This window comes from Sparus aurata, chromosome 8 (assembly GCF_900880675.1).
Source record: "Sparus aurata chromosome 8, fSpaAur1.1, whole genome shotgun sequence".
NCBI lineage: Eukaryota > Metazoa > Chordata > Actinopteri > Spariformes > Sparidae > Sparus > Sparus aurata.
Window position 1 is genome coordinate 21282747 of NC_044194.1, and position 120924 is coordinate 21403670.

Below are 120924 nucleotides of genomic sequence, written 5' to 3' on the forward strand. Positions count from 1 at the left end.
CACAGAGGAACAAAACCTGTGAACATTTTCACAGCAACTTCACATAAAGTAAAGTAAAAAGAAAAGAAAAAACTATGATGCAGAGTGCCGCTGGCGGTGCGTAGGTTTTAATGCTTAAGGGCATATTGTCTGTGCATAACCAGCTGGGTTCTGCTGGCTTTCAGGGAACACATTTGAATAATGTTTTACTGCGAACATTATCTAACTCATCAACACCTGTTGTGGCTTTACAGTTAGCCTGGTTCTCGGCAAGGGAGAGTTCCATGGAAGGCAGCTCAACATCATGAGCAACTCGTGCTGATGTAGTTTACCAAAGGGAATCAAGTGACAGAAACTCAAGATAAACTCGAGCTGTGAAAGGACGGTCACCTCTCTGATGAAGAAGGCTGTTTAAAAGTTGGTACCAATTTTGTTGTTGTTCATACTATACCAGAAACTAACTGCAGTCTATTTCTCTAAATGTAAAAAAGAGAAGTAGGCAACCAAAGGGAGCACTGAAGCGAAGCATCATCCTACATTTTCTATAAATTTTTTTTTTAAGTATAATTATCTAAAAGCTCATGAACTCCTCTTACAAATCCCTACAAATCAAGTTCAAAGACCTGCCACATGCACAGATCTGTATGGTCCTTTTCATGGATCACATTTTGGCACTTTCTGACATTTTGGGGCAGTGTTCCTCATCTGCAGATGCAGACCGCTGCACTTGAAGGGGATGTCTTTGATCTGTCAGCATCAAACTTGGCAATGAATCTTCAAATACAGTTTGTTAAGCACAAACCTTTCAAGGGCTGGAACACAACGTAACGCAATACGGCTCTTCACACCTTCTGTCTCTGAATGAGGCCTGTGGAGCTTCTCTTTCAGCCGGTTAACGGCTTAAATGTGGGGTGATGCTGAATAAATGCTGCAGCTTTCACCAAAATGTTAATACTGAACTGACATTTATTTTTAGAAACCAGAATGGTTGATAATTGTATTTCTGGTATAAGGTCTGGCACATTGCCAAGTTAAAACCCTAGTTAAAAGTATAAATTGATTTGTCACATGACTAATGTTTATAGTATAGAAACCAAAGGAAACTATTAACTATTCACCCATTTAAAGGTACGTAGAGGCCAACTTATTTGTCTAGCATTTATTGGACATTCTCACATTTTCCTGCATTTATCATGTTTTATGCACCATTTGGTGAATCATTTCCTGTTTTATTTTGTAGAATATATCCCTATTTGATGTGTTTTACATTCCACTTCCTTTGTCACTTTCCCGCCCTTTTCCGTGCTCACCTGCGCTCCATCACGTAATCATTTCCTGTGTATTTAAGCCTGGGTTTCTCCTCCCTCTTGGTTGGTTTGTCTGTGTTGTCTGTTCACCACTCCAACATTTCTCCCTTCTGTTTTTGTATTTTTCTCTCTCTCTCTCTCTCTCTCTCTCTCTCTCTCTCTATATATATATATATTTATATTTATATATATATATATTTATATATATATTTATATATATATATATATATATATATATATATATATATATATATTTATATTTATATATATATATTTATATTTATATATATATATTTATATATATATATATATATATATATATATATATATATTCTATGGTTCTCCTTTGCCTGCCTGTTGTTTTTGGCTTTGTCCCCTTGCCTTTTAATGACTGCATTTTGGACTTGTGATTTTTGCAACTTCCCTCAGTGTCTGGTGTTTGGCTTTTTTTCCCCCAAACACGAGGGCACTGTTGGCTCCTCTTGGGGCCCACAATTACTAAATGAACAAAGATAACAGATCATTTTACAAGACGTATTTGGTGTCACTCGCCTCCCACTGTCATTGAGGCTGTGGTCTCAACAGACAATTGGCTGACATGGGAGGCGCATCAGCTGATCTAGTTCACCTGGGCCTTCCAGGCTTTAAAAGTTCCTCTGTGCTCACTCTGTCTATCCTCCTAAAGCTGTCATTCACCTCACATACTCTTCTTTTGGTTTGCTATATCTCCACAACACACATGCCACTCATCCATGTATTGCTGAAATTGCTTATTTCATACTCAGTTCCAAGTCTCACTTAACCTTCTGTGAATACCAAAAGCAATGCATTATGGCTGCAGTTTGTTTGGTTTTAGCTACAAAGGCTACTTCATTAGGTTTTGGAAAAGATAACATTACATGGTGGGTGTGAATTAAACGCAACATCCATTAAAGGTGTTGAATTTTGCTCTCACATGAGACACAAACGCCTGTCATCCGAAATCTTTTTTACACAGAACTTACAATAGAAGGAAATTTTAAGTTTGCTGTGTGTTTGCAAGCAATTTGAAAGCATAACTTCTTGTTACTTGTGCACAGATTGGCCTGACATTTGAGGTATACATTTAAATTTTTCTTTTTCACAATTGTGTGAAGTCATACAGATGCTCTGATTTACCAACGGACAACAGAAGCCTTCAGAGCCTCTCAGGTTCTCGATCACACTGGCTGTATTTGAGGAGTTTTGACAGAGTAACTGCAAGAAGATACGACCATCTTACAAAACAGAATTCAGTGCACAGACAGCAGGACGTCACAGTAAATGTAACGGGAGACAGCAAGACACTGAATAGACCACGAACAAGTCATATAACATATGAAAAGGATTACTTATGAATCCTTTGCTTAACATTCATTCGATGTGTAACGAAACCAGATGATCCAGATGTAACTCATCAAAAACGTATGCACACACGACACTCAGCAAAACTAAAGTTTACATTTTGCCTCTTTTCACAGAGGATGCATCACAGTTTTCTCATTTCAACTCTTCATATATATATATATATATATATATATATATATATATATATATATATATATATAAACGTCTCGCAAGCAATCACTGTGTGCACTCATGCAGAATGACACACAGTACACGGTAAAAAATGTCCCCTCAGGCAACTCATACAGACTGGTGTCCAGAAAAATTACGCGTGATTACAGGAGAAAAACACGTGAATTAAGATAATTCCACCTATGTCCTTTTTTTAAGTTGATTTCAATCTGAAACCAACTATAATTTTGCCACACTGACATATTGTTTTCACATTTTTAAGAAAAACAAGATTTTCTGGCAGCACTAGACTAAACAACTACTGTTTATTTTGCAGCCCACAGAAAAGAGCACTGAGAACAGAGTGGAGTATCATCTGATGTTGTAGACAAACTTTTCTGCTCCAACGTGGATCCATTATAGTGGAGGTTCAAGTCTTTGGAAGCCGTCCAGTCCCCCGTCAGTCTGACTAAGCTGCAGAGTTTTAGATTGGAGTTGGGATGTGCTCACCAGCTGTGAGATTAAGGGGAACTGATCGATGGCCTTTCTGATTGGCTCTTGCGGTGTCCCAGCAGCATCCAATCCCCTTGGTTTGGATGATTGTCCTCAGTCGAGCCAAAACCAATTCTTCCTCCACACAGGGGCCAAATAAGATCACTGACCTGAAGCTACAAGGCCACGCTTGGAGGTTCTGTCTCCATCCGTCTGCACTCCTCATCGCTCAGGAAAAAAATGAGACGGACAGAGAAGAAGATGAAGGAGACAGAATCAAATTAGAGTTTAAATGAGGAGCATTTTTGCCCCATCACGGATTTACACCTTCATTTAACGTGTATTTTTCCAGACATCTTTACTATTAAGTGCTAAAGTCAGCGGTGTGTCTGCGCCGCTCTCTCCAGAAATTACCTGTCAGTCAACCTCAGCGGGTGGCACTGTGATGTCTCTTTCCTTAGATTTCTGGTTCCCCTCTCCGTAGGTGGAGCTCTTTTCTTTTTCTGTTCAGCCTCGGTGGTTTATGGCTCCTGCTCCCGCCGACTACACAGTTCCTCTATCTATTCAAAGAAAACTGCTGTTGTTGCTGCTGGAAATGGGAAATGCATGACTTCCAGTGCGGCAAAGGATTTTTATTTTCTTACTTTCTTAGGAGAGAAAAAGTGAAGTCTTTCATGAACTTTTTTAAAGAGTAGAGGCGCATCTCTCTGAAAATGTCACAGATCATTTCGTTAAAAACTAAAAACATTAAAAGCAAGTAACATGAATGCAGGTAATATAGAATTTAAGACACAGAAGCAGGCCTCCATGTGCTCAAATGTGCAAATGTGTGACTGATGGGGCTGAATAAAGTGTTTGTTTCACTCGCTGATTCCAAGCAACTGCCAAAAAGACTCCCGCACAGATTCAGCCTTCATTTGCCACCTGTGCTGCGATGATGACGAACATGAGGAGGCTGCAGTGTTTCCTGTTTGCTCTTCACCGATTAATCCCTACTTGGATGTGTGAAAGAGGAGCTCAGCAATCAGACGAGACCATTTTATCAAAACCACAAATTCATTTAACTTGCATGAGCTGCCAGATTTCATGCTGTCTGCAGTCTGCATGGGGAAACCTGTGCTTTGCTGTGTTTTTTCTGAACTGAACTGGGATTGACACAAGCAGTCCATCTGAAATATGTTCAAGTGGAGCTTTAAGGTTCATCCTTGACCACAGAAGTAGTTGTTTACATTCATTATTGCCTATACGATTACATCTAATTTCACAAATATATAAGAGAAAACAGAACTCCAAAAACATCTTGACTGTCCGTGACAAACCTGGAGACACCTGAGGATGGGGGTGGGGGTGGGATGCTCAATGATGATGTCCTGAAATCATTTTAGTGTCATAGAGGATACAATAAACCGGAATACAATGACATTTAAGAAGCTGGAAAAAAAAATGTTCTTGTTTTTCTTAGAAAATAAAAAAAACACTGAAGCCAATTAATGGATGATCAAAATAGGTACCAATTCATTAAATAGTTGATGACTAAATGGTTTAATCATTTCAGCTCCAAGCTGCAGGCGACAAAGGAAGACGGGAATGCAATTGCCATTATAATATAATCTATCAAATGTAACGCAAAATCTAGTAAGCAGGCCTTGAGTGAGATATTTTGTCAAAAAATGTGTGTTTAATTTCATCCAGACTTGCCATGTTCAGTATTGAAAGTGTCAGCATTTATTTATTTATATATATTAAATAATTTAACACATATGAATATATATTCAATTAATCATATTTTTCAGTATCTGCCATCGTTGAAGCGGTCATATTGTGCTGATTTTCAGGTTCATACTTTTAGTTGGGGGTCCTAGTAGAAGAGGATTACATACTTTAATTTTCAAGAAAACACATTAGTTTTCTCATTCAGTGGATTGCTGCAGCTGCTGCAGTGTATATATTTCATGATAAATAAATATATATTTATAAAATGCCTGTTACATAGTGATGCAGATAAATCATAGAAGGAAAGGCCCAACTCTAAACCAGGCATTTCAGGCAGTGCACAATGTTTTCTGTGGGAGAGAGTAACTCCCTTTGGCGTGGACTTTGGGTTTTTTCACTTTGCAGACCTTTAACATGCACAAACATGCTGCATAATACAACTAAGTAAAGGCAAAATCCCAAAAAGCATAATTTTAAGTAAGCTTTAAGGCTTCAAAAGATGACATTTTAAGTTGATTTATTTTCCATTTCATTGTTTACTTTCATTTTTATATTGATTGAGTGTGTAATAGGTCTCATGAACAGGAAAATCAATGAACATAAAGGGAGAGCACACACATCTTTAGGGTGTTTTGATACCTGTGCTGCCATCTAGTGGAGACTGCAGGAACGTTTCTCCTGTTAAAGGATAAAATCTAGTTCAATACTGCTGCATTTCTCACCTCTCCTGCCCCAAAACCAGCTATTTTTAGCAGTTACACACAGGAAATTCCTCCTTTCTGAAGGCTTTAGAGAAATGCCCCCTCTCAAGATCATCTAATTAAAGTTAAGCTGCTCTGAAAAACTTAAACAGGAATCTTGTTAAGCACTGTTCAACTTTAATTTCCTCAGGAACATCCAATGTTTTTACAGTATTTACAACAGGAACTTTCATCTACAAAACACTTCATATGTCAACTAATTTTTCACAATGTGTGGTACATTCTTTCTTTACAGCATCACAGTTACATAACTGGGTTTAAGAAGAACAACAGCAAAGAATAAAATGAGCTCAAGTTATTAATTGGTGTGTGATTGTAGGGTTTTAAGGCAACGCGCTGTGATAAGTTACACAAAAATGCGAGTAGTTACTGAGGATTGAGTAAGGAATGAATCACTTGATAGAACAACTTGCTAGTCATGAGTGATTCCTTATTATATATAATTCCAGAACTATATAAGAGATAATGATGAACTACTGGAGAACAGACTGTAAAATACAACACTAGTGAATGATTAGGTAATTGATTAACTCATAAATATCTGTGTATCAACATAGTGACCACTATCTTCATGAATTGTCCCTGATTAACTATGAACCAGCTGCTGAGTGGCACACACTAGCGAGGACTCATTAATTACTAATTACTTAATCATTAGATTCTCTCTTTAAGTACCTTCAAGTGAAGTGAAACATAATACAGAGTAGTTACCCAATAGACTCATTAAATACTAATTACCTAATCATTAATTAATGCTGTATATAATTATGTTTCACTTTGCTAAAGGGTACACAGAAAGAGTAAATAATGATTAAGTAATTAGTATTCAATGAGTCGTGCCACTGAGCGGCTGGTTGATAGTTAATCAGGAACATCTCATTAAGAAAGTGGTATGTTGATTCATAGGTACCTATGAACTTATCATTATGTAATGAATTATTAATATTGTACCTAACAGTCTATTCACCAGTATTTCTTCATTATCTACTATGTTGTAATATTAGCTGTTCATCAACTATCAAGTCGTTACTGATTCATTCCTTACTTGCTCCTCAGTAACTACTCACTTTTGTGTACCTAAACTTAAAATTTTACCACTATTACATAGTTCACAAGTCACATTCAAGACAATTTTCAATTTTTTAGAATCTGTGAAAAGACCAAATAAATATAACAATAATTAAATCGACCAGTTGAAATGGTTACATACATTGTTGTACTTGTGAATGAATATTAATGATGCCTTTAATAAGGGCTACCATAGAGAGTATAAGATATGACAATCATCAGTATAGTAATCCACTATAAACAAACAAAATGGCTTTCAAAGAGTAGCATTACTATGAAAAACAATAAAATATATATGCATAAAGTTCATTAAAGTGTCAGTAAAAACTGACTCTTTTCCCTCAAAAAACATTATAACCCTGCACAACACTGATCTGAAGACACATTTCCTCACATTATAAAAGCAGATTCTAGCAAAACTGCAACAAGATACTTTAAGTAACAGCAGGGAGAGTTTGTAACCCAGAGCTCACAATGTTAGCATAGTGGGAATTTTAAGGGAAATTGGTGATGAAAAATTGGCCCGAGTTGAACATTTCACTGCCACAAGCTAATCAACAATGTATCCATCTCGCACTCCTCCATGTTGTGATTTCTGTTAATGATAAACAGTTGTGTCTGATAGATGAAAGATGGAGGAGAAGCAGAATACAGCCAATCAAAGCTTCCCGGTCCTCTCCAGGTTTCATATGAAAAACTGCAGCTATAAACCAGACAGGAAATAGGCTCGGAAAGTAGCTGTTGACACCAATAGTACGGTTTCCATTTTTGGAGTATCTACTACATCAAAACTTGCCGAGCAATACAAGTTGCCGCTGAATGATTGGTCTTAGTCTTGATTATATGGTGTTTGATGAGGAGATATTTACTGATTGTAGCTACAGTTTTGATAGTTTTAGGTCATATTTATTCAAAGTTGTGCAACATTTGAGAAATCTGGCTTTTGTTATGAAAGGCCCTATGCATCCATGGTTCACCTGGTTGTGAACAGTGTGAAAAAGTGCAGCTAACTGACATTTGCCTCACAATTGACCATTTCATCATTCTTATTAGCCCAAGTAGTTTGATAACCTCACGTAATTACATAATAAGAATAAGTGAAACATTGTTTCTGGGCCTTTAAATGAAAGATATATCATAGAATAATTTGATTATACTCAGAAATGTCAGGCATTTATTATGAAAGATATGTGGTAAATGGACCACTTTTACACTCTACTGACCACTCGAAGCACTTGACAACACTTGTCACATTAAACCACAGCTGATGGCTGCCATGCAAGGTGCCAACCTGCTTACCAGGAGCAATTTGGGGTTCAGCCCAGGGGTACTTAGACATGCAACCGGGGGATCTGGGGATCTAACCACCGATCATCCCATTAGTGGATGACCCGCTTCACCACCTGAGCCACAGCTGCCCCATACTGGGAAAAGGGAATTGTGTTCCTGATACTGAATATTTCTGAGCAATCGGTTTACAACCTTTTTAACTTGTGGCCCCTTAAAACTAAACAACTTGGAATCCCCCTTAATGGTAAATTTACAAGTTTAGATATGTCTTTCTTGTCACTGCACAAATCTAAAAATACCATGAAAAAGAACTATTTTTGCTATTTTTAAAGAACAACATGTTATATAAATCAGGCTTTGAGGGACATTTGGAAAAATCCCTTAGCATAAACTTTTATAAACAAGACAAATAGACATAAAACTGTTAAGTTTGGTGTATGTAAGTGCTACCAGGATGAGTTTTCTGGCTCAGAGTGTGAACAAAAAGAGCAGAGAATTATATTATGGCCAAAATCTAAGCAACCGAAAGTACAAAACATGCCAACGACTGATGTTTGTCTGTAGTTGCAGACACCATTCAAACTTTCCCACCCGTTGTCTATGTTGCTCACAGTGTGAAGGATTAATGTGCGCATACTAATCAGTTTCGGACCCTGCATGTAACCTGTTGGCCAGTTCCCTTTAACATGGGTCCACACACACCAGGCCAGTACCTCCAGCTGTTTACTTCACTGGGACCATCACACTGACTTCCTCCTCTTGCCAAACACATTGTTGATGAGCTTGGCCATGGACTTTGAGCCGCTGTAGCGTCGTCGGTCGGCTCTGTACTTGAGGTGCTCCATCACCTGCCGGATGAGCTGGGTGAAGAGGTTGGCGATGTCCTGGTAGCTCTCAGCCGCTGAGACCTCCTGGAAGTGACAGCGGTTCTCCTGAGCCAGGCAGCGGCCCTCGTCCTCACGCACCTGCCGGACGTGACACAGATCCTGCTTGTTTCCCACCAGACACACAGGAACCTCATTGTCCCTGAAACACAGACGAGTAAGCAGTGTGGTGAGATGAGGAGGATGAGGAGCCAATAAATCAGCTTTTGATTCACTCGAACATAAACACAAGCGTGTTCTCTGTCCTTATCTCCAAGAATTACTGATGGCTGATCTACATTTGTTCTCACATTCTTGTCACCGACTAAATAAATCTTTTCCCTCCACGTTATCAGGCAGCCTCACTGCCTGACAGGCAGCCTGATGGATTTTTCCAGCAGACAAGATGTTTGCAGGTTTGCAGTGAATCCCTCACATGTCATCATGAATCATTTATCAGTTTGTGTTTGTCAGGCTCAGTCAGGACTCCCAGCATTCCTCGGATTCAAGACCGCATGAGGAGCCCTGCTCAGTTTAAAAAAAAATAGAGCAACCATACTCTGTTTTGTTCTGTTTTTCCAGTTACAGCACACTCAGGTTATATACTATCAGCGTTGTATATAATTCTTTGCAGTTCATTGTATTGACAGTTTTGAGGGAACATTTTAAACAGATTCTTGACATTGTTTATACTTTTTATCCTCCATCTTAATGTAGTTAACCCCTACGTGAGTCACAAGTCTGAGAAAATATTTGCAAAAACTGCTTCGCCTCTGAAGGAGACGGTTCATGTGACCTCATCCAGCTCAAAGTTTCTGGAATAAGTTTGAAGCAACAGCTGCACTGATCCTACATCGGCTCCTGTCCACTGTCAGACTCACTTCAGAATAAAACAACCTCATTGTGCTTCTGACCCTTTGCAGTTGTCCATGCGCGCCTCCCGGATCTGCCGCAGGATGTTCTTGGCATTGATGAAAGAAGTGCGGTCACTGATGTTGTACACCACCACAAAGCCGTCTGCCCAGTCCACCGGCTCCTCCAGTATACACCTGGCCTCTGAGCTCTGCCAAGGACAACACATGCTTTTATTTTGATTTCACTGAGCAGATCAAATTCAGGTTCCACAGTATATGGTTTATTTCCACTGGGACAGATTTAATCGAATATTCTTTCCATTGTGTTTTTTAGTACCATAAAAATTTGCTTTAGGCAGAACTGCCTCAACGGCAGACTGGTAGTTCTGGCCACCGTCTGACACTACAGATGACTAGGTTAGAAATATTCAATAGATATCGCCATGAAACTTCCCCAGCTGATTACCTACATTACAAAATATTTAGTATATGAAGTTTTCTGATATTTTTGTGCTTGAATATGCAAATTAGTAGTTCTAATTGAATGCATGGTGGTTTGAGTTAAAGACCAGAACAGAGACCTGAGCCAAAAATGAACACCTAAATATGTATTTAAGAATTTAGAAATAAGAGATGTAAAATATAACCCCACAGATTTGTTAAATGATGGTATTTAGTGGCTTTATATTACAGTGACTACTAAAAAAACATAATTCACGTCCCCTGAAAGTGTTCATATTCTATTGCTTTACAATATTGAATCAGATGGAATTTATTGAGATTTCGTTTTTAACAGATCGACAACAAAAAAGACCCCTTAATATAGTAGTACAGTTTTATATTTGTTGTAGATTCAGATCAGTTAGAAGACATCTGAGACATGCTGGCATTAAACTGTCTTTTAGCGCTGTTGTTCAAATCATTGGCCCCTTCAAGTGGTTGCCAATGACGCTCGCAAGTTATCTAACGTTAACGTCACTAATGCTAGTTAGCTAATGTTATTTGTTATCTGTGTTTTGTCCACACACTGCCTACAAGACTCTTAAGCCTGATTAAACAAAGATACGTGAAACCAGCTGTGTTATATTATTGCCTCAAAAACCAAGAATTCCAGAGATACACAAAATAATCATTTTGGACCTGACAAGCTAAATCAAAATCATAGTAATGTTTTAAAGGAAAAGACATACTTTTATTTTGTGTCTTTCTACAAGCTCTGGAGATGTATAATTTATGAAAATGGTAAAGAACATTATCAATATGACCTTTAATTCCTCATTAATCTCTTAGTATACACCAAACGTATGCTAAAAATGTCTTGAACTCAGCAGGGAATACATTAATTTATTCAATCAAATGGGATTTTGGCCAGTTGGTCAGTTATCAGAGCAGAATCATTGGGCATTGGTCATAAAATATTCCTTCTTCCTCATAATTCTTCTCATGTAACAAGGCCAACAGTCCACAACAGCACCCTTTCTCTCTTGTCAAAGCGATCTAATTAAATCTAAAGGACTCTGCCCACATATTCTGTACAACTTTCATTCATAAATGTGTCAGAGTGACTTTACATTTTGCAAACAAATACTTCTAATAGTTCTACTTCTAAACAGGAGAACATAAATCAAACAGACTCAAACAATCCTTAGAAAATGTCATTTTAACACAACATCATGATAACTACATGGGAAGGTGGCCGGATTTAAAAAACAACAGACTTAGACTCAGTTATTTTTGTTCTGAGAGGTGATTTTAGCTTTTGAGCTCCAAGTAATTGTTATGCCTGCTGTTGTCCGACTTCTTCAAGAGCTATTTTTACTGCTGTTCTTGTTACCCTGAACAACACCAGCGTGCAGGCACGTGCAGAGTGAAAACAAAACTGTGTGCAGGTGACCTTGAGGAGAAACAAACACTGCAGAAAGGACAAGAGGCCTGAGGACATGTCTGAGCCCTTAAACAACGATGCCTCCGCACTGTAAAAACTCACTTATCCCTTTCTCTTTATTGACTTATAGTTTCTTTATGCAGCCCAGGTCAGAAAGGCAGGACATGATTCTTATGAGGGGCTGATGTTACATTGAGTCTAACCGACAAAGACAATGATCGGCTCTTGTTCTGCTGAGCCAAGGGGTACTCCAATAAATACTGACTCTGTAGTAAAAAAGGCCTCTCAGGACTTTGGTCTCGTTGAAAGAGAGGTAAGCAGGTTATATGGCTTTTTTCAGCCGCTGGCACACATTGCCTCGGGATACACTCATAAACTTTTTAGATTTCCAACTTTGAGTGCTGGACAGATCGTACACGTGCCGGCCAAAAGGTAAATATCTGACCACAGTTCATTCAAGGTCGTGACATGTGCTGCAGGCTGCACAGCAGACTGAAACCAGACAGTTTTATTGTTGTTTTGTGAAACTCCTGGAGCTCCAAAACAAGAAATTATCGTGTTTACGCCTCAGCTGAAGGAAGCTTCTCTTGGCCATTAGAGACAGCAGGTTGTCTCCCAGCACCGATGATATTGCTGTAGCTAAAATGACTATTGACTGAGGTCTGAAATTTTGGTGTATCTCCCTGAAAAGACATAATTCTCATCTCAGATTCTCATTTGTGTCTTCCGAGCATTATGTCCGAAGGGAAAGACGCGATGAGTAGATTTCCAGCCCACCCGATGGAATGTCAGAGGAAACCAATGTAGAAAACAGAGAGAGTCCGACTGCGGCTCTGCTTTTCTAATAAAATGCTCTGGAAATATTACAATACAATATTAGGTGTGTTAGTGATATGTCGCACCTGAGAGCACGGGTCAAAAACCTCCAGATTCAGCTGCCTGCCGTCAATTGACAGTCGTTTATGGTACAGGGAATCTGTTACAGGATCAGAAACACACAAGAGTAAATAACACCATATTATTACCAACAATTGAATTATTTAATGACAGTTGAAAATTCTTTCTTTGTTTTTTTTTCAATACAAAAAAGCTAAACCAAGAAAAATCATTCACCAGTCATGTTTTGTTTGCTTGTTACCTATTTCACTGCAGGATTGGTTTAATCTTGTTTTTTGTTACACTAATCAATACTTTTGTGTTAGCAATCAATTAAAGTACATGTAATGTGAAGGGTTGCGCTTGAAGGGAAAACCAATATAGATAATATGGGATATAGGCCAGCCTGGAAGTTAGCATCGCCCTGGTTCCCCTGACAAAAAACCAAAAGGATTTTTTAATTGGATTTTAGATTACAAACTCTGCCACTGACAAAAGTTTATGACACTTGATAATTGATACTGATTGTCAGACCTTAAATGAAATCACCAGAAGTAAAAAAGAAAACTAATATTAAGCTAATATATAGCTAATTGAACATTTCAAATAAAGGTGACTGTTTTCTAACAGCTTTGCAACAACTTTATAGTAACATAATATGTTAATGTTGTATTGACTACTTGTTCCACTCTTCTAAAGTGGACAAAAAAGTCTATCAGTATGACTTTAATTAAATAAAATGAGAGAAACCATGAAATAGTGGTAGACGGGGACTAGAATATGGAATTTATTGTTTTGATCTTCTTAATCTAACTGACTGAATAGCAACAACCATGATGTCTGAAGATTAATTTCATCTCCAGGACCAAAACCAAAACACAATCATCATCAAATCTGGGAACACTTACTGGCATTTGAGGCATATTCACCGATGAAGCGCCTGGTCAGGAACCGCACAAGAACAGCTGGAGAAACAGATGAAATGAAAAACAATGAAATGAATCATGGCACCATTACACTCTCATCCCTCACAGGTGGCAGCAGTGTGTGTGTGTGTGTGTGTGTGTGTGTGTGTGACCCTCATTCACTCCAGCAGGCGCAACACGTTGCCAAAAGTCTCTGGGATTGGAGTAGTGAAACCAAAGCCTCACATTAGAGAGGCTGCATGGCTTTGCTGGAAGGTCTGTGTGCATATTTGGCAAACTGAATGGTTATATTTCCTCCTCTGCTTTGCCTCCAGACTGCGATCTACAAATAAAAATGACCACCGACAATCACATTCAATTAAGGGCAGAAGTTTCAATTGCTGGCAGCCAAGTTGCTGATGGTGCTACAGGGACACGCAAATATAGATCCGGCCAAACAAGTTAGTCCTGCAGTCGTTCAGGAAAATTACATTCAACTTTGAGGACTTTTAGGAAACAATTACAACTAATATTGATATATCTAGAGAACAAAACAAAACAATGAGTAGTGTGCATTTAAAAGTGACAAGCAGAGCAGCAAAGGGCAGAAAAATAACCTAATACATGTATACACGTGCACATACAGCCTCCAGAGGCTCTGGTATCTCCACAGTAACAACTCTGGGTTTACTACCAGGCAGCGAGAATGGAGACGTCCCATTGTATTATAGAGCTTGAACATAGCACAGAGCCAGTCAGTCTTAACCAGTGCCGCAGAGCCTGAATACTGATAAATCTAAGACCCAAAGCAGCAAAAAGGGTTGGATATCTCCTCTTCCTCTTCCTCTTCCTCAACAGCATTTTTCACCGAATAAAATCAGGAATGTGTTTGAGCTCGCAGCTTTAAGGTATGGTCACGTAAACTGTTTTCTTCTTTGGAAGTCTTTGAGCCCAAAATACAGGTCGTTTTCACATAATACTTACATAAACAAAGAGTAAGTGGCACAACTGTCAGCACAGTGCAGCAACATGGAGTGAAGAGCTTGATCTAGATAATTACAACACAAACAAAATCAGTAGTTGGGAATTTCGGCTCACCTTTGAGATTGATCAAACCTGGATAGGCTATAGTCGACGTTGTGTTTTCTTTTTTAACAACCTTGAAATCACCTCCGTTAAAGATGAGATGTAATTTAAGAAAGGTCATTCTAAAGGCACGGACTCTCTGGAGGCTACATCTGTTCAATCTCAAAGGATGGAACCGATTGACTGGTTATGTAACATGAAACCAAAGCCCAGTGAAAAAGTGTTGCAGTGTAACAATATCATATTTTTACACAATTACGGTGGCCAAAAAAATGTGTATTAACAATAATATCAAGTTGTCTATCTACACTGTGTCTAACTTTTGTCTGTAGTATCATTTGACAGGATTTTGTGCAGCAGGAGGCTACAACACCCAGAGAGTCATGCTGCGTTCCATTGTGCATGGAACTCTGAACAAAACAAACCACCAATGCAGCAAAGTGCAATGGAACGGCCAATCACGCCTGGCAAGATCTGCACAGCCCGAGTTTGCCGATACAGACACGAATGACATCATGGCGGTATGGCTGCACACATAGTGAACAATTACTTTTTACCTCTTCATCACTTTTTCTTCAGACAGTGTTGTGTTTGTGAAACGTGCAGTGAATACAACTTTGTTTTCTTTTTTAAGTGCCCTCAACTGTTAAATACGCTGCTGTGGTTGCTTGTGAAGTTCACAGACTTTCCATCAAACATCTTCTTCCATTTTTTTTCTATTTTATGGTGGGTGGCAACCAGCTTTAATGGGCATTATTGCCATCTATTCAATTCAATTTCAATTTCATTTGTAAGGGGACAATGTGCAATTAAAATATAAATGTGACCATTCAGTGAATTGCACCAGAGTTAGCCTTGGGCTAGTTTACACCTTCAGTCCCACTGATGTAAATGGAAAAGAACGGAAAGAAATAGAAATTATATAGGAGAAGCTGGATTATTTACACAATATTGTCATATGTGTGTGTGGCCTTTAATTACCATGATATCAATATCAAAATTTTAAATATAATATGTTGGTACAGTATATCGTCACACCCTACATGAAAACATGCAGCTTTACCAGTTAAAGTTAGCCTCGCTAAACATCCAACTCGCTAAATTAGCCTACATAGCTTATCTTGGTAAGATATAAGTCATTATCTTAGAGAGACCACCAGACCTTGTTTTTCACTTGAGGACAGTTTTGTTCATATTACTGTTTTGAAGTTCAAGATACAACTTTTATGCTGAGCAGACAATTTCTAAAACTCTATTTAAGATGATTAATTCAAAGGTTAAAGAAACAGAAATGTATGCTTTACTGTGGGACATTGCTAACGGAGCTGCAGATCGTGGTGTGTTCCTGTTAGCCGACTGTTGGAGCTTTATCAACATCTCATTTGAGCATTGTCTCAGCTAGTCCAGATCATCATTGGTCTTCAATACAGTGTCCTCAATGCTGTTCAGAGTAGATCCAGCCTGCATCTAGAAGGTTTTCTCTGAAGCATTCATACCAAGTGAAACACTGAGCTGTTTTATCTTCTAGCCTCTTCACATGTTCATTAGCATACAGTAGGCTGCACACAGTCACTACTTATTGAGGAAGCCTCTGATAAGACTTAATCCTCTCGAAATTAGAATTTAGAAAGCACAGACCTAAGCAATGTGTGAGTAATCATTTAATATATTTTTAACCCACCTCAGCAAAGAGAACTTCTTACAGCCAACATCAAAACAAAGACTGAGTTTATTCAATTTAAACCAAGCGCCTGGAGGGGAAAACTAGGGCAAGTTAACTTAGCATGAGTTCAAAGGTTTAGTCAGTTAATCGGTTAGATGATGCATAAAAAGTAAATTTGGCACATTTTTTAAAAACAGATATCTGTTTAAGTCCTTTTTTTCAAATAAGTAATTTTCTTTCTTTGCTTTTTGGACTGTAGGATGCCAAAATAATATTACTGGATAATTTTCTCTATTTTGTGATGTTATGCCTAAGTGATTAATGAAGAAAATAGATTAATTGCTATTGAAAAAAGCTATTGGTTAAAGCCTTAAACTCAGATGTGACACTACACTTGTGTTCTTTTTAAGTAAGGACAAACTTAGAGAAGTCTGAAACAGCACTTCCAATTATGCACGAAAAAACAGCATCAATTCAGAAACACTGACTTTTGCAAGTATCAACACAAAGGAATAGCATCAAATAAACATTTAAAACGGCATCATACATATTACACAGGTGTTGACAAAAGAAACACATGTATTTAATCTGAAGCTCGTTGAAATACAAATCACCTCACCTGATTTCCCAGCCCCCTGGCTTCCCAGCAGGGCCAGCTTGATGTCGTTCATGCCTGTGCTCTGTCAGGTCCTCAGCTGGCTCTCTGGCTGACGCTGTGTGTGTGTCTGGTATCTGGGTTAGCGTCGGCACACTAAATGCTCTTTACAGTCCGAGCTGGATGGGAGTACAGGAGTACAGAACTGCCCCCCTCTCTTCCTCTTCAAAGGGCTGTTTCACTTTATAAAGCCGATGGGAGAGGAGATGGGGGAAAACAAGCGCCCCCCTCTTCTCTCTCTCTCTGTCTGTCCGTGTGCCAAGTGCTCCTTTACTCTGTCACACCTCTCTTTTCTCTGTTTTCTCTCTTTCTTTCTCTGCTCTCTCTTTATTCTCTCAATCAATCTGTTTTCCTTCTTTCTTTCTGCTCTTGTGCCTATATATCTCTCTTTTCTGTCTCTTCCCGCTCCTTCAGTGAGGTTACTCGAAGGTCATGGCTGACTAAACCCATTGTGCTGTTCCAACTCTGGCACTGTAACTGTAGTTTGGCTGCCATCTATGGACATTTTTGTTATCATAGTGTAATGTTATGGAAGCCCATTCCCACCAGGAAAAGAAAAAGATGAATTGATGAAATGTCAGGAATGACAAATATGAAAAAATGACTCATACTAATGCAACTTTGTCAAGAAAATATGTTTGTATAAAACTAATTTGCCACAGCAAACAGATTCTGAGAGAAAATGCCCCCTGAGAAAAGTGTTGTGGCAGCACTATGAGGAAATGTTTATATCATACGTATCTGGCAAATTGCAGAATAACGAATGCATCTAGGAAGGATTCACTGACGCATTTCAGTTGACTGTTTTATGATTTCCCTGCTTCAAATAAAATATCCAGGCCTATAGCAACTCAAACATGATTAAAGTTTCTTATGCTAACAATGCTATCAAAGTCAGTCCATGCTGTGCAGTAAAACTAAGTAGGCAAAGAGTAAAAATAGCCAGGCAAAGTTATGCAGCCTTATACAAAGGCAGAAATTTGAACCAGTATTCAAAATCATGAGATGTACTTTGTCTGATTTATACATGTTAACTTGTTTAAGAGCATTTTCAGTAAAAATTACTTTTTATGTAATGATGATGAAATGGTTTGACTTGTGTTACAATACACTACATTACAATACACTACAATATAGTATGCTATGATATCATACACTATGATTCAATAAAATCAATTCATTATGATAAGATCTGATATGATAAAATATGATACACTACGATACGATACACAACAAAACGATACACTACAATACCGTACCATACCATACCAAACATTACAATATTAGGCAGTTCTGTTCAAGAAGTTTGCACACAGGTTAACCATACAGTTACACAAATAACACATATTCATAAAGGCTTACCAGTTACTCATGACCATAAAACAAATTTCATCTTTTCTTCAGATTCAGGCCTTAGTTAGTTGCACACTGATTTTGAGTGACTCTACTAACACTTCTATAATTGCAAACATTTTTTACTTACTACCTGTAATTGGGACATAATTTTAATATTTAAATGTGTCAGGCAAGTTGTCAAATGTTCATACTCAACATTCCAGCAGAACTCTCAGTGATAACAGATTTCCTTTGTTTGTCTAAGGTATCATGCAATACGGTATCCAGCCGTCATAACTTGGTATGCACGATAAATGTTTTTGTTATGGTTATGTTGCGGCGCACAAAGCACCTTTCAAGATTACAGAGAGATTGTTGTCTTAGTTAAATATAAAAAGGGTCAACAGAGTCTTGAAGTACAAGAGACGTTGTGTTTAATTCAACTTTCAACCGCACCCAGTTGTCTAAATCACATGCACGACACCTTGTGTCAGAGGCGGACACTTTGCACTGATTTAGTAAGTGAAATGATAACTTGTGACTTAATATGAATGTTCATATTTGATAATTCACAGCTTTTATCTTTTTTGTTTCTTTTTCTGGCAGTATTGGTCTTCTGTATAAAGTGTCCTCATGTTTGAATCAGGAAACCATAATTTTTATTTCCTCAGGTGGTGGAGTTGTTTTTGACTGCTCTGCGATAAGATCTGGCAACTTCCCGCTGAGTCCGGTGTTAATAATCTTCAGGCTTCAAGGAAAGTCATTTTATTGAAACTTGTCGATGTATTTTAGTGAGGGGAAGGCAGTGATATGATGGGGAAAAAATGTTGATGACTTTGGTCATGTACATGAGTCACAGCTCACCAGACTGAAGCAATATAGTAAAGTTGAGTGGCTTTGAGTGCAGCGCGGAGGCAAAAAACCATGAGAAGGCCGGCAATAAAAAAAACACTGATTAGAGCATCAGTCATTCTCCTGACATCAAACTGAATCGATTCAAACGAGCAATCCATTTTCTTCAGCTTTAGCCACCACACAAAATGTGGCACATACAGCCAATAAATCATCCTCCAGTAGCTTCGATTTCACACACTAACGTCAGCCAATGAAATGAATATTCTTCAGACTGAAACCACATTTTTGTCCCCCCTGACCCTCTTTGCACGCTCGGTCTGGGCATTTTGGGCCCATTTCCAAACTGGCTTCATTTGATCTGGTGTCTGTTCGCATGCAAAGTCGGTAACCCTCTTCCAAAAGAAAGCCTTAAATTTTACCCTCAACTTTTAAGAGGGCTGTCATAACTTGGCTTCACTTCAGAATTTGACAAACACACTGTTTTCAGCCTTCATTTTGGGTTGTTTTAGTCTATTCACATGGTTACTTGATGATCATATTTGCTGGAATGAATCGCCCAAAACTTAAGATCATCATACAGATCCTTTCAAGCATTGCATAACTAAACAAGGCTTTTACAGTCTGTTCTAAATACTGTGCATTACTCCAGATGTTATTATTTGTATCAAGAAAGCTGTCAATCAATGTGAGAGTGAAGTCATGCTCCCTTATTGGAGTTTGTGCCAATCTCTTCGCATTGACTTTAGGATCACGGAGTTGGACCATTTAAATACTGTACAACAAAAGCTGTAATGATGAAAAGAAAACAGCCTGACCACATTATGCGCGTCCAAATCCTTCGAAACACACGGCATGCCGACTGGATGGGCTTTTCAAATGTTTGCAGAGTTTTGCTCTTTCAACCCAGTGATGTTTAGATATCATATATCCTGTAGATCAGCTTGTGTGAGGCAAAATAATCGGTACCATATAAGTTTTAGGGGGTTCAGATGAGGACTCGTGGAGAGACAAATATTGCATATTAGGGAAATATGTTCACCACAATCATGCCTAATCTTAAACCAGTGTGAAGTAAGAGTTTTAATCAGCCTCGACCGCTGAAACACTTGAGCTCGACGACCTCAATCATCAGAGCATGCGCCTCAGGAAAACAAAATCCTCCAAGAGTACGAACATTTTATGAAATCACTTTTCTTTTGATCCTTCTCATCATCACAACTTCTCAGTGGACATCCCCGTTGTAATCAGGAAAACACAAATTCCTGTGTTTTTACTTCCAAGGCGAGCACACAGTGGAAAGCCCAGCCATCCATGACAGCTTTTAATCAGGCAGAGAGTGAAAGACCATTTCTTCCTGAGCTGATCAACACGTGGCTGCAAAGAGGCTTTCACATGGGACGACGTCATGTGCCCACTAAACTAAACACACCGAGAGACACATTATTCTCACCAGCTGCATACACACACACAAAACCTCAACAAGTCAACATCAAAGGCAACCACAGCACATCGGCAGCATCATTACATAACGTCTGTGAACCAGGAATCTGTCTGTTTATTCTGTGAAATAAGATTATCTTCCATATGTGACATGGGAAAAGTTATGTTAGGCTGGAGGTTTCCTCGTGGCTGTTAGCCAAACAAGAGATGCCAGTTAGAAACTAAATGGCTGCTGTTATTAAATGTCAGATTATGTGGGTAGACTGGTATTCTTTTCCACAGATCCTGGGAAAAACAATTATATATTTATATATACATGTAGATTCAGATTTGACATCAGATTAGTTTAGCCTGATTTAGTTGAGGCCAGTTATTTTTGTTTTTGCAGCCTAGCTTAGTTTCGCTTTAACTTAGCCTGCAGGTAGTGTGTTTTAACTTAGCTTAGTAATGTTATGTTGTGAAAACAAAAAAAAAAAAGGTTAACTGTATTAGGTTAGCATTAGGTTAGAGTTTGGTTAAGTTGTTAGCCTAGTTCTCTCATTTATATCTTAGCCTTAGCTTAACTCACAGTTACTTATTTAAGTTTAATTTAACTTATTTTAGTAACCTGGAAGAGTGCTCAAAATAAACATTTTTTTTTTTGAAGTTTGTTGAGTTCAGTGTCACTTAGATTAGCATCTGAGTTTGGTTGTTAGCTCTGTCTTTCTCTCATTTGTATGTTAGCTTCGCTTAACATAACTTAGTTTAGTTTAACTGAACTTATATTGGTGACCTATTCAATTGTTAGGAATATCTTTGTAAACCAAAATTCGTAGTGTGGAGCATATTTTGTTGTTTAGTTCATGATAGCTTAGTTTGGGTGTTTAGTTTAGCTTAGCCTTGCACCGAATTTGGTATAATTTGACGTATGCTAGTGATTTAGTTGGTCTATGTCCCCTATTGAAAACAAAACAGTCAAATAAACACAGAAAGACTGACAAACCGAACACATCAACACGTACAATACACAACACGGTATAAAATGTTTGTACAAGATACAGGCAATGTGACTTAACTTGAGTCTTTTAATCATAAAGAATAAATACAACAAAGGCTGACTTTAAGACAAGTTTTAATGAAAGTGTGCATGCATGAATTGCTTTATTCCACAAAACCAGAAGAGGGTGCTGTTCTTTTTGTGCAAATCATCCATCCAGCAGCTGCAAGTGATGGAAGGAGTGAATGCATGGAAAAATCCCAATTAGGTGTATTTGTCTTTTTCCAGAAAGCCAAACAGTAAGGACTGTTGATGTTGTTGCAGGAGATTACGATATATGTGACTTGAGCTGGCAGCCATCAGTCATTTCGACAGAGGTCCCACTTGGTAATTGTTTCAAGGAATATGAGTTAATGTGACTTTGATGTTCAAAATTGCACCTTTAAATACAAAACCCATGTTCATCCTTTACTGTCCCGGCCTGTTGGTTCAGTTGAAGTCATTCCTTCCCCTCATAGTTCACGTAAACATCTTGAACATGTTACTGTATGAACCCTAATCCTGACAGGAACAGGCTGGACTGATGAGGGGCAGAGGCAGCAGCGGTCTGACCCAAAGACATCCTACGACACCCATCATTCTCGTCCTTGTGATTGGCCCCCGCAGCCCCTTTTTCTTCTTATTCTTTCTCTCGAGTTTGATTCCCAAATTTGGGCATCAGTCGAGATGTTTCTGAGATGTTGAAATTATGAAGCGAAATGAGTGATGACTGATGGTGTGCTGGTGGTCTTTGAGCTTAAGTCTATTTTGAGTTTTATGGCCTCAAAAGCATCCAAATCCCCGTCTTTGGCCGGAGAGCATTCTCAAGCTAAAGACGAAAAATTATGTGAAACATTATCTTCTTTTTGTGTTAAATCCCAGAGCTTTTACACTTCAGATACAGTCAGAAATAAGGTAAAATATGTCTTTGCTCAGCCAACTTCCAAAACTAAGAGGTGGTGTGTATATAACAGCTCTGCTCTTACCACTGCCCAAAGACAACATCATCCACTTATCCCACTCCCAGACAAGATAATTCATGAAAATAGTGCTTTAATGCAATAACTTATCAAGACTGGAAGAGAGGAAATGTGCACGAATGACCCTGAAGAGTACCAACCGATATTGGCGGACGGCTTTTTGGAGGAATCTTAAGCAACAAAGTGATGAATGAAATATATCAGGTGTCTAATCGTGGCCAATGCATGCTCTCGTGTTTGGTGTAAACATTAGATGTAGGTGTTATCTCCTAAAGGAGACCAATGCAGCCGGAGGAGCGTCCTCCTTTTTGTGTGATTCACGGAACTTCAGACAATCTTTCTGATGTTTTTAAATGAAACATCTGTACATTACAAGACAAGAAAAGAGGAGGAAAGAGGGAAAAGAAAAAGGGGGCAGACATGTGACTGAGGTTTACTGGACTAAATGAAGTGGGTTTAAAAGACACAAGAGGCGAATAAACTTCCCTTTGAGAACATCTCATGGTCAATTTCCCTCGTTTTATCTTAACATAAGCCACAGGGCTGCTGGCCCCTGAAAACTCCCTCTCATGTTTCTCTGTATATCTTCATTCAATGGCTGACAATTTATACATCCTAGTGGATGTAAACACAGATCAAAGACACTGTACAGGCCGGAGTCGAGTGGGTTTTGCAACAGATTTCTATCCATTTGAACCTCTTTTTATTAGGTTCACGTAGTAAAAGCAGTCCTTTCTTGATAGATTATATTTCATAGGAGAGCATTTTGGCAAAGAGTATGAGCTGTCTGGTTCAAATGGCAGCCACTTCATGCTTTTTCCTGTTTGACAAATTACGCTGAGCTGAATCTTGGAAGAACGAAATGTCCTGAAACACTTTTTTATAAAAGAATATTATGTTGAAGAGCTGAAAATTGAAAACCACAATCAGACACTGAAAGCAGCAACCCACAGTGAGCGGACCGCTGAGGAGTGCAGCAGAGTCCAGGAGAAACACAAGCTGTCACGTCTGCTATGAATCCACATCGGGGCCGATCAGGGGAGATTCATGTCCCGCTAATTCCAAAGAAAACGTGACAAGAAAAGATACATGTACTCTTTTAAATCGTGAATCTGACACTCGGGTTTAAATAATCTTACAGTTAAAGTTTCTACAGCTGTGAGCATGACAAAGAGGCTGTTTGTGAAAAGACTTGATTTATTGAGAATCTATGTATTATGACAAGATATCAGTTCTCATAAGCCGTGAGCAAAAGTTCACCTGTAAACTCACCTGTGTTTATAAATATTAATAAATCATAAATAAAGAATAGCAATCCATTATTTCTGCAGTTTTAAGAGTGCAATATGTAAGAATATAAGTAAGTAAATGATGGCCTCTATTTGTTTGGATTATGAATTGTCCAGGCAGCCAATTCTTATATGTTGCGTCTTTAAATGTTTATAAGTTGCTCAACTTAAATAAACTACAGATAAATACATTTTGGTCGAGATGTCCTGCAGCCCTTTTCCAGAAAATGAGTAGTCAGTACATTGGAGGGGTTTTCATGATGAATTAATGAGAGAGCAAAAAAGATTTGACAAGGGACAGCCCCTTGTTGTGAAAAAAATTTCTTATTAATTAATATCAATATTAACATAATTAATAATGATTAAAAACCCTCAATCTTGGTCACATTTTGGAATGTGAAAGGTGAATAGAGTTTATATATTTTTTATTAATTTATATAATAATATATCATAATATATATATTAATACTAGAAATAAGGGTGTATTTTTTTACTATTCAATTGTGTATTAGTATTTTGTCTGTCTGTTTTTCCATCTATAAATCAATCCCTGCTGTAACAAGTACATTGCAACAGTGATAGATTATTGAAGTCTTATCTTGACAAAGGGTGACATCAGAAAGTGCTGGCTTACCATTTTTTCTTGTTATAACATGTCTTTTATTATGTTGTATTATGAAACATTCAGTTATGACACAAAGAACATAACAACTACGTGTTATTTTAATTTAAATGCTTAACATTTTTACTCGTGTGGATGTGCGGGTGAAAAATGATGCGTGTGTTTTTGAGCGCTCATTTCCTAGAAGCGATTTTCATTTTTATCTTACTATGGTTGTCGGGTAATTGACTTCAAGCAGAGAGTTAATTACAGAGAGATTCGTCAGCTTTAACCACAGCCTGTGTCCCTGATTGACTTGTGTGTTAGATACAAGCACGCCCCCTGGTGGAGGAGAAGAGCACTGATAAACAACAACAAGCAAGAGAATCGACCTCAAACCTGTTGAAAACATCAGAAACGCGATGAAGTTTGAATTGAAACCACAAAAAATTCTTGAGAATCAGTATTTCTCCCCTGCTGCCCACTCAGCATAATTCTTATATTCAATCAATTATTTCGTCATCACTTTGGTGGATTTATTCAGAAATGTCTGTGTTGTTCCCTTTTAGTAAGATATTTATTTACTCTTGTTTTGTTTTGAGGTAAGTCATAGACATTGTGTTTTTTAATTTATTTAAGAAAAACCTTTGTAACTGAATGACCATCAGCCCCACATACAAGAATTAAGACTCTTTACAGATCACATACTACAAGATGCAGTAAGAGATTTACATATGTGCTTTATTTTCAGTCTGCTTTACTCCCTATCCCAGATCCCAATCGTCTGTAACTGCTTTATCCTTTTTATGGGGTCATGGGGATTTTTGCTGGAGCCAATCCCAGCTGTCTCTGGGCGAGGGCAGGGTACTGCCTGGACAAGTCGCCAGCTCATCACAGGGCCCTCACTGATGGCCGAGGCCGCCATGCAAGGTGCCAACCGCACATCAGGAGCAATTTGGGGTTCAGTATCTCGTTCAAGGACACTTCGACATGCAGCTCAGCCCGGAGCAGGGATTTGAACCAGCGACCTTCCGATCACTAGCTGATCTGCTCTACCCACTGAGCTACAAAAGTAAAAGTACAAAATGGTTGAACGGCTTTCAGTATGATTTTACGTGCTCCCTGCTAATAAATAGGCATTCACATCCTACAACTGTGCGCATATTGTTTAATCTAGTTATAGGTAATATTTTTTCCCACTGAATGCGAATCTCTTCTTCCTGTGGTTTTCCTTCCTCTTCTTGCCAAGCCACCGGAGCCGAGCTCTATTCGTTGCGTCCTGGTTGGCCGATGGGAATGTCCGCTCAGGAAAAATCTCCCTCAGTTTGCTGAAGAAAAAAACCTCCAGGTTTCGACCGGCCTGAGCCACCTCTGAGTCCGGCTGCACAGCAAAGAGAGATAAATGTATTTTCAAAAACAACACAAAGATCAGAAGCTGTTGTACTTCTGAAGTTATGTGCAGACATTCATGGTCTCCAGAGGAAGAATCCTACTGACTTGTGATGACCTTGTGACTTTTTACCTCGAAGTACAAAAGTTTCACCAGATAAATGTCCGTATGGATCGTGGAAGCGTGGTGCAACGATGACGTATTTTTGTAGGCTTACCCAGAAGTTAGCATCGCCCTGGTTCCCTCAACAAAAAGCCTATGGGGTGGGATTTGACAAAACGCATAGACTTTGAGACGAGGGAACTGTATGTTAAATGACTTCTGGGTTTCAGGACTACAGACTGGACCACTCTCTTACAAGCCACATGTATTTCCTTGATTTCTAATAATCGATCGGCCCTGAAAAAGCCATACCGGTCGACCCCTTGCTTTGGAAGTCACTGGCAATCCATCTATTGAGTCTTTTAGGTATGTAGACATATCCCAGCATCTAAGACTGCAGACTAAATGTCAGAATCAATATCAAGCCTGAGATTTAATCTTTACTGGCAGATGGACACGGCCTGATTGACAGTCTCTACATAAAGAAATCAAAGTAAGTGGAAAAGTGACCCAGTTTTCTGCTCCATGTGGAACTTATTCCCACAGGCTGTAGTGCAGAAATAATTCAATTACACAAGAAATTAGATTAAAGCTGTAAATCCACTCAGATTCCAACGACCTCATGACAAACTTACGTAATTGAAAGTAGCACAGTTCTTGAACATCAGCAGGACGTCATCGACGAACTGCTCGGCGATGAAGTAGTGGAGCGTGTTGCTCTTGTCCAGTTTCCTGCGGATCACTGACAGGTTGATGGGCCTCTTAATGATCTGGTAGTAGTTTCGAGCCTGGAGCACATTCACAGAGATGAGATCATCATAGCAGAGACTGATTTAATTTCAACATCACGGTTTGTTATGAATGTTAAGTGGAACATTTCATATGTACAATACAGTAAGCCAGTGTTTTCTCAGGTAACTTGTTATAAGTATTACATTCTGACATCACTTTGTGCTGTTTTAAATGAGGCCAGCAGTTCAGGTCTGCACTGTAACATTACTAAGTTGTTTTTTATAGGTCCCTTTGTTCCATTCGATCAACAGTACTTAAAATATAAAGCCTGGTAGAAAAGAGGCCATGTGTCAGGATGACGATTAGGTGAATTTGATGTTCGCCACGGAGGCATTTTTTCACTTTAGGTTCATGTTCAAAAGGAAAAATATTATCTCTTGTATAATATTTGGAACTTTGTAGACAGACATGTAATGTTGATGTGGTACTCAAAACTTCCTGTTTTGAAAAAGGATTATATTAATATTTATCATACCATTTCATTTGAACATGTTTGACCTACTTTATTATAATTGCTGTTTTGTTTTATTGTATTTTTTATTTCATATTATTGTTGGGTATCAAACTGTCAATATTGTATTATAAAATGTCTGATTTTTCTTTACTTCGTTGTGTTCCTGTAATGTTTTAATCCTGGCTAAAAACATATGAAGCACTTTTTAGCCTTGCTTTGAAAAGTGAAGTATAAATAAAGTTTATACTTTGTAAAGAATAAACGTGTTACAGTATTAAAGAGTAAAGGTTTCAGTGTAAATCTGTTGGACTGACCAGGGGACTGACAGGTTCGTGGAACGGAGCGCTGAGCGTGTGACTGTACAGCAGCAGAGTCAGCTTCTCACACCTCTGAATGACAGAAAACACAAAAGCACACACATCACTAATAAACTGCCTGTTCATCTGCTCCTGAGCTGATATAATTTCAGAAAGAACTGTTGAATGAGAGTTTGCTGCTGTGGAAGCGACAAAAAAACAACTTTGCGATTTATTTTCCCACTTTGACTCAATTATAAAAGAACTGTTTGCATCATGTTTGCTGATCTTGTAGCCAGACCTTAGTGGAGTAAAGACATGAATACTTCTTATAGATAGTACTCTTATATCTGATGAGTGCCAATCAAACTGATTCCTCTCTGAAGCTCACCCTCTGGTCCTGATTGGACAGTGCGTATGGTGCTTTGACTCCCCCACAGGAGTTCATGTTTTCACAGTCGTACGTCTCCACGGGCTCCTGGTCAGATCTGCACAGCGTACACACCCAGTCACCTCTGTAGGATACAGTTATCATTCATCAGCTGTGTATAAAAAAGCCTGATTTTATCTTATAACCCAAAACTCCACGGTCAGTAGTTGACCAGTTGGGAAACCCAAAGAGTATGCAGGCATGCATGTAAATGGGCATATAAGTAGAATATTACCTTTTCATTAGCCAACACGTTCTCTTTTTCAGAACAATGGTTGAAATCTGAATATTTTGTGCATGTAAACAAAGTCAGTGATTGTCATCATAAACATGTGTTTTCAGCTGATAAAGGTGTACGAGGCCTGCTGGGGTCCCTGCAGCACTTACAGTGGGAAGCTGGTGAGAGGAGGTATGTGACAGGCCAGGTGGTAAACTTTGGGGCAGCGGTCACAGCAGAGCAGATCTCCACCGTTCAGACACACAGCACAGAAATCTTCACTCTCCATCTCCTCAATACCTCGTCCAGGTTCAGGCTGCTGACTGGAGGAGTCCTCTACCTTCTGTGAGCAGCAGGGACCAGGTTTCTGATCCTCAATGTCGTCCACTCGAACTAAATCAGTTTCACATTTAGTTTCCACTTGATCTAAATCAACTTCACATTTAGTTTCCACTTGAACTAAATCGACTTCACATTTAGTTTCCACTTGAACTACATCAACTTCACATTTAGTTTCCACTTGAACTAAATCAGCTTCACATTTAGTTTCCACTTGAACTAAATCAGCTTCACATTTAGTTTCCATTTGAACTATATCCACCTCTAATCTAGTTTCAGCTTCATCCTCCAGCTCCAGACATGGAACTTGATCTGCCTCTGTCTCTGGATCCAGCTCGATCACCATGGTCTGCTCTGGATCTGGATCCAAATAAAAGGTTTCTGAATCGGTCCTCGCATCCGGGTCCCATTCATCAGATCCAGAATCAAACAGGATGTATGGCTGATCTGGATTAGATTCACAGTCAAAGCCTGAGTCCTGCTCTGGTTCTCCAGAGGAGGGGGTGTCGGGACAGTATGGTTCGGTCCAGGAGTTCAGTGTTGAATCTGTTTGGCTGAAATCAGATGACTCTGCTGGTTTGGACTCAGCTTCTATTATCTCCAAAATGTTTTCCTCATTACGACTGACACCATTCTGCAGACAGAGACAAAAAGAAAAAAAAAAGTGAGCTCATGCTCATCACTGACTCACATTAACGTGTGTAGACATTTATCTTCACCTGCTGATCCAAACAGAAGGCGTCACTGTGGAGCTTGGCTTGTGTGTGGCATGGCAGTCTTACCAGAGACACCACAGGCTGCAGAGACGATAAATACACAGACTGGAAGTTCAGACGCTCCAATCTCACTACGGGTATGCAGGAATTACCCAGAATCCTTTGAGCCTCTGGGTGAATCCTGTGGAAATACATGAAGGCTTGGGTGACTTAGGCTGGGTCATTGTCTCTCATGTTACTGCAAGACTGGTCAGCAGAAGCATATTTTTCATTGGAGATGATGGATTTTTACCCGAATGTCATTAATGGTTTTCTATCAGAGAGCTAATCAATGCCACTTGTATTTATCTATCATTTGCTTTATTTAATGTTCTGATTCTCTTTCTTTATGGAGCTAGAGCTTGGCAGATTAGCCTAGCTTAGCATTAAAACTAGAAACGAAAAGAAAACAGCCAACATGGCTCCCTCCAAAGTTTAATGTAAATGTATTAATGTAAAAACAACTTTTGTGTAATAAGGGTTGACTTGTGTGCTGCAGTTAGAATATTTCACCTTATTCTTTTCAATAAAGCTGATACATCTTCTTCAGGTTGTCTTTGTCGTTTTTCAGATGGAGACGCCGCCCTGCTTTTTCCATTACAAGACTGGTAAGACTCCTTTAAAAAAAAAAGAAAACAATAGAGGTTTGATGTCGCTCTCATCACACCAAATGTTTAATGGAATATCAATAACCATCCGACAATCTTCTCATGCAGCTGTTGTGTTGACCATATTAATCATTAACGCCTCTTCTAACAGTCTATGTCTGTATTACATGTCCTGCTGGGGGGCTTGGCTCTTCTGCTGCAGTTGCTGGATGTGAACCAGTCTCAGCTGGGATGCCCTCCAGTGCCAGCTGTACTCTAAGCCTGGCTACCAGTGGCAACAGGGTGGCCCTCCTTTGGGGGAAGTAGCCATGGCGCCTGTGAGGCAGGTGTGCCATCTCCAGGAGATCGGGGGCCTCTTGGGCTGAAAAATAGATGAGAAAAACATAGAAGAAGCTGCTGATTTGAAATCTCCTGTGTGCTCAGTGTTTGACGGCGAAATACAAGAATCAAAACAAACACACAAAAAACAACAATAAACGGTAGCACACGCAGTAGAGTTACCATTTGACTGTTCATTTGTACAAGAAAACTATATCTCTTTGGAAGTCAATTTAAGTCAAATGAATGATGATAACACATACAACAAAAATACACAATACAGTATCAGCATAAAGGAACCAGGTTCAAGTTGCATTATAATCCTGTCTTACCTGAAAGTGAATGTAAGCAATTAGAAAACAAGATGTCTGCTTTAGAAAGCCAGGTGAATGTGTCTCCAGGTGGATGTGAGCAGAGGAAGAGACGGATGGCACCGTTACATGTGTTTAGTATCAAAGGGGACACGGACGATCCAATTGGTGGAGAGCTGATCCGACACGGTTGTCCCTGGATATTTCAACACTGTGAGTCACTGCAAGCAAGTGTATCATATGAAGCAGGTTTCAGAGCTCGTCATGTGAGGCTATTATTTGTCTACACTATCGCCAGGGGATTCCAGGAATAAAGCGACATAGCAATAAACAAAAAATGATACACATACAGGTACTCACAGGTTTGATGATCCAGTCACGAGTCAATTGTAAAAGTCTTTCCTTCAGTTGGACGTACAAACAGAGTTCACTCCCAGTTATTCTGACCAATGACAAGCTACAGGCTGTAAAGTTGACTCAAGCTTTGAATAACAGACAGTAACTGTATGTAAATCAACTTTCACTCTGTCTGATGCGGTACCACCTGATAACCTGCCGGTGCAAAAAGCATCACAGTCAACCCATTCATGTGTTTTGTATTTTTATAACTCTCCAGTGAGTATATAACTTAGTCCTATGTTTACTATACTCCATGAAACAGACCCCAAACATGTCATCATATGGCCTCCTGTGTGAACATTTGTTGGCGTGCTCACCTTTAGACAACATCCCTGCCAGCCTGGACCCTCACCAGTATGTATTCAGAACCAACAGATGCACAGAAGATGCTATATCCACTGCCCTCGTCTCAGTCTCCACACACCCGGAGAATAAAATAGGCTTCATCAGAATGCTGTTTGTTGATTTCAGCTCAGCATGCAATATAATCTCACCCATGCAGCTGATTTGGAAAACTTCACACCCTGGGCTTGAAATGGATATTTCTGCCCAGTCAACTGAAAGAGGGCATAAACTGCAAAATATCTGTACTGCATACCGACAATTGTGTCAGTTTTCTCGAAAAGTTAAGGAGCAGTTTGCAATAGATTGTCCCCACATAGTATTCTGTTATAGACATATGTATATGTGTGTGCTTAAAATGTGGCTATATTTTGTTGTTCGAGATCCCCTCTTTCATTCTTTTGAAGAGAATTTATGTTTAAAACAATCAGATCTCTGGTCTATGAAGCATAAACAAATGAATTCATTGTATGAGTGTGAACAATGAACATGTCTGATGATGCAGGAAATGCAGCACGTCCAACTCGTTTCTGTCGCAGCTGAACTGGTTTATATAAATTACACTGATACACAGGCGTAACCCAGATGAGGTTTCGCTGTGCAAATATATATTTCATTATGTGCTACTACCCGTGAATAGAAGTCCTAGTGGTGGGAAGAAACTAGCACAAACATGAATAAGCTGTGGATGTTGATAAGGATGAATGTATCTGGAACAAACACCATGTGTGCTCAGTCGTCTCTCATCACTGCATGGAAAAACACTAACAAAATAAGACTGCCTAAATTATGTATATAGAATATATAAAAGAGATATCATATAGGCATGAAAAGATCAACCAGGAAATCAAGTCTGGTATTACAGCTAAAAGGAAAGTCTAACAAGGTACTTCAGGATTATTAATTATTAAGCAAATACTAGTTTATTTTAGCAAGATTCTTGAAATGAATTCAACATAAAAATAATTCTTAGTCAAGTAGGTGTTGGGTGGCTGTAACGTTACTTCTGTCAGCCATCACTGGGCGTCGCTGTGGATTTCCGTGCACTCAGTTGCCAGGAGCCAAATCTCGCACAAAACCGCGTGGTTTCCAAATCCCGTTCCTCTTTCAACTAGCCTCCAAGATGGTAGGTGTTGTCATGTATCCCTGTGCTTTCAAATTGGATGAAATCTATTCCCATCCATGTTAATTCGTAGACCAAACTATCATCATATGGCGGTTTACAGTATATCCATATCGTACGGTCACTTACCGGACGCTATTGTCATCATTTATTTCTATTATGGACCTTTGCGAGCGATTCCATGTATGAGAGGTCGGCTCTCCTGGGCCCATGGCTGAAGCATTAACCCAGTATGGTCCTGTTAGCAGTTTCTCATATGTTTTAACCGCATATATTATACGTGTGTAGTCTCGGTAAATGCGACAAAGGTAGTGGACGTTTAAAAATGCAAACGCATTGTGCCACTCTTTAATGCTGTTAGACGAGTAAGTGCCGGTAAATGCAGTGGAATTAGCATTAGCTTCCTGGGATGCTAGGTAGCATGAAACCAGTCAGTTAACGTTACGAAGCATTGTGGCTAAACCATTGTTACTTTGTTATAGGGAAGAAACGACCTGCGAATATGTCTTATATTTTTGCCAATGCCGTTAATGTACCCCAGTTAGATTATTTGGCTAATGTAGCTAGCTCCACGGGCTATGATAGGACCACGACTGGTGAAGCCTACTAATTATTCTAACTTCTATCAAACCTGTCTTGACAGCCTACCAAGAAAACCAAGACCAGGAAGCTCCGAGGACATGTCAGCCACGGACATGGTCGCATTGGTGAGTTTTGGTGGTCTTTGTAGAGGTGTAGTTTTGTCGCTGCATTTGTGATACGTGGTTAATCTGAACTTTCCTACCCTACAGGCAAGCACAGAAAGCATCCTGGAGGTCGTGGTAATGCTGGTGGTATGCATCACCACAGAATCAACTTTGACAAATAGTAAGTGCTACATGATGAAATTCTGGACATGTGTTGTTTTGGAGCAAAGTTAATGGAGTTCTGATAGCTTGCCAATGGGCGGACATGAACCTGTGCAATACCTGTGGGTTTGACTTGTCAATGGCTGGTTATGGTGGTCAGCTTTTATATCTGATTGAAAGCAGATCACTAAATTGAAGTGCAGTATGCTCTAACATTGTACAGATGGGCGTTTATCTGTAGGCTTTCCGACTGATGCATCGCATTGCTGTTAGTGCTGCCCATTTTGCAGTTGGTCAGTAATTTAAAAAAACCAGTAGTGTCAATACCATAGACAAAATGACATTAAGAGCGGGACATATTACAAAAAGATTTCTTACAACACACAAGTCTTGGCATTAGTTTTTTTTATGTGAAGCACAACAAGTGAATTTACTTCTGAAGGAGATGTTGTGAAACACAGTTGGTACTGGTGTTTCAATACTGCAAGCCATAGTCAAATTCTCTGCATTTAACCACATTTGACCAATAAAGCGTATTCTGATTGTAGAGACTCAGAGTCTCATCTTGACACTAATCATTGTCTTGGTGTGCTAGAGTTCTCTTAAAGTGAAGACTGGTCCTATTCACTGACTGGCTCTTTGTAGGCCAGTCAGCCACATGGGCAGTTACACACTATCATGCCTTTTATCTCAGTCTGCTTTAATCACACTGATGCTGCAGCCACTGTAAACCAAATTTGGGGGACTACAAAGCACTCATCATGCTTTGAAAAATGCCTTGTTTGTTTCAAAGCTAATTTTGTCTTTGGCTAGATTAGTGTGCAGTTAGATGCCTTTGTAAATTATGTCAACTCTAGAGGGATTGCAAGTCAAGTCACACCTAAAAATCTAAGTGTTATCCTAAATGGAGCTGCAGAATACAGCCAGCAGGTTTCCAGTTGGTGTCCCCTAATCACTGTTAATTTTGCCAACCTGAAAAGACAGCGGTTGACCTTTTTGTCTGTCCTTCCTGTGTCTCCTCAGCCATCCTGGGTACTTCGGTAAGGTGGGTATGAGACATTACCACCTGAAGAGGAACACAACTCACTGCCCCACCATCAACCTGGACAAGCTGTGGACGCTGGTTAGCGAGCAGACCAGGGTCAACTATGGCAAGAAGCCCGAGGGACCCGCACCCATCATCGATGCTGTGCGCGCGGTAAGTGTTGGCTGATATTTCCATTACTGAATGAATGTTTGTCTCCAGCCGTCACCAATAATAAAACAATGGCAGAGGGTGATTGGTTCAGTTATATTTTGGAATGTCGACTCTCCATGTCTTGATTTTGCTCGCTGTGGTAACGCTGAACAAAGCCCCGTCAAAGTTGGGGTGTGTCTGTGTTCTATGGTTCCCTGGTCATAGTCTTTGACCTAAGTTAGGCTTAAAGTCCCTATGAAACGGTTATTGGAGTGCCATTTGCTTACGTCAGCAAACACTTTGCTCTGGCAGTGTCATTAGAATAAAAGTGCAAATGGCACATGTCCCCAGTTGCTGGATAAGTTGACTTAAACATTTTTTTTCCAAATTACTAACTCCAATGCGTAAACTCCAATATGGATTAAGATGTATATTAAAACAGTATAAAACATGAAGTGCAATATTCTGACATTGTACTGATAAGTATTTATCTGTAGTCTTTCCAGCTGATGCATCTTCTTACTGTTGGTGCTGCCCATTTTGCAGTTGGTCAGTAATTATAGAAAAACAGTGGTGTCAATACCATAGATAAAATGATAACATTTAGGGCACAGCACTAATAACAAGGCTTGTATATTGTATGTTATGCACAACAGACTGTAAGTGAATCTACTTCTGAAGGTGTTGTGAAGACACACAACTGGTACTGGTGTTTCAATACTGCAAAACATACTCAGTCAAATTCTTTGCATTTATAATCACATTTAACTAATAAAGCTGATTCTGATTGTAGAGACTCAGAGTCTCATCTTGACACTAATCATTGTCTTGGTGTGCTAGAGTTCTCTTAGAGTGACGACTGGTCCTATTCACCGACTGGCTCTTTGTAGGCCAGTCAGCCACATGGGCAGTTACAGTTACTTTAAAACATCAATTAGGACTTCATGGGAACTTGAAGTACATCAAGTATAGCTCTCTGTACAGGATGCACTGTTATTGTCTCTGACAAGTGTATTTCCCAAGCTGGCTTTGTTCAGTGAGCGTTTTTGGTACAGAGAAAACTTAAATCTCAAATCTAATTCTTCTATTCTGTTTCTATATTTCTGTCCCTAGTAACATGTGGCAAGTTATATTCACGCTTGGCGCACAATTGCAAGCAAATGTCTGAAAAGGAATGGTTGATTCAAGATTTGGGGAATGGTCTTGCATACACCACTGTAAATGTTTGTGTCCAGTTCCAGTCGTTTTTCTCAGATGGTTTTATTTAAGAAAATGCTGTGATGCAAATCTTTCTTGAGCATGGCAGAATATTGCAACTTAACCTACTGTATGCAGTGTTAAAATGGTCTTCATGCAGATGTGGTTGGTGGTTATCTGGTTGCACTAATATTGCGTTTCTAATTTCACAGGGTTACTACAAAGTTCTGGGCAAAGGCAAGCTGCCCAAACAGCCTGTGATCGTGAAGGCCAAGTTCTTCAGCCGACGGGCCGAGGAGAAGATCAAGGCAGTGGGAGGAGCCTGTGTGCTGATGGCATAATGCTCTTGTCGGTGTTTTTCAAAAATAAAATGTATAAATGGGAACTACATGTTGGTTGATTTTGTTATTTTATCTATGCCTCTAATGCATTTGTATATACGGTGTGATATATGCTACAGTTGTAGCTTTTGCGCTGCTGTATTTGTTGCAAACATAAGCTCCACTGGGATATTGAGTCTTTTTAAAGTACTCTTATTCTCAAATCAAATGTCATAAACCTGCACAGTAAAGTCATTGGTGAGTTAAATTAAATTTCAAGCCAATAACTATTTGTTACAGCCACTTATCACTGCACTTATCCATCCATGTAACCACATGGATGACAGCGTCCAGCATGAGATGGAAAAAATACTGTCATGGACAAATATACCGGGGCAGTGGGTTACCTGAGGATTGCTGCAGACCTCAGGAGTTTGGATTGACAATGGGACCAATAAAAAGGCTCTTTCAGCTACCTCATCCCAGGGTTTGCATCTATGAGCAGTCCAGGTACTGGCTTCCTATTAATTCGTTCGGAAGTCATTCCTGGTATTTGACTCTTGGGGTGGAAGAAAACAATATTTTGAAAATGTCGTATAATGTAAACTATCCCAGGATTCTAGATCAAGCAAAGAGAAACAGATCTGTTTGTGTAGTGTGTGTGTGTATATATATATGTTTTTCTTGATGGTTCTAGTCTCCAAAATGGGGACAGGTAAAGCCAACCATAGTTTCTTTAATGTAGAAGTCGTTTTATGAAATACGCTGCAAATAGGATTCTTTTTAAATTATTTTTAGGAAATGACATGATTGAATTTTCTTTCAACATTAATCAGAGGAATTTAACAAGATGTAAAAGGAACATGCCCACGTGACTTTGGATGTCTGGGTTGGGGCGGGGTTTAACATGCAGGACTTCCTGTCCTGTCACTTGAAAACATCACGGCGGCGGTGTGGAAGCTGAAGTTTTCAAACGAAATGCGGAAAATACGTCAACTACGTGCACACTGACTGAAGAAGCGCCGTTTTCTCTGAGAGCTGGTATTTATGGGTGTCTTTCCGTTCTGAGCCGCCCAGCCCTCCGTGAGTTCATCAGGTAAACGGTGAATAATCTCTGCTCGAGGTCTGCTATCGGCGCGTAGAACGCTAAAGTTCGTGACGACACGTTGATAGAACGTGACGTGTGCCAATGGAACGTTTGAAAGTTCTGTGTTCTAGCTGATCGGTGAAAGTGACCACTGATCGTTAAAAATGAAAGTGAGCAAAAAATCTTCTTTCAACTGTAGTACAACCGGGGGTTAATCTTCACGCATGCGCTGTGTCCCAGCATTGACCTGTACTAAACATGGATAGTTGTTGTGTCTGATCAGGTGTTTTTGAATGAAACCGTCAAACTTTGATGAATATGCATTGATATTTCACAGATAATATAATCCGTTTGAAATGTCATTCATTTAACTAATTCATTTAAAAATTTATTAATTTAGCATAACACTTTGTTTTGAATTAATTTTTTTTTTCAATTAAACGTTTATGGCCATTTATTTTTTTTCAAAAGTGATGTTCTGTCAAAATGTTCATTTTTAAAAATAAATATATCATGAGACAAAATAAAAACAGCAAATATTCACGATTAAGAGGCAGGAACAACTCTAACATTCACATGTTTGCTTAAAAATAGTGGATTATCAAAACTATTGCTGATTAGGGCTGAACATTATGCAATATGCGTCATTTTCACAGATACTGCCAGTAATAGCAGTGTCTGTGAAAATAACGATTTTTATTTTTTCATATTCTGCAATTGCAGATTCACAATTGTCACCTGATTCATGACTTTTAGTGGAAATGTTAATTTTTGCATTTCATTTTCACTAAAAGCACTATATACATTGATGATGATGTTGTGGGGAATCATTTTTAATATGTTGGGACACATTTTTCTTTTACCCAAAAATTGGGTTATAATCTTAATCTTTTATCCAGATCCACAGCAAAAGTCTAATCTTGTTTAATCTATCTTGTCTATTGGACTTTACTGTGAGGTAAAGGAAAAGGAAACTGACTGATTACCCTCTGCTTGTTCCTCCTCTCAGCTGAAGGGCACCTGAGGTTCACTTGACTTGTTCATGGCGAACCAAGCCTGGCTGGAGTCTTCTCTGCGGCGCTCTGCCAGTCTGGGCCTGGAAGTGCTGGAGCGGGCCTCCAGGCGGAGTGTAGACTGGACAAGCACAGCAACATCCCAGACCCCCACCACTACAGATGAGGAGTCAGAAATTCCTGTTAAGGTGGCAGCTTTTCTTGTGTATTCTAACCCCCGTCAACAATTAGGAAGAATTAGGATCCTTCGCTGTATTTCATTTTTGCTCATCTTTTTAAAACTCTCATGCTCTGGTCATTTATTAGAGAACACACTCAGAGCTTGATGATGTCTTTGCAACTATAGCAGATTACATGGCACAGACGACCCATCAGTGCAAGGTCAGTGATTATTTGCCTGCTTCCCCATGCTTTCAGCTACAGACATGTAATATAATGAACTAAATTGTAAATATTCTCTGTGCTGCAGAGGTTTTATGAGTCTGGTTGCTGCGCTACACCCACCGACACTGAGAGGAACCACGTGTCCAGGTTCCATACACGAGCAGCAGCTGGAATGACGACACCTGCACTGTCGGCCAGAAAACATGCAAGGGCTCCATCCAACAAAGTAACAACAATCTACTGTCCTGTAACGCTTTCATCTTATTGGAATCATGTTTCTCACCAAATTATGAAATTGTAATTTCAATATTCACTGGCATCTTAGAATTATTTTGGACCGCCAAGTCCGAGAAAATAATCTGGTTCTTAAATTTTCTCGGTATTCTATGTTCTTCACCAGCCACGTGTTCATTTCATGTTTGCCATTTAATGCACCACGGGGTTGAAAGTGACTGTGTAGGGTATGTAAGAGCTGTTTGAACTTAATAATGCAGTAAAACAAACCAAAACAATGAGCTGAAACCTGCAACAAGCTAATAAGTGTTGATTCACAGTGGGAATGCCTGTGCTAGCAGCAGTTTCACATAAGAAAGTCTTTCAGTATCAAAAATATTGTTTATTGCCACTTTAACAATATCATTTGTATAAGATTAGACTGACATCGGGTCTTCAAGAAAAAATTAAGACTGAAAATACTACAATTGACTGTGAAGGCTCCATCTATCAATAATGTATCCAAGACTTCTTGAAGCAAAGTTATGTTATAGTGGATCTCAAAACCACCCAGGCACATTTACAGATGAGAAATAACATATTCATATATACATATACATTATTCAGTTTGTATTTTGAGACACATATTGGTAGTTCTCTATCAGATCCTATGATACTGCAGATTTCTTGGAGGTCTTGTCTGTGAAATCCTCTTCCTTTACTCATTTACCCACTGCTCAGCTGTGTTGCAACAAAAAGTATAAATTAAACCTTTCTAAGTTCACCTCTCGTTCCTCACAGGACTGTGCGTCGGCAGCAGATGAAGATTTCTTCATCGAGGTTTCCCCGGGGACGTACGCCATCACTGCCGGCCTGCCTGAGTCACAGCAGCAGACTCAGCTGGTCAGCGTCAAAGCTGGAGAGAGCGTCAACCTCACCTTCAATCTGTGACAGCTCACCTGACTCATAACTAAACTGACCAATGCTATTTCTGCTGTTTGTGTGTTTATTGAGTATTTATGCTGATTTTCTGCTTAAAGAGTTTACATTTTTATATTGCAAAGTGTTTTAATTGCTGCATATTGACAAGCCATATCTTTATTGCACTTATGAGTATTGTATTATATAGATTGTGTGTCCAAATTCTGTCCTAGAGAATCATGTATTTCAGTATTTTTACCTGCACTAATACCATATCAGTGTATTTGAATAAAGTATTTTTTTATCATCTTTTGTATGTTTTTACCAGCCTTACATAGGTATCTGGTGAGGTTTTGTCTTACACTGACATATTATGTGCAAACAGCATTAGTACTGATGCCAGAGAAAGGCCACAGTCCAGCTGGTGGTCGAGGTTTGAAGTTGGTCGTTCCGAGAACATCTCTGATGTTTGCTCTTCTTCCTTTAGCAGCCGGAAGTGACTGAAACATAGAGCTGTGATTGGGCGAGGCACTGATCTGCGGGACAGGGAAGCTGAACCTTACAGGTTGTGATGTCCTCTTGGGCACTGCACTCCCTGCAGATAAATACAGAAACGTAGCATGATGAGATCTCATGGGGCTGTTGATCTGACACAGAGTATCCAACTAGCTTAGCTGTGGTATAGAATGGCTTCAGATAAACCACAACAAGCAGGGATTTAAAACGGCCCAACTGGATTTGACTGCTCCGTCTGAAGGAGCACAGATCTGAGCAGCATCATCATATAAGTAGAATTCAATTATTTCAGTCACTTCTGTATAAATCAAGAGCCAGACCACTTTAAAACCAGCATGCATTAGTTTGTCAGTGTCTGTGTTTCCCACCTGGTTGCCTGTGTTGTGGCTCTGAACCAGTTCTTCTCCAGTACCTCCAAGGAGGACGCTGCTCTTTACTCCTCAGCTTCACTGCAGGAGGAGACGTCACTCTGGTCTCATCCTCAGAGAGACACGAAGAGGAGGAGGATGGCACCTCAGGGTCACTCTTCCTCACATCTGTATCGTTGCCTGCCCTCTCAAATCCATCCAGTCTTCCACAGCTGGACCTACAGCTACACGGCCGGTGGTTTGTGACTGAGCAGCAGTGTGGTGAGGACTGAAACCAGTCTCTGCAGAGCAGCTGAGGAGTGCAGGAAGAGCTGCGAGCACAAAGCCAGCTGCAACAACGACCAGAGGCTAGTGTTGTGATCTGGAGCTCCCTGACTATTCTGTCATGGTGAGAGGCTGAAATGGGTAAAACCAGAGTGCGAGGAACCAGAGACACATAGCTGTTCCACATCAGCACCTGGAGGCTCCTAACACCATCAACTACAATGAGCAACACAGATCGATTTTACTCATAGGGGTTGACATTCATTCATTGTTAACTAGTGATTTTTGTGTGAATAATAATGTTATAATAAAAAAATAATAATAATAAAACAGTCTCCTCTATATAAAACTAACAAAGTTAAGTGTGAGTAAAGTAAGCTCAGTAAAGCTTGAGATAACTTGTCGCTCTAAGTTGAATATTACTGAACACAAACTCTACTGACCTTCTCTGCGCTCTGTGGCGGCCATCACTCTCCCCGGCCCGTATCTCCTCAGATCTGGTTCCCATGGCGACAGCACAGCATCACCAGGTACCAGACAGCGTGTGTGAGTGCCGGTATGGTTCACCATGTCAAGGGAACAAACCATCTGCCTCTGTGAGGAGACGACCCCCAAACTGGTGCTCCCTTGGTAGTCGAACTCAACAACCCAAACTCCAGCGCGGCCCTGAGTTTAAACACGTAGTGCGCGGATATCAACGTGCATTTTAAATTGAATGACTTGAAAAGACTTTGAGATTAAGTTAATGACTTTCAGTTTAAATTCTAGGAGTAGGTAAGTCAAGAATATGTATGTATAAAAAATTATTAGCCAGATATGGATCTTTTAAGCTTGAAATCCATCTGAAAGGAAAAGTTTGCCCAAAAATGAAAATTCCGTCAGCATCTACTCACCCTCAGGCCGATGGGAAAATGTTGTTTTCCAAAAACATTTTTAGGGCTGCACAGCAAAACAGGGTTGCAACGTTTCTCCTAAACATCTGAAGTAGATGGGGACTTGTTTTGAAACATTGAAAAAATATTTAAATGGCTCCATGTAGCTCATCTGGCGTAATCCAAGTCTTAAGAGGCCCTGAAACCCCAAAGTGATTTGAAAAGATATCATTTAAACCTGAAATAACAGCTTTTCAAATGAAATGGGTATCTTGGTGCTTAGTGAGACTTATATTATGCCAGCCGAGGATGAGACATTACAATTATTATTTACAGTTATCTTTTAATGTTTTATAACAAGTCTCCATCTATTTCAGGTGTTTCGGAGAATGGTGCAACACTGTTTTGCCACGAATCTCCAGAAATGGTTTGTGGACCTGAAATATGGGCAATGACTGAATTATCATTTTTGGGTGAACGTATCCTTTAAAACAAACTTCATGGTCATTGTTTCATTTAAATCCATTGTGCTCGAATGGACATAAAACCAGTAATGTGCAGTAATGTGTATTTATTACAGCAGTCTGTCATCATACAGTATCCGTTCACCTGTACTTGCTGTATGACAGTGCCCGTGTAGTAGAAGCCATCCACCTCCCTCCTGGCCAGCACTCGGCATCCTGGGAAGAACTCTGGATGCAGGGTTTGACCGGACAGCATGCAGGAGGTAACAGGACGGAGAGGACTAAACAGACTGCACCTGGAAAGCCAAGCAATGGCTCACAAGTCATTGAACTAGTGATTTTTACTGACAGCAACATCATACATACAAATAGTATCTTAAATGTATTTCTGTTAGAAAGGTCATCAAATACGTGTCAATGTTGGTGACAAACCTGAGCAGAGGGGCTGAAGTGTTTTGTAGGATTGAGACTGAAGAGGAAGGACAGCGACACTTGACTGAAGAGAGTGTTGGCACTGATGATTGGCTTGACTCAATATACAGTGGAATCACCTGACAGTGTGCATGGAATTATTTCAACAAAGCATGCAAAATAAAGGATTCAACTTGTAAATAATCCACCATTTTTTTTTATTTTTTATACCAGTTCCAGTTGGTTCAGCCATACCTTCTCCAGACTTCCATTCAAACCAACTGGAATCACACAACAGCTCCCTCCTGTGGCCTGCGACAGACACTGCAGGTAGTGTTGAGTGTTTCTGTCCAGCTGACCACCAGAGTCTAGCAGGTAGAAGATGTTGACCGGCCTCCCAGCTGCCAGGGCGGGCAGGGCTGTCAGCAGGGCGTCCAGGCGGTCAGGGAGGTTGGTGCAGATCAGGTGGATGGCGTGACAAGCGGCGTCAGTGAGAGCCACACTCAGGGCGGACAGGAGATCTCTGCCAGTGCTGCAGCTGATGGAGTGAATCCAGGACAGAGCCATGTAGACTGTGTCAGGAGCACAGGGAAGCATGTGTGGGGACCAGCAGGACAACTGTAGAGAGAAAAGATCAGTCACTTCCAAAGACTATTAAGAAAACAATATTATCTACAGCAGAGGCCACCAACCTTTTTGAAACTGAGAGCTACTTCATGGGTACTGAGTCATATGAAGGGCTACCAGTTTGATACACTCTTCTGAAATAACAAATTTGCTCAGTTTGCCTTTAGTTATATATGATTATTAATGATTAATGATACTCATCTATGTGAAGACACTGATCACGTTAATGATTTCTCACAATAATTATCAACAATGACTTAACAAGGTGGGAAACAGATAATATCAATATTCAATTTTCATTTTTAGAACAGGCCTGAGGGCTACTCATGTGGTCCTTGGGGGCTACCTGGTGCCTGCGGGCACCGTGTTGGTGACCCCTGATCTACAGTAACTTTCTGTTAAAATAAATGTCAAAACATATTTCTGTTTATATTTTTAATACATTTTGAATTTTTTAAACCTAAATGAATACATTGAATTGCACCTTTAAGATGTTGGTGATGTAATGAGCAGTCAGTCCCACCTCACCTTGCATGAGAATGTCATGATGTTGAAGAGCGAGTCCCTGAGTGAAGCCTTTGTCAGCAGCGTCTGGATCAGCAGCCGTTTCACTGACCCCAGAACAGCCCTCATGTTCTCTGAGCTGCCCACGACAAAAGTGATGTTGCATCTCTGTTTTCCCAGAAATAATGGAATCAGTGCCACCTCTGAGGCTGACATCTGCCTGGATGCCATCCCTATACGACAATAATGTAAAAAAAAAAATCATTTCATTCCTTTTCCAAAGAGATAGTTGGGAGTAACAGGCAAAATGACATGGAACCAGGGTGTAGGATTTAGTGGCAGTTTAGTTTGCATTAACATGAAAGACCAGGATAACTTATCTAATAGTTATTAACAACAATTTCCAGCAATTTGAAATTGTTTTAAACTACAGCAGACACCAATCTTGGACACTGACACATTATAGGTTAAAGCAGCCAAAAACTCCAACTACAGTCAGCAACTGCAAAGAGACGCCGAAATTGCTCAATGTTATGAGTTGATGAAGTACAGAGAAACTTTCTAAGAATCATGAAGCGTTGTCTATGACCAATTCTTCATTATTTGGGCCTTCTCGTAAATTGTGCATATGTTACACCTTTAGTTATTTATGTCTTGTGTAAAAAAAACATTGGGTTTTTTTGTCCCACCGATGTATGTGTTTATATACATATAGAAGGGGAAAGTGAGATGAAACAGTGAACAGTGAAAGTAACAAAACTAGTTTTTATAATTTCTAAATCGTGTGCATGACAAATGTAACTCATTATGATTGTTTTAATGAATGAGGTTTAGCTATAAATTTTACTCATAAATAAAAAGGGATACAATGTCGTTTTGGGGAAGAAATCAAACTCAGAATTTGAATATTTATAGTAGGTAATAATGCAAACTCAGAAATATTTATTTTTCCATAACTGGACATAACAAGCTGTTCTCGAAGGAAAATAAGGTCCCCAGAAAAGTTTGAAGCTAAAAAGGTGGCAGGGTCTGCCAAATAAAAACAAAGTAGGACATTATGAAGTTGTGTTGTCCTTTAAGGTCAGTTTATTTATTCAGTCATGAAAACAAAGAGTTTGTTTAGTTTGTTAGGCATTAACAAAATCAGTCAATGAAGATCTTTCCCTTCTGATTACACTTAATGCAGCCCAAAACTACATGAGGCACCTTTAAGTTTTGCATGTTTTTCATGTCATTTAATCATTTACTTATGTTATATAACAGCTGCTGTTTGATTCCTTAATGTGCCAAACAACTTCAATATCATTTTTTTCAATTGAGCCTCTATGAGGGTCTAAAACATTCTGCTATCAACGGAAAACACATTTTTTATACTAATGCTCTGAACAGAGAGCAGTTAAACACATGACTCTTCATGTTCTTTTTCTTTCATTTGTCAGTTAATACACAGAGTGGCTACATTACCTGCTGTTTTTATGTTGTCGGCTGCAGACGACAGCCTCTCCTCACTGTTGATGTCTGTTTCCATGGAGAACACTTCAAGACTGAGTCAGTCTTCCTCATGGCCACTGGAGGGGCTGTTCACCTGCCCAACAGCTGACCGGAGAGTGTCACCAAACACTGCTGTCATGGTACGGTTGCTGCAGTGAAGTCATAGGTCAGCTGAGCAATTAAAGCTGATCGCCATCCCTTGAACAGGCAGGGGGCAGAAATCTCTGCTGTGTATGTGTCATGATTCCTCCTCTAATTAACAGCTTTAATTGGCCCAGCTTCATAAACTGCTCTCAGAAAGAAATTGGACAAAGTGCAGACTTTTCTAAATAAAGATAAACCAAAAACAAATTTTTTTTTCACATAGTTTGGGATTTTATTTGATATTCAGTGCTTCACTTTGCTACAGTCACGTGATAAAACATACCACAAGTGTCTCTGTTATTCTGTAAACATTAAAAGGCAGTGACCTCAATGTAAAGACACAATTTGGACTAGAAAATACACTTAGAAGATTATAAAATACAGTAGATAAACAGTTGTTTTGTGCTAAGCTTGGTAGCAACCCTCCTTTAACGATCTTTGTTCCCCAACGTTAACTTCCACCTAGAGATGTAGGATACTATGTCTGGAAGAACAATACAAGAGCTATAAATCACAATTCTATTAGAATTTTAAAGTCTAAAGCACTACATGTTCTGTTAATAATAATTTGTTTACTAGCTAAACAATACGTACTACTGTCATGACAGCTAAAACATGATCACACTTGAGGCTACAAGAATGCTACTCATCGGCGATGCTACATGAGGAACTGTCAATGGCAGCAGCTTCTGTGCAAACTGCTGCCGTCACGTAAAAAAACAGGTGAAGTCAGCGCGACGATCTTACTCAAACAAAGAGAATTTATGAGGTGAGAAATTTTTGCAGTTCCCTTAAGAGGTGTCTAGTTGTAAGACTAAATACCGCTATTGCTTTTGGTCACTGTGTGTGTTGTATGTGAGGAGAAGTCAGCGTCACAGGTTGCTGAAGTCGTAGGAACTGTTGAGCAAGAAGAAGAGAAGAAGAAGAAAAAGAAGGAGAGGAAGAAGGAGAAAAGGAAGAAGAAGAGGAAGGACAACAACACTGGAGTAAGTCTATCACTTTAAAGGAGACCTCTTATGCTTTCTTGTTATTGTGCTTCTCGTGCCACTCTGTAAACACTCTGTTACAGGTAATCAGATCTTACCTTTCATTGAATGGCTTCTTGACAAATTGAACTTGCTCCCTCACGTTTGTGCCAAACACCAACATCTGCTTTTCAGTGTCAATTACACACTGTGGAAGAAATAATATACCAACATATCACACATTAACACGATGGTAACTTCTCCTTTGACAGCAACCACAGACCAAATGTTCACTTATTTTGTTCCTCCCAGGAAGTAGATGATTTACCTTAAGTTTCTTTAATGTCTTGTTTCCCACGGACATCAGTGATCTGTTAGTTTCTGCAAATAAATAGTATTGGCAGACAATAATATTATAATATCATACTTAAAAGTGTCTTAAAATCACCAGCTACAGTGGCAAAAATCAGCTCATCTTTCATCTTGTTCTTCCTCCTTACCTATTATAGCAAAGGAGCACATTATTCGGAGTTGCCCGACGGTGAGGCTGAGCTCTCTGATGTTTCCGTCGATACAAAGCTTCCGCTGAAACGGAAATCCCTCTGTCTCCATTTTGTTCTCGTCAACCAGATCTTTCAAACTATGCCAGAAAAAGAACGTCACTCATTGAATACCGAAGGTGACCTGATGTAAATCAGATGGAAAGATCACGAACATCTCACCCGAGTCTCTCCACAGTTACTGAGGACATCAGGTTCAGTTTGCAGCCGGTGTCGATCAGCAAGTTCACCTCATGTCCTAAACACTGTGAGAAGGAGGAGGTGAAACCGATGATGAGGAAACATGTGTTTTACCAGAAATAAAGCACTGTACACTGTACTTGATGATACAGACTCACCTTACAGGGCACATAGATGAAATCTTCCTCCTCCTCTTCCTCGTCCTCATTTGAATTTAAATGAGTGCAGCTGAGAAGGATCTGTCCGTTGTTTGGGGTCACGCTGCACATGTTCATCCTCCCCCGGGACATCTTGGTCTCCAGCAGGCGCTTCTGGATGATATGGTGTGGCTGCTGCAATAAAAACAATAACAATACCGTCAGAAAATGCAGCCAGGTCTTCTCATCGCTGTGGAGCTGGATCTTAACAAAACAATTAATAATCTATAATAAATGAAATTTCATTTTTCACAATAGGCCTACAACATTAGTGTTATCAAACCATATTATACTTTAATGCACATTTTTCTACAGTTTCTTACTGTCTTGTTTATCTATATCTGATAACAATATCAGGGTTTTTGTTGTTGGTTTTTTTTGCACATTGCACATTAATCTGAGGAAATCATACATTGATCCCAGGAAATTTTGCACATTGTTCATCTATGTTCATCTACCCTAAAATGTAATTTTATGGCAATAAATGTACTTCGGTATCAAAAGTAGGCTACAAGTAAAAGTAAAATTACACATACATACACTGTATACTATGGGTCAACCTGCTATCTGCCTGGAAAATTATTGGATATTCGTTTTGCTTTGTTTTTTGAAATGATTGCCGATTAAATAATTTAATTCAAAAATGTACTAATTTGGCTCTGGTGCAGTATGTAATTTGCACAGTAACTGTAACAATAATAATAAACTTTACTTATTTAGGACCTTCACAAACATAGATTACAAAGTGCTTTGTCAGACAAGTGAAAGCAGGAAACTCAGGAAGAGAGCATTAAAGAATAAACACTCAACAGTCCAGCCAAACACATGGAAGTCCGTCTGAGGCGAGTTAAAACAAGAAAGCAGAACAGAAAATGTAAAAACAAAAAAAGGCAATATGAGTCATTAAAAGCAAAAGGAATAAAAGACATAAAACAGCCAAAATCAGAGAAAAAGTAAGAGAGAAGAAGAGTAATGCAAAAGAGAGGTAAATTAAATGGCAAGGTGACATCACATCAGAGGAATTAAGAACAGATTAAAGGATTAAGAGCAGTCAAGAGAATAAAGGATAATAAATAGATTAAAGATAAACAGATGAAAGCAGAAAAAGACACTACATGAGAGGAATTAATGGGTGAGATAAATTATCAAGTAAATGTAGTGGAGTAAAGAGCATAATATTTACTCTACCTCTAAAATGTAGTATGAGTTGTTCATAAATGACAGTATACAGAATTACTTAAATAAAATAAATGCATGCCTACTTAAAATGTGTACTCAAGTCCTTACTAACATGCCACCACTGCTAATTGCTATATTATGAATGTAAGGCCTACATCTCCCTTTATTAGATGGTTTACAATTAAAAATATGAAATCAATATAAGATGGGACGGTGGTAGATAAAGAAGGACACAGTGTCTCCTCCATCATTAGTTCAGACTCCTGTGATAAATCCTGTATTTTGGTTGAGGCACGAGCCTAGAAACGTGCAGCAGCAGCCTATAAGAGGCCTGTAATAAGAGGCACACCCCCTGTTTAGATGTCCCGAGCTTCTTCAGTCCATCCAAAGGCAGCAGGTCAGCTGAGTCTTTATGGAGGAACTGGATCGCCTGCTTCAGCCTCCTCTGCTGCCTCAGAGCCGCAGCATCCAGGACCACCGAGTCCCCGCCGGTCTCCGTCCGCATCCCTGTGAGCATGTCTGCGGTTGTGAGAGGCAGAGCGGGCCGGTGTGTGTCTGTGTCTGTCCGGTGTGTGTGTCATATGAGGGATTCCTGATGATGAGCTCAGGTTAGTGGAGGAGAGGAGACCCCCCGCCCCCCCCCATCATAGTCAGCATTGTGGAGGTTAACAACGACACTTCCGGCCAAAACCTTCAAAATAAAACTCGAATTAAAAGAACAATCTTCACAGACTACAAACTACAATCTCAAGTTTATAAAGTCATTCGCCACCAGTGATGTATAAAGTACCTTAAAATCATAAATGAATAAAAGTTTAAAAATATTGTGTTAAAACGTTACTTCTGTAAAAGTGAAAGTTACCTGTAGATGTGTGTATATCTGGACCTCCAGTCTGTCAATAAAGATAATAATAATATTGGCCTTCTCAGGTAAAAGTTTTGATCCAATATTACATTTACTTAAGTAGGCTATCAAAAGTTTTATTGTTAAAAAAAGTAGGCCTATTCAAATATAACAGTACATGTTTAAGTAAAATTATGAATGTATTAAAGTGTAATAATAAATTACATTTACATGGCAGCCTGACCTAACATCCAATATTCAACATTTTTCTGATCATCGGCATCAGTGTTTTTTTTTGTTTTTTTCGCTGATTGCTGATTAAATTAACCAGATTAAATGGGGCACTTTGGCCCTGGTGTACCATAAAGTATAATACCTCAAAATTGTACAGCACTTAAGTAATTTACTAAATTACGTTCAATCACTGTCCACCAGTGATCTACTCAAACATCTTTGTTCCATTGTTTTAGGAGCTGTGCAGCCAAAAAGACCAAAAGCAACATTTTGCCTGAATGAAAACTGGATTTCTCTTTTTCTGACAAATTAAATCTTCACAGAATATAATTGAAAAGGTTAAAGGGGATGTATTTATCACAAAAGACAACAGCTGACCTTTGGTGGCATGAAAGGTTTATATATTTTCATCTTTTGTTTAATGCAATTAAAGTGCTTATACATTGGAATAAAAATACAAGGTACAGTCCAAAGAACATGAACATAAAAAATTTAATAACAAAATAGGCTATAAATTGTTCCATACTTTTGATGCACATGTAGACCTACCAGTGCTTGTAATATTGTGCATTCCTTTAACTATATAATTCAAATTGTAGCCCTTAGGAAGTAGCCTATTGAATAAGAGCTTTTACTTTGGCGGTTCCAGTCTGTTTTTGTGTCTGTTGGCAACTTCAACCAGCCTGAAAATACTGGAACCAATACGTCAGTTTATGGAATCGTGACTCCTTAGTAAAAAAAAAAAATCGATGATTTGATGGTGAAACACCAGGATTTTACTGCCAATGAATTTTGATTCCTTTGAGAATCATTAATTAGATTTTCACAAATATGTTAAATATAGAAATGCTGACAGAACAAACGATAAGTTGAAAGCATATTAGAAATTAAGTTTTATTAGGGAAATTCTGAAGACAAGTCAAATATTATGCTTGCAAAATGCACATTTGTTACTGTATTAATGTTATTATGCTCAAATGTTCAATGTGGCTTCTATGGGACTCTTTAAATGAAGCTGCTCACTCTGCAGATCTATGGTCACAGAGTCTCTTGAGGAAACAGGTTTTATCTTTGCTTTTATCTTTTAATACACTTGGCTCCAAATTAATTAAACCTTCGAAGGAAGATGTTACTTCAACATCCTTAAATATGAAAGTATTCCCGTTGTAGTGTTTCATACTTAACTTGTACGATTTTATCGATAATCTAATGTTTCTAACTAATGTTAAACTGTATGGTTTAGTGTATGTTTGCACTTCCAGATTCACAACTAGTGTGAGAAGTGACATTATATCTCAGTGATTATCTCTGTAGTATTAAAATACCTCTTATTTCTCTGGTATAACACATCTGTACATATTTATCAGAAGTCTCTGCACTGGCTTTAAGTTAGACACATCAATCCAATAATAGGGAGAAAGTCCTTGAATACACTTAGTCAGTTACAAAACTCTTCTATTTATCCCAGACTATGTTAATAGACTCCAAGCTGTATAAGTCTGAACACACATTCTTACTCTAATTTGATCATGTACAGTCCAACTATGATTATTATACTCTGTGTAGTAATTGATAATATTTTGTTGCTGTCATTTTGCTTTATTCTGGATGTTTTTTAAATTTGAACTGTTTTGCTTTGCTTTTTCATCTTTTGTTTAGAAGCGAAACAGGCTGCATTTCTATTTTTTTGTTTAAGTAAAAGGTGCTATAAAGAAAGATTAGTATTATTATTCCATTATAACTTGTACATTACCAGCACATACAGATATATTAAGCCTGTAGGTTTTATCATTGTATAGCCTAGTTCTTCTGAAAAAGTATCTATACAATTTTTATTATGATTCTTACTTCCTCTTTGTTTGGTCTCTCTTATGTTTAGTGATTGATGTGACACAACTTCAAATGTATATCTATCTATGAGTATAATCTTGTTTTTGACAACTCGATTATTTGTTTCTTCCAGCTCTGTAGTCTGTACTGACAGATGTCAGCTGGGTGCTTCAGCCCTCCGAGCCTCTCTTCACTGCATTGCCCAGATTCCCCCTTTTTTTCCCACACGACCTTGTTTTCAACATGGATGCCGAAAAATCTCCCCACACATCGCTGTTTTTGTTGCTGAAGAACACATGTAACAACATCCTGTGGCACGACGCTGCCCCGATTCCACAGCCTCGGTTAATTGTCGTCTAGTGCTTAAGTTTAAATATTTATTTTCTACGACGACGCAGCGCATTTTCAGTCAAAAGCCAGAGACAATACGAAAATCGACGCGGAATGGCGTCTGCTAGGGGCCCGGGAAGCTGAATAACAACAACATGTGCTCGAACAGGACGCTGTAGGCCAATAGGAGCGGGAGCTGTGATCGTTCCAGCCAATCACCCTGCCAGAATTGCGCATGGGCGGTGCATCGCTTGGACGGTTGTGCTGCCATACATGTTCCCGGTGTGTTAACATCACGGAGCGTTTCCTGCACTGGTGCATGGTGGTCGAACAGGAGGAATTGTTGGAAATTTTTGGAGGTTAGTATATAAATTGGTTTTTACCCAGTATGCATTATTCCCACAGCCATCTCTGCGAGAGGGAGTGACAGGATGCGGCATGGAGTCAAAAGACGAACGGGGAATACTGTTGTGCTTTAAAATAAAATTGACATCCACCGAGTCAGAATGCTTATGTTATCATTAATTAGCTCATGGATTCCCAGTTCTTGTTTCCTAACTGCGTCGCTAGTTAGACGAACGCGGTCAGAAGCTTCATGGAGACAGCTAGCTAGCCCTTCTGCTGTCACACAGTCGGCTTAGATTTCAGATAGGCTTTTCAAAAAGCTGTTTTCTCGTTCAAGACAGTCTTCAAGAGGCAGTTTGCTTATAAGCGCTAAAAAAAAAGTCGTGACAGCGCTGGTCCGCTTAGTTAGCGATGCTGTTAGCATAGCGGCTAACCACCCCACTTCGTTGTGACTATAGGTCTCGGCTGCAGTAACTGTGAGCTACTTGACAACCCAAGCATCATGTCAGTATGTTAACTGGCCAGCATTAGTAGTGCAACAGAGCCACTTCACTAAATGTATTAAACATTGTTTCATTACAGAGTGACAAATGTGGCAAGTCATAGTTGTGCTACACACTAGCTAGCTAGCCCCAAATGCTATATTCAAATTAACAAGCGCCAAAACAGAGCATCGTTCACAGTGGATAAAGTAAGAGCCCGTTCAGGCAGTGAGAACTAATTTGCTTAGAAATACAATTAAATAAAATACATTCTCAAATGCTTTAGTTCATTGTGGGAACATAAGCAGGTAGCATCTCTTTCAATAATATATGCAGCCAGGTAACTCCCTAAGTCAAATAAGATAAACAAAGCCACCATGTGGGACAAGCCCAGGAGCTTCAGGACACTTGAGTTGAGGGTGTGTGGTTTTCATTATTTAATAAAACTTTTGTCCGGTAATACGAACCATGAAAGCAGTCATTAACATGATAAAGGCCTTGAGGTGGTAAATGCTTTATTACATGAACTTGAGGCCCTGACTTGAAGTGAAGAGTAGCTGTAAAACTTCATCATTGTATGTTGCAAATTCTTAAATTTGTGTTGGGTCAAGTTATTGCAACGCATTTCTCCGCACGTGTCTTTCAGCATAGTAAAATTGTAAACATTGAACTTGTGCTATGAGGCCCATGTATTTTGACTTGGCCTTGGAAGTGGCTTGCCTGCACTGTTTAGTGACAACACCCCACCATCTAACAAGTGATGCACTGTCTTCAGTGCATCACCCTCAGTCACATCTTGCAGAGTATTTACATACCGAGTGTTTGTGTCATTGTTTCTCTTTGTCCACAGAGTAGAACAAAAGAATAGGTTATCTATATAATCATTGTTCAACTACAACAAGATGATGCAGCTTCCGTACTGGAAGCTATAAAAACACAATAAACACTTCAGAGTTTAACCAAAAATCCTTTTATATAGCACTAAAATCACAGTAGGTAATTTTTTCAAAAGTAAATTGTTCAATCTCCTTAAAAGCACCTGATACATATTAGAACCCAATATGTTAGAATTAAATATGTCATAATATTTTTGAATACATACCTTGATATTGATATTGTTACAGTATTGCAGGGATGTGACTATTGGTACTTAAACAAAATACTAACACAATGAGATTTGCGATAATCATTAGGGATCTGGATATAATCACTATATGTGTAACGGGAAGTAATGAAATAAGTAGAAAACGCTGGTAAGTTAAAAAAATGTAATCACTTTACTGTAATGCAGCCTTTAAAACCAGGAATAGACAACACTAATGCCATATAAGGATAACATTTTTATCCAAAATCAAGATGATATATGGTCACATAAATGGTGTTTTGGCTCAGTTTTGCAAAGCGTCAACAAATCAGTAAACTGATGGTATTAACACAGTATCCAGTAGATGTGGGAGTCTCCATAGAAACACAATGTAGGTGAATGTATTAATCATGCAGAACTAAAGTAATTAACAAATAGCAACAGACTGATACGAAACATTATGAACAGTGTCTAGCAGTAGTAAATTGTACAAAAGCGGAGATGTTGTTTTGGTTCGACATCTTACTGACCTGTGAACACCAGTATGCATTTTAACCATGTCTCCTGTTTGTGTGTCACTGCAGCAGCTAAAGCATGCTCTTGGCCCAGATAAACCGGGACTCGCAGGGAATGGCAGAGTTTCACGATGCAGACGGGCAGCCGGTCACTCTCTGTCTGACAGAGGCCGTGACTGTAGCGGGTGAGTTAAGTGTCAAGAATAGTGGACAACTGGCCAAATTATTTTATATTAAATCTGACAATTTCTTTATCCAATGCAACAGAGTTTGCTGTTTGAGTTAATAAGACAAACTTGACAAACAGTTAGTCCCATGCAAAAACATTTAAATTTCACAGTACACAAAAACAAGAACAAAACGCATATTATAGATAACTAGAATACTACAAGCATATACAGAACATCAGCATTTGAGCATCTACTATAAACAGTGGATGGAGAAAACCTTATTGTCCTACACCTGTCCCTTTGGAAAGGCTGATCGTACAATCTGTGCATTAATGAAGATATAAGACCTTAAGTATAAAGTTGCCATGACAAAGCTAACAGTTAATTTTTTTCTTCCTAGATGGTGATCAGATGGAGAGCATGGACACGGTGAGCCTGCAGGCTGTTACTCTTGCAGATGGATCCACTGCATACATCCAACATGACTCCAAAGGCTCCTTTTCAGATGGACAGATCATGGACGGTCAGGTGATCCAGCTAGAGGACGGCTCGGCTGCCTACGTTCAGCATGTGTCAATGCCTAAAGCAGGTAAGACACAAATCCTGGCTATATCCTAGGGCAGAGAGGACAGTATTGGTGTTATACTCTGTTGCATTGCAAGCAGTAATTTATTTGTAATTTGTCTGGATGGCATAGTGATGCCTTGCAGGACTGAAAGCATACATAAAGATAGCTGCAGTCAAGCAGAAGTTACTGTTGGTGAGGTCTTTCTTTTTTCTGTTGTAGGAGGAGACAGTTTACAGCTTGAAGATGGACAAGCAGTTCAGCTAGAAGATGGAACAACAGCCTACATTCACACACCCAAAGGTACATTTTTTGTTGTTGTTTTGCTACTTCTATAAAATCTAAAATGTCTTATACCATTAATTGTATAGATTTATCTATCACTGCATAAGGATTTAAAAAAAAAAAGCTTTGTTATCTTTAATCAGACGATTATTTTTTTTCTACGATTCATAGTTTTTATTCTTATTTTCCTCTGTTCACCACACACAGAAAAACATGCAACACCACACAACTCAAAATGAGTGGATAAGGGAATGAACGATATCAGTCCACTTTTTTCCCATGATGTCCTTTTACAGCCTTGAGAGAAGTATTGTACCAGTAACTAATTTGGGTCAAAGGTTATCTACCCAGTCAGTTTGTGGACATTGGAGTATGTTTATGAACACGTGACACACATTAAACCCTTATACAGTGTCCTGTAGCTGCATTCAGCTTAGATCCGTTTCTCTGAGTGCAACAATTGGCCATGGACTGAAACCAAAACCCAGTGTGTCATAATGTTCACCATGTTTGTTTGTTGATTCATTGAAATTCGAAAATGCTAAGTCAAATAGACCATTGAAGGAATAAGATGGCTCGAGGATATATAGACCCCCTGATCTTGATTAGTCATGTTTGACCACCATCATCATCACTCTTGAGCAAACACCCATCTCAATTTTCAGACTGGATCAGAGCCCAGTGTCTTCAATGTTTCTTTCCGTTAATGTCCTTCTCCTTGTTTCTGTACAGATGCGTATGACCAGAGTGGCCTGCAGGAGGTGCAGCTGGAGGACGGCAGCACTGCCTACATCCAGCACACAGTGCACATGCCCCAGTCCAACACCATCCTGGCCATCCAGGCTGACGGCACCATCTCAGACCTCCAGGCTGAGGCCACAGCCATTGACCCTGAGACCATCAGCGTGCTGGAACAGTACACCAAGGTAAACAGGCTACATCACTGTGCCAATGTGACACAGAATGAAGATCTCCTTGTGACGTCTTGATTTGTTTGTGTTGATTTTCTATTTTATTTGTTTGTTGAATAATCTTTATGTACTGTATAGTCTTTGGAAAGTTTGTGATATAGACTGTATTTATTTTTGCTGATAGTACAGATAAAAAAAAATTTTCAAATGTGGACAGATTACATACCTGCATGTTTCTTCTTTCCTTACATTTCTCTTGATGTGAATGTTAATAATATTTTCAGCATATACTGTAAAAAGCATTGCCCTTTTGTTGTGTCTGTCAGGTGGAGAACATTGAGAACCCTTTAGGCTCCTTTGGCAGAGTGGAAGCAGACAACGGCGTCCACATGCGGGTAGTGTATCTTTTCTCAATCTTTTCATGACTTTAATCCATCGTCCCAGGTTTAACAGCAGATTCTAATTCATGTTTCTTTCAGATTGTGTTACAGGGTCAAGACAACAGGCAAGCAAGGGCCTCAAATGTAGGCGAAAAGTCCTTCCGCTGTGAATACGAGGGCTGTGGGAAGCTTTACACCACTGCCCACCATCTCAAGGTAATTGTGGGTTGTTTGTGGTTGTGTAAGCATGTTTTGTTGTGCTGCTTTGCTTCTGCCTACTCAAGTGTGGGATTATTTAAAGACAACGTTCCCCTTACGGAATTTTCATATGATGTTGTAATCTACTTTCTGCCTCACCGATACAGTTTGGTTTTTGTGTCATGTAGGTACACGAGCGCTCTCATACTGGAGACAAACCATACATCTGCGACTATCCTGGATGTGGGAAGAAGTTTGCAACAGGTAGCTGAGGAGAACTGACATTTTTGCAGTGATTTCTCATTAACTTTAAGCCTTTAAATAGCTTTTATGTAATTTACACAGTGGAAAATGTCATAGTTGCATATATTTTTTCAGATGTTTTATTATATTAAAAGAACATTTTGCATGACTTTTAAGTTCGTAATTGACTGCTGATGAAAATGATGTAATTACTCTGGGGATGTTTTTGACAAATTAACACTTTGGGATGTAAATAAAATTGAACTATGGCACTATGACGTGACTATAACAAATGATCGTATAGAATAACCATGAATAAGGGCTTAACTTAAAGTCATGACTCTGTTTCTTTCTTTATGGTGTTTAAAGGGTATGGACTGAAGAGTCACTCACGCACACACACAGGGGAGAAGCCATATAGATGTCAAGAGTTGAACTGCTGCAAGTCTTTTAAAACCTCCGGAGACCTTCAAAAGCACACGAGGACTCACACAGGTACACAACCCCATCCTGGACCATTCGTAATTTTGTTGCGTCATATGTCTGGGAAGGTGTGTAAATGTATCATAAATGTGTCATAAATGTGTCATTTGTCTAGTTCAGGGTTTAACGGCTTGAGCCGTTTGTTACCGTAACCATTTGTTACACAGGGAGCTGAAATGATAATCTTTACTAACACAAATAACTGATTGTCACAACTGGATTGATACTTTGGTCAAAACTACGAGGTTAGAGTCACGTACCACTGTTTTCTATAAAACACTGATTGGGGTGCAGCGCCTCTGTCCAGAATAGGCTCAACAAATTGCAGGGTTTTGTTAGCAGGATGTGTGTGTGTTTGAATTTTTCCTCAGAGCCACCAAAGTACTGGAGGAGTTTCCATGCACATGATCATCACGGGAAGCATAACACTGAGGGCCTGCTTTTTATTTTTAAAAAACAATATTCCTGCGGTTTATATCTCATTGCCTATTTAAATTTGAAACCGATAATACTGGTATCATTGTTGCTACCACTGTCGCTAAGACAACCAGATCACGTTCTGTTTCCTCAGGGTAGCAACTGGCAACCACATGAAAAGCTGGAGTTTATTCATTCATTTAGTCAATAATTAAGAAAGCAGTAAGTTAAGTGAAAGCAGATAGAAATGGAGCCAGGATACCAGCCTGACTGGATCGTCAGTCAGTTTTACTTTTCCCACAGAACCAACCTAAACGCAGATGCTGTCATCTCTTTCTATAGCCAGAATAATACATTAGAGTAAAAAGTTGTCCATTTCCCGTTTACAGAGTAATATAGCTAACAGAGAGACACACAATACTCAAAGTATTTCAGCATGAGTAATGTGTAAAACTAGGCATCATTTTTAAAATCAACTCTGTCGAGTTTTCATTTTCATCTTATTTTTACACTTGAAACTTGTCACAGCATTATTCAATAGAGAATTGATTGAGCACAACATTACTATCCAAATATCAACAGATCGATACAATAGGTTTTGAAAAATTATGGGGACATGGAATAATGTTTGACAAACCCTGAAATAATGTTTCTCGTCTGCAGGAGAGAAGCCTTTTAAATGTCCAGTCGAGGGCTGTGGCAGGTCGTTTACCACCTCAAACATCCGCAAAGTTCACATCCGAACACACACCGGGGAGCGGCCGTACTACTGCTCTGAGCCTAGCTGTGGGCGATCATTCGCCAGTGCCACCAACTACAAGAACCATATGAGGATACACACGGGTGAGTCCTTTTACATCAAAGTCTCCAACTACTGTGGTGTGCTCTCTGACTTGAGAACAACTTCTAATATTAAAAATGAAATGATAACCTTGCTTTCTCTTGTGTGACTTCTTTTCCATTCCTCCAGGAGAGAAACCATATGTGTGCACAGTGCCTGGCTGTGAAAAGCGCTTCACAGAATACTCCAGCCTTTATAAACACCATGTGGTTCATACACCCTGCAAACCTTACAACTGCAACCATTGTGGGAAAACCTACAAGCAGATCTCAACCCTCGCCATGCACAAACGCACAGCCCACAACGACACAGAGCCCATCGAGGAGGAGCAGGAGGCGTACTTTGAGCCCCCAGCCGGTCAGTGAAAATATAACGATATAAAAGAATTACTTCAAGGGCAGATTTTGATAAAAACTTGTTCGATATTCAAGAGTAAATCACTCTTGAATATCGAACTGCAAAAATAATTGATTAACTGTTTCAGTCACTTTTCAAGCAAAAATGCCAAGCATTCTCTGGCAGCAGCTTCTTAAATGTGGGAATTTTATGTCACATATGATTGTAAGTGATTATATTTAAAGTTTTGAATGTTTGTTGGATAAAACAAGCAGGTTTTTGGGATGTGGAAAATAATTCCCCCCCCTAACTGAGGTCATAATTCACAAAGGAATTGATAACTAAATTGTATAATTAGTAAGACAGTTAATTAGCAACTGATTGATAATTGCAAGAATTCATTAGTTTCAGCTTCTTAAGTTTAAATGTTTGGATTCTTTAGGTTGTCATGCCTGATAATAATCTGAATGGCTAGATAAAAACAATACAAAAGAATTGTATTAAATTAAGTCGGACATTTGAAAATTAGAAACCTAATTATGTATTCATTTACTCTTGAAAATAATTAACTTGTTGGTTGGTTACTTAAATTATATAATCTGGTTCTGCGGGTGATATCAACAAGAAATGGGTTCCCAGAAGGAAACACCAGGTTATAAATGCAGCTAGTGAAATGAGAACATACATAATACCAATAAGACTACTTAAATATATTAAACAGAAATTGGTGTAAGTGAAGCAAAAACATTGTGTCTAAACTAAGTACAACATGAAGCCTGGGTTTAAAACAACAACATGAAAAAGTACACAACATGTGCAATACACAGAGTGAAAATAAATTATGTTTAAAGAAATCATATAAATAAAGAGGAATCCCATTATTTAAAATACTGACAAACAAAAACTTTTCATCTCCGTTCAGATGCCATCGATGACCCCAACGTCAGCTACACGACACACGTGGTTGAGGCAGATGACTCCGGCTCAGAGCAGGTTCCCGTGGAGAGCTCAGACATGGTTGGTCAGCAGCACGTTGCCTTGGTAACACAGGAGGATGGCACACAGCAGCAGGTAATCACTCATAGTTCTAGAGATTCAAAACTGCTTCATGCTGTTTGGCTGTAAGTGGGTGTTACGTTTGTCTTTGATGATTAAGTCAGTTAGGGTCACCACTGACCACAATAGGTTTTAGGCAACTGGCAACAACTGTGGCCGGAGGCATTATGTTTTCAGGTTGTTTGTTTGTACGTACAGTATGTTTGTTTCATTTTCGTGAATGATGCATCTCAAGAAAGTCTTGTGGGAATTTCCTTAGATTTACCCACAAATGTTCCCTCAAGGATGAACTGATAAGGTGGTAAAAGGTCACCGTGCACTCACAACTCTAAAATTATTTTGCTAATTATAAATGATAATGAAGTGATGATATTTTATTTATAAAAGTTCAAAGGTCAATTTCACTATGACATAATAATGTTCTAATTATTCCGGCCATTATACAGCATCATAACTCAGGAATGGACGGAGAGATTCTGACCCATGAGCTAGTGACAGTAATCTTGGGCACACCTTGAAATTCTTGATCGTAGAGATCTCCTGTTCAGACAGGTTGAACATGTGGGTGAATTTTGAATTTGTAGTGTTTTGCAGCATCACCCATGTTTGAGGCACTGTGCAATGCCATGGTTACAACTTCATGTTCTAGCAGATTCAGCTTTATTGGCCAAGAATCTGAACACGTACAAGGACTCAAGAGTTTTTTTGTTCTTGTTTGTCTGTTTCTCACAAATTTTATGGTTTTGCTGATATTGAGCTTTGGGTTATATTGTTGCACCATGTGATGAAGCTCTGTATCAGTACTCTGTTCTGCTCTGTAAAAATAGTCTCTTAGAGAAGACAACATGTTTTTAATGGAAAATTATCACAGATTACTTTCATCTTGCCCCCAAAATCATTAATACTTTTTTAATTTACTTTTTTACTGTATTGTGTCTCACTTCAGGTCAGTATCTCTGATGCAGACTTGCAAGCTATGGGTGGCACCATCACAATGGTAACCCAAGAAGGCACAACCATAACCATCCCAGCCCACGAACTGGCATCGCAAGGTGCTCACTCTGTTACTATGGTAACAACAGATGGCTCAGACGAACAGGTAAACAGGGACACAAGTTAAACGTTTTCGAGGGCTTTCCCTCATTGTTATGTTTTCTGTTTAAACATAGCTTCATTAACTGAGCTGAGAATTCTCATAATGTTACAGCAACTACAGTTTGAAAAGAAATATACTTGGTAAGAACTGATTTTTTAGGTATTATCACATTTGATAGATATGTCAGACATCTCCACATTAAAATGTTTCAAAATGACTAGATCTTTGAGGTTAGCACTAAATTTCCAAAATGCTTCCAGCAATGTTCAAACACAGAGAAGTCACAACTTTACTCAAGTTAACATTGTGTTTCATTTGGTTGCCTGTCGCTTTAACATTAAATGATATATCTGAGAGTGAAGAAGGAAGTTGTTGAATATGAATGAACATGACACAAATAAGACTTTCCTAGCTGATGACATCATCAAACTACATCTTTTGTTTTTATAGTTTTAATTGAGATACCCCTTGCAGCAGAAACAACATACTGCGCTTTTAACTTTAAAAAGTTTGAACTAGACAAACAGCTGCACCACAAGAGTGTCTTTCTGGCGACTGCCCATTTTTGTATGGCTGTTGGAAATTCAGCTCTTCGTGGTGCACGACTAAATCTCTGCTGGACCTTCATGATGACACAACTGATTGATCTGTGACCTTTGTGTACAACGTCTCTGTCTCCCTCAGGTGGCCATCATGACACCTGACATGGCCTCATTCCAAACGGTGGAGGAGGCAGCCTACAGCCAAGACCAGGATGATATTCATCCTGTCACATTACTGGCCACCTCCAATGGCACTCACATCGCTGTGCAGGTTGGTAAATTGTCACCATAGGAGTTGATAAACTGGCGTGGTGAATTCCAATCTGTGAAATTGTAAGTTCACTTGAAAAAAAAAAGAAGAATGGAGATATCTGCCACTCCATCAGTATTTGGTCACACAGGCACATTAAGTCCATCAGTGATAAGCCTTGGTATTGATCCTGCAGAGTCTAGTCGGCTACAATTGTGCTCTGATCACTTGTGTTTTTTTGTTCTTTAGCACTCAAGTAATCCCTCCCCAGACCCCTCCCTTTTGTGCTATTTGCGTAAACACTTAACAAAAAAATCATGAGAAGGTGGGGCTCAGCTCAGGGGGTGTAGGTGTGTTGCTGCCCACCTGCTGGTGCATTTGACTTGGGATCAAACTAAACTTAAACTTAACAACCACATGCTGTGTCAGTTTACATGTCATCCAAATTCAAGATGACCATCAGCACCCTTTCTGCCTTGACACCAGTGCAAATGCTTATCAAGAAAAGCAGAAGGAAATTACATTACAATTTCATTTTGTTTTTAATTGTGCAATGACGAACGTGACATGACATTATAGGGAGATCATCATTTTTCATTCATTCAAAGATAAATGTATTTTAAAGACAACCCTGATTTCGAAAAACATTGGGGCTCTGATGATTCTTCTGACTTTACATGTTGCTGGCAAAACATTCATAAAGTATGTAAATTTGCAGAAAACAATAAAGGTTAAATTAAAAGCTTAGAAATTAGAGCTTAAACTAGACAAACAGCCACACCTCAACAGTTTCTTTCTGGTGTCTGCCCATCTTTTTTATATGGTTGTTGTCTTTCCTGTACCGTACTGAATATAGGTTAAAAGGGATTTTTAAATAGTTGCATTCTGATTTTTATCATGTTGTATCTCACTTATTATAAATCAGGGCTGTACATATTAAATAATTGTATTCAATTTAAATACTGTATTAACTATTCTGGTCAAAAACCTTGAGGGGATAGGATATAATCAAAGGATGCAGGTCATCCTGAAAGCACTGTTTTCATTTACCCCTTTCTGTTCTTTCTGTCCTTTCTGTCATGTTAATTACAGAACAAACACTCTTTTCCATCTTGTGACAGTCATCAGTAAAACTCAGCACATTTACATTAGTCACAGTCACAGGATGGCATTGTCTTTCGAAGGGATCACAGAGTAAATTACATCAACGGTAGTGATCAATGAACGGTTATCAGCACGTCAATCAGTCTTTGATTTATGCACATTGTTTTCTTTTTCTTTCTAGCTCAGTGATCAGCCTTCACTGGAGGAAGCCATCAGAATAGCATCAAGAATACAACAAGGAGAGTCGCCGGGCATGGAGGATTGATAGAGTCATTACGGACTATCATTTAGGATCAAAACCATCTCAACTGGACTATATCAATGAGACAAATCTTGAGTCTTCCTCCATGTTTTTTTTTTTTGTCTTGTTCCACAAAAAACCTTAGCTTTTATGTGTACATAGGATTTTGATAACTGGAGTTCTGCTATGCTATTTTGTCCCTCAACCAAAAAGATGGGAGAGGGGAAAGATGATTTCTAATGTTTATGGTGCACAGTGCACAGTGCAGTGTACAGCTAATGCTATTTCTGATAAAAAAGATTGTGTGAATAACTGACTGTTCCTGATTTTGAGTCTATGTTCAAAATACCTACAGCACGCACAGAAAAGAGATGTGATATATTGTTAGGATAACAAAACACAAAAGTTAATGGAAACAATTAAAATCAGTTAATGGTATTAATGGTAGAATTAGTAGAAGTAATAACACAAACCCATAACTTTTTATTGATGTATTTTAATATAAATAAGCCATTCTGGAGGGAATAATTGTTTATTCAATGAAGACTTTTTCTTCTCATCCAATGACTTAACTACATAATGCTCCTTTAATGCTGGTGGATCAATAATGAAAACCACAAATAAAACATAATACCCCACGTTAAAATTAGTTGGTGATACTGAGATATGGGTGGATATATTTATGCACATGGATATGCCATAAAAGTCAAATGTGTCGCATTAGTTTGGGGGATGAAAGATGTTCACAAAACACAACAAAAACTGATGTCACAGAGAAAAAAAATTGTGAAACACTAAAATATCCCAATATACCTAACCAATCTTGAGTACTGTATAATACAGTAATTAACTTAACTTTGAATAAATTATTTCAAATAGTACTTACTAACTCAAAAAAGTAAACATTTTTTTCATTTTAAAGGTGCACTATGTAGTTTTGGGGGAGACGTTTTAATCCGAAGGGAAACATCTTCGTTGACTGATTTTTTTTTTTTTTTTTTTTACCTAATCTTAATAAACAAACTCTTCCTCAGGAGTTAAATTTCCTTGACAATTTTTAAAATTTTCAACTGAATAATAAATCAACTTGTTGAGAAGAACTTGATTGGGTTTTCAAGTAGAAAAAGTGAAAGAAGTGCAGTTTCTATTCACATTTAGAGGTGGTGTTTGGGCTTTTAAACCACTGGAAGCAGATGTATTACTATATAATTGGCTTAGATAAATGTTGTCCTGTATAAACTGGTGGTTTATACTGCATTTTGACTTTGATCTTTGTGCATATCGCGGCTTCTCTCATCCTGCCGTCTCAATAATGGACGCATTGTCTCGGAGGTAATGTAACTGTTTGACTGCGGCCACATGAAAGATACGCGTTCGCGCCAGTTTGTTGCTTTGCCACCGATGACGTAACGCCTCCCGAAACCTCTCTGGAACGCCCATCTTTCAAAATTCCTCAGAGCGCTCTGATTGGTCGCGCGGGGACATGTGACCAACGGTCGCGGGAAGTCCTTTGCCACGCGCGTGATAGGAAGAGGACAGCGTTTGACTCATTCAAACTTTTTTGTAAACATTGGTTTGGTTTTATTGCGGAAAGACGTGTTTCTGTGTCGCCGGGCCACCGACAAGGTACCGACGGATACCGAAACTCGACTGGAGCCGGTAGTTTTGGTGTTTGTTTTGAGTTTAGGAACAATTTCGGACATTGCTCTCACGGTGAAGACTCGCTAACGTTAGTCCGTGGCCATTTCTCAGCGTTGGAGGGGCGTGTAGGAGTTAGCAAACAAGTTAGCGTTTTCTGGGATGTTAACGGACCTTTAATCGATTTACTTTGACTTTTTTTAACGAATACCTTGTATGTAAGGTAGTTATACGTTGACTAACGTCGTGTTTTTGCTACAAACGCCACTGCCACTGTAGTGGGGGTCCAACCGCGTGATTTTCCCGTCGACGAAGCCGGGGTTTAAATCCAGAAAATGTCGAGCTACGGTCGCCATCGGCACGGATCGCCTTCCCCGAAACCTCGACCAATTTGTCAGAAACTACAATTCACATCCAGCGATGGCGAGGACGACCCGATTGAGGATGTTAACAACAGTACTGGAGGAGAGTCCGGCTTCACGGAGATGGACTCCCCGATGCCAGTGCGACGGGACCCCGTCGACAAACGGCTGGAAGGGAGCAGCAGCCCCCTGAACCAGTCCGGTGGGGACGACGACGTGGAGCTGTGGGACGAAGAGAGTTACGGTTCTCCGTCTCATCTGCGGTCACCCAGCAGTGTTATCTTCGCAAACTGCTCACCGTCACCGAGGAAAACTTCTCGGCTGTACGGAGGGTCACCAGAACGGTCCTACGTCCAGGACGACGGGGAAGGATCCAGCTCCCCGATCCCGGACTGCCCCGACACACCTCCACATAAGACCTTCAGAAAACTCAGACTTTTTGACACACCACACACGCCAAAGGTTAGTATTTGGTGTTATATTATTCCTTTTTTAATCTTGCGTATTTTTTTTTATATAAGAAAGGGTTGGTTTATTTGTGTTTAATGGCAGAATTTACTTGCATACGAAACATACTATTTAAAAATTTCAGACATTGGTTTAAATGATCTTGCAATAATATTTGCAAAATAACATTTCAGAATACGATTTCTTCTCTATCTCTCAAGGGTATGTTGATTCCAAAACAACATTTTAGAATAAAATGTCTTCTCTACATTTCTTAAGGGAATTTTGATTTTTCTAATGTGTCTGCTGAAGAATCCTGTCAGGTGTTGAACTGGAAACAAATTCAGCAAACATAAGCAACATAAAGCATTTACAAACAAACAGGGTGAATTCCACGGGGATATTGGGATATTTCTGCTATTTCAGTTACCACAGTGACCCACTTATACCACTGTATGATTGCATAATGCTCTCTCTGTAGTCAGCCAGATGATTTGGTGACCTGGATATTCATGTCTTGGCATGTCTTAGTCAGTGATTACAGCATTACACTGCATTGCCCTTTAAGCATCCAATTTATCCAAAGTATTTTACAGGACTTGACCATATATTGTTTGTGAATCACACTGACAATCAAGTAGATAGTCTTTATTTTTTTGGTTTTGTGAGTTTCCTCTCTCCTGCTGCTCCCACCTATTAACAAAGCACTAAACCTTTTTTTTTTTTTTTTTTTTTTTTTTACAGAGTTTACTGTCCAGAGCAAGGGGCTCTGGTCCAGGATCCTCCAGCAGGAGAGTCGCCCTGTTCAAGAATGTGGAGCCTTCAGGAAAGTCAGTCACAGACAGCGGCAGGAGACAGCAGACCCCTCTAGTTAACTTTAACCCTTTCACCCCTGACTCCCTCCTCATCCAGTCGGCCACACAGCAGAGAAACAACAGGAAACGGGCACACTGGAATGAGTATGTTGCACAGATGTTTTCTCATTAATACCTTTTATCTTTAGAGAGGGATAAAACCCCAGAGATATGTTGTCCTTGAAGAGTTGACAAGCTACAATCAATATTTTGGCTGGATATTTCCCATCTTGGTCAGTTGGTGTGTAGTCTGTTGCATCTTTGTCATCACACTAATGCAACAGCTGTTAATCCCAAACCAAAGCTGTGCTGAACACCTTCACCTGTCATCTTGAGCACAGATCAGACCCATTGTTATAATAACCAGATACGTTAAAGCCGTTGACTAAGGCCAGGGGGTTTGGCTGGGAACCAGGACCTCATGGTTACTGGTGAACTCTGCCATGTGCTTGTGAAGCCCCCAGTGCTGCCCTCTGCTGTACAGAATTTTGACCAACATCCTCTATTGTCTTTAATCTTTCAGCTCTTGCGGAGAAGACATGGAGGCAAGTGATGGTGAGGGAGAGGAGGAAGTCTTGCCACCATCCAAGGTAATTAAATGTTCATGTGATTTGCAGTAATAACATGTAGGTGGGAATAAAATTTAAATATTTTTCTTCATTAGACATAGCATTATGCAGGATTTGTCACATTGGTTATTGATATTGTTTGTTTTTCCAACTGGTTGAAAGTAGTGGATCAGCAAAAGTGTAAATTTGTAGTGAAACTCTTCTTCTGCCCTCAGAGGATCACCATGATGGAAAGCAACATGATGTCCAGGTACACCTCAGAGTTCCTCGAGCTGGAAAAGATTGGCTGTGGGGAGTTTGGTGCCGTGTTCAAGTGTGTGAAAAGACTGGATGGCTGCATCTACGCCATCAAAAGATCGAAGAAACCTCTGGCAGGATCAGTAGATGAGTAAGTTGAGTTTATAACAATATAAAAAGATATTACAGAGGATTATGCCTTCATTTAGAGCTGCAGTGATCAATCAAGTAGTTGTGAAATATTCAATTTTAAAGGACAGGCGATAGTCAGAAAGGCTTTCTTTACTCCCCTTTGGTTTGTGGACAAAAAAGACTTTTCAGGATGTCATCTTGAGCTTCAGGAAATCTTGATTGACATCACCCTTTTCTTACTTTTATAGACCAAATGCCGAATTGAATAATCCATAAATCATTGACCACTACTTTCATTCTCAATTTATGTTTTTTGAGGCCATTCCTTCATTTTTTAAATCTTATTTCTACGACACATTGTAACCTGATGTCCAATGTCCACACCTTAGAATAGTGTTAAGGTGCTATGATCGTGACAGTTAATGCATTTCAAAGTCGTAGACATGCAGAATTTAATTCAAAGTCTGCCTCCTAATGCTCAGTGTAATAGAGTACATAATGCACCCGAAGTCATCCAAGTGCTCCTTTGCATGACTAGACTGGCACGATTTATAAAAGTTGTTTACTGGGAAGACTTGAGGCACTTTTCCCCCTTCATTTTAATGATCACACTTTGTTCAGACTTGTCTTAATTAAAAAGGTCTGTTCCCCTCCTCCACAGACAAAATGCTTTACGGGAGGTTTATGCCCACGCTGTGCTGGGCCAACACCCCCATGTTGTGCGTTACTACTCGGCCTGGGCGGAGGACGACCACATGCTCATCCAGAACGAGTACTGCAATGGCGGCACGCTTTCTGACGTCATCTCAGAGAACTACAGACGGCTCAGTTACCTGTCGGAGCTGGAGCTGAAAGATCTGCTGCTGCAAGTCACACGAGGACTCAAGTACATCCACTCGACTTCTCTGGTGCACATGGATATCAAGCCCAGTGAGTAATCATAGTCAGATAAGGAATTATGCAGCTAATGCTTTGGAAAGTATATTTGTGTTTGATGTTTGTGTAGAGTTTGAGTCTTAACATTAATGTTATCTGGTCAGAAGCTAATGAAAATTGTAACGTCTTTTTCACAGGCAACATCTTTATATCACGGAAGTCTGTAACCAGCTGTGATGAATGTGATGAAGATGACATACTGACAACCAGCGCCATCTACAAAATTGGTAAGATGCCTCTACATTTCTGTCATTTGTATTACTGGTATTTTTAAACTACTTACATTAAATGGCCAACTTAAATCTGTACTGTTTGTGCCTCTCCAGGTGATCTTGGTCATGTGACAAGAGTGAACAACCCACAGGTGGAGGAGGGTGACAGCAGATACCTGGCCAATGAAGTTTTACAAGAGGTTTGTCACCTTACTACAAAACTGCCTCTGTTTTGGACCAACTAAAGCTTCACAGAGGTGTTAATATTTGTTTGATTTTATTTGTAGGACTACAGTAACTTGAGGAAAGCCGACATCTTTGCTCTGGCTCTGACTGTGGTCAGCGCCTCAGGGGCGGAGCCTCTTCCCACCAACGGAGACAAATGGCATGAGATCCGACAGGGAAAACTCCCTGCCATCCCTCAATTGCTTTCTCCAGAGTTTCTCAGTCTGCTCAAGGTAACAGGCGTCTTTCTTTCTTTCTTTCTTTCTTTCTTTCTTTCTTATCTTTCTTATCTTTTTATTTATTTTTAGAACTTCAGTGAATATTTTCTAAAAATCCTTTTAATGGAGACATCATTAACGTAGAGCTTAGTGGCTTTTCAGAAAAACATTTAACAGGGTTCCTGCTATATGTAATTGTGGCGCACCGCCACGGCAAAATAAAAGCCGCCACACCTTAAAAATTCAGGCATAAATAAATCCAATGTTAGAGAAAGGAAATATTTTACCGTCGTCTTCCACCGCAGTCTTTGACGTTAACTAGCATGTTGGATATTTAGCTTGATAATTAGCTAGAGGATTAAAATAGTCACTTAGAGCAGAGTCCTGCACGGTTCACCGCATCCGACCCGTTTTCCGACAGTAGCACAAATTACATTCCGTACCCGAGCCGACCCGCTATAAATTGATACCAACGCCCGAAGGAGAATTGGACGGACGCAATTTTAAAAGTAAAAGTAAGACAGCGTGGGGAATGGGAGTTCAGGGAGGGCGCAAGCACGCATGAATGAGCTCATATGAAATATAAATGCTTATCATATGTGTCGCTAATAATGACTGAACCAACCCCCCACCCTGCGCCACAGTCTCAAAAAATACTGGAGGAAACACTGTTTAATTACTTTTTTTTTTATCATCTCTACTTGGAGATGTCTTTGTTCTTTCTTGTATTTCTCATCGATGTTAAGCAGCTTTTCCTTTTTTAACATAATCTTATGTTCTTTATCTTTCAGTTGATGATCCATCCTGATCCTAGTAGACGGCCATCAACTTCTGACCTCATCAAACATCCAGTGCTCCTCACTGCTGCGAGAATGAGCGCAGACCAGCTCAGAGTCGAGCTCAACGCAGAGAAGTTCAAGAATGCACTTCTACAGAAGTAGGTTTATAACGGCACAGAACAAACTCCGAACTCACTACACTCAGGCTGTTTATTAGACTGATTTTGATTACATGGTTAAAGTGGTTGGACAACTTGTGATGCAAAAAACAAGTCCTGGATTGGTTTTGTTATGAACGGTTACAACTATGTAGAATGCATTCACATATGAGCTACTGTGTCAATTTAATCGGTTATCAGTAGAAGTAATGTGCTGCTGCTTTGCTAATAAACCCCTGGGAAGTGGGATTTTCCTTTTCCAATGGTTAAATCGATAAAGAAAACAGTAATTGGAGTCCTTATTTCCTATTAAGGAGATATTTGAAAAATTATCATTGACTTTTAGAGACTAGGAAGGTTTCTTACATTTTACTGACAAAACAATTCATTTAAAAGTAATCACCCCAATTTATCCTAAGAAACTATCCCTAGGTGTAAGCATCTTAACTGACCTTGTTTTTTTTAATCTTCCTCAGGGAGCTGAAGAAGGCCCAGATAGCCCGAGCTGCAGCAGAGGAGAAGGTTTTGTCCACTGACAGGATCCTGACCCGCTCCACAGTCCAGTCGAACCCCAGAACCTCCAGACTCATCGGCAAGAAGATGAATCGATCGGTCAGCCTCACCATCTACTGAGACTTGGGTCTGCCCTGACAGGAAGAGAAACACAAAGGCTCATGGACCTTAAACCAGAACCATTCAGATGAGAGGGTGCCTTTTTGTGTTCAAGGACAACCCCGTCAGTCGTTGTGCTAGGCCCAATCAAAGCTGCAGACTGTTAACCACACCGAAGTGGAACTCATCTCGATAGACTCTAGTTGCCAACGTAGTTCAGCCCTTTTCTTCAACAGACTTTTTTCTTGGATAAACTCTCATTCCTCAAAGGTAGTTACTGTACCTTTTACACTCTGTCATTCCTTAAGTTTGCATAGACGTCAGCCTCTCTCTCCATTTCTGTCCTTGCACTTCCCTCGACAAAGCCGAAGCCTGTTGGCAGCGGAGTGAAGCCCTCTTCAGTGTGAATGTACTTGCCGTAGCCGTGCGCACCTTACTGCCTGTCAAATGCCTGATGTTAGGTACCAGAGGGTCTGAGAACTGACGATTTCTGTGTTTGTAATGGAGCACTTTGGAGGCAACATGTGGCAACTTGCCACATTTTTTTTTTTTTTTTTTTTGTTTTAAAGAAAAAAGAAAGAAAAACCTGCTGCTATTGATGTTTTGTGTGTATCAGGGTTTGGCCAGTTTCAGGTTGGATCGTTCTTGAGGTCATTGGCTCTTATTTTCAAGTAGCAGGAGTCCCCCTGTTCAATGCCTTTTTTGTTTTCCGGGTCGGATGAAAAATGGCTCATGCTGTGATCAATGAGGAAAATAATCTTAAAACCAGTGACTTGTCTCATTATCTGTGAGGTTAGAACTGATCCGTAGCGTTTGAATTCCCCTGTTGATTGGTGCTGCCAACCCTGCCTGTAGCATTAGAACAATCATTGTCCTGTTCTTTGGATTCTCATGTATTCCGTTTTCTTTTCCCATAAAGCTCATCTTCAGTTACTGTTTAGAAGCATCCCTCATCTTTTTGTTCTTGTAACCTCTAACACATAAAATCCTTTTCTGTTGTTGTAACCTGTAAATATGTTCTTTTAATAAATTCTCACCTTCTACACTTTCTGATCAGTTCAGTGTGGTGTTCTGTGATGAAGGAACTTCCCTTCACTGATACTTTAAATATTTTAGTTGTCACAATACAGTCATCCTAAACATCACTCTTAAACCTGTTTCCTCTGAGCTTTAACTAAAACATTGTCGTAATGTCAACCTGCAGTTACTTAATACTTAATGTGTACATGTACATTAGGAGCTGAAATGATGATTATTTAGGCATAATGGTAAACATTATAGATGTAATCTATCATCAAAAGTGCCAGTGAGCTTAATCAAATGTGAGGATTTTTCTGTTTGTGTTTAGAATGTAATATTTTGGTGTTATTTTTGGTCAGATGCAAACAATTTTAACACATCACATTACCCTTTGAGAAATGATGTGTATTTTCTGTGTGAAACTGACTGGACGTTTAAGCGATTAGTTTAAACAAATGTTCTAATTGATACATTTGTGGAGGTTGGACTTGGGGGAAAAAATGCAGCAAGAACAATTTTAATTTGACATGTTGAATTCTGATTAGCTGAGCTGTGAATAAAAAGCTTTGCAGTTATGGAGGATTTATAAACGTAGATGCTGTGGCCTCCTGCTGGGCCGTAAGAGGTCATTTACAATATAAGTTAAAAATGTTTAGTTTTGTAATCATTTGAAATTACCATAGATCAGAACTGGTAGACCTTTAATATACATACCAAGAGAAAAACATGCAATATGTCATTGAATACTTGCAGTGCATTAAATCAATGTGTAGCACTTTAGATCAATGTACAGTTTATCAAGTGAGCTGATTTAATGCCTAACCACGAGGAAGTAGTCTTTCTAAAGTTTGTGTTGTTTCCTTTTTAACCAAAGCTTCAGTTACAACTAACTTTGAGGATTTAATTTCTAAATACAAAATATCAACAATATATTATGATGCTTTCTTACAGGTTAAGATTACATAAAACTGTATTGATCCCTGGGGTACATTTGCAAGCTACCCAGCTGCTACATTAAAGTGATTAAAACAAGAATGCGGCATTAAAGGACAAGTTCACCCAAAATGGAATATTCCGTCATTATCAACTCACCATCATGCAGATGGAACGTCAGGTGAAGTTTCATAGTCCGCAAAACTTTTCTGGAGCTTCACAGAAAAACAGCGTTGCATCGTTCTCCTGAACAACTGAAGTAGAGGAGGACATGTTTTAAAACAAAAAGTAAACAAGACATGTCTCCATACAACTCCTGATGGCCAGAGATCCCCAACTGATTTGAAAAGACATTATTTACACTGTAGATGTGCAGATGAACTGATGAACTGAAGCACCTGCTTCAGACAAGCGTGAGCTGATGCTTTTACCTTAGCAGCTTCAGTAAAGGTTTTCAAATCAATTTGGGATCTCCGGGCTTCTGGTCAGTCAGTTTTGTGTTTTTTTAATTTTGTTTTTAAAAGTGTTTTTTTTCTTCTAAAGTCTCTGTCTATTTCAGTTAATTTGCTGTGACTGTTGTGAAACTTCGTTAAACTTTTCATCTGCATGAGGGTGAGGAGACAAAGGCTGAATTTTTGGTCGAACTTTTCCTTTAATTGTAATCTTTGACTTTTAGCTTCTTTGGGCTTTTTGACTAGGCTTTATTCTGATGGTGTTTGAAAGAAGGACTCTCGCTTGTAGCAGATGCAGAGATTCAGATTCAGACCCAGACAACTTTATCAATTCTACCAGGGGCACATCCTACCTTGCACACATACTAAAACGTACAGTAACATGTAGACACAAAGAAAGATGAGTAATAAATAACATTTAACTAAATATGCCAGGGAGCTCGATGGAATAATACATCATATATCTATATTAAATAGTTTTTTTGTTTGTATGCATATTATACAGTATTTTTACACTGCAGTATTAAGTTTAAAAATAAGTTTTCTTCTCTAACGTTTGACAAATATATGATGCACACATGAGTCTTGCTGTGTAGTTCTCTCGCTGAGTGGTGCTGCAGCTCTTCAACATAATAATCATGCCGAACATGCAGCAGTGTGTGTGTGTGTGTGTGTGAGAGAGAGAGAGAGAGAGAGAGAGAGACAGCGGGTCACATGACTTTTCCTCATTGTGTCCCGCAGACAGTTGAGCCTCACGCAGTCACAGAGGAAGAGTCTCGGCCTCAGACAGGAGTAGCAGGTGAAGTTGAGCACCATGTCGCTGCGGGACGAACTCTTAAAGTCCATCTGGCACGCGTTTACAGCTCTGGACGTGGACAAGAGCGGGAAAGTCTCCAAATCTCAGCTGAAGGTAAAAAAAAAACAACAACAACAAAAACACCGACATATTTCTATGGAGGCTGCTGTTCGGAGGAGCAGGAAACTCTCTCGCTGTAGCCTCACATCACGTTGCCTTTAGGCTCAGTTTAAAAACATGTTTTTGCGCTGTCTTTAGGGGAACATCAACGTCGCGTTTGTGTCCGTGAACGCGGCACAGACGCACCTGTTGGTCGTTTCTGCTCCCATTGATTCAAAGACATAGCGACTTCTGGATGTCCCCATAGAACAACTACAAAAAAAAACTATTAAATGAATAATAAAGTAAAACCAATGAAGGCTAGATGAAGAGCTTTCTTTCTGTGTTTCTCATTAAAACCAGCTGCATCACAACAAGAGACACTGAACTTTTTGTTCTATTGTATCTGTTATTTCTTCACGGTCTGTTGATATTCTTATTTAATTCTTTTTAACATTTTAGATTAAAACAAATAGCACTTTTTAAAAGTATCTGATATCAAACATACTTGCGTATTAAATGTAATTTGGCAATAAATTATCAAAAGTAAAACTAAATTATACACATTTAGATATTCAGCTTTTTCCTTAGGGTTGAAATCAATGGCTGTTTTTTTTACTCTGATTTGTACTTGAGTTAATCACTGTTCGTTACATTACACCACTAATAGTGAGTAATCGACCTATAGAGCTCATCTTTGATTGTTGTTATGCTAACACAACACATATTCATGTCACATACTTCACCTGTTGTGACCTTTTAGAGGGAAAACTGATAAATGTGTTGTTTATACGGGGTAAATCAGGCCTGTATCAGTGGACAGATCACAGCCAAGTAAAACAAAAGTCAACTGTTTTTAAATTTCCTGTGGACAACTCTCATTATGTATACAACTCTATGACACACCCACGTGTTTCCAGTCAGACATTGTTCAGCAGTTTAAGAGAAATCAACAATAAAGGTCAAGTTCTGAGGTCAGCAGCCGTTCAGTCTGAAGAGAAAGAGCTCATCTTTAGTTGTATTATTTAACAGCTCCCTCGACAGACACTCAGCTGTCAGACATGTTTGATGTGTTGAAAGATGTGAAACTCCCCTCCTCCCTGACTGGAAGTTAGCCAAGACAGTAGTCCCCTCTATGTCCACTCATGTGAATGTAACATGCTGTGGAAAGGCATTCCGGGAAATACACGAAATCACTGACTGTGAAGCAGAAATGTGTGTTCCTGGAACGTTTGAGCAGCACAGTTATTCCTGACGTGTCCAACTTTGGATGGAAATCTACCGCACATTGTGTTTTTAAATAACTCTGTATATACTGAAGTAGCTCTGACAGTTCCTGGAGCACATCACATTTGAGGAAGTAATTATTTTGTAAGAGCAGGTGAATATTTCAAGCTTCTATTTTAATTTAAGATACTGTCACACACTAGTGAACAGACAATGGCCACCTGAAACCACACTGCTCTGTTAGCTGAAACAACGGGTGAAGCTTTTGTTTTATTGTAGGAAAATGTGGATGAAAGAGAAGCATTTGAGTTTCGTACTCAGTAAAACAAAGGCTGAGATATCCTTACTTTGGGTCAGTAAACTTGTAATATTTGATTTGAATATTTGAAGGTCTTGGTCTTGCATCCGAATCAACCACATTTATACTCAGTCTTATCTTGGTCTCAGACAAAGAGGGCCCCGGAAATTGTTTGATATACATTCTGTACCTCAAGATGGGAGATGATGAGAAGACAAGAGTCACACAGAAAACCTGAAAAAAAAAATTGTATTGCATTTGGTCAACAAGGAACCCACCGCTATGGTTTGCATGTTCCACTTTGTGTTGTATATCATGCAGTGTTGGACTCTCAGTGGTCTCTGATCTTGACTTGGTCTTGTCTCTGTCTTGATACACTCTTTGTCATTGATAATGATTTGGTCTTGTCGTGCTTTGGTATAGATACACTAATGTGGATAATGACTTTGTCTCACTCCAGGTTGTCTTGGCTACGACACTGAAGTTCTATTTGAAAAAATATGTGATCTCCAACTCAAATTATGTCACTTCAGTAGTATCCCTAAACTTCTTTAGTGACACAGAAGACATCATACAACTGTTAAGGCTCATAAATTGGCCTTCATATGTTACATTTATTGGAGCGCCTCTTAAGGTCTTCGGATGATGAGCAGGAGTATCATAAGCAGTGCAGTATAGTCAGATAGTTTAGAGACAGAATATTTGACAGCCAACAATTTTAACAAACTAAACTAACAAACAAACTGAGTGTTTGAACAATAATTAATAACAGAAATCTTGGTTCTGTCTTCTCCAATGTGAGTATTTTTTGTGTGTCAGATATCAAAGTGAACTTGATCATCCTTGGAACTGTTGGTTGGACAAAATAAGACATGTGCATTTGGCTCTTAAATAATAAACATGTTTCACTATTTTCTGAAATATTTTAGACTAAACATTTCATAGACTCATAATAATTATAAAAAAATGAAAATAAAATAATTATTAGTCATTCCTAGGACTGGGTATCAAACTCTGATACTGTTATGGCGCTGACCAATTTGCCTCAGTGACGGCGAGTATTGAAAAAAATCTTGTCATCAGATACCAAATTTATCGAGGGAGTTAATCTCATCAGCCTCAGTGAGCCAATAAGCATGCAGCCCGCTTTTTGTGCCAAGATCTAAAAAAGACGAGGAAAAGATGGGGCTCGCCACGTGTATGAGTATTATAATCTTTTGGTAAAATGCATTTCATACAATTTTGTATAGAAAAAACCCAAGGTATCAGTACTGGTATCTAAATGTATTTTAACAGTACCCAGCCTTAGTCAGTCCTATAATCCATCAATAAACAGAAGAATTTCCCATCTTTCCAGGTGCTGTCCCACAACTTATGTACAGTGATGAAGATCCCACATGACCCCGTGGCACTGGAGGAGCACTTTAAAGATGACGACGAGGGTCCCGTCTCCAACCAGGGATACATGCCTTACCTGAACAAGTTCATCCTCGATAAGGTATCGAAACATTTCAGATGATACTCCCAACTCAGCACTTGAATGTTCTCCCCTTGTTTTTGTTTTCTTCTGCAGTTCTGTTCAACCCCCCAAATACATGCACAGCTAAAACCCCTGCCATGGCTAATGCAGTAACCTTAATGAATGAAAAAAAAGGAATCATTTAATTACAAATAAATGTTGTTGGAAAAAAAAGGGACTGCGTCACCCCCAGTTCAAGTATTAGTGAATTCGAGACCACCTGAGTGCAGTGAATGTGTTTCAAGTGACTGTAGTATAAAGACCTGTGTCTGAAGCTTCAGTCACTGGTTAAGCAGTCTTCCTGGCTACAATTAAACCATGAAGACAAAAAGAACACGCCAAGCAACTCCATGAAAAGCTTATTGAAAAGTATAAATCAGGGGATGGATACAAAAACATTTCCAAGTCACTGAACAGCCCATTTGAACAATCCATCATTAAGAAATGGAAGGAATATGTACATGTGTAAATCTGCCATGTTTAGAGCAGGCAATTAAGATTCGGTTGATTCCTCATTGTATTAAGGCACAGCAATCATTTCAGGGAGAAAGTTGACATACCATACATGTTGTCTACTATCACTGTCCACTCTAATCTTGTTGGGGTTTCTTTAACCATCCAGTATTTGAAGAAGGTATTTGTCACGTGGGCCGAGTTTGATTTGAATCTTACCTAAATATATCTTACTGAAGTCATGATTGATCTCTGAGCCATGTAGGCTTTCCTTTTCATTTGAACTGTTTAAATGTAATTTGTTGTCTTATTACTAAGCAAATCTTCAGTGAAGACACTGGTGACAGACATCAGGAGTCTGCTGATCTTTGCATAGTAATAGTTTGTAGCGCTGTATGTGACACGCTCGATTGTGTTTAACTCTCATTGTACTGAGCGGAGCTGAGACGGCAACACAAAACCAGTTCTTGAACACTGAGTCACTTCATTCAGCTCCCTCTCTGTCCCTCTGTGATGATGTCATAACGGGTCACAGAGTGAATGGAGCAGCAGTGATTGTTTAGCCGGGCAGCATGACAAGTGAAAGAGCCGTTCTCTTATTGAACTCTGACTGTTTGGAATTCTTGTCATGTGATGTCATAATGATGGAGGACTTGTTGCTTAGTTGCTGCTGTCATGGCGATGGGTCTGGAATTCTGGAATGAGTAGATTCTCTTCAAGGTCTTATTGATACAATTTTTATAGAATAGAAAGGAATGGAATAACTAAAAGTTGTCTCTGGTCTCACCCAGGAAAACCCAAACATATCCATAGGATTAAAAACCCCAAAATAGATGCATCACATCAATGAAAATAAAATCTCCCAGCTTTACAACTGTCAGTGCATTCATACCCGTAGTGTTCAGCTCATACGCTCATATTTGAGTTTACTATAATTGAGAACCTTCAGCATCTTTACTGTAATTGGTTGACTACATAAATGGGATAAACAATCCCAAGTATATCTTTTTCAACATTATTTTATGTTGACAAATCACTTTTGAAAATAATACACTTATAACAACACTTTTAGAAAGGTACAGAATAAATTACTAAATTACTACTAATATTAAAACATTACTATGATTGGGAATTATTTAACATTTCTTTATTTGTTTTGTTTATCTTTGTATAAGAATTCTGACAGCTGGTTCCAGCTTCTAACAAGGTTTGTGAGCCAATAGTATACCGCCAGTGGTGTCACGTGGTATCCATGTTTCATCAGCGACAACAGTCTTGGTAGTTGTCAGGTTGTAGAAAAACATAAATATGTAAGTTGGTAAAGAAGTCATGTCCCTTCCAGTGGACCACATTGGACCTTATTTCGGAAAAAAAAAACTTGTATGGTAGCGAATGGCGAGAGACACATCATTTTTTCAGTCCCACTTAAATTGTGCCATGAACTACACATCTGATATTTGTCAATTTATAAGATAATTTTCAAGTGCAGTTATGTGAAAGGAGAGTTCTGTGAGCTGTTAATATACAAGAGCAGCTCTACAAAGTTTAAGTTACAGCTTTTGGTCAAGTTCAACGAGGCAACGTCACTAACATGACGGTTGGCTGACATCTAAAGTAAACTCTGAAAGCTTAAAATCAGTTTTGCAGTTGCATTTTGAAACTCAAAAACTGGTTCACCATTTGAAGGCAGAACATAGAGAAAGAATGATTACGGACGTGTATTTAATCCGCCACTCTCAGCAGAGATGTTAGGCGCTTCATTAGAGACTTAAACTGTTTATGTCGGTGTTGTCCTTTCCATGAATCTGTTAAACAATAAGACTTTCCCTCAGAGAGCTCTTAAAAGGCGTATTGTGTGAGTGTTGCTTGGAGCAGGTTCTCATGGCCAGCGCTGCTTTCAGTTAGACCGCCAAACTCAGCAACTTCAGAGCAACTGTGTGTGTTTTTTTTCCTTATAAGTTCCTCATTCCAGCTTTTAAGACATTTGAAGAAAGTTGTGCGATGAGTTTTACTGCCAACAACATTGCATCACTTTTCTGTGTGACGCACACACAGTAACATACAATCTCCTCTTTTAAGGGTTTAAAATCTTATTACACACTGTGCAACAATATAGTGTGTATGTGTGTATATATATATATATAAAATGATATTAAGTATTTAACTTAAATTCAAACCAAGACTTGTGAAGCAAAATTCAGCCTGGCATGTTTGTTATTTTTCAAACGTTTTGGATCCCCTTTACAATTTAAAATAAAGTTCATGTCTGCACATCATGAGTTTGTAAAGACTGACACGCCGGCCGTTCAGTCAGGATTAAGAGGTTAAACTTAGCGGCAATCGACTTCACTCTCACTCAGGAAACGTAGACTCTGGATTATGCACCAGGAGGAGAGACGTGACGTCATGGGCAGACGTTATTAGCCCCGAACACACACACACTCTTTTCCGCACACTACCGTCCCACCCACCCATTGAAGTGGAGGTGACGGGGCCGTGGAGAGCGAGGGCGTCGGTCAGCGCTTTCAGCTTCTCTCACTCCCGAGGAAACTCCACCCGGTCAGACAAGGAAGCTGTGTTTGTATGTACGCAAGAGAGAGTGTAACCAGAAACTGAAAATGCAGAAAAAAAAGACTCCTCCTTTCACACATGAATGGAGCTTCTTAAAACTGAAATCCTTCAAAATAAAAACAAAACAACCCCATGTTACTCCTGTGGAAGTAACACTGGATTATGAGCGTGTGTGTCATTCTCATCCTCACTGACTCACTTCACTTGTCAGTAACAATGCAGCAGAAAATACAGAGCACACGGCCAATATTTTTCTTCATTAGGGGACACAGGCTGACAGACTGTGGGGCGGAGTGATCTGAAACACTGATCACTGTTGGTTTGGCAGCAAAAGACAGCGGTGATGGTGAAGATCTGGATTCAGCAATTTGTGGTTTGATGGAGCGTCACGCTGAAACAAACAATCCTCTGTTACCCTGAAATGCCCTGTGTGTGTGTGTGTGTGTCAGTGTGTGTGTTTTAAGAGAGAGATACCAACTTGGCGACCAGCTGCAGACCTGTTTTACTTTATCAGGAACCAGCATTGTTGTTATCGCTACAATGTTGGGAGTAAATTCAAATGGGCAAGGTCGAGCTTCTCTGCCTGCAACCAGACAAACTCAATTTTTTGCTGCCACATGACGCAAAACGCATCACCTGAATTGGGAAAAAAACGATTGAAAAAAATATATAATAGATATGATAGAGTACAGATATAGTTATTCAGTAAATACATACCACAAAGAGTCAATTGGTGAAAGTATTGTCATGTTTCTCCAAAAGGTCCCATAGAAACCGCGCTTTTCAGCTTTGTATTGATACATTTATCAGATTATCCAGTGGGTTTCCAGTTATTTATGTTATTTAAGAAGGAGTAGAATTTAAACATTTTAATTTATCATTTCCCAAGAAATCTAAATCACTAAATTTGGAGATGCATGGTTTTACAGGACAGTGATTGTACATCTTCTGAGCAGAACTATCGCAGTCGTTGAAGTTGAACGAACAACCCAACCAACAGCTGCAGATGTTTTGCTGATTTTGTGCTTTCGGGCATTAAAAACTCTTCTCATTTCTCCTTTTTTACATGACTTTCATTTCATATTACGTTTTCATCTGCTCAACACTCGACTCCCCCTCTCTGCTGGTGGTTTCATTTACGACAGAACCCCTCATTAAGTCGCTGATGATCCTGTTCAACTGGTAACAAGCATTTTGATTGTCCTGCTGTTTTACCAGACACCACTTTGTCTCACAGCAGTTTTTCCTCCGCAGAGTTTCTGTGTGAGCTGTAAATGCCTCTGCAGGTTTGGGATGCAGGAGATAAGGCTGCAGTTTGGATCCTGAATTCTAATGAACATGTGGCAGTGGAGAAGGAGCAGGAGGGGAGGCAGCATTCACAAGGCTCTCATTGTTCTAGTGGTGAGGAACAGAAAAGACAGAGCGAAATCCAGCAGGCCACGAGGACACAGACAAACAAAACGAGCATGACACAACAATATTAGAAGAAGCTCTTTCATAACAAACCAAACCGTCACGACTTCACTACTGTCCCCTCCCCGTCTGTCTCTTTGCAGACAGTCTGCGCTGACTCAGTCAAAGTCTAACAGCAGCAGGATGATAAAGACTGAACCTAAACATCCACATCCTCACATGAGAGACAGTCACACCACTGAGTAACACCAGGACAGACCAGAGGTGTTCACACTGACACTCCCCAAATCTACTTTTAGACTGTAAACACCACCTGTACGCTGAGTTGAATCGTTTTTTTTTTTTTTTTTTTTTAGAGTTTCACCTATCACCTCGGAGAATTACTGTTAAAATGAAAAAAGTATTTAACCATAAAAAGCATTGGGACATCAAAGTGGAACCATTTAAGCTGCGTGTAAACAATAAAACCTCTTTAACATCCAGCACAGGCTTCCACACAGTCACTCACCCTCAGTTAGCACAATGGAGAGTTACATCAGATCCTGTTTAGCCGTAGGAAAGTTCACTCCAACTGCAGTCGTTCACTCCGGCTGGATGTCCGTCACAGCACGGAACATAAAAAAAATTCAACTGACGGGCTTGTTTCGATCCCCACAGTGCTATTGAAGCATCGCAGCTTTAAAAAAATGGCGCCGCGAAGACTGTTATGAACACGTTTTGTTTCCCAGAACTTCTTCACAATAAAAGCCAGCGTCCTTCGAAAGCTTTTATCATGAAGCATCATTACAGGAAACGTTGTGTTTTCACCAGCGGTCACTAAACACGACTACCGAAACAGCTGAAAGAGAAGACGCCAAAACGGTAAAACTCGGCAGATGTTTGAAAGTACAAACAGGACGAGAGAAACTACAGAGATTGAGTGAGAAGCTACAAGTGTACTGAGAGCTGAACACACTGACTTTTCAAAACGTCTTTCTCTCTGGTTTCCTGCACTGACATGAGCTAAGTCTCCCTGGGGAGGTGGGTGCTTGTTATGGGTTGGATGTGAGTCGTCACCACGGCCCGTTTGGAAGCGGGGCAACCGCGGCTGAACTCTGTGCAGTAAAACTTCTGATGAAAAAGAAAACTGGTGTGGCTCAGTTTGACTCGGCGCTGTCCAAAATGCTGTTGGAAAGATGTTTGAACGTTTCTGTTATAGAAGTTGGAAATTCATTGGAAAAACTCCTTTATTTGATATTCAATTTAGCGTAAATGTGTAATAATTATGTGCCTGCAGCGTCCCTGTACATCACTCCTGATACCTGACTGTGTTGTCTTCGCTTCAACTCAAGTAAACTGTTATAGAAAGTTGTTTGTTGACCAAGATACAAGAGCAGAATAACCTCAGATCTGTCACGTTGCACAGTAGTTGTGTGTGTGTGTGCACTGCCTCCTGTTATAGCTGCTCACATACCTGACATATCTGATATTATTTCATTATTTATGAACATGTGTGGAGCACTACATCGTGGTTATGAAACCAGGTTCTGCATCACTAGCTGCTCAGACCACACTGATGACCGCACCACATCTCACATCGTTGATTTTGGTAGTATGAGTTCAGTTTCAGGGTTCACTTCATGTTTTATTTGGAGCGAGAGCTGAAGTTGTTCTGGGGGTTTTCTGGTGGTTTGTTTGACGGGACGGCTGCCAGCAGGACGAGATGTTCTTCTAATCGGCCTGCCAGCAGTCTCCATGGAGACGTCACTGTTCAGCGGCTCGAGGAGAACATTTCCCCTCCACGGCTCTGATTGTACCTTTTCAAGAGCTTCCCTCACATTTAACTCAAAAGATTGTTATTTTTTTCCCTGAAGGAGACCACTCTCCTTACAAAATTGTTTTGACAAGATTCGTGGCATCTCTCTGATAAGGAAAGTACTGTCAACATAGAAAGTTTACATGTTTTTATGTGGACGTTTAGTTCACAAGCCATTTTTTAAATCTTTTTTTTTCTCTAACATGTGTTACAAATATTCAACGACCTGGCCTGTTTTAAAAAGTGATATCCTAATTTGTACGTATACATCAGACCATGTACAGGGTTTTATATGATTTATAAGCAGTATGCCATAAAAAAAAAAAAATTGGTAGCCAGGTTGTGAAAAGTCCATTTGGCTGATGTTGACTTTTTCTACATTTGTTAATTTAACGCTAACTTGCGTGAGTAACATCACCAGATCCTTTGCAGCATTTTTTCAGAAGGAAAGGCAAAACTGTTTAGTCAGTCACAACCTGGCAACTTCCGGAACCTGGCGAAAGTTGTTCTCATTAATGGATTATAACTGATCTGTAAATGATAGGACATGATTTAGTAACATTGACAAAGCCACTTGTTACAACTTGTTTGAAAAAAGAAGGAAAAGGAAAAGTGAATCATTAGAAAGTGGAGACACTGATACATATTACCTCGCAAATTGGGCATCAAGACCGCAGTGGTTTCCAAACTGAGGGTCAGGACCCTCCCATGGGATAAATGAAGGGATCAATGCTCTCCGGCTTACAGCCTAAAGAAATATGAAGCTCATGTACTTCACTTTTAAGGGTTGCAAGCCAAACAGTTTGGGAATCTCTGACCAACATGTTATGCTATTGGAGATGTCAGCACGGAGAATATCTGCGGTTTGATCTCATCTTCCTACCGACTGTACGGCATCTTGGAAAACAAACTGTTCTCTCGAACGTGTAAAATCTGACTCACCAGAGCTGTTGTTCTGTTCTGCGGCAGGTGACAGATAATTTTGACCGTCAGGACTTCAACAAAATGTGCTGGACGCTGTGCTTCAGAAAAAACATGGACCAAAGCCAGCTGTTCATCTCCAACGACGATGCCTTCAAGATCTGGTGCATCTTCAACTTCCTGTCTGAGGACAGATACCCGCTGATCATAGTCACGGAGGAGGTGAGTGGAAACCAGTATTTTCATATTTTTGCGCCAAAAACAACTTTTTGTATATTAAACCCAGTGATGATACTTTTCAAACTAAATGCCACTTAGTTTTTCTCTCCTCTTTAGCCCATAGTCAAGTGTGTTGACTGAACTACTACCACCAGGGACTAACGTGTAAACTGGCTCAGTACTGGCTGATGATTCTCACTGGAAAACACTTCCTCTGAAGTTGCAGGCTATCTGTTAAATAAAGGAAGTTACTAATGTAAATTGTCAGGAAAGTTGAGATCCATTTACTCCTGTCAGAAAGAGATACCTACATGTACACACACATACAAGAAATGGACATTATACACAGTCCTGAAATGATTCTTGTAGCGTAAAATCAGTCAGCTCTTGTCTGTCTGTCAGGTGAAATTCCCACTGCTACCACGACTCTAATAAATGGACTTTTGTTCTGACTCATGCTGGTCAGATATGAGCTTGATATGAGTTGTACTGGTGTAGATGTAGGCGCTTAACTGCTGCAGTAACCAGCAGGCTGAAAGCTTCTGTTACTCAAGAGCAGAAAAGGAAGTTTCCAGCTTCCTGTTCTTTAACAAATGCTGGAAGATTTATTGTTGTTCAACAGGCATCAGAGCTGAATCACAGGAAGATTGTTTGCAAAAGAATTATAAATATCAGTGCTGCAGCCAGCTGGTGTAGAGATGAACAGAAGGAAAAAATACACGACAGGGGCAGTTATCTTCAATGCAGATTCACAGCTGTATGTTTTAATAATAATAAAAGTAGAAAAATCTCATTATCATGCCTGTGTTTTTACGTCTTTGCTCTGCCTCATGTTGTGTGTATGTGTCTCCATGCCCAGATTGAGTACTTCCTGCGTAAGCTGACGGAGGCGATGGGGGGCAGCTGGGTGGAGGAGCGTTTCGAGGACTACAAGCTGCAGCTAAACTCAAAGCAGCAGAGTCTGAACGCCTGGGAGCTCATCAAACTAGTGGGCTCTGGTCACTTCAGTAAAGGCATGGACCGCCAGACGCTCTCCATGGGCATCAACGAGGTCTACCTGGAGCTCATCCTTGACGTGCTGAAACAGGTAGGCTCAGACAGTTTCTGTAAAGGGTCATGGGCTAAATGCCGTTCCTAGTTGTGTTGTCTCAACTATTTAGAAAGGTGCTGGTGACATCACCATCACTCTTTGTCTTTTTCCTGGCCTAAGCAATAATATTCACCGCAATTTGGTTTCTCATGGATCATGTCAAGCACCCACATCCTCCTTGCTCTGATGTCCCGATGCCAAATCAAAAAACAAACCGATAGTAAACCGCTAAAACTAAATGATCTGTATTGGTATCCATACTCAGAATGGGTGTGACTTAAACCAAAGCTGGTGGGACTAACCTGAAATGACTGTGGGTCTATAAGTAGTTGGTGTATTTATTTATTGGAAAATTATTTAAAGAACAGCTGTTAGAATTGAGCTTCAGGTAAATGGTTTTGATCAACTGTATAAGGTAATTTATTTATCATTGTACAACACATGGTTGTATGATGAAATGAAAGTTGTGAACTCCTTCATGTTACTGAAAATACAGAACATATACAGTATATAGTTATTTATATACAAAAATACATAAATATAGTGCTGGCATATTGTTGGCATCTTTACATCAAAAGTTCGACACCTGGGAAACACTGTCCATCAACTTTAACTGCGTGTGAGCACCAAGCATTGATGTTGTAAACACAGAGTCCACCCCTGCCTCCATTGTAGCCCATTGTAGCCCTTATTGTAGAATAACAAGGATGACACATGTTGAATTTTTGCTTAAACATTGTCAAGCTTAGTGTCAGCAGTATCATGACTAAAGAAGCCTTTGGTTTGACAAAAGTGTTTCCTTGGTCGAGTCAAATGTTTTACGTCCTTTGTGAGAAAAGAACTGTACAGATTAAGAAAAGATATTTTCAGTGTTTGAAAAATACAAAGAAGGAATCAAATTAAACACAAACATAACAGACAGAGGTGGATTGTCATGGGAAGAAATCTGAATTAAAACAGCTCTCCCTTTATAAAATAAGGAAGTGAGAGTTTGTGGTCATGTGGTGCCGGGCTGTATATCTTCTTGTGAAAGCATGAGTGAATGTTACTGAGGTCAGACAGAGACAAATACAAAACAAAACTGCACCTGCAGCACCTGAAAACATTCATTATTTTCAAGCTGAACTAAAGAATGAACACAACGATATAATGTAAATGATCATTCACATTATATCATGCTGGTATACAGCAGCTCCTTAAAGGAGAACTTCGGTCGATTTAAACATGCAGCTTCATTGCTCAAGCTTCATTGCTCAAGCTTGCCAGTACCGAAGACGCGAACAAATTTGGTCCAACCATTACAGAGCTCCGTGAACAGAGACTTAGCATTGAACGCTAACAGCATGGGGTCAGAACTTTACACTGTGTTTTAAGCGTCTTAACATGCTGTGTATGACTCAAACTGAATAAAAAAGTAGTTAAAACAATGTGTTTGTGCAAGGAGCTACTTACCTGTTTGTTGACATCGGCGTCTTCCGGTAGCTAGACTAAACTAGCTGATCCGTCGAGCGTGCACTTACTCCCTCACTGGCGGAGACGGAAACGTAATCCAGCATTTTCGTGTTTATGTTCATAATGTACATGTCCATGTTACAGCCTGTCATGAGCCATGAGCCTTACAATAGCCTGTTAAGCCTGTTAAGTGCACACTCGATGGATATGCTAGTTTGGTCTAGTTACCGGAACACACGGATGTCAACAAACAGGTAAGTAGCTCCTTACTCGGTACTGGCAAGTCAAGGGTAGCTTGAGCAATGAAGCTGCATGTTTAAATAGACCGAAGTTCTCCTTTAATGTGTGTTCTGTGTATGGGGAACAACAAGATATAAAGTACGAGTCAAAAAGTGTGATAATGATTTGCAGAACCATGGAAGATAGACATATGACTTTTCCTGACTTTAAACTCTCAGGTAAGGTTCTAAATATCTGCAGTGAAGTGAAATATGTCGGTCATGTGATCACAGACCAACTGACAGATGATGAGGACATTTTTCGTCAGTGTCGTATGTTGTATGTGCGAGCAAATGTATTGGCACGTAAATTCGGCTGGTGCACTGTTGGTGTGAAGCTGACTCTGTTCAAAGCGTACTGTTCACCTATGTACACTGCACATCTGTGGTTGAAATATAAAAAAGCCAGCCTTCAGAGACTGAGCTGTTTGTGAGTGCTGGAGTGAACACACTGCAAGCAGTTCTGAGAAATGTAATGCACAGGTTCATCTGCCGGTTAAATGATTCAGAGAATCAAAATGTTGTGGCAATGGTGAACTTTATGTATGGTGACACACGCTGCACGTCTCAGTTTTGGGGGCACTGGTATAAGTGTCTTTTAAAAATGAGTCATTAGATTTTTTTTTTTTTTTTATTGTGTGTTACTTAATCCTTTTGTACTGTGTGTCTTGGTTTTATTTTTTGTATGGACCTATCTATCTATCTATCTATCATCAGTGTTTTAAATTACCCTGATCCATGTTGTCCTTTGTCTTTGCAGGGCTACATGATGAAGAAAGGACACAAGAGGAAGAACTGGACGGAGCGCTGGTTCATGCTGAAACCAAACTCCATCTCCTACTATGTGGGCGAGGACCTCACTGACCAGAAAGGAGATATCTTACTGGATGGAAACTGCACCGTGGAGGCAAGAAGCCACTTTTTTTATGAAAACTCTTCCACCTGTCTAATTTCTGAAACCAGTGTGTACATAATATCAGCAATATCACCTGCAACTGATACCATTTATGTCCACAACTGGTGCCTTATGGGGGGGTAAATCAAAGTTCAGTCGCTAAAAGAGAAAAGTCAGAGGGATAAAAATTTTAAAAAATGAAAATTATTGTTTGCGCAACTGCATATTTTGGTGCACTCTTCATGTTTGCTTAAATGTTTGTGTATCTATGAGCTGGTATAATCATTGTGTTTCCGCTGCAGCCTCTGCAAGATAAAGAAGGAAAGAAGTGTCTCTTCCTCATCAAGTCGTCACATAAAAGCTTTGAAATCAGTGCGTCAGACAAGAAGAAGAAGCAGGAGTGGATCCAGGGTAAGAAACTCACAGACATTAATCCTCTTATTACTCTAACAGATGATCATTATGTCAGCCTCAACGTGGTGTCTCAGTGGATATTTTACTCATAATGTGTCTCACTCATTCACTCCCTTCTGCTGCATATGCACTTTTGACCTTCTTTTTTTTTGTCAATACAGCATTTCAGCAATGGTGAAGAGACGATTTTTCATTTGAGCTGCGTCAAGATCTTTTAAAAGGTCATTTCTGGTCTTAAAAGAGTTAGTCTGGATCTGAGTCAATGTGTTGAAACACCAAAGTCAAACAACACAAACAAAGTAGCCGAAAGAGGCAGCAGTGTTCCAGCAACTACCATGTTCTGCAAGGTTAAATCACTCATTTTATGAATGGAATCTGGTGGCTTTGAAGACAACAATATAGTCGAGTCAGCCACTTTCCAATCGGGGCAGGTCCAGACCATACTCTTTAATTAATTAATTTAGTGAGACCCAGCATTTCCCCCCACGAGCAAAAAAACACTTGATGTTTTTGATCTTACTTTTAACAAAAAGTTCGGGCTCTGTAGGAACCCTTTACATAATGTTTCAGACACTTACAGTAACAGTCCGAGAGCCTGTCAGTAGAAAGAGTGCGTAAAAACCCAATAAATCATCAGAAACACTGTGTAATTCATTGGTGGCTAACCAACAGCTAAATGAGGTCAACTGGAAATAAAAGTTTTTTGTTCTTCATGAGATGATTTCTTTCTAAAAGAGGGCTGCAACTCACTATTATCGTCATTGGTGAATTATACGCGGATAATTTATGGTTATCTACAGAAGAAGTAATAAATAAGTGAAATACGTACTTTTATAGAACTCAGATGTTTTCATTGCTCAAAATATTCAGTTTTCCATTGAAAATTTCAAAAAAGCAATTTGCAGCAAATCACCAGTGGTTTCAGTTTCAGAAGCTGAAAATATTTGGCTTTTTTGCTTGAAAAAATGACTGAAAATGACTAACTTACAATCGAAATACTTTGGAATTGTTGGCAACTAATCCATTGATCAACTTATTGTTTCAGCTTTAAAAGCCAGCTAGTGATACCAGATTTGCGTCCTCCTTCACAGAATTCATTTTGTCACATAATTATACTGAAACGTTGAAGCTTGTCTCTGATTATCTGGACCCTACATACATTCACAGACAGCTTTCAGTGAAACCACATTTGACGTCTCCTCCACGTTTCAGCCGTTCAGACCTGTGTAAGTCTGCTCCGTCAGGGCTGGCCGGCGCCACACCGCGAGGCCCGACAGAAGCGGCGGGAGCTGCGACTGAAGCAGCAGGCCGAACAGGAGGAGCTGGAGCTGAGGATGAGGGAGCTGCAGACGGCCAACGAGGCTAAACAACTGGAGCTGGAGAACATGAGGAAGGTAAGGAGAAGACACGCAAACACGCTGAATGTTCCCCCTGTGAATCCAGTCTGTTCAGGAAACGTCTGCTGCGGTAGTTCCTTGTTGAAGTATCCTGGATTTAAAATAGCTCAGAGTGGAAGTGAGAAGGGCAGCAGTAATCCTTGATGACGGGGTAAAGATTGTACCTGTGTGTGCCAATAAGATTGGACAGATTATCCACAGTCTAGTATTGTTTCAGAGATGGTTCTATGTAGTTAAATTAAAAAAAACAATCATTGGGGTTTTCATTTATAACAAACAATACACATGATGAAAGTGATCAGTCTTTGCAGCTAATGTTGTACACCATCACATAAACCATACATTTGTTCTGAAAACAAATGGGGAAAGTATATCGCCAGAATAGCCACTAACTGCTGCTAAGTGTAGCTGCTTCTACATAGACAGCTCAGTTAGCCGTGCAGTTAGAAATTTGGGCTGGGAGCTCAGGGACCAGAAGTGTTCGTGTCAGACATGTGAATCATTTGGTAAAAGACTCGTGTCAGTACCAAAACATTTATTCTAGGGAAATTCAAGTTGAGTCCTAACTTGGGCTGGTTTCGACCAAATCCATTGGTGTGGCAAAAATGTTTTTCCCGTTAACTCTAATAACGTCGTAGTCCTGTAGCTGCGGCAGTGCTGGGCGCAGGGGACTCCAAAAAGGAAAAGTAAAAAAAAACATGACATCACACACACACACAGACCATGGAGTCACAATCCCACGATGCGGCACAGTGGACTCGAGTCCAATCACATACAGTCGAACTGTAAAACGACATCAAAATGGCAAAACTGCTATTTCTTCACATTCTATAGTTGATTTGGGTAAATGTTTCAATCTGTACTATGTGTATAGATGTTGCAGGAATTAAAACAGAAATCTGTAAGACCAAATAAGATGCTACATTTAATAATCTCTATGATAGACTTAATCTTGATTGAACATTAAAATTAGTTTTTAAAACTGCATGAAGCTTTCAGATTTTTATTTCATTTTCAAACACTGGCAGGCTTTCTTTAGTAATGTGCATCAAGTTGTGGACGTTTTTTTTCCCTCCATTATCACAGCATAATACGTAACCCTTTTTTAAATAATAGGTTTAACTGCAGTTATTTAAGACACAGGAAGTAAGAGATTTAAAAACAAACACACTAAAATACACACAAAGATAAGGGATCCACAACAAATTAACCCCACTCTTAAGACAAATAACTCAAAAAAAAACAGGTGGATTAGCATCATAGTCCTGTGATGTGGTGACATTACAGGACTATGAACATGTCAATATTAATAACGCTGTAACTGTAACCACAGTGCACCTAAAACACTGCCACATGATTATCTGTTTAATAAGTGACTAGCAGAAGAAAGAAATCTAAGGGCAAGGCAGGAAGTAGTTTACTGGAGTTTGTTAGTGAATGAAACCGGAGGGGTTTCCCCTGAGGGAATTTCTAAAGCTTTAAGATAAAAAAAGGCACTTCAGTGATTTAAAAACGTCAAGGACAGAGGACATTCCTGTTCCAGGAGCAGCATGAAGACAAGTTGTTCCCAGAGTGTATTTGAAGAAGTACAGACAGAGCAGCACTTTGTGTCCTTTTCAAGGCTCTGTGGATATTAAGACTCACATGTTGTCATTTTCACAGATGACTCAGCGTCTTTTCTGTTCTATATCAGGAAAGTAAACTGATCGTAATTCTGCTCATCTACTGTCCTCTGAGCTAATTTGAACTGTAATCAGAAGGCAGCGTCATCACTCCTATCTTGACTCAACATGGCAAATGAGGAGTATCTGTCGGCTCAAGGAGGTCAATCTTCACAGACAGCAAATATTTGTTTTATTATCACTGACTGAATTTCTAAAGGTAACACTGAGACCAACTTTTGGACCTGTTAGAAAAAAAATAGCCCTCTCATTTATCTGTAGGAGGCAGATGTAGAGGACTTTGGTGAAATGCAATCAAATATCTGCAAACACACATTCCTGGTATGTGATGTGATGAAACCACTGCCCCCATAATAACTTTCCTATCTTATTCCAAAATGCAATGTTTGGCATCTGATTAACCTTCAAACTCCTGCAGAGCATCATGGGCAATATTCAGAATGCCAGCACAAATTTTTCAGTTTTTTTTTTGAGAATCAGATCCACATTTGAATCAGAAGCACATTGGGAAGTGGTTTGAAATATGATTCAGATTTAGATTTCCACAAATGCGTGTAAAGTAAGAACAAGAACATGTATCAAACATTTCCAAAAGTTTGCAAAAGAAGAATAATTTTAAAGATACATTTTAAAAGCGGCTTGAAACTTGGTGTGTCTAAATGAGGCAGGTAACAAAAGCCTGATCACCCTTTGTAGATAACCGTGACCAAGGAGTAACAAGCAAGTTCAGTGCGATAAAAGTGACTTAATTTGAGAGAGTATCTTGATGAGAGAAACATGACTGGACAACACATTTAACTGGACTGTCAAAGCACAGGTTGGCGTCAACCACTGTACGTAGCGACTGACATTTACGTCACAGAAATTTTACCAACCAGTTTGTTTTCATGATGTCTGCAGCTAAAACAAACTCTCAAAGCTGATTCAACAACATTCCTCAGAGACGTCGCTTAAAATAAACACAAACTGACAGTAGCATGAGTTGTCTGAAAAGCTCTTTGTAAGAGACAAACTAATTTTTCTGTTTCACACTGCTGGTTTCAGTCACACACGCACACACACACACACACAGTAGCTGCTAAGTTTCACAAAACAATCAAAGTAGGTCACCTAAAAACTCTGATGGGTCTCCTCTGAAACTCACTGCAAGCTCATGAATACCAATAATAGATCCAGTCCGCCTTGCAGCCTCTGACTGATGAATGGTCTGTCACCCACTGCCAAAAGAGGAATGTGTATTCAACCAGGGAGGAGAGGGGGCAACATTAGTCTCCAAACATGTTTTTCCAGTAAATCTCCTTAAACCTGACTCATGCTTGTCTATTGACACTCCTGACTGACTGGTCGTGTTTAAATTCATAGATTAAGTGGATTCCAGCGGATCGGATGATGAAAGTCTGCTTCCTGTTAATGAGTTAAATGGCTATGAGGTTAACAGGAAGTGTCACAAAGCTGAGGGCTGATGTCATACAGTCAACTGAAATGTATGTCTAATGCTATTACTAAACTGTTACAGGTACATTGTCTACTTTAAAAATGAAAGGACTTAAAATGTTATAGTTAATTAAACTAGTCATTTTACTGTTTCATTAACAATAATACTTTATAAACCTTTGTTATCAAATAATTGATCCTTGGAAAGTTATATCTAATGTTTATAATATTTTGGAAATTGTTCATCTATAAACATTATTTGGATTGTTATCATTTGCCAGCAATATAACTATAAAAAAGTTTCATGGAAATAAAATCAAATATATTTTATTTATATAGCCCAAAATCACAATCACATTGCCTCAATGGGCTTTACAACATGCTCTGACCAAAGACCCTTGATTCAAGTGAGAAGAAAAACCCATTTTACAGGGATGAAAAAAAAGATGGAAGAAACCTCAAAGAGCCCCAGAGGAGGGATCCCTCTCCCAACTAAAAATGTACAGTTATTATAAAGTCTTACTTAATGTCATGTGTTTGTTAAAACTGTCATAGAGGCGATAATTCAACAATTAATGAGGTCATAATAAGTGGTACAATTGTACTGGATTGCATGTTTTTCCGATGTTGGTAAATGGGGATCATCAGGACGTTCAGTTCAAAACCACTGAAAAGTACAACCTCAATATTACACATATAGTTAAAATTAACACCTATCTGAAGATACGAACTGAACATTATATTTGTAAATATAGATTTTATGGCTGGGCATTTAAGTTGGATTGTACCTACATGTCCCTTATAAAGTCGTCACTCAGTGTATTTCGAATATAATGTGAGAGTTTGTCAGGAATATGATGAAGAACAGATGCGTGAGACTGTATAGACTAAAGCTGGAATAATTCATACACAGTCTTTTTTGTTATAAAGCTGGACTATATGCATGGTTCTGTTATATAAATGTCAGCCATTGTGAAACTGCTCACATTTACTCAAGCCTCCTTTCTGTTCCCAATGAGCCGTAAACGATTTGCCCTTGATGACTCATTTCATTCACGCCTACATAATATATATACTATATATACTTATACTATCCTTATCGCAACTGTAGAGTTTTGTGACTGTATTTTGCATAGTTGTGAATCACATGATGCCCTTTTGGGTTGTTTTTGGCATTGACAGTTATGCTGTCTTTTGCATCTGGATTTATAAAGATCAACAGATTATTAGTTTAATACCCTGAAAATTGTCTTTCACATTTTCAGATTCTTCTTTATTTGACAATTCGACTTTATCCTGGAGGCTTTTTACAGGTCAGGGTCAGGCAAGTGCCATTCATGGAAAATAAAGATTCTAGAGTTGAACGCTAAAAATCCTTCAGTGATTTACCATAAAAAAAAAAAAACTGCCTCAAAAGAAGCATCAAATTGTAAATACATTGAGTGAAAAAATCTGCAGGGTGGCGGGGCGCTCCCTTAGAGATAGGGTGAGGAGCTCTGTCACTCGGGAGGAGCTCGTAGTAGAGCTGCTGCTCCTCCACATCGAGAGGAGCCAGCTGAGGTGGCTCTGGCATCTGTTTCGGATGCCCCCGGGACGCCTCCCTCGAGAGGTGTTCCTGGCATGTCCCCCCGAGGAAGACCCAGGACACACTGGAGTGACTATGTCGCTCAGCTGGCCTGGGAACGCCTTGGGACGAAAATGAATGGATGGATTGATGGATGTCTCTTTTACCATTTCCTGGTATTTGCGCCGCCACTAAACTTTATCAAGAGGTAGACAGACATTTCATGTCAAAGCCTGTTTTTTAACTAAAACGAGTATTGAACATTTTTTTTTAGCTGAATTTTAAATATTTAAAGCATTCATGAGCTCACATGGTCAGATAAATCTTCTCAGAGGATAATATCCTTTATCTGAACTGAAGACACAGTTAGTAGGTTACAGTTACAGCACAAGGTATGTTGCAGCGATCTGCAGGGTTGTGACAAACTGAGATGCAGCAACAGTCAGTCAAATTAGTTCACAGTGTAGTTGTGAAACACCCAGTGAAGCGGAGAACTATGGTTTGTCTTTGTCTGGGGCGACACTGCTCATTTATAAATGCACAACAATCTGCCATTGAGGTGAAAGTCGCACATAGACGGTTTCATGAATGCACAATGAATATATGTTCACACAGAGAGAGACTCAGGGTCCTCTTTAGTGGTCGCACTGTGCTGCTATAAGTCGAAGACTGTCACAGTCTTGAGACAGTTCACAGCTGGGTGACACGAGTCGGCCTGAGGTTACTGTTCGAACACAAGCACAAGTTAATTTAATCAATTTCTCCTGTTGTATTTGCTTTAATGTACAAAACAATATTGACACGCTCCAAAGTTTTTACTGCAGTTTACTTCATTTCCTCTTATATTTGGTTGGTCACTTTTGAGCTCTTCAATTGGTAAAAGCAATCAACTACAGGCAAAGGAAGAATAAAAATAAAACAACCAAAAACAGACATCGACAACAATCACAAAAATATCACCATCACCACTACAGTATACAGGAAGACAAACTGAGTCCACGCTCCACTTGGGCTGACAGTGTGTTGCCTATCTACAATATACATATATAGAGTAGAACCTGACTGATATATTGGTCCATATTATTGGCTTATATGTGTCAGTTTTATTCAACAGCAAAAAAAACCAAATCCAACACAGTTGTTTGTAATCATACATCTCTACCATTAGACGAAGAAAGAAAACCTTTATAGGTTTATAGTAGAAGCACTCTGCAGTTTGTTAGCATTACAAAGTTAAAAACTCAGTAACTCAGTCCATGAATATATAATTGTCTTGGCAGTTACAATTTCCCAATTCCTTTTGATATTCTATTTACTGTTTATTTTAAGTGGACACTAGTCATACATTCTCAATTCCTCTTTAGATCTCATTTTGTTAAAATAGGTATTCGTTTTTAATAACTGTTCAATAACTTGTTCACTGAGTAATGAGTCAAATAGTGTCAAGTGTCAAATATTTCACCTGAATTTGAAGCTGAAATATATTTTGCTGGAAAATAGAGGTGTTTTTGAATGTACTGTTATCGACCTTTTTTCTGACAGCTGTCTGTTTCCCTTTCGACCAGGCTCTGGAGGACTCGGCGGCGAATGCAGCAGAAGAAGAACGCAGGCGTCTTCAGACCCAAACCGAACTTCAAGACCGCTACAAGATGGACCTGGAGAGAGAGAAAATGGTATGTCACTCCTCGTCATCCTCATTACATCAGAACAAGCGGTGGAGCAACTGCAATTTAAATATAACATCCTCTTTTTGATACACTGTAGGGAGACTGTGAGTTGAGGACAATATTTTAGCTGAGTATTTATCAACAGGTGTCAGGTCAAATGAAATGTGAAGAAGATTCTCAGGCATACAGCTTTGGTGAAGGTCATTTAAAGCTGAACCGAAAGTTGACTACAGATGAGTCATTTTAAGTTGTGGTGATGTCCTCATTACACTTTTATTAATACAGTACGTGGTGAAGACGCATACTCATCACTGTAGGGTATGTTTGATGAAAGTTACCACTGAAGACGCATCTATACTTTGCTTCAGTGCCTCTGGTGATTAACATCTTGACATGCTACGTGGACAGCAGGGATGTGGGTGCACCAGCAAACGATGTTTATCATCCATCAGTGACTTGATGGCTGGTTTTCACGATATACAACACGAGTTGTATAGTAGAGTATAATCGAACCAACTTCACATTTTTTATAATAAATGTAACTTTCTAGATTATATTGAGATGCTGATGAATCACAGGATAGTGTACTTTTGTATACAATCTGTGTACTTAACAGTGCCAAGGGGTTGCATGCATAATGCACCACTACCTAACATAAGCTGGGCTAAAAGAGTCACCTAAAGGAAAAGCTGATAAACAAAGGCAGTCTTTGGAAACCTGATCCTGAACCTAATTAAGCAAAAGTGTTCATATTGACTCCTAGATAAAATATTTCTCTGTATTTCCTGGTTCAACAGGTACGGCAGCAGATGGAGGAGCAGGTGGCGCAGAAGTCTACAGAGCTGGAGCAGTACCTGCAGCGGGTTCGGGAGCTGGAGGACATGTACGGTCAACTGGAGGACGCTCTGGAGGACGAGCGGCGTGCGAGACAGGACGAGGAGGCCGTCCGCAGGCTGCAGGCACGGTCAGTTAACAAAGAGCGGGCGAGGGACAAATGCTTCGAGGCTCCATGTATATTAGAGAAGTGATTTTGAACAAAATATTCAGGAACCGAGGAAAAAGTGAAGATTATGTTGGCACAAGTCAATTCAGGACATTTTTAAAAAAGTGGGCCGGTCTCTAACTTTGTTAGTAACTAGTTGATTTCGTCCACCTCACACACAACACTGTTTATTTTGCCTTAGATTCACTGTACAGTTTACTGGTCTTGGCAAACCCTTCAGCGTGAAACCGTCTTCTCCTGTTATTTTTTTAGAGTCACACATGCAGCAAGACATTAGACTTCTGCTTCCCTCTCTCCACCACATTTCCTCCGATGTCCTTCCTTCCTCTCTGCTGACATTTGCTTTCCACCTCATGCGCGACTAACCAGCAGTGAGCATGTCAGCACCACTGACCGCAGTGTTTAAATTAAAACACTGGGTTAAAAAGTGACCATCTCTCAACATTAACATCCTCCATACAACCCATTATACAATGGTTGTCCAATCCTCTACCTCACTAAATTTTGATAGTTTCATGTAAAGCTTAGAATAGTAATAGTATAACTGCTGGGGTTACCAGCTAGGCAACACAGATCAAATTAATCATAAGGGTAAGAGACACCAGAACAAATTAAAAGCCATCATGACAGAATAATTGCTATGTCATAGCTGCACTGTCACTGTGCACTGAGTTGACCTCATCACTCCTAAGTATACAAAATTGGCCTTAAATTGTGGTTATTGTTTCTCCCTTTAGAAGAAGACAGGAGCATTACTATCTGTTTGATAAAGATAACAGACAATGCAAATAATGTTTATCCTGCAGTGCAATCCGTAGTTAGTTACACAGGAACTGTAAACTTAAACAGAAGCCGTTATTGTACCACAGCACCACCTGCTGACACACTGACAGGCCACAACCCCCTTGAGTTACAATAGATTTATACATTAGTTGCCTATTTTTTTAGTTGAACATTACTTATTAAAATATTTGAGTTGATGTTATTTATAATTTCAAATGTAAATGGGATTGTACTGAAACTAATGTGGAATAAAAAATGTTGGTTTCTGGAAAAAACATATACACTCTTCATGTACACACCTTGAAAAAAAATAATATTTACTGTAATACCATAGGTATCACCCACCTACAATGCTGTACTGAGTTCCCTCCCCAGACAGCTTAACAACGATTTACACCTGGGCTCACCTAGCCCTAGCAACCCACGTGAAGGCCTGTTGGGTCAATCGCAACTGTGAGCCCACAAGTGGCCCTAAGACCCTGAAACTCAGAGCTCACACGTGTCCTTAATGACTCTGTAAGGACACTCCCACACAGAGTTTAAAATCCTGAAACTTCCCCCTGTTAATTACAACTGAAGAAGCCTCTTGTATGAGAGGTGAAACGTGTCCAAGAAACTGCAACATGTTGCTTGCGATACAGCACTTAAAGTTACCATAACCTGAGTGACTGAGAACCTTGATCAGCATTTAAGTGAATTTACTTGTGAAGGAGGCGGGCCTATGTGGGCACTGCATCGGATGTGTGTGTCAACTCAATGTCAGAGATGAAACCAAGGAAGCGCAGCTGGTACTGATGTGGATACTGCAGAAATTAGTATTAAAAGTGTTTAAAATATTATGAATTGGTGTATATCGATATTTTGATGTTAAGACAACACTAATGAATACATGGAGCTCAGTTAAGGTTATTATATTTCTTAGCATTGTTTAATGTGACACCTTAATCCTGGCCCAAGACCAGCTGGAAATGGAAGAACTATTATACTCTTTACTGACCTGTGTTGATGTCTGTGTGGAGCAGGTTACTGGAGGAAGAGGCTGCAAAGAGGGCAGAGCTGGAGCAGATCCACCTGCGGCAGCAGCGCGCCATCTCAGAGACAGAGGCTGAGAAACAGGAGCTAGAGAAGGAACGTCAGGCTAAGGAGAGCGCCCTGCAGGCAGCCATGACACAACTGGAAGAGCTGGAGCAAGAGAGGCAGGGGGCGCTGCAGCAGTACCAGGTCAGCTGAGAGCACTCATAGTCATGATGTAGGGACTACCAGTAGCCAGGGGGACTGCACGAGTGATGTAATTGTATTAAATTGTATGACTTTTTTTTAGTATTTTTTTATTACTGCTATAATGAACAAAAATGTGTTCTAACAGTAGTAAGTAACAGTGATAATTCCCCATCATTGCTGTTATTTAGGATGTGACAGGGACAGATCTGTCTACATTTACAAAAAAACAGACTTCAGTTCTTGGTAAAGTTGTTCTGTGTCTTTACCACTGGGTGTCACTATATAACCACTGGGTGGCAGGCAGCTTTTTAAACACAATAGAAAATCATGAGGGGAAGTTAATACTATGACATTGTATTTCATTACTTGTTAATCACTATACAGTTTGTTTTGTGTCCGTATCTCCTTGTGTGACCAGACGGTGATGAAGAAGCTGGAAGACGCAACCAACAATACAAAGACCTGGAAGCACAAGGTGGCTGAACACGAGGGCATGTTACGGCTCATTCAACCAGGTAACAGCAGCACACTAACACTGTCTGGTTTTTACTTCTATCTCTGGAAGGGTTAAAAAACTTTGAGCGTGTGGACACTTTGTCCAGTCTTCAAAGGGATGGTTAAAGGCTTAAGACTGGATTTTAGGGTAAAGTTTATTGTAAAGTTATAATCCTTTTCATTGCATCAAAATAAGGGTTATACTAGTGTATTATCAGCCTTCTGTGTACAGAAGGATTTATTGTGCCTATATGTCTTAAAATCAATCAGCAGAGCAGCCTGTAAAAGAACTCTACCTTGCGAACATACCTTTTTTTAATTCATCATCGTTGTTTCTCTCTGTTCACTCAAATGAACCAGTAAATATCCTGTTATGTCTCTTGTCAAAAAGCCATCACTTTATCAGATGGATAAAGCTAGCCATTGCAGTTTTTCATTGATACTTCCAGAGTCCGCCTTTCCTGGGCAGGACTCATATTGCTATAGTTGTGATTTTTACTTGTTTGCTAACATACTCCTAAAAGGAATTCTCATAGATAGTAACATTGGCTAAAACAGGTCATTAAAGCCAGCCACTCCCACCAGGATTTGAACCTGATACTTCTATTGGATAGATATGTCACATACACCATAGGAGTTTGAGCTTTACCACCATGCTTAGCCACTTTAACCGCTTTACATTTGTCATTTGTCATTTGTCAATCAGACAGCAATAGCCCTAATCAAAAAGGCAAGCTTTGATTAGGGCTTAGCATTAGTTTGCAGCTAAGTTACCAACCATGAAAGATTTTCAGCCGCCACATCAGAACAACAAACATAACATTTGTAAAAAAAAAAAAAAAAAAAAAAAAATAGCATCAGGCTCGAATGTCAAAAAATCTATTGCTATGAGCTTAGCTCATTGCCGTTTCATTGACCAATCTGCTCCTCGAAGCACACTCATGCTTACGCACACTTTGGTCACAGGAAGTGGCTGTCAGACATTCTAGTTCAGTGTACCGTGTTGGACAACATTGTTGACAGAGTAACAACACCCTCAACGTCTGCAACAGTGCCCGATCCCAGTTACTGTAAAATCAAAAGAGGAGTGGTGGACAACAAAGTGTGAAACGTGGCATTGTGGGACCATGAGAGATATGGTTGACCACAGTCAGTGTGAGTCAGAACGAACCAGCCATGAGAAGCCACTGTCAGACTCTCCACTGGATGAGTTTTCAGTAGAGAGTCTGATGGAGTGTTGACAGTCAATAGGAGCACACTTTTGGCCCTCTGACAGAGAGAGAGTCACTGTCACTGTTTAAGACCTGACCTTTGTTGGAGCTGCAATAATTTTATTTTTATTAATAACTTCATTTTAAAAGACATGGTATTGTTCCTTTAAATGTTTTACTGACTACACAGGACCTACTGAACTGTATTTGGAATCACTGCACTGTTACTGAGGTTTGACAGACTGAAGTCTCACACTAACTCACATTGAAATTAACAGACACAACACACATTTGGCCACAAAATAAAGTGCTACACCCGCGAGACTGTTTCAAGACAAATTACTGTTGCTACACTGTAGAATAAAATACAATATAAAACGTATTCCTGTAAGAATAACATACATTGTTATATTTCAGCTGATCTAAAGGAGTCAATTGGTACAGCTTTGAATACATCATTAGGTACAGTACACCAGTGTACTGTTTCTTTTAGCCCTGCACAGCTGTTTGCACAGTGCTAAATGTGAAGTTCTTGTGTGACACATTCAGTCTCCCCAAAGCTACAAACTGACTCCTGCTATGAATACATTTAATGGTGCCTTCGTCCTACTAATTTCCCAATAGAGTTCATTAGTGAAATTATTGGAGGAGAAATAACTTGGCTCTTTTTAAACCTGGGACTCTCTTGTCATACTGTCTCAGCCAACTATGCACAGGCTGCTCCCTCAAAGCAGCTTACAGCCAAAGAAAGAAAGAAAGAAATCACAACAATGAGATATCAAAAATTCCACAAATACTGTTTCCTGGAGTTTTTGTATTAAGAATTTCGCTTACTACAAAGTTATTTGACCACTTTAATACAAATAATATCAGTGTATCCAAGAAGGTTAAAGAATCTGAAATGGTTGTACAGTTTTAACAGTTCATCTGTAGTAAGTCAAATCATGCTCTGCTCTAACCGAAGAGGTTTTTTGTTTTATCTCAAATGTGAAGTAATAGAGGCATTAATGAATGACTTGCCAACATAACACATACTAGTGCTCATTTTTGTTTTGCGGCGACATTTGAATATTTACATCTGGTTTAATTATTAAAAGCCTGAGCTCTATCTAAAAAGCAATGAGAGATCAAAAAAAGCAAAATTGTCAAAGTAGTATAAGAATATAAATAAAAACCCTGTTTAAAAATAACATATTATCTGATATTATTATTTCATATAATAACATCGAGTTAAACTAACGTATATACCATGTATCATAAACCATTTCTTACGAGTGTTTAACCACAGCCTACAAATAATTGTAAGCTATGGTCCTCCTTGAGTGAAATATTCCTACCTCTATGTTGAAGAAAATCTTGAATATTTTCCGTCCAGGTTCAAAGGGACCTACGATGATCACCAACTGGGGCCCAGCCGCCTTTTCTGATGCAGAGCTCAGCCTGAGGCAGAAGAAATGGCAGGAGATGAAGAACCCGCCAACCCAGGCTCAATAGAGAGCCCCTGAAAACCCTGAACCTTAAACAGAAGACAAGTGAGGGCTGTTGGGATGTACTGGCAGGTGTCTGGATTTTCAGTGGAATCAAAATGGGAGATTTACCAGCATAATGTAAGGCATTTTTATGTTAAAGAGGACTGTAAGTAATCAATTACCCTCTTTAGTGTTGCCCAGTAAGACCCACCACTGATAGAACTGGTATTTTTCTTAACAGGCCTCCGTCTTTGCAGGCCACCATAGATAAGGGAGCAGTATACACACTCACATTTTTGCATTGTGAAACTAATTTTAGCTGGCCTCCAACAAATATAGTAAGTGACGAAGAGTTAACAACAGAAAATATGCTGGAATAATAAAAGATTGGTCTGCCTTTGTTGCTAAATGTGCTGATTGCTGTATCAGTTGATCGGTCTTGTATAACTGAGCAGCTAAGTATGTAGATTGTAGTGTGTTTTAAGTCAACTGAGTAAGGAGTTTTCTTTACAAAACGGTTTACAGGCAATGTTAAAAAAAAGATGGTTGTAAAGGCGAAAGAGCTCACTTAGCGCTGTTGTGTCATTATGCAGATAAAATATGTTGGAGCCAAAATAACTTTAAATAGTGACTTGGCCTTCTTGATTTTTCTATAGTTGTGTAAAGCTGACTGAATGACAGTCATCCCTTAGTTAGTAGTTAATAAGCCCCCTATAAGTCTTAAAAAATGCTTAGTAACATTTATAAGACTGCAACTGTTAATAATCACATAATAAAACATTTGTTACATTTATAAGCACTTATCAGAAACTAGTTAACAGTGTATAGACTGCATAAGAATGTAAATAAAAGCCTTAGCAGTTTTTTTTATAATAACATTAAAACCACATTTGAGTTAAACTAACTTATGTATTATGTATAATGAACTGTTAACAAGTTTCTTTTAAATGTATTAAGTTTAGAAGCACTCTTATAAGGGCCTTATTACCATTAACTGAGGCTTATTACACAGACTTTGATATACAGCATTAGCTGAGTTGACATGACTAAAATCCGACCAGGTTAACAATATACAGAATTTAAATTTGTAGAGTTTATGATGTGCAGCTTATTTAAAGTCACAAGTGGAAAAAAGTGAGCAGCACTACCTTTTATCATTTTCTCCAACATTGTCCTCACTGTCCGTTTGTATCTATGAAATGCACTACTGTTGATCTCAGCCTGACCTGGCCAACGCGTGTTTTAGGTTCAGGCTGTTGTAAATTGAAGACATGGTGAAGTTGTAACATCTACAACTCTCTTTCTTGTGACCGTTTTCCTCTCAACACTTGATGACACATGATTTTTTACATAAAAATATAGGGGATTTTTGTAAATATTTAAACAATGGTTTCAACAAAGTTTTTGTTTTCTGTACTGAAGTTAATCTGCATGAAGGCACCGTCAGTAGCACCTGAGGATTACATGTTTAATGTATGAAGTAAATGATGTTTAACAAATGGCTGTTTAAAAAAGTTCTCTTCTAAAAACAACCTGAATTGGCAAACACGTACGATTCACTAAATTATTCATTGTTAACTTCAAAGTGCTTTTCTTATCCAGTTTGTCTGTCCTAGGTTTATATCTGTCTAAAGATCTGGCTCTTAAACATTTCCTACTTGTAAGCTCTGTGTCAGAAATAGGGCATTTTGCTGAAGTGTCGTTCCGAACAGGAGTGCTAACTGCAGATAATTTGTTACTGTAATTTGTGTACTGTAACCATCAGTGCCTTTGACATTGTCATGAATGAACATTGTGATTTATGGTTTTATAAATATACATATGTTAAAAAACAACAAAAAAACCTTAAGACTGAAGTATGTAATAAACATATCTTTATAATTTACTGTATTGACTGTATTTTGTCTCAGACTCTGCACTACAGATGCAACAATTAATCCATTAAATTAATCACCAAGTGATACATTGGTTTGAGTAATCTTAAATCTCTGATTTCAGCTTCTTCAATACAAATATTTTTTGGTTTCTTTATTACTCTAGAAAGTAAACTGAATATCTTTGGTTTGTGGACAAAACAAGACATTTGAGGACGTCATCTTAGGCTTTGGAAAACACTGACATTTTTCACAATTTTCTGAAATTGTATACAGCAAACACTACTCAGTTTATGGAGAAAATAACTGACAGATGATTCAACAGTAAAGAAAAAAATAGCTGTTAGTTGCACACTGCACTGTCTGCACTTAATGAATGCAGTGAACACAAATCAGCCCTAACACTACAACAGACCAATATGGTAGTACACATGACCATACATGACTTCTGCACTTTTAAAAACATGTTTGAACCTGAGTTAGACTGTGCAATACTTCATGTTGTCATACTGTGTAATACTTCATGTTGTCATTTGAGAAATTGCCTTGACCTCACATGTTCACCAGATGGTGTTAGAGTGCCACAAACACCACATCACTAAAGAAAGCAGTCAAGAGACGTAAAGAATTTCTAATGGCTAGAGAGCCACATTTAGTGACTATAGTAATGTGTGTTGACTGTAGATCATTTGGAGACAAAGTAATTATAGAGACATGGTGACTTCATTTCCATGACTTCACTGTCTAGAGATGGTACTTTCCAAAATAAAGCTGATCGCTGTCTTCTGTCTCCTGCTACGCACGATACAGACAACATCAAGATCATGTGCTGTTCTATAATTGTGTTATCGTAATAATGCATAATTCAATTGTGATCCTCTTTTTGTAATGTCTGGTCAATGAAGGACCAAAAGTCATTTGAAATATGGAGCAAGCTGAGAAGTTTTAATTTAGAGTAAGAGAGAATAAAACATGCGTGTCAATCACAGGTACACACTACAATATCTAGACAGAACAGTATTAACTATCAAACTAAGAATTTGGGGGAGGGATTTGTAATGTAGGCAGTTTATCTTATTTGCTGTTCCACTGTTTTTAATGTTTGACTCCTTTTCTTTTACTACTATGGAATAGAGTTGGGCAATAACTCATTATCATCATTTATTTATCATTACATTAATGATGACACAATGACTGAGTTCCAATACCAAAACTATGTGGAGATAAATACCTTTGAGAAATATTCACTTTATTTAATAATAAATCTATCATCTGTCTGATGAACGATAATGTGACCAAAATTTGTGCTGAATCAATCGATTAGATAACTGACAAAATGGATTACCAACTATATTGAAAAATATATTGAAAATAAATGTTAGTTGCAGAAAAGGCAAAGAAAATTGCCAAATAATGGCAATTATTTTGAAAGACATTGTGATTGCAATATGATTCAGAATAAGTAGGAATTACCTTTTGCCATCACAATTTAAGTTTTCGTAGAAAAACTACCACGATGATGTGTACCAAACAAACACATTTTCTTACATCTGGAAAACAGAATTTGTAGGCCGGCAATGCTGCACTTAATTATAATGGCTCTTTGTCACAGATTTGATTTTATTTTAAAAATTTGAAGCTTCTTGATTCGGATATTGCATTCAGCTACCCAGTAACAAGAAAAACATATGTTATTGAGGTTTTACAGTGTTGGGGGAAAAAAATGTGATCGACATCTTGATGTTTTGATTTCATTCATGTTGTTAACAACTAGCTGACCACGATCTGGATGAAAATAACAAAACTGTTATAGTTTTCTACCAACTGGGGAGTTCATTGCATCAGGGTAGATTAGGCTGTAAATCACATGAAACAAATCAAGCTACCAAACAGAAATGTTCTTGTGATGAACTAAATGGTTATGTCGGGAGACTACCTCGAGCTTTTGTTTGACCAAGATCTGACTGTCGCACTGCTTCAAACACAATGAGCATCTAATCCTGACAAGAATCAATGTGTAATGTGTGTCGACACTGCCAGGATCACAAAAAACCCAAACTATCTAAGCGTTATGCAAAACAGACGTCCTTGTAAAATCTCCACTTTTAGATCAGCCCCCCCTCGAATGATCCCCAAGTAAGTTAATTCACTCCATCCTCCCTCCGTATCGTGCAACAGTTGTTAAGTTGAGTGAGACAGGACAGACCAAACAAACACACACAAAATGCATTCCCAAAAATCTGTGAGCCAGATGCGCTCGGCACATACCACAGCTGCACTAACATTGCTTTATGCAAGAAGATGGCCTGTCATTAACGCCAAGTGCCGCGCCGGATGTGCTTGGTCAGCCCCCCCAGCCCCCGCCTCCCATCCCTCTTAACTCCCCCCCAAAACCCCCAGCAGCGTCTGTATCCCATCATCCCTCTCTCTTTTAAACATCCTCACACTCATCAGCCTGAGGTTATGAGGCTTGTGGCACGCGTGCCGCATTCCTGGGAGGTGATGCGAAACAGAAATGCATTAAATTCCCGATCTGGAATCCATCGCAGGGGGTTGTGTGTGTGTGTGTGTGTGTGTGTGTGTGTGTGTGTGTGTGTGTGTGTGTGTGTGTGTGTGTGTGTGTGTGAGGAGCAGTTGAAAATAAAGACAAGGCGGGGTTAAGGGGTCTCACTGCTCCCTTGAGTACTGGAGCATCTGAATTTACAAAGTGTCTGAAGGCGTCTGAGGAATTCAAAATATATAGGGTTTGAAAGTTTTAGGAATTCTGGGTATTTACAGCGAATGGGGTTCTCGGGAGCCCCAGGGCCTGTGGAGGTTTACGGAGCAGAGAGGCACTCTTGGGACGGTAAAATAAAATGCCTGCAGAACATTTAACTTCCATCACTGTATCGCATACGACAATTCATGGACCCCAGGAGTGTGATACTGTCGTATTAAGAGTTCAGGGAAGCATCTGGCAAGAGAGCAGACAAAAATAGCATATCACTGCATCTTCACATTATAGATCTCTATGGAAGATTAAAAGGTCCCCAGAGAATCTGTGTAAGGGTCAACGACGCAAACAGATGTCCTCCTCCGCCTCATAAAAATGAAAAACACAGAAAGTGGGTCCAGAGAGCGAGGAATTAACAGCAGCATTCCACTTCACACCAACTACAGTGACTTTTTACAGTAAAGTCTCAGTCTCGCTGGTGGAATTTCAGCTTCAACCTCATTTCACCTGCATGTCATCCCTCTTATCCACCAGCACATGTTTCTCTCCATCGCCCTCCTGACATTTCACAACATTACATTAAAGCTGGATTCCTGTAAAGTGGGACTTACACCAATGACTGAAGGTTTTAGTTTAGAGATTTCGTGAGGTTCAAGGGTGCAAGAAGACGGAATTTGGGACAAAGGATCTGGCTCCAATCAGTGCATCTGACTGAGGTTGACTCTGCACCCACAGGAAGGCCGAGCCCGGGGCCACAGCAGGGAAATCAAACCCATCTTTCTCAATTGTTCATTCCAGATATAAATAGCTTTTGACAATGTGAAGAGCCAAGCTAAAGGTGAGCCCTATGCCACTCTGACCTCCCATTTGTATTTTTACCCTCATAGGTCAGAAGTTACTCTGGATAGATGTGGAAGCACATGCACATGCACACTTACCTATGCTAAATCATATGCAAATGCATGCACAGTGTCCACACCTGGATGCAGACACATAAATGCCCACACTCAGATGAGTGCTGCATGCGTACACCCATACACCTAAAAACAGAAGAGTAAAGCATACAACTTAAGACCTTTACTTAAATGTGTTACAGACACGTACAGCTGCACAAAAACAGATGCACTAATTTTTTCCCTTTTTTTATTTTATTTTTTTTAAATTCAGCCCGATATAAACTGTAATAAGTCAGCATTGAGTTGACTGGTTGATTATGTGGTGCTACTCTATCTGTGAGGAATGCTTTACGTGACGAGACAGAAAAACTTCAAAAGACAATGTCTCATCCTCTTCCTCCCCCATGAACACAAAAGAATGTGTGGCAAGGCGCAAATATAAAACACAAGTGTTTCTCTGGAAAAAGAGAAAAAACTGCAACCCCCATGGACTGTGCTGTACTACTGCCAGCACATGAAGTTATTCCTTTTTCACTTGAAACCGTCTGACTTATCATAACCGAGCCAAGTATGGAGCTGGCCCCCAACCAGAGCATTGTTTACCGGCATCCTACTTAACTGCACAGAGTATATGACATTGTGCTAAAAATACCCAAGCACAGCAGGCTTAAAGGAAACAAGTCAACGAGTCAGCGGATCTCCTCCTTACCGGGTGAAAGGCCAAGTGCTTGATCAGGCGATACCGAAAGTTACATTACCTGCACGCTCCTGTATCATCATCCCATCATTCCAGGAGAAATGTGTCATCGAGGTAAGACTGAAGGTGCTATTTATCACCCCCGAGCAACACAACCAGCTTTATTCTCCTTTACATTAAAAAAGATATATGCGTAAAAGAAGGGAATAGCACCCAATCCTATCTGTCATGAAGTGTAGTGAAGATACTGGCCTGGAGCATTGCCAATCTTCCACCTCCACACTAACTCCCTAATTGGCTTTGTCAAATTACCACAATTTACGGGGAACATCTTTCTGCGTCAACACTACTTACCAACGATGATGTCTAATAAATTATCCAGAATTCTTTGGAAAACTGGGAAGATAGAAACATTTGAAACCTCCATTGACAATGTAAAACTCTTTTCAGATGTGTGCTTTCTTAATGCGATGGGAACTTGTTTAGCCACAGCTCATAATATTTTTTGTTTTCTCATTCTAATTATTTTTGTTTTAACCATTAGTCTTTTGAATCCAGAGTTGATGAGTTTGATTCAACCAACCCATATCCAATTCATTTCTTCATGGACATTGAAGACAAAAATAAGAAAACCCCACAGCTGGTTTAGAAAAACATAACTTACACAGTCACTATGGCATATACTGTAGCTCACTACTACTTCTAAATAAATTTTTTGACTTTTAAATTTACTCTGCCAGAATGTGATTTCAGTCATTTAATGTTTTTTAGTTTTTAAGGTAATTCAGAAAACAAATACTGCTTTTCATCTTCATGTGGTGGTTAACAAACGCCACTGTCCCAGCCTTTATTATTATAGAATTGAACAGGGTGAACCTTCATGTCCAGGTCAAATTGAACGTGTGTCTGCTCTCAGTTTGAGTTTACCCTCAGAAGATTCAGACTCTCAAAAGTGACCACAAGCAGTTTTGATAATCACAAGCGTGATAGCTGGCTCAGATTTGGTTAAACAATTTCTCTTGAATGCCCAAATTGTCTGGTACACCAATGATATAATCCTCATTTACACACAAATCTGCTATCCAAAATCCCACTCAAATTTATTTTGTGGTCTCTAAAATCTCTAAAAATGTTGTCATCAATATACTACCATACATCAGACTTCCAACATGGAAACTGATGAGCTAATAATGAACTTATTAATAAGATTCCTTAGATATGGGGAAAAAAATCTTAATAATGATCGACTAGCACTTATTAGATATTCATTAATGCCAACTACATGCATGAATATCCAGCAAAATTGTTTGCTAACAACATATTAACAATTAAAAAGTCCATTAGTGTCCCAACTGAACATTTCGTCACTGAATGCTAAACTTTCAGACTGGCAGTTATTTTGATATAAATCAATCATTTCTCAAGCAAAACTGCAAAACGTTCATGTTTCAGGAATATTTTATTTGGCCTTTTTTGCACAGAGTTTTTGGATGTTGCATAGATATAACAATTAACAAAACAATAATCATTAGTTGTACTCGGCAGAAAAGAGGGCAGAGAACAATATTCTTTGTTCATATGTTAACTTTGTAAGTCCCCAACGCTGCTCTCTCCCATCCACCGGTGTCAAATATCCCACAAACATTGAGGTTCTCTTATTTTACATAATAGACAAACATGTCTGGATGACAGATGGCCGTCACTACAACAGACAGATGAAGCCATCCATGTTACATATTCCATGGCTGAAAAGGGCTCAACAAACCTTCAAAACCACAACAACAAGAGAGGTGAGGTCCTATTTGAAAGAGTCTGTCTAAAACAGTCACGTAAATTCCACAAGTTACCCAATCGATCTCTCCACTTAATTTGAAAGTGATGAAACATGTCTTAAACTATAAAGTTGTAATGAGGACAATGTGACAGTAATCCCTTTGGCTCCAAAACTGGAGATAAACTCCCAATTTCTAATGAAGTGTTATACAATCATTTAGCTCACACGAGTCCCTGGGTCACATTTCAAAGAGTCTGAATCACTCAGCAGGAAACCAGGGTGAGTGATGGCCAGTGATTCTAGCCAGATTTTGCTTTTTGATCCACAATCAACGCAGCATCGGGCGAAGACTGTGGCCTTTCAGCGTGCGATGCCTCCGTATAAGCAGATGACTCATGACAGCAGAATGCAATAGAGCAGGAAACATCACTTCCAATTACAATGTTAACTTCCAAGGGATAACAATAGTAAACATGCTATTTTCGAAACATGTTTATGGGCCACTTGAGGGACATCCATCTGTTGGAAATAGCGAATAAAATGATGAATAAAGCCCCAAAACATCTCGGAAATGTGATCTACGTTTGCTCTCTGCTTGTTGCCTTGGTACAAAAATAAAGGGGATAAACAACTGTAGGCATTGACCAACATTGACGTACCACTTCGCAATTGTGTCATAAAACAGGAAACAGTAGAAGGTAGAATGAAGGCCAGTGCCAATGATAAGGAAACTCCTTTTTCCATCTTCTACTTCAGTCACTATTTGAAACACATCACTGACGGAACCATGCTTGACTGGAGATGGAAGGAAATTTATATACGCGTCAAAGTGTGGATCTTCAACTTGGACAGTCTTTCACCGGTTCTCACGTTTCCATGACAGCCGGTTGGAGCTGGAGCTGATAAATACCTGTTACACCTGCATTTGACCCAAGAATGAACGACGGTTGTACCCTTTCCCACTGAAGACAAAAGCCAGACGTTTGTAGGTGTTCGTGGGATTTTACCCAGTGTGATAATGTATGTCAGTGTATAGATTGCTGTGTATGGCCAAAAAATTGGGTTTTGTGAGGTCATGGTGACCTTGACATCCGGCAGCCAAAATCTTGTCATTTCATCCTTAAGTCCAAGTGGATGTTCATGCCAAATTTGAAGAAATTCCCATGAGGCATTCCTGAAATATCATGCTCAAAAGAATGTAACGGACGAGCAACTCGAAAACACAACGTCACAATACTGAATAATTGATGTTGACCCCCAAACACACCACTTACTGTCAACGTGCCATCAAAGATGTAATCATCATTAGAGTGGCTGTTCCAGGTGTGATGAATGCTCTAGATATGAAACGATGAATGTTAAGCAAGATGTTGCTGGAAAATATAAATGCACTATTCTTGGATAAAATTCCAGATGATTTCCATATAGTTAGGCTTTTAAAGACAATTTGTTACATAAGCATATTTGCAAGTCATTGTTTGTTAGTGGACTCACAAAGATGTGTTTCCAAACCAAATAAAAGCAGAGCGTTGTTACTGAGAACAGATCGTAAAGGGAGATTTCTATAAATATTCAAAGGAATAAGAAGAAAGATATTTATTGGCCAATAGCATGAACAATGAACAATATATCTGTGGTTGGTTGACAGTATTGTTGATCAATATGAGTGACTTCTCTGCCAGGTGCAGAGATTTCTGGCTTTCAAAATCCAGTTTCCATCCTGCACCCCACCCACTGGAATGTCAGGACTGTCCAAATCGATCCCTGACGTATTTGCACTCTCAACGCAACGATGAAAGAACGAAGTGAGGAACCAAGATCACCAGGCACGTTAGCTATAAAACACAAATATGTGTCAGATGCAGGTCACAAAGTAAATTTGGCATGCTGATATATTTCCCCTTTCTCCTCTTCTGTTAAAGTAACCAACAAGGGAACATCTCTCCATTATGAAAGATTGGTTTAATGTGTCATGGGGTTGTAAAAGCTGTGTCTAATTATCATGGAGAAATATTAACTGTGCTGGACCCTTGTACACTTAATACTAATATAACCTTGAAGGGCACAGTACAGACAACATTAGTAATCACAGGGATCAGCAAATGTGTTAGTGGACAAAATAGAGTACATGTAACAGCTGCAATTCTCCAGACCACAAATGCCCCTTTACACTCTGCTGTCATAGCAGCTTCAAACCCATTTTTCTCTTTACTTCAATTACCTCATTCATGACATTCAAGTGTTCCCCATACAAAGGTTCTTGTTGGGCGGCTCACCAGGTAAATTGAGACCTGCCCACAAAAATAAAATCCAAATTCCACTCTTTTACCAAACAACGACACAATTTTACAGCTCACACAGACCATAAGCCCTCCAGTCCCACCCACCTTGTTAAACATGTGTGCAATATTTAACTTGGTTTGCTTGACTGGAACTTCCTCTGCAAAGAAAACGGCTGGCCTCATCATCGAGATCAAGCCCCTATACTAGAAAGAGCGCCAGGCCATGGAGCCAGTTTTCCTAGTGGCCAAACTGTGTAATTACATCATGACGTGATGCACTGGGGCCCAAAAAACATTTTCACAAAAGCTAACATTGTCAAAGATGCGAATGTAAAATGGTGGATAATTGTTTTTGAGCCTCACAACCCCACAAAGTGACTAATTTTACTGTCAGAATTTGAGCCATTCAGTCCTTTAAAATTTGGTAGGGCTAGAAGAGCCACATGATTAAATTATTCTAACCCCATTATAGTTAGCTGGGAGCTAAACACAGAAATAGCCGGCTTGGTTGGCGGAGGTCTTGAGTCCACACCCTACTTTTTATTTAAGAGGAATAAATAATTAAATAAAAAGCTAATAAATATTTAAATAAATAATCAAGATTCTGAGTTGAAATGATTGTCAAATAATGGCTAAAGAAAATCATTATTATTTACAGACCTAGAATGACCTTGTTGAAATAATGATGCAAATGTCTGAATAGCAATATCTCAACAACTGTTCAACTATGAAATTGTGTCAGACCTTCATGATCTCCAGAGAATGAATGATTCTGATTTTGGAGATCTTATGACTTACCAGTAGCACCACCATGAGGCTGACCTTTTTGGTTTCTGGTAAAATATCTCAACAAATCTTGGATTGATGTAACTAACTGACTACAAATATCTAAGTAGATAGATTCTGACAACTTTTGTGATTTTTACCTTTTGTTCCACCACCATCTTCTGGTCAAATCCTTATTTAGTGAAATATCATATTTGGAGAGATACTGGATGACTTGTTCTTAATTTTGGTATAGGTGGTCTTGCTCCCCAGAGGATGAAATGCCATCATCATCCCTGACCTTCCATTCAGCACCACCATCAAGTTAAGTCAGGTTAATCTGTCGAACATTCATATTGGTTTATGAAACAATACTTGCAAAACTAATAACATTCACATCAGCCTCATCTGTTATTTGTGTTTAGTGCCAACTGACAAATATCGGCATGCTAACACTAAGGTAGGATGGTGAACATGCCAAAAATTATGTGCTAACACTTCCATTGTGAGCATGGTGATGTTAGCATTTAGTGAAGCCTCACACAGTTGCTTGCTTGGCTGTAAGCCCTTCTTGGCTGGATTCTTTTTAACACTTCACCAGCTGGGTAATTAAATTCATTTCTTGGTAACCTCTTAAAAATAAGGACAAATGAAACATTTGATTATCAGAGACTCATTAAACGCAACAATAATGGTAAAACTCTGAGACTTCTGAGAAATGTTTCACTACCATGTGACATCTCTGAAGCTAGCCAACATCTGGAGTATGATTAAGTCAAAAGGTATGAAACTATGGGTACAGTACAAACCTCTGAAATCATAACTATTTGTCATTTGTGTTGATATCAGTGTAATTCATGAAACACGGAGGAGGAGCACCATTTCAACACATAGACCCCGCTGTTTAGGAAAATATTGACTGTGCTTTTAAACCTGTTACAGAATATCAGATTAACTAACATCTGCGGCTTAACGCTGTTGAGATATCTGGCCTTCAAAAGCCACTTTCTGGTTTGTTTTGGAACAAAGTATCTCCCCCATCCCCGCTGATATTCTGACACGCTACTCACTCACATTTTTAACAGCTTAATAATGGAAAACTGTGCTACAACAGCGCTACTGGCAAATCATTTTAGTCTTAAATGATCTTAGAGTTATAAAAAATTTAACAGTTTCAGCTTTCACGCATCATTTTATAAATGTGCACATTGTATGCCATCTGGGTGAGATTTACAACATATCAGAGGTTCAAAGACGATTCAACATGACATCTACGGTACACCAAACACTCAAGTGAGGTAAAAGACATTAACCTTTGAGTCTAGTTTTTGCGAAGAGCAGGCACTCTGCTGTTTATGTGGCAGTTTGGCATCTGGACACTCATCTTTACCACAGCTCAGTTTGTGGTGAAGGATAATAAAACAGATTTATCCTTCGATAAAAATTTAGAGTAGCTTTAAAGTAGCTAAGTCACATACCAATCTAATTCAGTAATTGCTCTCATGAAACAGATAAACCAAAATGAATGGTTTTACATCCATTTAATCTTTGGCACAGCGTGATGGAGTAATGCTGAGGACTAACAGTTATAAAGTCTGTCTAGTCATTATATAAGTTGCATCAATTTCCTGTTGAAAGTATTCACTCGTGTGTGTTTGTGTGTGTGTGTACATACATACAGTATGCCTAACGGTGTGTATCAATTTGAGTTTAGATCGAAAACAGTATCACATACAAGAAAAAGAGTGCATTGGTGTTTCATGATTCAGGTGTGAGTGAGGTGATGAAATATGTTCCAGTAAGGGTGTTTTCCGTGATAGGTCCATTGTGTTTGAAGGTTAGTCAGCCACAAAAGCACAACACAGTGATTGAATGATGCTACAAGACAAGTTTTCACTAGTCTGAAAGGTCATAAAGAAGACTGTCATTTTACAGTAGAGCTACAGCATTCACGTTACCGAATAATGTTCTGTTTGTGTCACGTGCTCATACATGCTGATACAGTGCATTGCCAAGTAACAAAAACAGTCAAGTCATGTTTAACCTGCAATAACTGATGACTGAATAACTGGGCAGTTAGCTTTATGGTGCAGTCGCACAGCATAATTAAAAGTAATTTTTTTTACTCTGTTTTACTGATATTATCTCCTGGATATGATGTCAAAGTTCTGTGTAATATCAACTTTGAAAGGCAAAGCGTCTGTTCTACATAAGCCATATTATTAATATAGTTCATAGATGATTTACCCACTTTTTGCATGTGTTTTCAGCTCTTTAGAATAAGTAGCGGTGCATTTAGTAAGGTTTGAGCCAGCAAAAACCTCCAGAACAGCCCTGAACTGGAGGGATGAACACCATTCTTGTGACAGATAGTCACTGATTTTGTGTTTGTGCGTTGATGCACTATTGGTAGCCTGACAAATAAAGAGCCTCAACTTTGTTGCATGATTGGTCATCGGTCTATGCAATCACCCTGCCACTGTGGACAGCACAGATCTGCTATGTGCCATCATTGTTTCAACACTGAAGTAGCTAAGTTACATTAACGTCACAGTAATAAAGTAAACAAGACTCAAGAAAATGTGGTTATTTCCTACCACCCTTAACATTACAAAAACAGATATTTTCATGTTCTAGAGGGTCATGGATGGAATGATGAACTTAATAATGAATCACAACAATACTGGCAGAAAGCTGTACTCTCCAAATATCCATCACTTGACACAAGGTTTACTTTATATTCTGACAAAAGGTTCTGCCCTGCCTCATTTGGCTCTGATGAACTAGTCTCTCAGGACAACTGTTGAGACATTGCTTTCTGAGTTTATGTGCTAGAATTCCCATGGCAAAGTTCTCTGGACTCAAAAGTCCCACATGGTGTAAATCTGAAATGCACAGTAATAAGCCAGGCTCTCACTGGCCCGGAACAGCAATATTTATAGGGGTGGGTGAACAAAATTGATTCACATAAGAATCTCAATTTGTATACTACGATGAAGAGATATTTACAAAAGTCCCAAATTGATTTAGAAAAAGTTACTAAAACAGGACAAAAACGTCAGAACTGAAAGAACAGTGCACCACCTGGACAGCACACACAGGCATGAGTAATCTTGTAATTCACCTTCAAAAAAACATTCCCAGTTGCAATCCTTACTTTTATTTATTGACTAAATCATTGCCTTTGTGAGACAAACATTAAGTAGGCCTGTTTTGTGAATACTTTTTATGCCTTCACACGGTTAATAGAGTGGAACAGCAATTAGCAGTGGCAGACAAAGAGCAGTTAAGCAAAACACTGAAAAACATTTAAAAAATTTGAAATCTATGGTAAGAAAATAACAAAGTCCAGTCCTTTACCACAATGGCCCTCCCTGGAGCTAACATCCCTGTAGCAGAGAGGTTCTGCACTCCACTGGTGGACTTATAGCTTGAGCTCAACCGATATGTTAGTTGACTAATATTATCAGCCGATATTGGCACAGATATATATCTGTTTTTGTGATTTATAAGAATTTGATTTGAATTGAATGAACAGTTTCAAACAGCTCCTGCAACACATTACATATACTTTTGTTAAACATTTAAGAATTTTTTTCTCACTTTTAGATTAGTTGATTTGTCTAAGTTTAAACTTTTGCTTAAAGGTAAAGGGAAAGTAGTTTATAGGAACATGCTTATTGTGTGTTAGTTATGTAAGAGATAATGTATAGAGCGGCAGTCACTATCGGGAAAATAGGTCACGACAGGATGAACCGGACCCCGACGCGAAGCGCGAAGGGACTTATTTTCCACCAATGGTAAACTTCACCACAGAATGATCAAATTGGTAATTGGCAATCGAATAGAACCAGGATGACATAATCTGAAAATACAGACATCGCCCATGCCTGGAAAACTCTGACAAAACAGCTGAAGTTCATATCATTTTCTTATATCTCTCTAAACGTATCCGTCAGGAATACGTGGACTATAGTCTTTCCCTCAGGCAAACAGACATTTTCCACCTGTTAGATATCTGATCCTGTATTCTTCCACAGAAAAACAACACATACTGTACATACTGTGATTTTCCATTGTTTGAAAAGGAACTAGAAGTAATGTTTACACCTCACATTTAAACAAATGCATATCACTCAGTGCATTTGAAAGGAGTATTTTCCTTCTGACCCACAAAGAGCACCATGATAGTATATACCAGATGAGTAGAATTGATAAAATCCCTGCAATCCCTGCCTTTTCCTTTTTTCTTTTTTTTTTAATCTCAGTAGTAATAAACTCACAATATGAAATGTGGCACTATAAATAGACACTGAATATCCAATAATATCACATAATGGGGGCCTGCCAAAGTTGAGCTCACATTGTGTTCTACTGACCCCTGACTGTGGAAATCAATCACAGCTTCATCCTTTCCCCAACTTAACACCTCACCGTCACGATTTCTTGTAGACGAAATTTAAAAGGTATTCTTGCAGCAACAATTCAAGGGGGGAAAGGATGTTGGCCTACTGATACGGATACAATGAACATTTATCAAACAGTGGTGTGATAGATTTTGATCATGAGGACACTTTGTTTTGGAAAATGATATTCTGCAGCATGAGGTGCGCCATGCAGGGCAACTAAAATTTACAACTGGAATGGATCATGTTAAAACACAGATCACTGTTACACCCTTTCTGGCCTGTGAAGCAACTGTGTTGTTGCCATGACAGTACTGTGTGTATCTAATCAAGGTATCCAACCATATGACTCATGTGCTTCTTTAGAGCAATCAAACCGAATGTGTCAGTGGTTTTTTTAAAGTCATATCAAAACAGACCTGATGCCGGCACTGAGAAATTTTGCCTACGGACATGATGAGGATGATGATTGTGAGGGTGGTAGTGGTTGTGCTGTGAGCTGGGATTGCATCAGCTGTATGCAGGTCAACACAAGTTGCTGGCAAAAGATGCTGCACAAACTGAGAACGTCCAGTATTACTTTAAATCTGCCAACTGTCAATCAGTTTATCAACAGTCCAGGATGGTATCTGTGCTAATTCATAAGGGTTCTGTAAATTCAGGTGATTTGTTAGTGGGCTGTCACACCTGTTATTCTGTGCATTCGGTCAGGTCCCAGGGAAAATATGTACATGTACATACAGATTGTCATGTAGTTGTAGTTGTATAGCTGTATGCATCAAGGTGTACTGCCAACATGGGGAAATCATTTTCAATGACTGACAGCAGGTCATGCAGCACTTTAATTAGGACCCGAGCAGGTCTTGACCTGTTATATATATTGTTTTTCGTGTGACCATTTTTTCCGTCCCAAATGATTGCATTTTTCACTGCCTGAACATACCCCTAAACTCACCAAACTTGGAATATACATCACACCTGCCGAAAAATTTCAGAATGTATTGTCGTCCTCAATTTCCACCACTGGGTGGTGCTAGAATCAAGAGAAGTGCATTTTGGCTTGTAACTCACATATACTTTGTCACAAATTCAAAATCCCATGAATCTCATGGTATAGGCCACGCCCATTTCGCCGTTTTTTTTTCCTCCCGCAAATTCGCGAAATGTCGCAAACCTACTTTTTCGAACTCCTCCCAGGCGATTTCACCGATATGCACCGAACTTTGCACACAGCATGTGTGGACCCTCCTGACTAAAAGTTATTAAAAGAATTTTGATGTTCCAAACAATACTCAAGTTATTAGATAGCAACTTCCTGTACATTTTGCTCAAAACACGAAGTGTTGAATATCTCCACATTGGTCTGTCTGAATGACATGGAACCCAGGTGACTACTTCCCCATGAGCCACTAAGGCTCTGTGAAAAAATTATAAACCTCCTCCTCCTAGGCCATTTCACCCTCTTGCAACAAACTTTGCATGTAGCATCTGTGGACAAAACTTACCAAAAGCTGTGGCGCGGTCCACTTTGATGCTTCGCCATAAAACCATCTACTCATTATAACTTCCACATACAATTTGCCATCTACTCCAAATTGCTCAAACATGTACAGTTGCCCTTAATACATATACGTGGCACACCATGACCCCCGCTTTGATATTTGTTATATCTATATTGTTGTCCCTCGTATCAAAAAACTTGCAAAGACAAAAGTGATTTAAAGCCGTATTAGGTTTACATGGCAAAAAATAACCTGCAAAAAATAATAAACAGGTTTTTGTCCCCCGACAAGACAAAATAGAGGCGTATTATTGTGGGTATTGCCGTGATACGTTACAGATATTTTAAATCACCATGCACTTCAAACAATCATAATAAATTCTACTGTGTGGAATAAATCTATTCAGCTGATTCAAAACAATCTGTCCTGATATGAGACTTGATCAAAATATTTAAATCATCCTCAATTTTTAAACCTTTTCTTAGCTAATGTTAAAGCTATTCAGTCTGTGCAACCGTGAGTTGGTTCATCTATTATTGGATTTAATGATTAGCTGATACAAAACATAAGTGTTTTGAATATGAGTCCTTGCAGTCCAATAGAGACTGAGAGCTGAAAAAAGTGACTCAAGCGACAAAAGCCTTTGACGCTCAAAAGTGACTTAAGTGTTCAGTCGAAACTACATTCAAGATGCCCAAATATACAATTTGAATACCAGGAAGCCAGTAGGAGGTACAGGTGTTTCCTGTGGTAATTCCCTGTCCAACCACAATTTCATACAAGCAAAGTAGATAGAGAGGGAGTGTGTAAAAGAGTGTTAAGTGAAAACCCCATTAAGTGAATTGATTACATTAGATCAGCTCAATCCTCGACTGCTGGCAACTGGGCATCACCACTAAAGCAACTGGCCATTAAAAAAGCTTAGCAATTCAAGAGCTAGTTAATTCGGCATTGTGATTTTTGACAGCAAGATTTCCTTGCTTGTTAAAAAAAGCCTCCAATGTGGGGTGCTGTTTAGCTCAGTGTGTAGAGCAGGCGTCCCATGTACAGAGGCTTTATCCTCGCTGCAGCGGCTCTGGGTTCGAGTCCCGGCCTCTCTCTCTCAGCCTGTTTCCTGTCATGTCTTCAAGCTGTTCTGCCAAAAAAATATACTTACTCTTAAGTATACTCTTAAACTGAACAAGATCTCATCATAGTTATTAAATTCTTCTTATGATAACCACAAATAGGTAGCCAAAGGGTTTTGGGTGTGATACTGGAAGTTTTCCCAAAATACTTTTGAGGGTGCTCTCAAACTGACATCAGAATTGTCAGCAATTCATTTCCTCATTGATTATCACTAAAGTAATTTTCAAGCGAATACTAAATATCTGATGGTTTTAGATTCTCAAATCCATATCTGTTGACTTTTGGACTGCTGGTTAGCAATTTTGTGGTCAGAGTTTCTAACCATTTTCTGACATTGCATTGCATATCTTAAAAACAACATGTCCATTTATCAGTTCAACCTACATGTGCCTGGCAGACATGAGATGACACTTGAATCTTGAGATTAACTTTGGGGCCAACTAAAGCATTGCGTCTTAAAAATGAATTTTTAAACTCTTGATATGTTTGGGAGCAATATACACTTTTGAAATAGCTCTCATTAGTCTGAAGCCAACTAAGAAGACCTTAAACAGTGTTAATCCTCACACATGCAGAACCCAGTGCCCTTGTTCAGAACACTTAGAAGTTACTACCAGAGGGTGTAAGTAGCACTCGAAATGCTTAAACTGGTCATCTGGAGGTTGACAAGTTCAGGTTAAAGCCCATGTTCCTACCCTTAATTTTTGCAGTGCATGCAGTTGCTGTAAC

General features: G+C 39.2%; 9 protein-coding genes and 2 non-coding genes across 19 annotated transcripts; 7 read left to right on the plus strand and 4 right to left on the minus strand.

Annotated features, from left to right (window-relative positions):
- Positions 1–5885: 5885 nt before the first annotated feature.
- rerglb (RERG/RAS-like b) lies at positions 5886–17282 on the minus strand. Its single transcript, XM_030424649.1, has 5 exons — positions 16898–17282; positions 13533–13589; positions 12651–12724; positions 9924–10072; positions 5886–9172 (listed from the first exon to the last, which is right to left on the minus strand). Exons 1-5 carry the CDS (start codon positions 16947–16949, stop codon positions 8887–8889), a joined length of 618 nt encoding a protein of 205 aa, XP_030280509.1. The 5' UTR covers positions 16950–17282; the 3' UTR covers positions 5886–8886.
- An 8130-nt stretch (positions 17283–25412) lies between these two features.
- Positions 25413–33107, minus strand: LOC115587313 (uncharacterized). 6 transcript variants are annotated; one of them, XM_030427116.1, is made up of 11 exons: positions 31177–33107; positions 30821–30857; positions 30482–30681; positions 29999–30192; positions 29737–29840; positions 29188–29365; positions 28300–29102; positions 27874–27997; positions 27501–27575; positions 26576–26728; positions 25413–25829 (listed from the first exon to the last, which is right to left on the minus strand). In XM_030427116.1, the coding sequence occupies exons 4-11, from the start codon at positions 30164–30166 to the stop codon at positions 25626–25628; spliced, it is 1809 nt and encodes a 602-aa protein (XP_030282976.1). In that variant the 5' UTR covers positions 30167–30192; positions 30482–30681; positions 30821–30857; positions 31177–33107; the 3' UTR covers positions 25413–25625. The 6 variants fall into 6 exon arrangements, with proteins under 6 accessions (XP_030282976.1, XP_030282975.1, XP_030282978.1 ...); XM_030427115.1 differs by having other exon boundaries at positions 30821–33107; XM_030427118.1 differs by lacking the exons at positions 30482–30681; positions 30821–30857 and having other exon boundaries at positions 29251–29365; positions 32206–33107.
- rpl27a (ribosomal protein L27a) lies at positions 32827–35887 on the plus strand. The gene is made up of 5 exons (XM_030425723.1): positions 32827–32856; positions 32968–33031; positions 33116–33191; positions 34196–34370; positions 35759–35887. Exons 1-5 carry the CDS (start codon positions 32827–32829, stop codon positions 35885–35887), a joined length of 474 nt encoding a protein of 157 aa, XP_030281583.1.
- Positions 33717–33846, plus strand: LOC115587390 (small nucleolar RNA SNORA3/SNORA45 family). The gene has a single exon (XR_003985044.1). It is a non-coding gene; the product is annotated as a small nucleolar RNA SNORA3/SNORA45 family (small nucleolar RNA).
- On the plus strand, positions 35139–35268 carry LOC115587391 (small nucleolar RNA SNORA3/SNORA45 family). The gene has a single exon (XR_003985045.1). It is a non-coding gene; the product is annotated as a small nucleolar RNA SNORA3/SNORA45 family (small nucleolar RNA).
- Positions 35888–36766: 879 nt separating the features above from the next.
- On the plus strand, positions 36767–39791 carry akip1 (A kinase (PRKA) interacting protein 1). Of its 3 annotated transcripts, none has more exons than XM_030424759.1 (5): positions 36767–36969; positions 37963–38154; positions 38273–38347; positions 38436–38576; positions 39365–39791. In XM_030424759.1, exons 2-5 carry the CDS (start codon positions 37996–37998, stop codon positions 39512–39514), a joined length of 525 nt encoding a protein of 174 aa, XP_030280619.1. In that variant the 5' UTR covers positions 36767–36969; positions 37963–37995; the 3' UTR covers positions 39515–39791. The 3 variants fall into 3 exon arrangements, with proteins under 3 accessions (XP_030280619.1, XP_030280618.1, XP_030280620.1); XM_030424758.1 differs by having other exon boundaries at positions 36767–36962; XM_030424760.1 differs by lacking the exon at positions 36767–36969 and adding an exon at positions 37485–37506.
- On the minus strand, positions 39785–45139 carry c8h11orf16 (chromosome 8 C11orf16 homolog). The gene is made up of 8 exons (XM_030424757.1): positions 44975–45139; positions 43535–43743; positions 42635–42997; positions 42401–42519; positions 42114–42264; positions 41076–41298; positions 40369–40848; positions 39785–40079 (listed from the first exon to the last, which is right to left on the minus strand). The coding sequence occupies exons 1-8, from the start codon at positions 45036–45038 to the stop codon at positions 39856–39858; spliced, it is 1833 nt and encodes a 610-aa protein (XP_030280617.1). The 5' UTR covers positions 45039–45139; the 3' UTR covers positions 39785–39855.
- Positions 45140–45352: 213 nt separating this feature from the next.
- Positions 45353–48862, minus strand: LOC115585998 (nuclear receptor-interacting protein 3). Its single transcript, XM_030424718.1, has 7 exons — positions 48576–48862; positions 47009–47182; positions 46833–46915; positions 46611–46750; positions 46439–46491; positions 46230–46318; positions 45353–46042 (listed from the first exon to the last, which is right to left on the minus strand). Exons 1-7 carry the CDS (start codon positions 48741–48743, stop codon positions 46018–46020), a joined length of 732 nt encoding a protein of 243 aa, XP_030280578.1. The 5' UTR covers positions 48744–48862; the 3' UTR covers positions 45353–46017.
- A 2505-nt stretch (positions 48863–51367) lies between these two features.
- znf143b (zinc finger protein 143b) lies at positions 51368–63321 on the plus strand. 2 transcript variants are annotated; one of them, XM_030426167.1, is made up of 15 exons: positions 51368–51823; positions 53960–54075; positions 54461–54649; positions 54848–54928; positions 55643–55836; positions 56148–56216; positions 56301–56417; positions 56588–56663; positions 57012–57137; positions 58206–58385; positions 58513–58740; positions 59642–59790; positions 60722–60874; positions 61556–61684; positions 62949–63321. In XM_030426167.1, the coding sequence occupies exons 2-15, from the start codon at positions 53970–53972 to the stop codon at positions 63030–63032; spliced, it is 1881 nt and encodes a 626-aa protein (XP_030282027.1). In that variant the 5' UTR covers positions 51368–51823; positions 53960–53969; the 3' UTR covers positions 63033–63321. The 2 variants fall into 2 exon arrangements, with proteins under 2 accessions (XP_030282027.1, XP_030282028.1); XM_030426168.1 differs by lacking the exon at positions 51368–51823 and adding an exon at positions 52578–52710.
- Positions 63322–64512: 1191 nt separating this feature from the next.
- Positions 64513–71437, plus strand: wee1 (WEE1 G2 checkpoint kinase). The gene is made up of 10 exons (XM_030426169.1): positions 64513–65470; positions 66200–66414; positions 66833–66899; positions 67094–67266; positions 67909–68177; positions 68321–68410; positions 68510–68595; positions 68683–68853; positions 69630–69775; positions 70252–71437. Exons 1-10 carry the CDS (start codon positions 64982–64984, stop codon positions 70406–70408), a joined length of 1863 nt encoding a protein of 620 aa, XP_030282029.1. The 5' UTR covers positions 64513–64981; the 3' UTR covers positions 70409–71437.
- A 2078-nt stretch (positions 71438–73515) lies between these two features.
- On the plus strand, positions 73516–104043 carry swap70b (switching B cell complex subunit SWAP70b). Its single transcript, XM_030426557.1, has 12 exons — positions 73516–73702; positions 76570–76710; positions 83933–84106; positions 84963–85190; positions 87684–87830; positions 88121–88229; positions 89445–89626; positions 95875–95982; positions 96774–96940; positions 98785–98983; positions 99402–99498; positions 102065–104043. Exons 1-12 carry the CDS (start codon positions 73607–73609, stop codon positions 102181–102183), a joined length of 1767 nt encoding a protein of 588 aa, XP_030282417.1. The 5' UTR covers positions 73516–73606; the 3' UTR covers positions 102184–104043.
- The last annotated feature ends 16881 nt before the right edge of the window (positions 104044–120924 follow it).

Bases quoted from the DNA above. Each gene is read 5' to 3' on its own strand.
- rerglb (XM_030424649.1), bottom strand. From the start codon at position 16,949: ATGAACGACATCAAGCTGGCCCTGCTGGGAAGCCAGGGGGCTGGGAAA. The intron at 13,590-16,897 runs GTGAGGTGATTT...CTGTTTCTCCAG, and splicing joins CCAGGGGGCTGGGAAATCAG to CTGTTCTTGTGCGGTTCCTG. The intron at 9,173-9,923 runs GTCAGAAGCACA...TCTGTGTTTCAG, and splicing joins CGCATGGACAACTGCAAAGG to GGACAATGAGGTTCCTGTGT.
- LOC115587313 (XM_030427113.1), bottom strand. The intron at 27,998-28,299 runs GTAAGTGCTGCA...TGTATCCTACAG, and splicing joins CCTCTCACCAGCTTCCCACT to AGGTGACTGGGTGTGTACGC. The intron at 25,830-26,575 runs GTAAGTTTGTCA...TTTGCTGTGCAG, and splicing joins ACTGTGCTACTTTCAATTAC to CCGGACTCAGAGGTGGCTCA.
- rpl27a (XM_030425723.1), top strand. From the start codon at position 32,827: ATGTCTTATATTTTTGCCAATGCCGTTAAT. The intron at 33,192-34,195 runs GTAAGTGCTACA...GTGTCTCCTCAG, and splicing joins AGAATCAACTTTGACAAATA to CCATCCTGGGTACTTCGGTA. The intron at 34,371-35,758 runs GTAAGTGTTGGC...CTAATTTCACAG, and splicing joins TCATCGATGCTGTGCGCGCG to GGTTACTACAAAGTTCTGGG.
- akip1 (XM_030424759.1), top strand. From the start codon at position 37,996: ATGGCGAACCAAGCCTGGCTGGAGTCTTCTCTGCGGCGCTCTGCCAGT. The intron at 38,155-38,272 runs GTGGCAGCTTTT...GTCATTTATTAG, and splicing joins AGTCAGAAATTCCTGTTAAG to AGAACACACTCAGAGCTTGA. The intron at 38,348-38,435 runs GTCAGTGATTAT...TCTGTGCTGCAG, and splicing joins AGACGACCCATCAGTGCAAG to AGGTTTTATGAGTCTGGTTG.
- c8h11orf16 (XM_030424757.1), bottom strand. From the start codon at position 45,038: ATGGAAACAGACATCAACAGTGAGGAGAGGCTGTCGTCTGCAGCCGAC. The intron at 42,520-42,634 runs GTATGGCTGAAC...GCACACTGTCAG, and splicing joins TGAATGGAAGTCTGGAGAAG to GTGATTCCACTGTATATTGA. The intron at 41,299-42,113 runs GTGAACGGATAC...GTTTAAACTCAG, and splicing joins CTGTCATACAGCAAGTACAG to GGCCGCGCTGGAGTTTGGGT.
- LOC115585998 (XM_030424718.1), bottom strand. From the start codon at position 48,743: ATGCTCACAGGGATGCGGACGGAGACCGGCGGGGACTCGGTGGTCCTG. The intron at 47,183-48,575 runs GTGTGCCTCTTA...TTTTTATTGCAG, and splicing joins TCGGGACATCTAAACAGGGG to CAGCCACACCATATCATCCA. The intron at 46,916-47,008 runs GTGAGTCTGTAT...TCCTTCTCACAG, and splicing joins TCATCTATGTGCCCTGTAAG to TGTTTAGGACATGAGGTGAA.
- znf143b (XM_030426167.1), top strand. From the start codon at position 53,970: ATGCTCTTGGCCCAGATAAACCGGGACTCGCAGGGAATGGCAGAGTTT. The intron at 54,929-55,642 runs GTACATTTTTTG...GTTTCTGTACAG, and splicing joins CTACATTCACACACCCAAAG to ATGCGTATGACCAGAGTGGC. The intron at 56,418-56,587 runs GTAATTGTGGGT...TGTGTCATGTAG, and splicing joins CCACTGCCCACCATCTCAAG to GTACACGAGCGCTCTCATAC.
- wee1 (XM_030426169.1), top strand. From the start codon at position 64,982: ATGTCGAGCTACGGTCGCCATCGGCACGGATCGCCTTCCCCGAAACCT. The intron at 67,267-67,908 runs GTAAGTTGAGTT...CCTCCTCCACAG, and splicing joins CTGGCAGGATCAGTAGATGA to ACAAAATGCTTTACGGGAGG. The intron at 68,411-68,509 runs GTAAGATGCCTC...GTGCCTCTCCAG, and splicing joins CAGCGCCATCTACAAAATTG to GTGATCTTGGTCATGTGACA.
- swap70b (XM_030426557.1), top strand. From the start codon at position 73,607: ATGTCGCTGCGGGACGAACTCTTAAAGTCCATCTGGCACGCGTTTACA. The intron at 88,230-89,444 runs GTAAGAAACTCA...TCCACGTTTCAG, and splicing joins GAAGCAGGAGTGGATCCAGG to CCGTTCAGACCTGTGTAAGT. The intron at 99,499-102,064 runs GTAACAGCAGCA...TTTTCCGTCCAG, and splicing joins GTTACGGCTCATTCAACCAG to GTTCAAAGGGACCTACGATG.